We start from the raw sequence: 122070 nt of genomic DNA, 5'->3' as shown, positions 1-122070 counted from the left end.
CAATATGGCCCTGGCTCAGCCGCAAGCTCCCTCCCCAGGTTCTGTGTGACGGCATGGTGGAATCTCCCCAGACATGTCTTGGCTCTGATGCCAGCACATTGGAAGGTCTCCCTCTTCCTCCCACTCTGTGCTGTCCAGTCTCTCCTCAGACTCAGTTTATCCAGGTCCGGCAATGGGTGGACTCTAAGTGGCAGAGAGAGTGCCCAGGGGAGGTGGGGTGACAGAGGGTAAGTGGTCAGATGGTGGGACAATCATGAACAGATGGTGCTGCTGGGAATGGATTCCAGACAAATGCACAAGCAGACTGAGCTCTGACAAAGACTTGTCTGGTGGAGAGCAACTGGCGCCTTGTACGAAGCCCCTGCTCAAAGCACACATCCTGCTCTCCCACACAGTCTTCCACAGTTCCATGAGCTTCTGTCTCTGGAATTCCAAAACGTTCATCAGTAGGCAAGTCCCGGGGAAAGTCCAGCCAGCAAAGCTGCTTCTCCACATTCTCGTAGAACCAGCCCTAAGCAGTGTTCCCTTCAGCCTCCTCATATGTGAACACTTTCAGGGATGTGGATCACTACTTGTCATCTTTTGCTCCCCAGACAGTTCCAATTTGTTCTTCTAAAATTGGTTACACTTTTAATTCCTTTTCTGTCCTCCCTTGGGGCCAAAGAGAATGTAAAGTTTGCTCAGTCTTTACAACAACTGAACCACCACTGTGCCTGGCCTTCTAGGCATCAGAGACTAAGAAGAAGAGGAAGAGAAGGAGAACAAGGAGAAGAAGGACGTGGAGGAGGAGGAGGGGGACGAAGGGGACGTGGAGGGGAGGGGGAGAGGAGGGAGAGGCGGAAGAAGGGGACATAGGGGAGGGGAAGGGGAGGGGGAGGGGGCGAAGGGGAGGTGGAGGAGGTGGACAAAGAAGATGTGGAGGAAGAGGAGGGTGTGGAGGGGGAGGAGAGGAAGAAGAAGAGGGAGGGGGAAGAGAAGGAAGAAAAAAACTTTGCTTCTTTCCTTGGTAACTGACTCAGGTTGGGGAGGGGCTCTGGAAGGAGGAGAAAACTGGGGGAAACAGATGTGTAAACAGGTGTATTAGCTTGCTAGGACTGTCAGCTGGGAGGCTTAAACAACAGAAATGTACCACCTCACGGTTCTGGAGGCTAAAAGTCCAAAATCAAGGTGTCTGTAGCGCTGGTCCCTCTCTGTTCCAAAATTTTGTAAGGACATGTCATATTAAATTAGAGGCCACCATAATGACCCCATTTTAACTTGATTGCCTCTATAAAATCCCCAGTTCCTAATAAAGTCACATTCTGAGGTACTAGGGGTTAGGGCTCCAACACGTCTTTTATGTGGGGATGCAATTCAACCCACAATTGCAAGCAAATAAGTAATTGTATGTGTGACAAACACTTTCTTAGACTTCTCCTGGGAATAAGGAAGGCAAACAGAGGGAGTAATTGTTCCACTTGAGTGGATCAGTGAGTGCTTCCTAGAGGAGAAGACACTTGTGCTCACCTCGGGATGTTGAGTGGGATTTTTCCAGGTGAGTAAAGGGTGATGATCTTTCCAGGAAAAGGAAGATAATATGCAAACCACATTGAATCTCTTTTCCATCTGATGGTTTTTCAGGTTTCACCATCCTGTCCTCCCCAACACACACAAACACCCCCCCCCCCAGGTTTTACAGACTCTACCCTCACCTCCATAAGCCACAATTTGGGATCCTTTCCTCATCACATGTGCTGTCCTCCAGAGAACATTGAACCAGGGCTCCAGTGGTGCTGAGAGCAGCCCAAGCGAGCAACATTACCTGTGACACTCACAAGACTGGAAATTTAAACCCCTTATGTATTGCTGAGTGATTGCTAACACCTGAGGGTGTGGTTCTCCCCTGAAATTGGTGGGCAATTCCACAGGAACTTCCAGTGTCCTCACCCCAAAGGGTGGGAATTCTGGGTCCCCGTATAGTGTATTATATTATTTTTTCAAAATATCTGCCGTTACACACTTGTATCCTCTCCCTAGGGGATGGCACTTTCCCATCTCGTTGATGTCAGCCTTGGCCTGTGACTTGTGACTCCTTTCCCAGTGGTAGAATTGTCAACCCTATCCTGCCGATCCAGGCATTTACTCTGGTCAATAAAGATGGGTAGAAGGAACACACACTCCTAACAGTACCTTTAAGAGACATCGTGTGGTTCTTCCACGTTCTCAATTTCTTCTACCACAAACTAGCAAGCTCTCTCAGAGCAGCCTGGGATCTGGAGCAAAGGCAACATGGAGAAGAATGGAAATCATAGCACAGACATTATCATGGATGTAAAACATAAACAAAAATCAGTCTTGGATCATGAACAAAAATTAAGCCACTAAGAATTTGGGACTGTTTGTTATCGTGACAAAACTTGGCTAAGCTTATATAGATGCCCTTGCAAGTGAGAGGAAGTGGAACATAGTTCTCTCAGTAGCCCTTGGAACTATGCAGGGTAAAGCTGCATACCCAGATTCTCTGAACTTTCTGTCTCAGTCACAGAGACTTTGTTTTGGACACTATGGTGGAGACAGCTTGCTGTCCATCAAAATCTTGACTTCCTCTTCCACTGTGGGGAGTTAAAGGTAGAAAGTAGCTGCCCAGCAGAGGTTCCATTTACCAGCACTCCTTGCACTGAGCCATGGCTTTCTGACTATTTCTCACCAGAAGAATGTAAACTGAAGTCATATGTGTCTCTTCTTGGCCAGATGTTTAAAGGAGCAGCTGGGCCTTCTCCACTATCTCTTTGCCCTCCCACCATGCTTTTTTTTTTTTTTTTAAACCAGTTCAGCTTTTAATATGTAAAAATTTCAGGGAAGTTACAGAGGAGGAAAATGTTGGGGTCCAGAGTAGGCTGCCCCAAAATGTGCCTAATGGATTATGTTGAGTGAAAATGACTTCAGACCTGGCCAAGGGGGAGGGAATAGCACAGGGGTAGAGCGCATGCCTAGTGTTGACTGAAACAAATGCGCAGCCTAGAAGTTGAGAGGTATGTTTTATTTGGCGGGAGGACTGGAGCCGGGATGACAGCCTCTCAGATCACTCTGAGGTGCTGCTCCAAAGAGGGAGGAGAGGAGCTAGGATATATAGGAGCTTTACAACAAAGACTAGGTAGTTGGAACAATAAAAGATTGCTTGTTATCTAAAGAAAACCTGACATCTCAAGTTAAAGAATTTAGTGCTTTTCTATGTATGGGAGGAAGCAAACATTTGGGCTCATTGAATTCATTCCTTTGACAGGCACTTAGCTCTCTAGGGCCAGCATCCTGTCCTTTTTTATTCTGAGTCCCCTCAGAGGGCACCATTGTGAGTGGCTGCGGAGGCTGGGCTGCAGGTTTGTCTTCACTGGGGGGTGGCAGCAGCAGCTGATGACTTGATGGTTTCAGCATTCTTTGTTTACTGATGTAGTTTGCAGTATTTTTCGTTCACACTAGCAAGCACAAAGTCCTGGGTTCAATACCCAGTACCTCCATTAAAAACAAAGAAATAAAATCTAATTCCCTTCCCTGCACCAAAAAAAAAAAAAAAAAAATATATATATATATATATACACACACATACATACATATATATATATATATAGTGCTGTATATCAACTATGTCTCAATAAAACTGGAAGGAAAAAACAAAAGAATGATTGAAAAAAAAAAGAACTGACCACGGCAAGAGGGACACTCTGGCCCTCCTTTCTCCCTCCTTGAAAGCGGGGGGAAAAAAGTCTCCAATCCCAGAGGAATATATCAAGTCAGAGGTCCGCTTCCATGCGCCTCCATGATTCTCAAACGGTTTAGCGGGGTTTCCCGGGTTAGGAAAAGAAGGGGACTCCTTTTGCCTGAGACAAGGCAAGCTCCTCACCCTCCCTCCCCGCTCCTTCCGTGCAGTCGGGAAGGGGTGGCCTAAGGGTGGGGAAACTGAAACCAAAAAACAAAAACCATTCAATGGAGAGGAGCTCGAGGCCAGGTCAAAGGCTCCGACCTGAGCAGGGAGCTTTCTGCATTTGAATGAAGCGACTGAATGAGGCCCTGCTGAATGGATTCTCCTGACCTCCCCTCCCCCGCTTCCAGGCCGCAGTCCAGTCAATTTGGGAGGACAGGTGAAGGGTTGGCGAGTGGAGGCTGGGGCCAGGAGGGGGAGCAGGGGCAGGACTCAAGGTCGCTGTAGCTGCTCCCACCATGCTCTTAATGATTAAAATCCTTCTGCTTCTTAATCAAAATAACAATGACGTATTACCTCACACCTGTCAGGATGGCCATCATTAAAAAAATCTACAAATAATAAATGCTGGAGAGGGTGCGGAGAGAAGGGAACCCTCCTACACTGTTGGTGAGAACATAAATTGGTGCAGTCACTGTGAAGAATGGTATGGAGATTACTCTAAAAATTAAAAAAGAGTTGCCATATGATCCATCCATCCCACTCCTGGGCATATATCTGGGAAAGACGAAAACTCTAATTTGAAAAGATACATGCACCCTGATGCTCATGACAGCACTATTTACAACAGCCCAGAACAGACATGGCAACAGTCCAAGTACCCATCAACAATTGATTGGTTCAAGAAGATGTGGCATATAAACACAATGGAATACTACTCAGCCATAAAAAAGAATGAAATATTGCCATTTGCAGCAACAGGGATGGACCTAGAGATTATCATACTAAGTGAAGTCAGATAAAGACAAATATTTTATAATACCACTTTTATGTGGAATCTAAAAAAAATACAAACAAATCTATATACAAAACAGAAACAGAACCACAGACATAGGAAACAAACAAATGGTTACCAAAGGGGAAAGGAGGGGAGGGATAAATTAGGAGTATGGGATTAACAGATGCAAACTACTATACATAAAATAGAGAAGCAATGACAATTTACTGTTTAGCAAAGGGAACTATATTCAATATCTAACATAACCTACGATGGAAAATAATCTGAATATATATATAAATATAAATATATATAACTGAATCACTTGCTGTACACCTGAGACTAACACAATAATTTAAATCAACTATACTTTGGTAATTAAAAAATTTCTGCTTCTTTAGTGACTTTCTGATACCTGCAGGTCTGTGTTCATCAGACAGTGTTTCCTGGAACACCAAGAAGTGGCACTCCTCCAGACAGGTGTTCCACATGCAAGTAAGTTTGGGAAGCACCCTAGGCTATCTCTCTTCCTCCTTGGTGAGTCTAAATGCCTAATGCACGTGCAATTAAAACAAAACAAATTCTCTTACTATTCAATCCAAACTTATTTGACCAAAATACTTTTTATTTTCAAATGGTATTTTAACATTCCTCCGAGCTAGTGTTCTATGCAAGATACTAAGAAATTCTGTCCTACATGAAGTGCCATCACCTTACATCTTACAAGCCATCTGCCAGACCTATTTATTCAGCAAATACATATGAAGCATATACAACATTCCAAGCCCTGCACTGACAAAGTGTCAGAGCCTTGAATAGAGCATTTCTCTGGAGGTTATCAAATAAATACTTTTGAATAAATAAAAAAGAGTTGCAAAACTACATGCTAATTAAATGGCTGTCCGTTATCCACCAAATAAATCCAGCTGTGGCCTGCCTAATACCTTGCTACAAATGAGCATTTCACTGCATTCCTATGTCTCACCACTGCCCAACTCTCCTGTCTCATTTGCCACTATTTCCCCATCTTTACTTCAGCCACATGGACCACTCACTGCTTCCTAAAGATATTTTGCATGTTTGTATTTTCTTGCCTCTCAACAGGCAGTCTCCTCCTTTCGTAATACCCTTTTCATCCACTTTTAATCACTGACTGCCTTTTTATCCATCAAGATCAAAATTATATGTCCCTCACTGTATAAAACTTTCCATAACCCAGACCCTGACCTACACCCTCCATCCTTAACCTCCATATGTGCCTACCTCTGAATAAACAGCCCATCCCACATAAGCCATTTGCAACCTCAGAACACTTCCACCCAGGCTGACCTTGGGTAATAATACTTCCTACCCCTTAATCACCCATGGCATCACCTGCCCTCATAGTCAGCACGTGGAGGGGAGGGCGAAGGAACTCAAAGGCAGGCGGGAAAGGTATTCTGTTCCCCTTGGGCTCCAAGAGTGGGATGAGGAATGAGGGAAGATATAGGGAGAAGGATTTTGGTTCAACCTGAAAGAAAAGCTGTGCTAGCCATCAGAACAGTGAAGGGGGCTGCTCTATAAGGTTGGTAGTTTTCTGTCCTCAGGAGAACGCAAGATAGATGGAAACCCATCAGAAATGGGAAAGATGAGTGGTTCCTCCCAAGTGTAGGACATTATGAATGACAGAATAGTTGGGTTATGAAGCGTCTGAGAGGTTGCCAGGTTTTGGCCACCTTATCCCAATGGCAGATCAAGAGAAAAAATGTACCTCCAACCCTAAACTTGATTCGACTCCTCTGCTCTTTGTAACCAGCATTACACTTGTAATCACATCAGTATCTTTCTCAGCTGACTTGAGGTCCAGAAGGCCTGGTCTAATGAGCCCCCTGCTATTTCTCAGGCAGACCCAGAACAAACTCCTGGGCAAGGTGGGAGCTTCCAGAGCCTGAGATCCAACCTACACCTGCCTCTGGAAAGAACATCTGGGGCTCATTATTCCCCCACCTGCTGGACAGATTGGTTTCTGACCAGGTCATCTGGTCAACCAGATGGGCTGTGCATTGTCTGGGGCCCATGTATGTCCTCAGAACTAAACGCAGGGATGGGTCAGGGGTGGAGCAGAACGCAAGAAGAGTGGTGAGCATTTTGTGGTGGAGGATTCTGAGACTCAGAGAAGTTCTGTGACTTCGCTAAGGGTGCAGGAGGAGTTGGAGACAGAGACGACAATTCTGCTCTTCCTCGGCACAGTTCTTAGTGGCCGTTGCCTGCCAGACCTGCCAGTCCTCCTCCATCCTGGCTTACCATCCCGCTGCCAGCAGCTGAACTGCCCCGTCCCAGGAGCCTGCCTGGCAGGGTGCAAGGAACTGTGTTTCCACCCACACTGGTGCAGCAGCTTGGGATCTGTTTTCCTGCTGCCGAGATTCCCTGAGCCCAAGAGAAGGAGGAGACTCTCAGTAGTGAACACACGCTGTGGGCCAGGAACTGCAGTCTCACCTAATACTCACGGCAGCCTTCAGAGGTGGGAGTCATTTCCACCTGATGAGCAAAGAGCAGAGGCTCAGAGGCTCAGAGGCTCAGCAGGGGAGCGGTAGGGTCATGATAGAAACAGACCTTTCCAGCCCCAGGGCCTGTGTTATGCCCCATTCTGCGCTGCTGACAGGGGTCAGTCGCCTGGGTGCTGCTTCCCTCTGGGGCTTCTTATTACCCGGATCTCTTGTGTCCAGGGAGGGAAAAGAGGAGCCCAGCCCTGTACAGTTCTCTCCTTTTCATCTAACAAGTATTTACTGAACACCTACTGTGGTCAGGCCTCGGTAAACAGTGTGAATGGGTTTCCCAAAGTATTTCTAGACATCTAAGCAATGCTTATGCCCAAATAACACTGGCTAACCTGGACTTCCTTCCTTCCAATACAGACCCTTGCCTGGAATTATTCCATTGGTAGCTTCTCTCCCTGGCCCTTAATGGGTCAGAAAATGCATGTCCACTCCCATTGACCTATCTCCCAGCTCAATCCTTCCCACTCAGAAACAGCACTCAGGTGACACTGTGGTTTCCCACAGCCTTCTCTGGGATTTTGATGAGGCATTATATGGGTAATTTAGTTATTTGTTGATCTGAAGCCATTATGAATACCACAGATATAGACACATGGATGCTTTAGCAGGAAGCATTTGTCACTCTTATCCCCCCGTCCATTCATTTCTTTACTCGTCAGTTCGACAAACACCCCGCTGTGCTTGGCGCTGTGCTGGGTTATCAGGCATACAGAGGTGAGGAAGGCAGGACTCATCATGTGACAGTGACACTAGGCACTAGAGCTGTTGAGGACAACAGACAAGAAGTGCTATGTGAGAGGAGAGCCTGGAGTACTCAGCCACAACAGAGGGGTACTCAGCTCAGCCTGGTGACAGGCGTCACTGCCATCAGGGAAGGCCTCCTAGAATATTTATGACTGAGCTGAGTCCCGGCAGAGGAGAAGCAATTGGCCAAAACAGGGACAGGAGCGGGCTACTTGGGTGGCAATGCTGAGTTTTCTGGGCAAGCAAAATGAGCAAAGCCCCTGAGACACGAACCCCTCTGTTCTGGGAACTGGGAACTGTGGTTACATACACCTGAAGCATCACGCTCCAAGTGAGAGAGAAGCAGGCAAAGCTGGAGAAGGTAGGGTCAGATCCTGAAGGCCCTGGAAGCCCAGCTTAGACTCCACACAGAGGGCAAAGAGCTGTGACGAGATCAGGTGAATGTTTCGATTGCTCAGGGGCCATTTCGAGGAAAGCTCCGACACACGAGAACAGAAGCAGGAAAAACTCTTCCATACTATTGTGTCACTTGGGTACATCCCTTAATATCATTGAATTTCAGGTTCTTCATCCATAAAGTAAGCTTAAGGTCCCTATTTTGTAGTATCATCATAAGGGCTGGATATAAGGAATGGAAAACACCACATACGGAGTCTAACACTACGCAGGTCTCATGAAACGGCAGCTATACATTTCATAATGTTCATGCTCTGTAATAACTTTATGACAAGGACAAAGGACCCTGCAATGAGAACAGCGTTTCTTAGGAAAGGCATGAGGGGTAATGCTACCAGCTGAACAGCTTCAAGGGAGTCACTGACACGGATGCACACATAAGTGAACAATTTGTGTGTTTGGACCATTTTTTAAAAAGCTTCATTATTATCCCTGCTCCCTGCCCCACAGTGATGCTGGTAGTCACAGTGCATTAGTTAATTTCATGGCCCTGGTTTGAATTTTACAATATTTCATCTTCCTAATTCAAAATATTCAATCCAAGTGGTTCCAACTTCACTAATAAATAATTCCTGTTGGAAAATGGAGTTTTCCCATCTGCCCAGCCCATTTTCCATCTGTTCCTCCGAGCTCAGGGTAGGATGGAGGTGGGTCTTGAGGCCCAGTTGATTAGTCCTGATTTAAGAAGGAATGGCTTTCTCCCAGATGGATTGTGCATTAGCGTTAAAGATTAGTTTCCGCTGTTCTTAGTTACTATGTTGGGAGACAGTCTTAGAGATCTGGAAGTGGATCAAAAAGTCCATGCTAGACAGGAGGAAGGAGAGAAAAGTCACCACCATGCAGCGCCCACCATTCACTTGACACACTTGGCATTCTTCTAGGCACTGCACACAGGGTATACACAAAATTTGACCATTGCAACAACCCAACAGGTGGGTGTGATTCTGTCCATCTGACAGATGAGGGAACTGAGGATCAGAGGGGCTTAAGAATTTGCCAAAAATCATATAATCTGTGATTAAGGGAGCTAGGACTGATTCCAGTACTCAGGCTCTCTCTATAACCCAGCGAGTCCAAAGATCATTGTGTTTTGGAATGAAAAGTGTGCTGATGAAAGAATAGTGATTTTGGTTTATTTCAATGACCATGTCATACTGTAATTGAAGAGCATCTCATGAAGGAAAGGTAAATGTTTTCAAGTCCTGACTGTGACATGGAGCTGGACAGAAGAGAGCCACTTACTGATATGATCAGAATATAGTCCTGTCTTAGGAAGAACAGTGGACTGAGAGTTAGGGAACTGGATCCCCAACTTAGTATCTTAACAGCAAAGACAAAGTACTTAATTGCCTGAGCCTTGTTCTGCTCAACTGGAGAGTGACCATGTATGTAACATTGCCTCTTCAGTAAACCTCGCAAGGTCTGTAAGGCATATCGATAAGGAGCACCTAAGAATACAGAGGGGAGTACGATTTGTCAATGGTGAAGTTCTGTGCAAATATTAGATGACATTTCTGTGCCTGACTGTAACAAAATGCTTGCCTGTGACAAGACAAGAAGTTTATGTCAGTATATAAATCTGTGCAATGCTTCCTTCATTGAGAAAGCCTGGGTGCAAAAACATACCAGCTGAACAAAATGGTATACTCAGCAATGTAGCTAATTTACTTCATCACAGACTGCAAGAAAAAAGTCCATGGGCCAACATCAATCTGTGACATTGAGTCTTTCTAGCCAGACTAACTTGATGAAGGCAGATGGTGTACGCATTGAAGTTCCACGTCTCAACTCCCTGCTGATGAACTTTGTGCAACCTCGGTCAGTTTATTGAATCTCTTTGTGCCTCAGTTTTCTCTTCTATTTTTAAAATGGGGTTAACAATACCAAACTTATAGAGTGGTTATAAAGATGAGATGAGAATATATGTGACTAAGTAGAATAGGACCTGGGACATAGTGGGAAAAAAAAGTTATCATTAGCAACCTAAAGCATCTGTCCTTCTGGTCTACCAGTGTGGACATTCCCATCAGGGCTTGTATCTTGGTTGTCACAACTCAAGGAGTTTGTGGTGCTATTGGCATCTAGTGAGCAGAGGCAGGGATGCGGCTTAAGTATCCTATAATGCACGGGACAGCCACCCACAACAAGAAGTCATCCAACCAACGTTGTCAGTAGCGCTAAGGGTGAGAATCTTGCGTGAGAGTCATTTCTTTGGGTTGAGGTCTGCTGCCATCAAATGAAGACCTAATAACAGAGTTGAGGCTTTGCCTAAATGTGTGGCTTCAAAGATATCCACTCTGAAAGAGACCTTTGACCCTAAAAGTCACCACTGTATGGTCCAACTAACCGTTTTATTGAAAGTAAACCTCAGAGGAGCAAGGTCGTACCTTCTCCCTCTCTCATCTAGTGAGGAAAATGGTATTTCTGTTTCTCCTGTGCTTCAGTTTTGCCTCCTGAAAGCATACTTCCCCAGATCAATTAGAAAGGACCAAGGTCAAGGTGGTCAGGCTACCAAGTGAGAAAGCTGAAATTGCACCCTGTTTCCAGATCCCATGGCTGAGAAGCTCCAGGAGGGGAGAGGTCAGCGTAGCCCAGGTCACCTGCAGCTCAGAGCCTCGGCTCCTGCATCTTTTGGCCCCTCATCCCGACAGAGGAGGGAGCTGTGTGGGAAATAGACTAGTAGCATAAAGCACTGAACCTGGAGTCAGACTGGGGACTGAGCCTTGTTCTCCTCAAGCGGAGAGTGACAGTCTGTCTTATGTTGCCCCTTCTGTAAACCTCACAAGGTCTGGAAGGCACATTGATAAGGAGCATGTAAGACTGCAGAAGGGAGTGCAATGTGTCAATGGGACTCATTCCTGCTCTCTGACACCTTCTCAGTGTTATTGTTCAATGATTGTATCTGAAAGTATCTTTTGAACACTTCAGGCCCAAAGTGTACAAAGTTCATTCTCCTTTATTCATTCTCATTTTCTTTCTTTCTCTCTCACTCTCTCTCTCTCCTCCTCTTTCCTTCTCTCCATCTCTCCCTCATTGCCTCAGATTTTCCACTAATAAAATATTGATAATAAAATGCATTTACCGCATAGAGCTGTTTCTAAGGGCAAATGACACCAAAAGTGCAAATACTAGTTGATATTAACAGTTAAGAGGGCAGTTAACCGTTAATTAGCTATGTGACCTTGGAAAAGTCACTTAACCTCTCTCTACCTCAGTTTCCTCATCTCCAAAATGGGTATCGTAATATTGTTACCTACCTCATAAGGTTGTTGTAAGAATTTAGTAAGTTACTACACATAAAGCGCTTAGAACAGTGCCTGGCTCATAGCAAGTTTTAAGCAGAGTGTTAGCTAATATTTTAACTAACCACCCTTTGCCTTTCTGGTTCTTCCCACTGAAGTCTAAAAGCCATCCAATGCAATTTTCCTAAAAAAGTCATGGAACTCTACAACAGCCACCAGGAGGAGGCCAAGTTTCTCCCTAATTCCATGATAGTCTAGGTCCTGCCAAATCTCTTTCAGGATTAGGAGACAACAGCCCCCTCTGCTGCCCAGAACAGAAACAGCACTGTCATCCCCTCTGACAGCTCTATTACTATTCTGTCCTTCTGCCCTGCCAATCTTGCCTCCTGAAACTGCGCTTCCCAGCCTGATGAAGTTGCTTCTGTGTACTAATATCATCAGTGAGGCATCTTCCTAAGCAGCTGACTCATGATTTTTTTTTTCCAATCAAAAAGAACCATCCTTCTAGGCTCTAGCTAGAACTGGAATAGCGGCCTGTTCTCCAGCTCCCATTAGGAAACAACACTCTGGAGCCTCAGTAACTGACGAGGGCATTCTGCCCACTGGGAACGAAGCAGCAGAACTGGAGCATTATAACAAATTGTTCCCATCCAGCAATCATTTTGTAATGTGACTGTTTTCAAGGTAAACTCATTCATCTTGTTGAACAGATGGCAAAGTATATATATATATTGTGTTCTGTCTTTGCATTTCTGACTCCCTTTGGAAAGACTCTATCTCAGACTGAGAGGTGAGCAAAGAGGCTTTATTCTCAGATGGGCCCCGTGGCCTTGGTAAAGTGGGACAAGGTGTTCCTCTTTCCCAGGAAGGGAGCTAGTGTCCAATGAAAACCTACTACGGCAGACACCTTTATTGTCCCTTCTGGTCCTCACAGCAGTTCTGTGAGCTGAAATATACCACGCCCACTTATAGATTCAGGCTCCGAGGCTCTGAGAGGCTCAGGAATTTGGGGACAGGGCCACATGGCCAGTAAGCGCTAGAGCCAAGCAGCCGAGTTTTCCCACCATATCATGCTGTCTCCCAGAGACTCAGAATCACCTGGGGGAAACCGGCCTGCAGGTTGGCAAGATAATGCCAGGAGTGACCAGGGAAGGGGAGCCCACCATGTGTGGCTTGGGGAAAGGGGTTCCCCTGTTCCTTCAAAGGGCCTGAGGTGGGACATCTCTCCAAACCTTCCCCAGGAAGGACCCTCCGTTATCCTGGGGCTGCCTAGATTATGCAATATCTTCAAAGTAATGTTGTCTACCGGAAACTTCTACCAGACATTTAAGTTAGAAATAATATCAATTCTACACAAATTCTTCTAGAACATACAAGAGGAGGGAACACTGTCCCATTTATTTGGGGGGATACCCTGACACAAACCCAAAGGCGTAACAAGCAAAGAAATCTGCAGGCTAAGCTCCCTCATGAACATAGCCTCAAGAATCCTTAACAGAATACTGGCAACCCAGTCCAACAACACATGAGAAGTACCAAGTGAGGGTTATCCTGGGAACGCAAGGTTGAACAATCAAAAACCACTCAACGCAATTCACCATATTGACAGACTAACGAAGGAAAACCATCCGATCACCTGAACAGACACAGAAAATAATGAAGTCCAACCCTGGTGTTCTCCACATGAGAAGCCTGAGGCACAGAGTGGGGAAAATACATGCCCAGTGTTACCAATTCCTAACAAATCCAGATTTAGAATCCATCTCTCTCAGAGCTGTGTGGGGCTATCCCCCAACGCTGGGAACCAGAGAAGTCTTTGAAATATAGAGAGGTAATAACCCAGAGACTTCCTTCACGGTCCTCACATGACAAACTGAAGTGAGGGAGTGGAAACAAACTAAGTCCAGCCCACACCGTGCCAGGAGGGTACCTGGATTCCAGTACGTCAGCGCAGAAGCAAGGGGGCACCGGGTCGGTGGGAGGGAGTACATGTTTGCTGTGACTTTCCAAAAGAGGTGGGAATTGCAGCTGTTGGAAAGGTGATATAAATAATCCATTTCATAATTTGAGACATACGAGCCACAGTTATATTTCTTTTGAAACAGAGTTTTTTTTAAATCACGGAATTTTCATTAAGGAAAAAAAAAAGGCTGTAAACACTACGGTGTAACTGAAGTGACAGGGACCTCTCAGTTCTGCCACCCCCACCCAGCGGGGGGTCAGCCCGATGAAATGTTCACTCCTGTCAAGGCCCGACCTCAAACCATTCAGTAGAAGCTTCCTTACTCTTTATTAATTTGACGTCTTAGTACATGTGCTGCCGAAGTGAGCACGCTAATTTAACATCTTGGTCACAGTCACAAAACTGGTGGTTTCTTTACTCTTAGTTGTGATGATTGGAAAATAACATCAAAACCAAAGTGTCTCTTGCTTCTCCAGACAAATTCTCAGTGGTTGTGTCTCTGGAAAACCCTCTCTCTATCCTCCGTTTCCCTCCTAACACACACACACACACTCTCACACACACACATCCCTCCCTTCTTCTCTTCCTGGTTCAGAACTCCTGGGCCAGGTAAATACAAACCACATGTCACCAGGGCAGTAACTGACTACAAACTCGCCTCAACCTTTCATCTTCAAAGTGAAGCAGAGACTGGATGCGCCTTGGCTCCATGCACTTGCTCTCATCCTGGCCCTTTTAAGTTCACTCAGGTTGTTTTTGAGATTTACAAGTTTCAGAGGAACGCAAACATGTAAGGCTATGGATTGTCTTGTAACTGTGGTTTGCAGACAGGGAACGTGGAGCTCAGCGGGGTGGGCAAGTTTCCCCCACTCATCCAGCTGCAGTCACCTGGAGCCATGACTCAGACTGGGCCACAGAGCACACAGAGGTATCACGCCACCTGACCTCAAGGGGGCACGGTTTTGAGGGCATCAGACAAATACATATACCATGACTTAATAACAGCCACCATTTAATGAGCTCTTGCTGTTTCCATACCCTGAACTAGGTGTTTTCTCTTCAGTGTCTCATTCAATGCACACAGCTCCCCAGTGGGGTAGGTGTGATTATACCCATTTCTATAAAGGGGAAAAATGCAGCTGAGAGGTCATTTAACATGTCCAAAGTTATACATAATAAGTAAATGGCAGACTCGGGACTTGAATTTGGGCCTGAGGCCAATGTCTGGACTTTCCATTGCACTTGGCAGCATCTCAGAAAGTCAAGGGTACCAAAAGAAATGCAAACAGTATGTCCTGGGGTTAAGTATGCAGTGGAAGTGGTGTGATAGGAGAGGGGTTCCCGGCAGAGAAGTGATAACATTTGCTTGAGAAAAGGTAGGTCAGAGAAGATTACATGGCAGTTGAAAGCTGTCTTGATTGATGGACAGGATTTGAAAAGGTAGAGATGAACGAGGGAAAGACCAGGTTTCTAGATGGAGGCAGATGATAATGACCCTGTTTGGAAGGAGGACGTGGGCACTCCTGTCATGACCAATGGTGAGGTGTTTTTGTAAGAAATGCGTTACTAACAGTAAAGGATGGACGCTTTATTTCATGGAATTTTCATAGACGTTATAATCAAAATTATTCCTGTAAACATCATGGTTCCTGCACGCAAGAATCCTGCCCTCTATTGGGAGGAGAAACAATTAAAGAAGCAATTATTGCACAGCAGTAAGTTTGATGAAAGGGTAGGCACAGGATGACCCTGCCAACTCAGCCTTCAGGAGGGCATGCTAGAGAGTGAGGTCCAAGCCGGGGGCTGAGGGACAGGAGGGCATTCACCATGCGATGGGATGGGATTCTGGAGAGAGGCAACAGCTTGCGTGAGGAGCCGACAGGACACAGACCAGAGCTCGTTTGGGAGGCTACAGGTGTTGAGCAGGAGGGGCGAGAGCAGGTGGGAATTGGTAACACGTCAGGCCAGAGGCGCCTGCGAGAGGTCAGCTCACGATGGGGCCGCGTGCCGGGTAGGAGAGCGTGTGCAGGACGCCGCGCCGCGCCGGTCCGCCCCCGTGCGGGCGTGGGCTGGCTTCCCATCGCAGCCAGCAAATCAATTACGCCCTCCACCGGCTTTCGCCTTGTGTATTTAGGATGCGTGGAGTTAGCCTGCCAAACATCTGCTCTCGCTATTAAGCATGCCATGGTAACCATTGCACTCCCGTGCGTCAGCGCCACCAGGCTTGGTAATAATCACAAGTGTCAAACACGAGAAAGAATGGACGGGGAAAGCTGTGCAGGGCCCAGCGGCGGGATGATTGGGCTGGCGGCTCCGCTCTGGGGCCCTGCCAGCTGCACCTTCTGCTGCCCCTGTTGGGGGCAGGGGAATAGATGCGGCTCTGGCCTCCTCTTGCCCCTTCTGTGGATCCCTCTCCCTGTATTATTCATCGGCTGCTTCGCCCGACATTGGGAAACGCGCCTTGCCTTTGCCAGAACAACATATGTGCCCCTGCACCACTGTGTGACAGATATAAACCCGCCAACAGCTCCCAGACCCAGGGGCCCTCTGGGTGAAGACCCCATACTGACAGGCAGGCAGCGCCGTGTCCTGGCGGGAGTGCTGCTCTGAGGACTGGCAGACCCGGCTGAGGATTTCAGCGCTGCAAGTTCGTGGGCTTGAGACCTTGGGCAAATCTTTTACCCTCTCTGAACCCCAGTTACCTCTTTTGCAAAACACAAGTAGTAACACTTACTTCAGTGGGTTACTTGGGGTCTTAGAGTAATGGATGGGGGGTGGCACAGTGACTTTCACAGAATAAGCATTCAAGCTCCGCTAGTATGGTCTTTTAAATTGAGCTCTCAAAAACAAACAAAAATGCAAAGGCACTACACTGAGCATTGTATTCAAACTACTGACTCTCCACAACCACCGTTTACAGTAGACATTATCCCCACTTTGCAGATTAGAGGCCTGAGGCTAAGGGTGGTTAGGTGGCCTGTCATACAGCTGGTCAGGCAGGTCGGAAGGTGAACTCAGGGCTTCCCCCGCAGCCCACTCTCTTGCTGCTTTAAACCAAGCTGGCTTCCACACATGCAAAATTCTTCCGATGTTGAACTGAAATCTCTTTATTGATAAATGGTATTCATAGGTCCCAGTTCTGCTGCTAGTGTCACATAAAATCAGCCTAATTTCTCTCCGAAACAAAAGCTTTTTAGAAATGCAGAGCCAGCTCCCTATCACCCCCACCCCTCAATGTCCTTTTCTCTGGACTAAAAGGTCCTGAACTTGATTCTCATAGTCCCTTTCTGCAGGATACTCTCCAAGCTAGCCAGTGCCTCTCTCAGAGGTGTGCCCAGGGCCCTTGCGATGCCTGGGTGGGGTTTATACCCCTCCTCCAGCGCTACGAGTCACTGCATCTAGGGGTACGCGCACAGTACCTGAACCTGCAGCCGGCAGAGCTAGTGCCATCGCCTGGGAACACACCCCGAGGGCTGTTCTGCCTTTCTCTGGATTCTAGTCTCCAAGCCAGGAGCGCGGTACCGTGGGCTCCAGCGCCCTCTTGTGTAAAGGGAGAGAAATCCGCGGGAAGTGAACACAGGAGCAGGGTGGAAGAGCACCTGAGGAGGGGAGAGCTGATTGTCTCCATTAAACAAACGAAACAACAACAAAACATGCCCACGCAGCCCGTCCCCGCAGCTGCTGTAAGTCTGCCTCTCCGGCTTGAATGTCACACCAAGTTGTGAGGTGGGGGATTACCCCGCAGGCGAGCCTGAGTCCTCTGAGGATGTCCGTGTATCAGGAAAGAGGCAAGCATGTCCCGTCCCCCTTCCCCCCCCCCCCGCCCCCAGCGTCCTTTCAGCTTTGCTAAGGACGTGAGGAAAAGGACATGGAGCCGTGCCTGGGCCCAAGCACCTGGAGTGGAGCGACGCTTCCACCTCTGCCCCATAGGGCACTTGTACATAATTTATAAAAACACAATAGAAGTAAAAGAACAAAGCAAAACAAAAAACCCTCACAAAACTTCACACCAACAATAACGAAAATACACATTAACACTTGCAGGGTTCAACAGAGCAGTATTTCGGTGATTCGATTCTTAAATTTTTACCACACAAAAGAGATGGTGGGGTAGGTATCTTAATAAAATAAAACAAATATTCAATACAGAGAATCAAGGAAACCAAAACTTGCCTCCCCAAGAAAACTAGTAAAATGGGTAATCTTCTGGTGAGACTGCTTGCTATAAACATGAAGAAAGCAGAAGTTGTCATTCATGAAAAAGGAGATACAACCACAGAGAAAGAGACTAAAAAGAGAATAAGAATAGTGTGAGCAAATCTATGTTTTCTTTTTAAAAAAAAATTTTTATTGACATGTGGTTGATTTGCAATGTTAGTGTCAGGTGTACAGCAAAAGTGATTCAATTATACCTATACATACAAATCTATATATTTTCTTTTCAGATTCTACAATAAGCTACTGCAGAGCACAGGAAACTATATGTAACCACTTGAATATGTTTTCTTTTTAAACACACATTTTTGGGGGGAAGGATGGGACCACAAGGTTTTTATTGAGAGCTATATTATCAGCAATAATACTGGTTTCAAATAAGCCATTTCTGATGTGTCTCTGTTTCCTTGAATGTTATCATCTACAGGTGGAGACCCCCCCCCCCCCCGCCACCCCGGCGAGTGCAGAGTTACCAGCATCACTTCCGGTTCCCATCTACTCCTTCAGAAGAGCAGAGAAGAATTATTCTTGCCACAGAAGCTTTGTGAGGTAGGAGCTTACTGGGAATGTGAGACCTGCAGCTTTGGCCAGGCTGGGAGACTACCTGACAGTTTGTCTTTTCAAGTAGGTTAAAAAGTTGAGTCTTTGATCTTGATCTCAAGACACAGATGATTCAGACTCCAGATTTATAAAAACTACTAATAACACAGTTTTATACTACCCCAAAAAGGTCAGCATAGCTGTACTTAAAAATAGCATGTTACAGCACGATCCAGCACGTCTACACCCACCTCAGCCCGTTTCTTCTCATGAGATGGGAAGATGAAATGAACTTTGCCCCAAGACTTAAACACAGGAGGCAGGGGCTGTGCTGAGTGTGCTTTCCATCTCATTCAAAATTAAAGCCCAGAAACCTGAGCCTCGCTCACAGATACGTGCTCAGAGACGGCACACACAAAGGCAAGTCTCGTCTGCAGGAGGCAGATAAGAGGGCAGGTGCAGGCAAGCAGAGGCTGTTGCAGTCTGGAAAGGAAACGCTAGCCCAGAGGACGCCTTGATAACAGAATCCCCACACCGGCTGCTCGTGGTAGGCTATGCTAATGCAGCTTAAGGGTTATTTTCTCCTTTAAAGAATAGGTCGAATTTTAAAACCCCATCTTCTTCCAGCCCACAGGCTCATGCTTTGCCAAGCTCTGTTAAACACTGACTCATTGGAAAGGAACAGCCCTTTCTAAAGAGGAAATCGGATGTATATTTGTATAAATCTCCTTTAAGAGGTTTGCATAAACTCCTTGTGATTACATGGCCTGGAGATTTGTTCCCGGCTTTGTGGTTCCTCCAGCAAGAGCTTTCTTTAGCAGTTATCTCAGCTCATTCTTAAAACTTGTGTAAGCTTTTGTATCTGGAGTTTTCAACTTAAACCATAAAACGACATCTGCTCAAAGGCTGGCTGGTTCAGAGACAGAGGCCAAGGTCACATTTCAGTGGGAAGGAAAAAAAGGAGGAAGCTTGGATATACATTGTAAATGCAGAAATGATTGGTTTGGGGAGTAGTGTTGCCTGAAGAACTTAGATTTCCTTGATCTGAAGACCTCGTCCCTTTCAACCACCCACCATCAACACTATGTGAGACATCAACGCTTTTACTTCATGATGCATAAACAGCCACCCAGAAAGTAAAAAATTCAGCCAGAGGTGTTAGCTTTGGTGATATGGATGAAAATGTATACAGTTTACCAATTTCCTCTAAAGGAAATTCAGCCAGCTTAGTCCGTATGTGAAGTCACAACTGAAGCCTTCACCTGCTTTCATTGCTACTCACCGTTTTGCAAAGATGTTCCTACTGATGAAATTCAATTGCTGTTTTGGTTTTTTATCAGCCCCACCTGCATTATCTTTTGCCCCCTTAGGAAAATCTGCTTAGTCCTCACCAGCAACCACGAGCAGTTCTGTTGTTTTTGTTTCATGCATTTGATATGTCATTAGTGTGATAAAGCCAGAAGAACATGGGCTTGGGAGTCTCAGTTCTGCCGATTACCAGTTATGTGATCTACCTGAGCCTCAGTTTCTTCGTCTGTAAACTGGGATGGTAGGAATAAAAAAAAAATCTAATCTACATCGTAGGGTTGCTATGATGATTCAATTAAGTGAAACAAAAAATAGTTGTAAGGTCCCAGGCTTTTCATAAATGTCTCCATGATGGATTATAAGTAAAGTCTGTCCTGGAAGGCTCTGGAGGCAGGTAAAGATGAGGAAGAGCACTGTTGTGAAAGGTTGAGGCACCATCATAAGAAGACTGGGCTGAGCTTACATTACTACCTGGCTGAGGGGCAAGCTTAATCATCGTTACTTCTATCTGCCACCATCCTCCTTTGGGGCCAACTAATGACAAGGAAAGTAGGGATCCATAATACACGTCAGAAGGTTGCATCAGATTTTGAACACCACAGCTCTTCCAAATAATCTTACCACCCTCCAAAGGTATGGGAGATTACCCATGACTACAACTTACCCATCTAACACCAAACTAATGCCAAAGCTTAAATCTCTGTGATCATCAGAGTGGCACTATTGATGCAGGAAAAACGGATGTGGCGGGTAAGGAGGGCCATGCCCCAGGCTTCAGCTGAGCCCCTGGGACGTGCCCTGCCAAGTCTGGGTCCTTGGCTTCGTGCAGGAAAGAATTCAAGAGTGAGCCACAGTTGAGTAAGGATAGATCTATTTAGAGAGATACATCGAAAGGCAAGAGAAAGGCCATGAGGTGTGGGGGGTTGGGTGCTCAGATTAGAGTAAAAGTAGGTACACATTCCATAGACAGAGTGTGGACCATCTCCAAAGAGGGAGAGAGAGGGGGTAGCTGCTGTGAGGTGCCCTGTTGCCAGTTTTTATGGGCTCAGTGGCTTCAAATGCTACTAAGTGGAAGGACCAGGCTAACTAGCCTGGGGAAGGGGCTGGGATTCCCAGGAAGTTGGCCATTTCCCACTCTGACCTTTTGTGGCTAGCCTGGGGGCTGCCATGGCGCCTGTGGGCAAGTTATTCACCATGTTAATATATTATGTGTATAATGAAGCCCAAGTTCTACTAGAAGTCAAATCTCCCACCTCTTGAGCCTCAAGGCCTAATGGGGGTTGAATCTTTTACCATTTTGATGCTAATTGCTGTATCATTCCTTGGATGGCTGTGCCCTGCCCCCTTCCCGTCTCACTACGACCCAAGCTCACCAGCATCATTCCCCTGAGGCGCTGATCCCAGGACAATCACACAGCAGGCACAGGCACAGGAAAAGGGTATTTACGAGCCCCTGTGGCCAAGCAGACTGAAATTGGACCACCCTCTCAGTGGGTGACCTCTCACAGTTACTCTTGTACTGGCTTTTCCTGAAAGCGTGATAAACCTCTTCCTGTGTTAGTGGTGTGGAGTTGGAGTCGCCCGGGTCTCAGCCCTCTGAACTCTGCTCTTTTCCGTCTACGCACCTTCTCTAGTTGATTCCATCTAATCTATGGCTTTATGTACCACCTACATCCAATATTTCTAATTTCCATTTCCAGCCTGGCTCTCTCCTCTGGATTACAGGCATCTAAATCGCTACCTATCTCAAGTCTAATTGCTCCAAAAATAAGCTTCTCATTCCCCACCACCAACACAACTCCAAACCTGCTCTGCCCTCTTTCAGAGGATGACAGCTCAGGTGATCAGGCCAAAACCTTGGAATCATTCTTGATGCCTCTATGTTTCATATACTCCATATTCCTGTTATGATATCAGCAAATCATATAATTTCTCATCTCAACATATATCCTCAATCTGACCTATTCTTGTGACCTTTCAAACATTATTCTGGCCAAAACTCCCACCATCTCTCACCTAGATTATCACAATAGAATCTTTAACAGGTTCCATTCTTCAGTCGTGCCCCCTTGCAATATCTTTTTATCTCATAGCATGAAGAGTTACTCTTTTAAAGTGTAAGCCAAATCAGGCCAACAGAGTTTCTGTTTGAGGTGATGAAAAATTGCAGGTCTAGATTGTGGTGATGGTGGCACAACACTGTGAAAGTAATTAATGCCACTGAATTGTATTCTTAAAAATAGTTAAAATAGCAAGTTTTATGTATATACATTTTACCATGACTTTAAAAATGTGGTAATGTAATAACAAAAATCATTGAATTTTATGCTTTAAATGGGGAATTGGATATCCTAATATGAGATCACACACATATAGGTAGGTTAATTACATCTCAACAGAGTTGCTTAAAAACCAAAATGTCCTGGATAAAACAGCAATTTTAAAAATTATTGAAACATTTAAAAAACAAATAGCGTCTCATCAGTTCTCACCTGTTGTAGCCACTTTTTGAGTTCACTGGGAAAAACAAAGTATTGAAAAGCTGAATAGTTGCAAAAAGCTGGAATCGGCTCTTCTCAGAGATTGTTGGGGTAATTGGTCTGTTCAAACACCCTAGAGTGAAGCCAAATTCAGTTCTAAACTTGTGCAACACAATGTCAGTATGGTGTTCGTGCAGACACTGAACTCAGAGCTACCCAAATTCACCCCCACCTCTACCATTTTCTCGATGTGTTGCGCTGTCTGTTGACAACTGGGCAACACCAATGGTATCAATATTCAGTTACAACAGCATGACCATGTAAATGTTACTCACTGCTGAGCCTCGTCATTTACTCTGGTTACATTTCTTACTCAACTTTTTGTCCTTCCAGGATTCATAATTGCCTCTCTGTCTGTTTGTTTAGTTGTTTCTTCTTAGAAGAATTCTTCTCTTCAGTAGAGTAATCCTGGAGATTTTTTTTTTTCAATACCATTTTCCAGAGTTTCTCCATGAAAATTAGGTCCAGGCACTCGTGAAGAAAGCTGGCTTAATAACGCATCCCTTATTGGTGTTTTTCACTTCCTTGCCATTATTCTCTATACTTTCCAAGTAATCTGTATTCAAATCCTTACCTCAGAATTTGCCTTTGGGAAAACCCCAATTAAGATACTTCTGACTTTGAGACTCTTACATTCTAATGGAGAAGTTGGAGCCAGAAAAACATTAAACATTCTTTTAAGGAGTTTTGTTACATGAGGAGTGTAGCAAAAGAATAGTGGTTGGAGAGGGATAGAGTTGAGACATTCTTTTCTATGTTTAATAATGTTTAAAGGAAATCGTCTAATATCTAGAGAGAAGTTAATGATGCAAAGGAGAAGGGGTCTCGTTGGAGGAGGGAAGTCCTTAAGAAGGTAGAAGAGATCTGTGCACACACAGAAGCAATCATCTTTGGAGCAGGGCCAGTTAAACAGAAGGAAAGAAAGACATTCCTTATAATGACAGGGCGTGGAGTCCAAGCTGGGTACCAAGGAAGTGAGCATGTGGGGTAGGTGAATGGACTGGAGAGGCACATAGGGTAGAGGCAACATATGGTGAGGTTTGAAGAAAAAAGCCAGGGAACTGGAGAGATAGGAGAATGGGATATAGGAGACTGAGACTTGGGGGAGGCTGTACATGCCCAGGAAACAGTGCAGTCTAGGGCATCAGCATGAGCAAGCATGGTTAAAGTGAACAGAAAATCACTGAAAATGAAGTAATTAAGGAATTGGGTGACCACAGTGTTGGAGAATGGATCATCTTTATAGATACAGAAATCACCAAGAATGATGAAAAGAGGAGTTGTAGGAGCCAATAGAGGCAGCTGACGGCAAGCCCTTCAAGGACCATGAGCCACAGCCAGCCTAACTGTGGGCAGCTGCCACCCTGTGGGGTGCAGAGGGGTCTGGTGAGTCAGGAGAGCTGTGAGGTTCTAGACAGGAGAGAGCAAGGCGCAGGGAGGAACCACAGGACCATCATCCAGCCTTAGTTCCAGTGACACATTGGGCATGAAAGGAATAAACAGCTAACAGGATGCAGCCAAATGACTACAGGAGGGCAGTGTTCCAGGGAAGAGCCTGGTTTCAGTTAGAGCAAGACAGTGAAGGGAATACTCCTATAAGCGGTTAAGGATATGAAGGGTTTTGTTAATAATAAAGGGCGGGTTCCAGAGAACACAGTGGAAGGTTGGGGCATTGAGTAGAAGCGGAGGGTTTGTCAAAGTGGAAATACAGAAAAGTGCAGGGAGACAGGTCCAGGTGGTGAGGGCATATCCGAGATTGCTGGCTCTGGTGACATGGGCTCATGTAGATGGATAGGGTGGAAGTGGTCCTGATGGTCTGCTGGGAAAGACTGAGTAATCAATTCCAATTTTAGCCTCCTTCGTAGAACTGTTATTTTAAGCACTTTTTAGTAGTAAAGAGAGAAACATTCAGAGTAGGGGGATCTCATTGTCTCATCACAGAGCGCAGAGATCTGTGGCCCCTACTGTCACTCTAAATCCTGCTGAGAAGTGTGCCAAGGCAAGGTTCGTGGTATTCCTCTGTTGTTTTCTGGTTTCTGGAAGACCAATGCCATTATTCTGTTTGATTCTTTGAGTACTACCTAATTCCCATCTTGCGAAACACTTTAGGGTCATCTCTTTACCTGGTGCTCTGAAATTTTAAGATAACATGCGATCATGTGGTTGGATCTTACTCAGTAAGACTTTTTATCCTGGAGACTAATGTCCTAGAATCTGGGAAAGTGTGTGTGTGTGTGTGTGTTCTAATCTCTCTCACAATGGGGTTTTCCTTATTTGTTTATCAGAATTAAGAAGGATGCATTTGAAAATTGATTGCAAGATCTGTGTGCAAGGGGAGAAGGGACTCAGGATTTCTCCACAGACTTTACTAAATCCTGCAGGTTTCAGCGTTGAGCCTCTCCATGGTCTGCTATGCCTGGTGTTGCCAAGTTTGGAGCATTTCTGGCTCAATTTCTCCACAGAGTAAACACCTTGCATCTTGCCAGGTTAAGGAAGGGGAAAATGTCTGGCTGCAAGGGAGAAAAGAAGGACTTTATGACAATACAAACATAGAAAGAATACAATATGCTTTCTAGCCTTGTGTGTTACCTCCACCTTCCTTGGTACCTGGCCCTTCAGTTTCTAGATCTTTCCTAGATTCTGCAGTGCGAATTGAATTTGCTTTTTGCCATCATCGCCTAGGTGTTCAGGTCGCATCTCTCTGCTAACACCTCCATCTTCTTTCCCTTAGTGGAGTAGAACAAAAACAGTCATTTCTTTTCTATGGGCCAAGAATTCTGGAAGCACCCAGGCTGGAGGCTTCTGGCTTAGGGTCACTCCCACAGTTTGAGTCAAACAGCACTTGTGCAGGAACGACGGGGGGTCCAGAGGGGCTGTGGGCCGGCCAGGCATCTCTCCACATGTGGTTGAGGGCCTCTCCCTCTGGTCTCTCCACAAGGTGACTCTGGTGGCCTGGATGTGATGGGACTTCTCACCTAGGGGCTCAAGGCCAAAGGACAAATATTCTGAGAGCCACACAGAAGCTGCATTGCCTCTCAAGACCTGGCTTCAGAAGTCACCAGGTGACTTCTCCAGCTTCTTCCATGGTTCCATCAGTTACCAGATCCAAGAGTGGGGGACAGAGAGACTGCACCACTCAATGGAGGGAGATTGGAGAATTTGTAGTCACATTTTGAACTGCTACATCCCTTTTAAAATTATTATCTTTATTTTATTCCTGTTCAAGAGGAAGAGATTAGGAACAGCTGTCATTCAGATGATGCCTACAAGCTGCCAGCCCTGAAAACAGCAGGTAAAGTGAAGTTGGAATTAATTAACATTTTGAAAACCTGCGCAGTGCGTCACACCAATGCAAAGGAAAGGCATGCTGTTCCTTGCAAATTATTTTACCTATTAAAATTAGTTTGGATAAAAAGCAAAAACATAGCCGAAGTCTGAACATTCAATAAAACAGTCCCCTGCTCTTTCTGCTCTTTCTAAAGTGTGATATTCATATGTGTAAATTCATAGGTGAAAACATGCCTATATTACTGCATTCAGGAGCACATGACAAGTTCAAATTCATGTGGGACGTTTAATATAAAATTTCACATGACCACGTCCTCTTCTGATCCACACGATGGCTTTGCAGGAATTTTTTTTTCTTTTCCTTTTTGCTTTTTGTTTGGAAGTAATTTCAAACCTACAGAAAAGTTGTAAGAATAAGGACAGTACATACATAAAACAGCCATATATTCGACTTATTTTTTCTACTGTTAACATTTGCCCCATTTCTCATTTTATTATATCATAGGAACTCTTTGTCTTCTCTTCGCTCTCTCCCTCCATCCTCCCCTCTCTCTCCCAGGCCTTATGTGTGTGTGTGTATATGCGTTGATATTCAGGTATAACTCGGAGACATTGTGGGTTCAGTTCCAGACCACTGCAATAAACTGAACATCGCCATAAAGCGAGTCACATGAGTTTTTTTGGTTTCCGCAGGCATATAAAAGTTATGTTTACACTGTGCTGTAGTCTATTAAGCATGTCATAGCATTATGTCTGAAAAATGTACATACCTTAATTTAAAAATCCTTTATTGCTAAAAAAATGCTAACCATTATCTGACAATGCAGCATTGCCACAAACCTTCAGTTTGTAAAAAAAAAAAAAAGCAGTATCTATGAAGCACAGTAAATTGAAGTCCAATAAAACAAGACAGCCCTATGCATGTCTATATGCATATAAACCTCTCTCTGTATATAAATTTTTTCTAAGCCATGTGAGAGTAAACTTATATAGGGTCATAATGGATGCAACTCTACCCTCAATTGCTTCAGACAAATAGACCCACGTGATGTCCTCCATAGCATTTTTTTTTTTCCACGTGACATCTCTTTAGTTTCCTTCAAACTAGAACACTTCTCTAGACTTTCTTTTTCTTTTAAAGCATGGACATTTTGAAGGATACAACCAGCATCCCCCTTTACTTTTTTAACAGAACATTCATCATTTTGAGTTTATCTGAGCTTTCCTCATGTGCAGATGAAGTTTATGTGCCCCAGCCCTGAATACAACATGGGTGATGTTGTGTGTTTGTCTGGCTGACAGATCAGAGGCTTAGGCCATCCATCTGTCCCTCATCGGTGATATCCATCTTTATGACCTGGTTGAAGTGTTGTCCAATATCTCCACTATATTCTTGCTATTTTTTTCCTTGCAAGTAAGAAGCAATTGGTGGGGAGATGCTTTAAGATCACAAAAATATCCTGCTCTTCATGAAAATACCCCCTTATATTTAGCACTGTTGCTTATTCTTGCCTGAACCATCCTTTATGATGACAATGTTGCAATATAAGGATTCCCAGCCCTGGAAGCCCCTTACATCTGCCAGTTGACACTTAACCTTCTACTGGAAGCAAGAGCTCTTCCTCCTCCCCATCATGCCCCTCCATACACACATTATACGTATTATATGTGCTAGATGTACGTACTATATTATACACACTAGAAATATAAAACACATATATTTATACATTATACAGATAATATACTTGTGTGTGTGTGTGTGTACACATATTAGAAACTGTGAGGCCAAATTGCTACCTCTCATTCTAATCCATATGCAGAATTCTTTCGTGCCTTTCCTCCGCTCCACATTTGTCTGCCTCTTCTTTCACAGTGAGACTCTTGGTACCCCCCCCCCAAGAACATCAACATATTTACTCATTGGTTTAATCTTATAATGCAATTAAAATTTCAAGAATTGCAATAGTCCAGACCACTGCAAAAAACAAAACCACGAATGAGAATTTAGGATGTGTGGGCATTTTCCACCCAAGACTGAGGGGTATGTAGTTGAATATTACATCCTTACATTACTTAGATTCATTATTTTCCACTTTCAACATGTTTTATTCATTTGTTTGCTCTTCATTCTTTCTTTGTTTTGTTATCTGTTGTTTACTTTTGTCTTCTCTGCCATTCATGTTCTTTCTTTTTAATGACTCTGCTCTCATTTTAGTGGAGTTTTAGGGGCATAGAGAGATAGACAGGTGTAATCCACTCTGTTAACTGAATCAAAGTGATTTTGAAACATATGAATTAAATTATATTCGTCAGAAAAGGCTTTGTTGTGCTGCAGTAACAAACATTCCCCAAATTTCCATCTTTACGCAGATTTTATTTCTCATCCACTGCACATGTACTGTGTGGGTCAGCTCGGTTACCATAGGCACTCAGGGATTCAGGCTGATGGAGGAGCCAGTGTGACACACACTTCCACAGATACCAAGATAGGGGAAAGGGGATGTGCTAAATCAGGCCCTGATCCTCCCTTACAGCTTTTACTCAAAAGTGGCATATATCATTCTGCTCACGTCTTATTGGCCATGTCTAACTTAAAAGTGGGCTGGAAAGTGTACTCCTGCCATGTGACCATAGGAAGACGGCCAGAATATTTGTGAACAGAACTACTGACACTGCAATACTTCTTACGTGAAACCCTCCAACATCTTCCTGACACTCCTAGAACAAAATCTATGCCCCTTCCTCTGGCCTGCAAATCTCTACATGGTATGACCTTGACTTTTGCTCCAAGCTCAGCTCCAACCACTCTCTCCCTTGGATTCTGCCCTGGCCAAACTAGTCTCCTTGCTAGCTTTCAAACTTACCAAATTTTTACCACATCAGAAACACTCTGCATGCTTCCCCCCTCCACCTTTGGAATGCTTTCCCTGCAAATGGCACATGGCCTACTGCTTCAGTCCATGTAGGTCTCCATTCAAACATCACCTTTTCAATGAGGCCATCCTTGCTTAAGTACCCCCTCCACACACTGTATCCATTGACTCAACTTCATTTTCTTTGACAGCAATTATCACTGCCAGAAATAGCATCATATATTTATTTGTTACTTTTTTTCCCTCTAGAACAAAGGCAGCCTGTTTTCATTATATCTATATAATTCATCAGTGCAGCCCCAGGGCCTAGAACAGTGTCCAGCACAACTGAGATAAGGTGCTCAGTCAACAGTTGCTGAATGCATGACAGAATGCTTCCCACACCCACCACCAGACAAAAAACCTCCTGCAGACAGGCCTGGGGGCTCAGAGAGCATCCAAGTGGAGAAGGTACCTGGATTGACATGAAAGACAGCCACCCACGACTGTAAGCGGTTTGACTTGGTCACATATGACCTACTCATTTCTACTGTCACATCCAGGAAGATCAGCTAGGACCAACCAGTGGAGAGCTTTTCCTGGACTTTGTTAGGTTTTCTCCAATTCTATGAGCATGCTTATTTCTCTCACTCCTCTGACTATACAACGTTTGAGTCTCTTCCAGTTGTTGAATTTCCTTTCCACACCATTGTACTATCTGCGTGAGCCTCTTCCTTTAAAGCAAAGTGGACCGTTTGTTTGCTTATTGTCCTGCATGGATGCACTTACTCATTGTCATGCAAACCAATGACAGCTATAAGGGGGACCATGTCTTGTCCACTGCTTTATCTCTAGTGTCCGGGTGCACTGGATGGGACTGAGCGCACACTTAGGACCTCAGCACGTATTTGTTGGATGAATGAGTATGTGACTAAATGGTGGGTCCCAGTTCATATTCCCTGTCCGTTGATTGCACGCCTACATGTGTAATACAGGCAGCTATGATGAGCACTCAGAAAGGAGCTAGTCTCTCTTCTGGAGATGTTCCCGATTTCCATCGCCATTGTCTTCCCTGGTTCTGCCTGGCTCTCTGGGCAGCAGGCTCCCCCCTCCCAGGAAGGATTCTTTCTAATACCCCTCTCAGCAGCCCTCCCCATCTCCAACACCAATTAGACAACGCCTGGTAATGTCCCCTGGCATTCTGCATGTTGGCATCTGGACTCCCCCACCCCTAACAAGTCCCATGCCTCCTCTTGAAGCTGCCATTGCTAAGCACCAGCTGATGATGGCCCAGACAGAAGCCATCTGCTGGTTATTAAGGAAAGTTAAATAAGCAGAGGCGCTCCAGGGAAGTTTAACAAAAAAGATCACCATATGCATAGAAAATTGGCAACCAGTTGGCCCCTCTCACACCAGGCTCGTCGTGGCTGTGTTAAGCATCCCTCACCAGAGATTATCAGCTCATGGGAAGCCCTTCTGATACAGCTGCCCTCACGCGCCTCCCTAATGCAAAAGCAGCCTCACAGCACTTCATCATGCATGTCAGCCATTCATTCCATCCGAACCACAGTCTCCTTAGGGACTAGGGTGGGCCCAGCAAAGGGCACCAGTTCATTCCATCTATACAATAGTTTTTGAACTTTCTATTGAGCAGTCAGTCCATGGGGAGCAAAACCCTGTTCCTGTTCCCATGGAGATTATAACAGAGTAGTTAGAGCCATGGTTGGGATGACAAGGATGGGAGGCAAGGGACGTGATTCAATCCAAAGCGGTTCTCAGAGGTCAACAGGGTCAAAGCCAAGACTGTCAAAACCAGCACTTAAAAGCTGAGCCCAAGCCAAGGACCAGAAGTTAACGGGACACAGAACGAGGAGAGCAAAGTCGGAAGGGAAGCCAAGAGGGTCCTGAGTGGCTGACAAAAGTAGGGCTGAGGCTCTTAGAGCTTACTTTTAATGGCCATACGTTTCCTGGTGCACTGAGAGATCAGATGGTTCCTAAGAAGTAGGGTGGAGCTCATTCATGTGTTCATTTGTTCAGTATTTGTTAACCAACTACTATATGCTAGACCTTATGTCATATGATCCAAGAGGTAGAGAGAGAAATAAAGACGTAAGCCCAGTTATGGGTTCTGGCTTATATGAAAGATAAAAACGCATGCTAACTAAGTTATTAAGAGAAGCTTCTGAAATAGACACCATTTTGTGTTTTGCTTTATTTTTTTAATGTGAAGGACCTTAAGAGAAATGCTATAGAAGTTTAAGTTAAAGGACTATTTATTTCAAGCTTAGAAAATTAGGAAAGGTGACACTTTTTCTGGACCTTGAAAGCTACATGGAAGCGGGGCTTATGAACATGTAGTCAGGAAAAGCATGCGATAAATAAATAAAGAAGTCGTAAGGCAGGGTAGTGTGGTGGTAAAGGACATGAACACGGGAGTCAAATTGATCAGTCAATCTGATTGGCTCTGACACTTAGCAGTTGAGTGATCTTGGGCAACAAACGATTTTTTGGGCATTTTGCTCTACCAACTGTTTGGAGAATGACTGGAGGAGAAGAAGAATGGAGGCAGGCAAGGAAGCCATTTAAGAGGATGCTTCAATAGTCAGGGTGGGAAATAAAGATGACTGAACTGGTTCTTTTCTGCTGTTTAAAACTGTTCAGATAAAATGCAATTAAGAATATTTGAAAACAAGGACCTACTGTATAGCACAGAGAACTATATTCAATATCTTGTAATAACCTATCATGGAAAAGAATCTGAAAAAGAATATATATGTATGTAATGTAATCTCTATGCTGTACACCCGAAACTAACACAACATTGTAAATCAACTATATTTCAGTTTGTAAAAAAAGAATACTTGGAAGCAAGGAGTACCTACCAGTTTGCTAGTGGGTTTCACTGTCCTAGAGTCTGGGGGAGGTAAAGTCAAAAAGGCACTTCATCCCTCCCAAAATAACTCAGGTTCTTGGTGGCAGGGAGACAGAGGCCACATAGTTTTAGCTGGGTTTTCAAAGGTTATGGGGGTTTCTTCCAGTAAAAATGGAGGCAAAGGGCATTCTACGTGATGGAATTATGTATGTGGAGTCCAGAGTGAAGACTGTGCCTGGCATGTGCAGGCAACAGAGAGAAACCCTTTGATGGAACCAAGGATGGAAAGGTTAGCTGGCCCCAGATTTCACAGGGCTAGGAATGCCATGCTCCCAAAGGAATTTTATCCTGTGATTTTCTCAAGAAAAATACTGGCATGGCTAGAGTCTCCCCAGTGGCCTTAGAGCAAGGGACATAGAGACTGGAAGGAAACAAAGATACAGTAGAATTCTCCCAGGAACTGAGTGCTGGCTTGCTTTTGTAATTTCACCTTGTGACCACATGGGGGCGATCTCAACCCATCTCATCCCAGGAGTGCGTTGGCTCTGCTCAGAAGTTCAGATCTCACTGGAACTTTCCAAATAATCGTATTCTCAGGTGCGTTTATGTTGCCTGTCTTTGGGAGGATGCACTTTTCAGAAATGAATGGTGTTTTGTGGGTTTTATGGATTTCCCAGGTCAAATTCGAATCTGTTATTTAGTTTTCAGACTGCGCAGGTGGCATGGCACAGCACCTGGCAGTGCAGCACCTGACAGGTCTTGCAAACACCTCGTGCTTTACAAATGTCAGCACACCAAGCAGCCTAACCTGGACCGTCCATTTTATAGATGAGAAAAATAAGTCCCAAGGAGGCTCGTGGCCAGAGAAACAGTACCACTGGGAAATTTAAGTATCTAGAAACGTAAAAACAACAGGAGTGGTTAGGGGTACAGATTGCCTGGATCTGAGTCCTGTTTTCATCACTTAGTGAATGGATGGGGAACGTCTGGCAAGAGTCTCCCCCTGTGTGCCTCAGTTTCCCCTTCACATCTTCCTCAGATTAAATTCATCTCTAAAAATGTTTTTTTAAATGTTTTACATGTTTCCAGTACTTAAAAAGTACCACATACTTTAAACGTTTTCATGATAATTTCGAAGATTGCATTGTCATATTGAGAAATTCTACTGATGCTAATGTAAATATGTTATTTTGTTATGTATAAAATAGCCCATTTTTACTTTATGAAATCTAATCTTTTCATTATCTTTTTGAATATTTGACCTACTTACCTTAATGTCTCCTTCAGATTGCTTTATTCTCTGTTCTTCTTAGAATGTGAATTTTTCTCTTTTTTTTTTTACATCTGCTGACACAGTCAACAGGTTTGTTTTTTTTTTTTTTTTGAACATCTATTTATGTGCTAGTCATTGGCGATATCACAAAGGACAAAACAGATTTTTTAAAACTCTGTGTTCATGGAGCTTACATTCCATGGGGGAGCAGAGGGAGAAAGAATAAACAAAAATTAGGGCCTGTAGTATGCCAAATAGGGATTCGTGCTTTAAAGAAAAATGAAACAGGAAGTGAAGAAGTTGCAGCTTTACACAGGGTAGTCAGAAAAATCCCTCTTGAGACTACAATTTCTGAGCAAAGACCAGAAAGGGGTAGGGAGAGAGCCGTGCAGACATTGAAGAAGAGCTTTGCAGGTGTAGAAAAGAGCAGGGCAAAGGCCCTGAATCAGGGGTGTGCCTGGCAGGTTCCAAGAAGGCAATATGACTGCAGTGGACTAGAGCAGAGGGAGGGTAACAAAGTCAGAGAGGTCACAAAAGCCAGATGGTAGGGGCTGTCCGGACGTTGGGAGGATTGAAGCCATTGTTGGATAGCTATTTGAGCAGTTGAATGACAAAATCTGGTTGTGTTTTTTTTTTTAAAAGAACTGCCCTTGCATGCATACGCATGCATGTTGAGAAGGCAACCGTGAAAGCAGGAAAAACAGGCTTTTGCAATCACCTAGTTGAGAAAGGATGTCAGCAGTGGAGGCAGTGAGGGTATATATATTCTGGATATATTTTGAAGATGGGCAGCTAGATTTGCCAATTTACATTTGAAGTGTAAGAAACAGAGGAAATGAGTATGATTTAAAAGTCCTTAGCCAGAGAAACTAGAAAGGTGGACTTCTCATTTCTGCGATCTGGAAGACTGCCAGAGGAGTGGGGTTGGCACAGCTCTCATCAAGTTACCATGAAGAGTTTCCTTGTCTTTGGCTAGTCCAGCTGATTCCCAAGTTTATCTTGAAAATCAAAACCAAAAGAATAGCCAAAAAATAGGGAACAAAGGAAAGTTGTGGAGGAGGAGAACTAAGACTAAGAATTTATTGAAGCAAATGATTAAGCTTCTGTAATCTCTAAAAGACTTGTATTAGCATGTGGACAGATATAAAGATGAGTAGAACCAACTGGAGGGTCTCAATTAATCTTAGATAAATGGAAAGAGAGAGAGAGATTGATAGACAAAAGAGAGAAAGAGGATTTTACTTTCTTTAAAAAGACAAAGATAGCATTTCAAATCAGTAGCAAGAAAGACTAACGAATTGGATAGCCATGGGTAGGGGGGAAATGAGATTAAACTTTTATTTCCTTCTCATAGCAAAATGTGTAGAGATGAATCAAAAATATTAAAGTCAAAATTAAAACATAAAAGAATTCAAAGAAAATGTGGGAAAATTATATTATGTTATTGCAGTTGGGATGGTTTTTTTCTAAGCATGGCACAAAGCTGTGAAACCCTGCAAAAAAGATTGCTAATCCTGATTACATTTAAAAACAAACATTTCTATATGGTAAAAAAAAAAAAAAAAAAAAAAAAAGACTGTAAATAAACTCTAAAGATCAGGAAAAATATGAAGAACTTATTAATGACAAAAAATAGATAAAAGCCTAGTTCCCTTAACATATTATGATAAGCATAAATGAGTAAGAAAAGGCTAACCAACAGAAAAAAACTGGGTGGTCATGATTTCAGAGAAAAATGAATGCACATGTTTTTTACAAAAATGTGCACAGCATCCCTTTCTCAGCTTAAAATCAATGTAATTTAAAATAATAAATTATAAAATTGAAACAGAATGCAATCATTTCTCATTTATTCAATTGGCAAATATCATTAGCTCTAAGTTGGCAGCCACATGGGGTCACAGACATCCTTGTATGTGGGTGGCAGAGGCTGCAGAAAATTACATCATATTTATCAGTATTTAAATGAACATGCCCTTTGACCCAACCATTCTCCTTTTCCCAAATGTATCTTACAGACATAATCATGTGAGAATTTTTAAAAACACAACTACAAACACCTTCCCTGAAACATTGTTTGCAGTCTTAAATGGCTAGAAACAGCATCAGTGTTCATTATAAACACATTATATACAGTCTTTTTAAAAAAACATGTTGATCTACACATACCTATATCTTACTAGCAATCCTATCACTCTCATTACTTTTTTCTGCACTTTTTTGATACGTACAGAGCAAAAGAAGTATAAAATAATAAAACAAAAGTAGGTGAGAACTTACAAGTGTGTACAGTCAATAACGCCATTATGTGTCTGTACGTGTATACTTCTACATGTGTAGGTGTGACAGAATGAGTTGAAACAGTAGTTCTGGAGCACTGCATTATGTGAATTTATGAAAGTTATTAAGTTAAATGTTTTCAAAGAGAGTGATTTTAGTGTGTAGAGAATGCCAACCAAGTGATACAGGGAGTAAAGGCTGAAGAGAGAAGGAGAAACTTCTTAAAGGATGTAAGATATAATGATGAGAATACTTCACAAATCATTCTGACACTCGTTATCGCACAGGAATTTCCCTACAATTTTGAGGAAGAGAAATGTGAATTGTTGGTCTCCATTTTAGTGCTAACACAGTGAAGTTCAGAAAGGCTAAGTGGTTTCCTGAAAGTCCTAGAGCGATTAGAAGCAAAACCAGGAATAGAATGTAAGTTGTTAACCTATCACCTAGTTCTCTTTGGTTTACATTACAGTTTCCTTTTATCTTTTTTCCCTCAAATTTCAGTCTTACAGAATTGTTCACAGTAGCTGTCTAGAATCTTCCCCGAGATTCACAAGTTACTTTTTACATTTCACAGCATTTGTGTTCTTGTTCTCTCTTTTGCCCCATCTTCGTCTCCCCACCTTCACCTTCCCAACACCTGCACACCTCCACTGCCTGCCTCTCTTCAAATTTGTTTACCTGAAACTTTGAGAGTTAATTACATTATATTACATTTGAGAGCATCATAATACCTAACCCTAAATACTTCAGCATGCATATGCTGAAAAGAAGGATATGTCTACGTAGTCATAATAAATGATCATGTTTAGGAAATTTCGCACTGATACAATAAAGAGTGCCTCCTAGACTTAATTTTCTTGGAGCAGTTTTAAGTTTACAGAAAATTGAGTGGATACTACAAAGAATTCTCATATTTCCCTTTTCTCCCTCACTCACAGTTTCTCTAACTCGTAACATCTTAACATCTTGCATTAGTGTGGTACATTTGTTACAACTGATGAACCAGTATCAAAACATTACTTTAAGTGAAGTCCAAAGTTTGTATTAGGGTTTACTCTGTGTTGTACATGTCTATAGGTTTTGACAGCTGCATAGTGCCATGTATCTACCATGACAATATTACACAGAATAACTTCACTGCCCTAAAAATTTCCCTGGGCTTCACCTGTTCATTCCCCTCCCCCATCAACCCTCCAACCCAATCCTTGTAACCGCTGATCTTTTTACTAGCCAAGTTAACTAAGGGGGAAAAAAAAAAGAAAGAAAACAGAAATTACTCTTATAAATGAACAAGGGGCTATCATTATTGATCTCATGAACACTGAAAGTATAATAAAGGAATATTATGAACAACTGTGTGCTCACAGATTTCAAAGTATTTCTATATATATATTTCTATATATTTGGCCATTCAGAATCCTTTATGGCTCCACATGAATGTTAGGATTATATTTTCTATTTCTGTAAAAAAAATAACCATTGGGATTTTGATAAGAATTGCCTTGAGTAACATGAACATTTTAACCATATTAACTCTTCCAGTTCATGAATGTGAGCTATCTTACCATTTATTTGTGTCTTCTTTAATTTCTTTCAACAATATTTTAGAGTTTTCAAGGATAAGTCTGTCGCCTCCTTGGATAATTTATTCTTAAGTATTTTATTCTTTTCAGTGCTGAACTAAAACTATCTTTGTTTGCAGGTGACATTTTCTTATATGTAGAAAGCACTCAAGATTCCACACATTAAAAAAAAAACCTTTTAAAACTAATACATGAATTCAGCAAAGTTGCAGGATATAAAATCAACATATGAAATTCAGTTGTGTTTCAATTCACTGATAACAAGCCATATGAAAGAGGATTCAGTTTTGTATCCACTCTGACAGATACAGTCTTTTAATTAGTGCATTTAAACATTAGTGTTTAAAGTGGTTATTGATACAGATTAATAGCTACCATACTGAAATTATTCTCTACACATTGCTCTTGATCCGTGTTTCCTTTTTGCCTTTAACTCTTTTCTGTCTTCTCTAGCTTTAATGGAGTCTTCTGTACAATTTCATTTTGTGGTCTGTCTTGGCATATTGACTACATCTCTTCTTCTGTACTTGTCAAGTGGTTGCCCCAGCGTGCACAATTTACATTTCAGTTGATCCAAATCCACTTTCGAACAATGCCGAACGGCTTCATCAGTAGTGCAAGCACCTTAAAACAGAGTTTTCCTAATTTCTTCCTTCTGCCCCTTACAACACTGAATTATTCATATCACTTATTCATAAGCTATAATCTCTGAATATATTGTTCCTATTTTTATTTTGAACCAACTTTTACCTATCAGATCAATTAGGAAAATAAAATAAAATACTCCCTTTAATTTGTTTTTTTATCTAATGATTTTCCTTTCCTTATGTAGATATGAGTTTCTGACCTGTATCTTTTTCCTTCCTTCCGAAGAACTTCTTTTTAACATTTCTTGTAAAACAGGGCTACTAGCAACAGATTCCTTCAAGTTTTGCTTGAGGAAATCTTTACTTCTCCTTACCTTAAACAAGATGTAGAAGCTTAGGATTCCTTTTATAAAACCGTTTTGCCAAATATTAAGATGTTACACAGTTCTGCAGCCGTGGATTCAACCGCCCATGGATTCAACCAGCTGAGGATCATGTAGTGCTGTAGTGTTTAGTATGGGAAAAAAAATCTGTGTATAACGAACCCTTACGATTCAAACTCATGTTGTTGTTCAAGGGTCAACTGTGCTTGCAATCTAAATCTTTCAATGTAAACACAAAACACAAAATATCCAGTGCTAAACACTGATCCTCCATGACTGACTCTATATAAATATTGTGGGTTTTATCTTCTATAAAAAGAAATTTTTAGAGTTTTGTCAATACTTATAGCATGTACTGTTATTTCTCACCAAAATATTTATAAAGTCTAAAATGCTGGTATGAAAAGCAGGGATTTTTTCCCCCCTTCTTGAATACTCTAAAACATAGCAGCTTAGATTACCCTTCAGATTTTCAGGGCATTAAAGCTATACAAATAGCATACCAAGGGCTATTTGTTAACATATTTAGGTTAAGTTTGTTTACAGTTATTCCAGGAATCTCTTCAACTTTTAAATAATGAGAGGAAAAAAATCCTAAGCAAACAGAAGAGATATGACGGACCAAGTTATTTCTTGGTAAGAAGAATACATTACATCAATCTTTAAAATAAATCCTTAAAAATGTTCAGAAAATATTTATGTCTTATAATTGTTAAGCAATGTAGTCATGTGGTGGAAGAACATATAAGACCACAAATAGAAATTTAAAATTTCAAAATAAGAAATTTTCAAATTAAGAAATCATCATTGTTGCTTAGGTAATTATGCCTTATTTTAATCTAAAATTCACTTCAAGTACTTGGCATATAATGTAGTACCAAAGAATACTCTAGCTGAAATATTTTTTAATGTGTATAGAGTGTAAGGTCTCTGGATAGACAGGTTTCATACAACAGTTTTCAATCAATGCTGAAAAAAAAATCACTTGATGTAATCACAATAAGCAAATCATTTATTAACTCATTAGCAATTTATTCAGGAATTTGTGTGGCATAAAGACCAATGAAGGGACTAATCTGATACCTTCTCACTAGGCAATTAATATTCTACATAGCTGCTTTACATGTTTGCCTGTGTGTGATTTGTTCAACAAAATTATGTACACAATATCAAGCTTTTTCCTTCTTTCTTCCTTCCTTTTTCTCTTCTTTCTTTCTTTTTTTTTTGAAGCAATTCAGTGATTTGAGGAGATTAATTAGTACAAGACAGAGAACATAAAGGAGAAAGTATAAAGAACAGACTGACACTGAGCACCAATGCCAGTGCTCATCGTATGTGGTTGTAACTAAGGATGCTGTTAATTTTGTATTGTTCACTTTTCTTTAGAACATAAGTCATAGCCAATAACTTGAACTTGAGGTATAGACACAACACATACATGACCTTAAACAAAACACTTTGTAAAATCATATTGCATTTTAAAATATTAGGAACCAAATACTTGTTCTGATTTGTATTTTAACTTAATGGAACAAGAAGAGAAAAACAGTCAACTAGAGAAGATAATGCTCATCATAATAAGCTCTTAGGATTCAAAATGTCTTTTTTTTCTCCCTTTGTACTTATCACAGGCTACACAGTGTCCTGAGGGCATTCATTATATGAAAAAAAATATCAATCACAGCTTTAAGACCTTACTTCAGAATGAACTGATGAGAAGGCAATTGAAAGATGAAGCTTCATTTTGTTTTCAAATAAGTGGTCTTAATTTTTCCTCTTGTAGAAGAAGTTTAAATCAGTTTATTATAAATATATCTAAATCATTACCTTTTAGGTAAAGTTCAGCACTCGATTTATACAAAGTCTATGAAAAGGAGTCAGAAGAGACCTTCTGATCTTAAATGTGACATCACCCATTCAAGTCCACAGCACAACATTTCACTTGCAGCATTGTTTAAATGCAAAACAAAATAAACAAAACAAACAAACAAACAAATAGAAAGGAAAGGAAAAAGGGAAGAAAGGATATAACAAACCTAAGTGTCACTGATATGAAAACGGGTAAATAAGTCGTGGTGTAAAAATACAGCTATCATTTGATCCAGCCATTCCACTTCTGGATATTTATCTGAATAAAATGAAAACACAAAAGATGTCTGCCCCCCCCCATATTGTTTGCAGTATTATTTACAGTAACCAAGATATGGAAACAATCTAATGCCCATCAATGGATGAATGAGTAAAGAAAATGTGAGATATATATATATATACCTGTTGCAAATGGCAAGATTTCCTTCACGAGATATATATATCTCGTGAATGGACCTCAAGGGCATTATGCTAAGTGACATAAGTCAGACAGAGAAAGGCAAATATTTAATGATCTCACTTATATGTGCAATCTAAAAAAAAATCAAAAACAAAAATGGAGCTCATAGATACAGAGAACAGATTGGCCCAACCCCTACCTCCGAAAGGCAGAGACTAGGGGGTTGGGCCAAATGGGAAAGGTGGTCAAGGTGAAAACTTCCAGTTATAAAATAATTAAGTCACGGGAATGTAATGTACAGCATGATGACTGTGGTTAATAATACCATATCACATAATTGAAAGTTGCTAACAAAGTAGATCTTAAAATTGCCCATCAAAGGAAAAAAAAATTTTAACTATGCATAGTATAGTTGTTAACTAGATGTTTTGTGTGATCATTTTGCTCAGATGAATCATTGTGTTGTAAGTCCGAAACTAATATAAAGTTATACAACTTTATACCAAATGAAAAAAAAATTGTGGGGTAGTGATATAATACTACATAGCTATTAAAGTGAATGAACTAAACCCTCATGTGTCAACCCAGATGGATCTCAAACACATAATATTGAAAAGACAAATCAGTAGTAGGATAATTCTTTTTAAAATAGTATTTATATAAATATTAGAAACTTTTGAATTAATGCATAGCAACTGCAGTGAAAATGTGGACTGGAAGGATAAAAACTAAGCTCCGACTAGTATCTCCCTCTGAACTTTGGAAGATAGAAAAAAGCCATCAATACTGTTTTGTTTTATTTCTTTAAAAAAATTATTTTTTTTTTCCAGCAGGCTGTCTGTATATACTGAGCACCTGAGTGTGTGCTATACTATCCCAGAACTATGTTTCATGTTTTGAGCACCTCACATATGGTGAGACACAGGTAGGCACACAAAGTGGCATGGGAGGTTGGGGCCTGGGGTCCTACACCTTCATGGGGCTTCAAATGAGGGATCTCAGTAGGCAAACCAAGAAGTTCAACGACCAAGACACCCGCCTTCAGTGTTCATTAGGCACCTATTAAGAACTAGCCTCTGTGCTAGGAGCCTGGATGTAATGCTTCTTAATCTTCAAAACAGTTGCAAATACAGATCCTTTAGATGTGTTGCAGATCAGTGGGATCATTTACACACCATTTATTTGGCACTTATCCCCTGTCTCAGTTGCTGCAACTTCAAGATGGAAATAAGGAGATCTGAACAATTTAGTCAGAATTAAGCAATTTATGTAAAGAGGTGGAAGCAATGCCTGGTATATAGTAAAAACGCAAGAAATGTCAGGTGCTGCTGTCGTCCTGATTAAGGTTCACCAGGCGCGGTTCCAAACATTAGGTGAGAGGACTGAAAACCACGGAGCTCTTAACGTCTGCAGCGCTCTCAGAGATGCAATGAAACAAGAAACCCTAGAGCCCCGACGGTCTCACAGAGAGACAGGCTGTCTCAACAGCAAATTAAAAAGCTCCTAACTTGGCCTCTCCCAAGACCCGGGGGTGTTCTCCCAGGAACCCTGCCCCTGGCATCTGGTAGTGGGCAGGCGGGCTGCGTCGGGGCGGAGGCAAAAGGGGACCGGTGGGGGCGGGTTGGGGGCGGGTTGGGGGCGGGGCCTGGGAAAGAGACCAGACGGGTCAGGCAGAACCCGTGCCACTGCGAGCCAGGGGCGGCAGGAGGGGGGCGCTGCGGCGCCTGGGGCGGGAAGAGCGGGCTGGGTCCTGAGAGCCCGGGCCCTGGGGGCTGCAAGGGAAAGGCGCCGCCGGGAGCGGGATGAGGGCGGGGCCCGGGAACTGGATCAGGGGCGGGGCGGGGCCTGGGGGCGGGCTGAGGGGCGGGGCTGGGTGCTCACAGTCAGGGACCCGCTGGGACCGTCACCGCTCAGAACGCGGAAGAGAAGCAGACTCTCAGCCATGCTCGCGGTGGTGGGCTCCCTGGCGGAGGCCCTCTGGGGGCTGCTCCGTCTCCGCACTCTCCTGCTGGGTGCCGTCGTATTTCTCTTCTTTGCTGATTTCCTCAAAAGGCGGCGCCCAAAGAACTACCCGCCTGGGCCCCCGCGCCTGCCCTTCGTGGGACACCTCTTTCATCTGGACTTACAGAAGGGGCACCTGTCGGTTCAGCGGGTAGGAGAGGGCGAAGGTGCCTGGGCGCGTCCTGACCCAGACCTGCAGGACCAGTGCGGGTACCGAGGGCGGGAAGATTGGGGCAGGGGGGACCCTCACGCTGAAAAATGTACCCGGGTACTTGGGGCTTTAAAGCCTTGTTTTCCTCACTGTCAACTGGCATGATTCCACCTGCCCTTTCTAGGGGTGAAATATTCTAAATTGTTTACTATTTAAGTGTGCCAGACACGATACGTTCTTTAAGTCATGTTGTTGCCTGTTGTGTTACATATTATTGCAACACACTACTTATAGTATGATCACCTTGTTTTTTTAATACTGTTATCGTTGGAGCAAAAGATGCTGTACTTTCCTTCTTTGAGGCTCCATTTCCCATGTGTATAATGGTGATATTACTACCTAAATCCTCACCACTTTTAAGTGAATTGCTCCTGTCCCCACAAGGATTGAGCCCCTCACCTTCAGCCTCCTAGCCCTGCAATCCACTGTCACTAAAGTAGTCATTTAAAATGTCATTCCTCTGCTTAGATTTTCCCTACATCCCAGCTGCACCTCAATTTCAGACTCCCTAGGGAGCCACTTGGAACACTTCTTGTAGCCTCTGTCCACTTATTTGTAATCATCTCCCGTCAGGGCTTCGAAACTGTGGCCACTCTGAGTTCCTTAAAATTCTCTCCAACATCCAGTACTTTCCCAAGAATCTTCAGCTGGTTCCCTGCCTCTCAGCTCTGGTAACTTACTGAGAGACAACACTGTGATAGGTAGTTGTGAACATTAAATAAAACAGTGAATGGTCAATATTAATGCAGCTAATAGTAGGTGCCCAGCAAATATTATTTCCCCTTTTCCTAGAAATTACCTGGAGCACTTTAAACACAAGCCTGTGATGTACACTCAAGTTCAGATGGAGAAGGGTTTATCACTTTCTGGGAGAAATACCCAATTGGCATCATGAAGTGACAGGATTAGTCACTGAGTTATAAAGCTATGGTTCTAAACCTGTCCCCTTGTTTAAGAAATGTGCTGTTTAATTTCCAAGTATTGAGACATTTTCCTGTTTTCTTTCTGTTAATAACATCTAGTTTGAATTATTGTCAAAGGACATATTTTGTGTGATTTCAATTTTTTAAAATATGTTAAAGTTGGTTTTATGACCCAAGATACATCACCATGCATGCTTGAAAAAAATGTGTATTCTGCTGTTGTCAGGTGGAGTGTTCTAGACCATATGTCACTTAGATATAATTAGATGACTGTGTTCTTTAGTTCTTCTGTACCCTTGTTGATTTCTTACCTACTGATTTTCTCAGTGACTAGGAGAGGCATGTTGAAGTCTCCAAAAATAATTACAGGCTTGTCAGGTCTCAGTCAGTTCTGGTAGCTTTCATTTATGTATTTGGCAGCTCTTTCAAATGGTGCATACACATGAAAATTGTTATGTCATCTTGGTGAACTGGCTCTTTAATTATTTAATAATTATTTAATTATTATAATGTCCCTCTTTATCTCTGGTAATTTTCTTTGCCTGAACTTTCCTTTGTCTGATGTTATGTAGCCACAGCACATCTGTTTTGATTAGGATTTGTATATGCATCTCCATTCTTTCACTTTTAACCTACTTATATGGTTATATTTGAAATGAGTTTCTTGTTGATAACACCTAGGTGTTTTTTTTTAAAAAGTATACCAATCTCTGTCTTTGAATTGGTTAATTTAGGTCATTTATAGCTAATGTAATCATTTTTGTTAACACATGTCTGCCACTTTACTTTTTATTTTCTACTTTTAAAATTTTAATTTTATTCCTCTTTTTGCTGTCTTTCTGTGAGTCAACATTTTTAAAGAATTCTATTTTACCTGTACTGTTTTTGAGTATCTCTTTGTACTGTAATTTAACTGCTTGCTATAAAGATTATAATGCTATGCATACACAGCTTATTGAAAAAAGAATCAACACATTACCACTTCAGGTGGAATTTAGACACCTTAAAACTTTAGGTCACTTTACCTTCCCCACTTTATAATACATAAACTATCTTAAATATTCTCTCTACATACATTAAGAACCACATCAGACAGTATTATTAATTTTGCTTTTAACTGTGAAATACAATTTTTAAAATTAAAGATGAAAAGAACAGTCTACTGTATTTACCCATTTACTTACCCTTTCTGTTGCTTTTTCTTCCCTAACTGAAGAACTTTCTTTAGCCCCCTTTAGAACTGTTCTGCTGGTAAAAATTCTCTTAGCTTTCCTTCATCTAAGTATGTATTTCTTTCACTTTCATTTCTGAATTACTTTATCACCAGATATAGAATTCTAGATTGACAGTTTCTTTTACTCTCAAAAATACTGTGCTACTATTTTCTGGCCTCCCTAGTTTCTGATGAGAAATCTGCTGTAATTTGAATTGTTGTTCTTTGTAAGTAATGAGTTGGTTTCCTCTGCATGCTTTCAAGGAAGTTTTCATTGTTTTTAGTTTTCAGAGGTTTGATTATGATATGTCTTGGTGTTGAATTATTTGGGATTATTGTGTTCACTCACAGCTTCTTGGATCTGTAGGTTTTTCTGATAACGAATTTGAGAATTTCTCAGCTATTATTTCTTCAAATACTTTTTCAAGTCCACGTTTTGTTTTTTCCCTTTCTTTTTGATACTCTTAGGCACTGATTGTACAAATAATAGATCTTTTGTCATTCTAACATCAGTCCCTGAAGCTCAGTGTTTGTTCTTTTTTCAGTCTATTTTCTCTGTGTTATTAAAATTGGATACTTTCTATTGTGTTCAATTTCACTGATTCTTCTGTCCTTACCACTCTGCATCAAGTTGCTCTATTGAGTTTTTGTTTAGGTTATTTTATTTTTCATTTCCAAAATGTCTCTTTGGTTCTTATGTATATTTTCTATTTCTTTGTTAAGATTTCCTTTTAAAAAAATTTGAGAGTGTAATTGCTTATTGAAACATATTTATAATAGCTGCTTTAAAGTATTTATCCTATAATTCCAACATCTCTATCATCTCAGTATTGGTTTCAACTTATCCAAGTTGAGCTTCCCTTGGTTCTTGGTAACATGAGTATTTTAAACTATACGCTGGACATTTGGTGTATTTTGTAGGATGACTCTGGACTCTATATAAATCTTTCATTTTAGCAAGTAAACAACTTGCTTTTGTTCAGAATGCTCACTCTTGTGGATTGTGGTTCAACTGTCAGTTTAGGTTCTAAGCCTCTGCAGTGCTATTCTGGTATACCCCACTTTGTGTTGCCCACCCCCTCAAGATTCCAACCCACGTTATCATCAGTGCAGGCTGGAGAGAATGAGGGTGGAGCGAAAGACTGGAGCTTTTCTGAGTAGGAAAGCCTGTTCCTTACTTGAGAGGGGGACCGAAGTCAGAGATCTCCCCATATCTGCTCCATGGGGAAAGGTACCTCCTTATTTCTGTAGAGTGGTAGGAATCAGAATTTTGTCCCATGAGTTCTCCAAGAGTCTCCTTGCTGCAGTTTGGAGGTGACAGTCACAATTCAGCTTACAGACTTAACAGTGGAATTGGTCACCTTGTTGTTGCTGAGGTCAGGTAAAGACAAGTTTCTACCTATATTCTCCACTGCTGTAGCCCCCTGACTCAGGCGGGGAGCATCTCATCTTTTTCATGGTATTTGACTCCTGAACAGGAAGGTAGAAAGGTTGCAAGTTTTAGTCCTGGTGTGCCACCCTTTTCCTGCACCTCTGCTACAAAAAAACAGGATTTTATTAGAATTATTTTTGGTCTGTGCCAATCAGTGATGAGTAGCAGGAGTAAAATGGGAGGCTTTTACTCACTCTTGTCTGGAATCAGAAACTTGATTTGTACCCTTGTTTTACCACTAAGATAGATGTGACTAGAGGGGATAAATTATCTGCCTAAGGTCATAAAACTGGCCAGGCATGAAACTGAGGCTAGGGTCTTATTTCTGGCCCAAAGATTTTTCACCAGAACTGTCAAATTTTATTTTATATAGGATTAAATTGTTAATATTTTTGGCTTTAAAGGAAAATTGAGTTAAACAAATAGAGTTAAATGGTGTGATTTAGTTTTAATTACAGTTACATTCTAACAGTTTGGAAACATTAAGTATAAACACTCTGCTGGGTCTTGTATAAGGATTTACATGTTATTTTCATTAAATCTTCACAAAAGACACACAAGTTAGGAAACTTCTGGTGCTGTTTCCATTTTACCACTGAGGAAACTGACTGAAAACAGTCAAGTTATTTGCCTAAGGTATTCAAAATCGATAATGGCCAAACAAGGACTTGAACCCAGGACTCTTTGACTGCTACACCTAGTCTCCACTTACGCTACCTGATTTTCCATGATATGGTTAGAGGATAATTGATTTATTTGGGGGTTCATTTATTCAAACAGACTATGAACTTCTCACCATATGACAGGCACAGTACAAGACAGTTTATGATGAAATGTGTGGTGTAAACTTTTTGTAACTAAATGAGATGACATTAGATGGGATCACTGAATGGGAAGCCCTGGGGATAACCTCAATGGAATGTGGTAATAAATTTGGGTGAACTTGAAAGGAATGTTAGTCAAGGAGTAAAAGGGACAGGAGATTTTTAAATGGGGGAAAGTGACATGAGCTAAAACACAGTGAGAAGGCAGTGAAGAAACAGGCTTTCTAACAAGACAGGGCTTACTGTGCTAGTGATAAACAAACATTGGTGGAAACTCTGGGCCAAAAGGACAATGAAAGGGTTGAATTCAAGCATGATCTATAATATGGGAGCAGGGTGGTGGAATGAGACTAAATCCATGGTATTTGCTCTGAGGGGGTGGTGGGCTCCAAGGTGCTTGGGGTGACTTGAGGGAGCATAAGTGGATGGCAGTTAGGGAGGAGGAGCCATGGACACCTGGAGGACATGAGGCCTTCTGTTAGATAGCATCGCTGCAGCTGGACACAGCCCCACATGCAGGAAGCAGGGACAGGGTCTACGTAGAATTGTCTTTTGAGGAAGGAGGTCAGGTAAGCCTTTGACTATTGACCATTGACTGCCATCCAGGCCGTACTGGCACATACCTGCTCACCTGTGTACACTCGTGCCACGCCTGCACACTCTGCCATTCCCTCTCTCTCCTCCTCTCCCTGCCCCCCTCACCGTCATTCTCACTTTCAGACTCTCATCCCACTAAACTCTAAGGTCCTCGCACCATCTCAGGTTCATGTGTTTATCCTTATAACTTACACGATGCCTGCCAAATTCCCTCCCGTATCCAATAGCTTTCTCACCTTGGCTAAGTTACTTTGACTGTAACTCATTTTCCTTTTCTGAAAGACAATGAAAATCATTACTACTGTAGGGTGGTTGTGAAGTTAAATGAGATAAAAGGTGAAGGTGCTTAACGTGGTTGTCTGTGACATGAGTGCCTTTCTTCAGGGCATCATCCCTGTGCTCTCGTCCTTCCTGTCACCATGGGCATGTCCATGCACATCCCTTTGCACACAGAGCCCATTCATTCCTTACAGTCTGCAGTGGCTGTCTGGTACCAGAAAACAAAGCATTCTTCACATTGCTGCGCTCATTCTTCCTCACAGAACACTTTGAAGGAGGAATAACTTTCCCCTTTATAACTGGGGAGCTGAGGCTCAAGAAAGTGAAACAACATTCCTAAATGCTCACAGCTCGTCAACGACAGAGTTGAGATTTACACGTGGCTCCAAAACCAGGGTGTGCTCTTCTCCACACCTGACCCCAGCCCTATAATGAATTTTCTATTAACTGGAATGTGTTGTTGGAGGGGACATTCTCTTCTGATTAAACAGATATGATTTGCTAAAAAGTTCAGGCTTGCTATAACAGACTTTCACTAAAATATCTCAGCCTTCTCTGGTGAGTCACATGTGCTGAATTCTCTCCCTTCACTAGACTCTACGATGCTTGAGGTTAGAGACATTGTTTATTTTATTATCGTTGTATCTTTATGCCTGGCTCTTAGGACACATGGTACGTGCTCACTCAGTTCAAGTAGGTTCAACATATGAATGAATGATTATAAGGAAAGTTTATGTCCTGTAGTGAATTGAACCCAAACCTAGTTGAGAGGAAGATAAATGGAAACAGATAGAAACATTCCCATCAGATCAAGGTGCGCGCACACACACACATGCACACACAACCTCCCCTCAATACAAGCTACACACACACCCTTCATTCCTGAACACACAGCCGTGTGCATATTCAATTGTGACTATTTTACTATTTTTCAGTTTGTGAAGAAATACGGGGAACTTTTTCGCCTGGACGTCGGTGACTTGGTTTCAGTTGTTATAACTGGATTGCCCTTAATCAAAGAAGCCCTTGTCCACCAGGGCCAAAACTTTGTGAACCGCCCCATAACCCCTCTTCGAGAACATGTCTTTAAGGAAAATGGTAAGTGTCTGGACTCTTGTAAGATACCTTGTTGGACACTCCTGTGGTCTGTGACAGGTGCCTCTGTGACTTAATGCTCCAACACTCCCAGGGACCAGGCCCATCATAAAGTTCCTGCCCCCGAAGGAAGCTGAGTGCCTGCATTTCCCTGCTGAAGGCACGTCCTCAGGGACCCTGGCAGGGTCAGCCTCAAAGTCACGGATTTGGGAGAAGCTGTGTCACCCGCATAAACTCTGAGTGCTCTGATCCATCAGTGTCCTCCTCACTCAATGAAGTATTTTGTAAACAGAGAAAGAGGCAACGTGTTCTCAGTCCCACTTTCCACTTCCCCATCGAAATCTTTTCCCCTAGAAAATGGATGTGGATCTGTGTCCTTCTGCTGAGTATGTGATCCCTCCGCGCCTCTAGTTCCTCATGCTTTAGTGTTAAGACTGTGCCCCACAAGGTATCTCCAGCCTTCTGGTCTATGTTAGAATAGTTGCAATGAACACATAAAATGATAATTAAATAAACTTACACATTTAAAAATCTAAACAAAAATTCAAATATATTCTACAAAAGCACCATTTTTCCAGGTGATTCTCAATTCCTCTTTTAACTATTCTACCCATTACCTCTACATCCCTCACGTGATTTGTTATCTGCCATGTGAAGCCTGGTGCCAGGCATGAGTGATGTAACAGTGAGTAGAAAAGACAAAATCCTTGTCTTTATGTAACTTACTTCTATTCAGAAAGACAGTATCAATTACTCTAATATTTAGTTATAAAGATAAGGGCAAGGTTCACTTATCAGAGATATCTAATCTAATCCTGATAATCAGAAAAAAACTAATGTAAATACATGACAATTTAATACAGTGAGGAAACAGCCAGGCAGAGGGAACAGAATATGAAAAGTCTCTGAGGAGGGCAGGAGGACAGTGAACTTGGGGAACAAAAGGGGGCCAGTGTGGCAGCGCAGGGATTCAGTGGAGATGAAGCTGCTGCGTTTGGCCAGGATCCTTCATGCACGGTCTTGTTAAGAATGTTGTTTTAATCCAAACAACAGTGGAAATTCTTGAATGGTTTAAGTAGAGGAAGGACTCATATTCACATTGTGCATTTTAAAGATTATCTAGGCTGCAATGTCAAGGATTCAATAAAGGGATAAAGAGACTATTGTAGCATTTTTGGTTAGAGAAGGTGGTAGCTTGCAATAGGGAGGTGGCAAGAATTGAAAGTACAGTAGATTAGACCAGGAGAGTAGCTGTGAAGAGGGATGGATTTAAGATATTCGGGAAGGAAATCCAGTAAGACATGATGACCTAAATATAGGGAGAATGAGGTATTGAGGTGGACGCCCAAGTGGGCAGATAAAGGAAGAAGGAACACCTGGGGAGGACAAGGTGTGGGCTAGCCTTGGGGTGGGGGGTGGGAGTGGCGTGGAGGAAATCAGGAATTCAGTCATGGATACGCTGAGTTTGAAATCCTTTAAGTCAGCAGAGTGAAGCAGACACTTGTATGCAAGCCTGGAGCTGAGAGACAGAAATAGATGCTCAATATCAGTACATGCCATTTAAATTTTAGGAATTAGTGAGATTCCTAGAAATGGAGGATAGGATAGGAAGAGAAGAATCTTGAAAAAGATGAATCCTGAAGAACTGCGTCATTTCAAAATTTGAAACAAGTAGATGAATTAACAAAAATATGCTAAGTTCTCTGTGGTCAGAGAATTAGGAGGAAAATCTGGAGAGTGAGGTGTCCTGAGCACCACTGTATGTAAGTGTTTCAAGAAAGAAATTCTCAGTCTGCTGATGTATCAAGGTAAGTTTGAAAAGCATCCTGGATTTGACAGCAGGCAGAGGCATTTCATTGAGAGGGCGAAGGCCAAAGCCAGCTATTAAAAGGGGCTGAAGAGTGCTCTGGATGTGAAGACTAAAAGGAATGTGGCTGGATCCATGTTGTGAAATAAATGGTCTATTGCACACCCGAGGTGATAATTTTTTCCTTTGCCTGTGTTGTTCTTTGGGAATAGACTGTTCACACTTCCTTGTTTTCTTGAGTGATTCATTAACCTTTAGGTCCAACTTGGCAAGGACCTCTCCTTTCCTCCTTATGAGTATGGATTGTGTCTAATCCGTAAGTGCATTCTTAGTATGTAGAATAAAAATTACTTAAATATACTTAGGTGACAAGTAATCAAAGTATGGACTCTGGAATATGGGAGATTTGAATTTGAAAGCCTGTTCAGCCGCTTACTAACTCTGTGACCTTGCAGAGTTTAATTTTATCTCAGTTTTCTTATCAACAAAATTGGAGTTCAGTGTTGGTAGCCATGAGAGTATCTGCTCAGAGAGGTTCTGTGAGTGCTAAATTACATAATGCATTAAAAATACAAATATGTCCAGCATTGCAAGTAATCAGTAAATGCTAACCATCATATTCACTGCTTTGGGATCATTTCTCTGCATAGTTTTCAAGTGCCTTAATGCTCTTTTCCTTCCTTACATCTGACACACATCCCCATGGCATTTGTTGGGTGTCTTTACATAATGTTGGCTCTCTTTTTCCCAGGATTGATCATGTCCAATGGCCAGGTGTGGAAGGAACAAAGAAGGTTCACCCTGATGACACTGAGGAACTTTGGTTTAGGAAAGAAGAGCTTAGAGGAACGCATTCAGGAAGAGGCCTGCTACCTCACCCAGGCAATAGGAGAGGAGGACGGTGCGTGTGTCATAGGACAGGTGCAGGAGACTGCGGCTCATTCCTTCACTGACCAGATGCTTAATAAGTGGCCACGTGCCTGCCCTGTGCCCAGCACTGTGTAGGGCACCGAGGGGAGCTGGAGAATTAGACACAAGAAGACGGGTACAGAACACCGTATTGATTTATTGATTTTAAATCCTGGTCGTCAGTTTGACTTCCAGGCACTGACTGAGTACTTGCTGTAGGTCAGACCCTGTGGAGGGTGCTGGGGCCACAGTCTCAGAGGTGGTTCTGTTCTCAGTGTGTCCTGTGTCATGTAGGGTACACCCTCAGAGGAAATGGAAAAAAAAAAAATCCTTCTCTCCCTCCAGGACAGCCTTTCAACCCTCACTTCAAAATCAACAATGCAGTTTCCAATATTATTTGCTCCATCACATTTGGGGAGCGCTTTGACTACAAGGATGATCAGTTCCAGGAGCTGCTGAGGCTGTTGGATGAGGCCACGTATCTGGAGACATCAATGTGGTGCCAGGTGAGACATTCTCACTTCCTACCTCGGATACGGATAGTAGGCTGATGTCAGACACAGAGGGGTTCTTCCTCTAAAAGAAAAAAAAAAGAATACATAACCTTTTTAATTTCCCTTTAACACAAACTTATTTGAAGTCATTCTATTGAATTTAGTGTTTTGAATATTGTTACATATATACTATAGACAAATAATGGTATTAACATTCGTGTAAAGTTCAAAACTTCACATGAATGCACCTGTGCACATATGTTGTTTTCTTCAAAAAGCACAATATTGCTATCACCTTCGAGTCCCTCCTCTCCATGTTCCTCCCTAACCACCACATCCATCCTCCCTCAGTTCTCTCTTGTGCCTGACTCTCCCTGGAGATTCATGTGTTAGTTGCTTTTGTTTTTAAATTCTGTTTACTTTTCCATTGTATGAATATGACACTGTTTGTTAGCCTTTTCTCTACTGATGGACACTTGGGTGATTTCCAGTGTGGGGACATTGTGAGTAAAGCTGCAGTGAACATTCTTGTTCAGTTGTTCATGTGGTCACAGCCTCCTGTTTCTCTTGCATATACACCTGGATGTAAAACGTACTCAAGTTTCCCACATGGCTGCACTGCTTACATGCCCATCCACACTTGATATGGTCAATCTTCTAATTCTGTCAGGTATAGATGTAGGGGGTTAAAACCTCACCCCTTCCTTGGTGGGCCCTGCCCTCCTCCTCTGTCTCCTTTCTGGATTTGAAAGACACTTCTAGGGAAAATCAGCCACAAGTGTTGAGGTCACCTCTCTGGTATCTAGAAGAAGGTTTACTTTTATTTGTTCCTGACAAACATCTTTGCCTGGAGCTTTCTGGACCCCACACACCAAAACTGATAAAGTAGTCCCCCTGATTCCTGGCACATTGAAGGGGCCTAATGAACGTGAGCTGTTATGATTATTGTCAACGTTATTTTTGAATAATGTTCCCTGTTCTCACTACTAATTAGGGTAATCCCCTATTCAGTAATTCCATTTTCTTCCCTCCTATTAAGATAGAACCTAGGATGTCATGAAAGTTCTGTGGGTACCCAGCAGACTGTTCCCAGGAAAGAGAAATTCCTGGGACACTAGGATGGGGCCTTGGGGTGGGGATAGAAGCATTTCTTAGAGATGCAAAAGAGACCAGGCACTTTGATGGACAACCACACTTTACCTCAGTTGACTTTTTACAACAGTTCTTTAAAGATGAGATGAAGCATCCTGATGTATGCAAGCAGACATGGGAATGAGTAAGGAAATCCACATAGTGTCCACTGGCTGTGTTAAGTGGGGGGTGGATCTCATGTCATTTGGTTTTGGAAAAAACCCTCGGGCAGCTAGTTTAAGAAGGGACAAATCACATTATTACTATTTTTATTAGTACTATTATCACCAACGTATTATAGCTAGAAAGCAACAGAGCAAACCCATGCCTGTTTCATCTAAATCTAGGCAATTTTCCATTATGTTATGCTATCTACTTTCTAGCAAATATTAGAAAAATATATTCAAAATCACTTTATTTCAGTATAAAATGTCTTACCCACATGGAGTTTACATCATAGTTGAGGCAGACATATGTATGTGTAACATAGATACATAGACAGACAGACATGTTTTATACACACACAAATATATATATATACACACACACACTAGTGATAACTGCCAAGAAGTAAATTAAAACAAAATAAAGGAATGGAAGGAGGCTGCAGAAGTTCTGCTAATTATAGGATCATCAGGTAAGACAGGTCCAAGTAGGTGGCCTTTGAGCAGCACCTTAATGAAGGAAGGGGCTGGAGTTGTGCAGATTTCAGAGGAAGACCATTCCAGGTGGAAGGAACAGCAAATGCAAAGACCTAAACAAGGACATCCTGGGTGTTACCACAGAGGCCGGTGGGGCTGCACTGGAAAGAGTAAGAGAGAGGAAGACGGTGGGGATGATAGCAGAGAAGGAGACAGGAGTGTGACGGGCAGCTCATGTAGAGCTTCAGGCCAGGAGAATGAGATAGAATTTCATCTAAATGTCATGGTAAGTCACTGGAGAATTGAGAGCCAGAAAGTGAAATGATCAATTAAACTGTAAACAGTCATCCAGGGAGCTCAATGGAAAATAGACTGGGAATGGGGTGAAGGATGGAATCAGGAAACCTGTTGGAGGCTATCACAGCATCCAGGGAGGAAATGCTGGTGGATTATACTAGGATCACAAAGCAATCGGAGTGGTAAGAAGTGATCTGAAACCAGTTATATTGTGGATGGAGGGCTGAAATACTTGGCCAGAGGGGTAAGAAGAGGATTGAGAGATAAGAAAAGTCAAGGGTGACTCCAAGGATTAAATATAAGCAAAGGAAAGAAATAGAAAGAGAAGATGGTTTCATTGTCTTAAAAGGTGGAAAACTGGCACCATGTTGTCTCCATGACTGTTTTGTTTTTCTCAATCAGCTTTACAATGTTTTTCGGCTGATAATGAATTTCCTCCCTGGACCCCACCAAAGGCTCTTTCGTAACTGGGAGAAACTGAAAATGTTCATTGCCAGAGTGATTGAAAACCACAAGAGAGACTGGAATCCTGCCGAAGCAAGAGACTTCATTGATGCTTACCTCCAGGAAATAGAGAAGGTGAGGAATTCAGAGTTATTTCCTGAGTTTTATTCTTAAGGAGCAGTTGCGGGGATTCGAGTGTCTAATTGCTGCTGTAACAAATTACCACAAACATGGGGGCTTAAAACAACACAAATTTATTCTCTTTTGGTTCCAGAGGTCAGAAGTCTGAAAGCAGTTTTACTGGGCAGAAGTCAATGTGTTGCAGGGCTGGCTTCTTCTAGAAGTTATAGAGGAGAATTCATTTTCTTGACTTTTCCAGCTTCTAAAGCTGCCTGTACTCCTTGACTCACAGCTCTTTCCTCCATCTTCAGAGTCATCAGTGTCACACTTTGTCTGCTACCATTACATCTTCTCTTTTTGACGTTCTTGCCTCTCTCTTATAAAGACTCTTGTGAATATATTGGGCGTCCTGGGATGATCCAGAATAATCTTCTCATATCAAGATCTTTAATTTAAAGGACATTCAAAGTCCTTTCAGCCATATAACCTACCATCCTGGGTTCCAGAAATCAGAATGTGGTCATCTCTGTGGGTCAATATTCTGCCTAGCCCAGAGGAGTAAAAATAGAGGCAATATTTCATAGAGTAGTGGAATGCCATTAACTCAGAACTGATGAGACAGTTAGAAATAAAGATATAATTCAGGTTAGTTAGGTTCTGTTTGTTTATTTTTGCTTTTATTTCTACTGCATTAGTAGACTGCCCTATGAGAGCATTGCTATGATTTACATCAGAAAATGTTTTGCCTATGTTCTCTTCAAGGTGTCTTATCTTATGCTTGAGTCTTTAAGCCATTTTGAGTTTATTTTTTATGGTGTGGGAGAGTGTTCTAACTTTACTTATTTACATGTGGTTGTCCAGCTTTTCCAACCCCACTTATTGAAAAGACTGTCTTTTCTCCATTGAATGTTCCTACCTCCTTTGTTGAAGATTAATGGACAATAGGTGTGTTGGTTTATTTCTGGGCTCTCTATTCTTTTCTGTTGATCTATATGTCTGTTTTTGTACCAATACCCTGCTGTTTTTATTACTGTAGTTCTGTAGTATTGTCTGAAGTCTGGGAGGGTAATTTCTCCAGCTTTGTTCTTTTTCTTCAATATTGCTTTGGCAATTCTGGGTCTTTTGTGATTCTGTGTGTTAGTATTAACTGGTTAAGTATTAACTGGGACCAACTTAAACTTACAAGCTTTTGCACAGTAAGGGGCACTGTAAAAAAATGAAAAGACAACCTAAGGAATCAGAGAAAATATTTGCCAATGATGTGACTGACTAGGGTTTAATTTCCAGAATATAGAAACAGCTCATATAACCCCATAACAAAAAAACAAATAACACAAATAATGAGCCAAAGACCTAAACAAACATTTTTCCAGTGAAGACATAAAAATTACCTATAGGCATATGAAAAAATGCTCAATGTCACTAATTATTAGAGATATGCAAATCAAAACTACAATGAGGTATCACTTCACACTCGTCAGAATGGCCATCAACAAAAAGTCCACAAACCATAAATGCTGAGGAGGGGATGGAGAAAAGGCAACCATCCTGCACTGTTGGTGGGAATGTAGTTTGGTACATCCATTATGGAAACTAGTATGGTGATTCCTTAAAAAACTAAAAATAGACCTGACGTTTGATTCAGCAATCCCACTCCTGGGCATATATCTGAAGGAAACTAATTTGAAAAGATACATGCACCTTAATGTTCATAGCAACACTATTTATAATTGCCAACATATGGAAGCAACATGTCCATCAACAGATGACTGGATAAAGTAGTTGTGGTGTATATATTATATATATGGTGTATGTATGTGTGTGTGTATATATATATATAGTGTATATGTACATATACATATACACAATGGAATACTACTCAACTGTAAAAAAAGAATAAAATAATGTCATCCAAAGCAACGTAGATGTACCTGGACATCATCACACTAAGTGAAGTAAGCCAGAAAGAGAAAGAAAAATACCATGTGACATTACTTATATGTGGAATCTTAGAAATAAAAAAGACACAAATGAACTTATTTATAACACAGAGACAGACTCACAGACCTAGAAAAGAAAACTTATGACCACCAGGGGGGAAATAAGGTGGGGATGGATAAATTGGGAGTTTGAGATTTGTAATATTAAGTGTAAAACAGATAAACAGCAATGTCCTACTGAATAGCATGTGGCACTGTTTGATGTCACGTAATAGCCTATAATGAACAGGACTCAAAAAGGTATATATATATCACTATACTGTATACCAGAAATTAACACAACATTGTAAATTGACTATACTTCAATACGAAAAGAAATGCATTTGCAAAATGTTAATTAATTAATTAATTAATTAATTTTTATTGATTTATAATAATTTTATAATGTTGTGTCAAATTCCAGTGTACAGCACAATTTTTCAGTCATACATAAACATATATATATTCATTGAGACATTTTTTTCTCTGTGAGCTACCATAAGATCTTGTGTATATTTCCCTGTGCTGTACAGTATAATCTTGTTTATCTGTTCTACAGTTTTGAAATCCCGTCTATCCCTTCCTACCCTCCACCCCCTTGGCAACCATAAGTTTGTATTCTATGTCTATGAGTCTATTTCTATTTTGTATTTATGCTTTGTTTTTGTTGTTTTTGTTTTTTGTTTTTTAGATTCCACATATGAGCGATCTCATATGGTATTTTTCTTTCTCTTTCTGGCTTACTTCACTTAGAATGACATTCTCCAGGAGCATCCATGTTGCTGCAAATCGCGTTATATTGTCGGTTTTTATGGCTGAGTTCCATTGTATAAATATACCACATCTTCTTTATCCAGTCATCCATTAATGGACATTTAGGCTTTTTCCATGTCTTGGCTATTATAAATAGTGCTGCTATGAACATTGACCAATGGAACAGAATAGAGAGCCCAGAAATGAACCCACAAACTTTTGGTCAACTCATCTTCGACACAGGAGGCAAGAATATACAATGAAATAAAGACAGTCTCTTCAGCAAATGGTATTGGGAAAACTGGACAGCAGCATGTGAAGCAATGAGGTTAGAACTCTCCCTTACACCATACACAAAAATCTACTCAAAATGGATCAAAGACTTAAACATAAGACAAGATACAATAAACCTCCTAGAGGAAAATACAGGCAAGACATTATCTGACATACATCTCAAAAATGTCCTTCTAGAAGAGTCTACTCAAGTAATAGAAATAAAAGCAAGAGTAAACAAATGGGACCTAATGAAACTTACAAGCTTCTGCACAGCAAAGGAAACCATAAGTAAAACAAAATGACAACCTACAGAACGGGAAAAAATTATTGCAAATGAAACCAACAAAGGCTTGATCTCCAGAATATATAAGCAGCTCATACAACTTAATAAGAAACAACCAAACAACCCAATCCAAAAATGGGCAAAAGACCTAAACAAGCAATTCTCCAAGGAAGACATACAAATGATCAATAGGCACATGAAAAAATGCTCAATATCGCTAATTATCAGAGAAATGCAAATCAAAACTACAATGAGGTATCACCTCACACCAGTCAGAATGGCCATCATTAAAAAATCCACAAATAACAAATGCTGGAGAGGCTGTGGAGAAAGGGGAACCCTCCTACACTGCTGGTGGGAATGCAGTTTGGTGCAGCCACTGTGGAAAACAGTATGGAGATGCCTCAAAATACCAGGAATAGACTTACCGTATGACCCAGGAATCCCGCTCCTGGGCATATATCCAGAAGGAACCCTACTTCAGGATGACACCTGAAAAATGTTAATTTAAACTTTTAAAATAATAAAAAACAGAAATAATGATAGAAGTTCAATGATATTTGGATTGAAGCCTTTGAAATCTGAAAAATTGCCTTTCGTAGTCTTTTCTCTGCCCTCTAACCATATCTGAAGGAAATACACACAGAAGGATAAACGTTGTTTCATTTTTAGTTGAGCTGGTTTCCAGTTCCCTACCCCTTCCCTCCTCAGCTACCCAGCACAAGTAAAACTGAGTCTGATGCCACAGATCAGACTCAAGTGGGAGGGACTTTTCTGTCCTTGCTTGTCCACATGTCATTCACTTTCCAACATTATAGGAAAGAAGCAGGAAAGCAGGCAAGTTGGATGCATAGATTTTCATGTGGTAACCCCTCTGCTTAGTACACATCACTGCATTCCTGTCATCATCTTTAACACATCACATTATTTGTTCCTTCACCTGGAGTTGACAGAATGATGGATTTCTTTCCATATCCTTTATTATTCTCCTTATTGGCATAACATTAATAAAAACATTGACTTTTCCTCAAAGTGGAGACTTTATTTGCTATAAGGTGTGCGGGTGTGAGACCACACACAGAGGAATGTTGACACAGTGAAGCTTCTGGAGGAAGGTGGTAAAGATGCTGGAGAACCATGAGGAAAGGTTGTTGGAATCAGAGAAGTTTAACCTAGCAAGGAAAAGACTAATGGGGAGAAATGAGAATTGTTGCACTTCAGAGAAATTCAGTTTATTCTTTCTGGTAAAAGGTATAGAAACTTGCTTAAGTGACACAGATAGTGAATGATGTGGCTAATATTGGAAACCCAGGTTGCTTTTCTAGTATACTAATAAAATTTCCCAAATCATGGATGTAAAATAATTAGTTGTCTTGATGGTCATCCACCAAAACAAAATAACCAACACAAGGGCAGGAGGATGCTAATGACATTCCAACCTCCTGAGAAGGCCAAAGGGAAAGTCATTTCCCCTGGAGGTCTCTCCCTCCATGTTCTCTCTAGGATGAAGCCCCTATGTATTGTGACAACCAAGAACCATCTGAATAAACCAATACATTTTGTGCTTTCCAGCATAGAGGCAATGCTACCTCAAGTTTCAATGAAGAAAACCTCATCTCCAGCACCCTGGACCTCTTCTTCGCTGGAACGGAGACAACTTCGACGACGCTGCGCTGGGGTCTGCTCTACATGGCCTTCTACCCAGACATCCAAGGTGAGTGCGTCAGTGGGTGTGCCTGGGCCAGGTCAGGATGGTGCCTTCTCAACACTTCCCAAAATTCAGGCCAGAAGACAAATGGTAGGATGGAGAGATGGTAGGGCAGTCACAGCACCTGGTGGACTGGAGAACGGGCACATTCTTCAGTTTTTCTGTCAGGATTGTGATGGGTCCGTGTAATACAAATATAGCAGAATATCCCTGCTCTCAGGAAACTCCCAGTCTAGTGGGAAAAACAGTGAAGTCCATTGACATTGTGGTTGGTTCCCAGAAAGGGTTACATTCCGTTCACCAATGAAATCTGGTCCTCACCTTTCCTTCTGTTAAGTCATGTCTTCCACTGCCCTGTGGATGATGTTCAGACTCCTGGGTCTGGTGTATCCTTCCCTGTGACGTAGCCCCTCCTGCCTGTTCAACCTCAACCCTACCCACCCAACATAGTGGCCTCACTAAAAACATGTGTTTTTCATTGCACTATCCTTATTTATGCCTCTGTGCCATCACACCTGCTCCTCCCTAGAAGAATAACACAAGAAGGTATTTTCCTAGTTTCTCTACACAGTAAACCACTACCTCTGCATGAGGAATCTACTCCAGTATAACCTCCCTTCAGATGTTTTCCCCACTTTCTAGGAAACTACCATTTCCCTCCTTCAGAGATGACCGAATGCACCTCCATCACTTTGCTTATGACACATGATTTATGTATCTTTCCCACAGGCTGCAGTCTATTCGAGGACAGTGACTCTTGCAATCATTTTTTTTTTTTTTCTCTAGACCCCAGAACAGGTTGAGCACATGAGGGATGAGATCTTTTAGGATACTGTCTTTGAAACTGTAGGTAACAGTTTATTATCAGGACATAAAGTTAATTTTGTGGATCAAGACCAACAATTTTTTCTGAAATAAAAATAGATTAGAAAAGATCAATGTTTCCTCTGTACTAAGGATAAGTTTCTTTTTTCATGAAACTTTATTTCTTTCATATAATTAAATATATGTATGTATATTATACATAGTTATGTTTTATGTGTGTATATTTATGTTTATGTGTCCTGAGTCATGATGTAAAATGCATTTGTAACTGCAACTTGCAGTATTTTTTTTTTTTAGTTTAAAAGCCACCTGGTTAGTATAGATTTGGTTTCTATAATAGAGGCTCCAAAATAATGATGGCTTAAAACGACATAAGAAGGGGATCAACCCAAGTGTCTATCAATGGTTGAATGGATGAACAAACTGTAAAGTGCAATGGAATGTTACTCCACCTTACAATGTTAAAATTGTGACATATGATACTACTGGGATAAACCTTGAGGACATTACACTAAATTAAATAATCCAGTCCAAAAAAGGGCATATACTATATGATTCTACTTATGTGAGGTATCTAGAGTGGTTGAACTCATAGAAACAGGAAGTAAAATGGTGGTTGTCAGAGACTGTGGGTAGGGGAAAATGGGGAATCTTGGTTGAATGGATATAGAGTCTCAGTTGTTCAAGATAAAAATATTCTGGAGATTGATTGCACAGAAATATGTATATACTTAATATTGTTAAACGGTACACTTAAAAATGGTTACAATGTTAAATTTTCTAATTTTTATCAAAATTGAAAAAATTCCATGGTTAGTAAAAAAAAAAAAAAAAAATTGAAGTTTATTTATCTCTCAAGAGAAAAAATCTGGGGGAGATTGCCAAGATGGCAGAGCAGACGGATGCAGAGTTCACCCTCTCCCATGAACACATCAAAAACTCTGTCTACTTATGGAACGATCTCACAAAATACCTACTGAATGTGGGCAGAATCTCTCTCACATTGGAAACACAAGGAAAATTCTCACAAAACCAAGTAGGGTAAAAAAAAAAAAAGGGGGAAATCAGTATGGGACCTGTCCCCTGGGGAGGGAGCATCAAAGAAGGAAAAATACCCTCACCCTGGATAGTTTTCTCTCCAGTGGGGAGGTCAGCTGAGACAAAAAGAGAGCTTCAGAGCCTTGAAGGAAAAATAACAGCCACTTGGCAGATAGAACTAAGAGAAACTAGCATAGAGGGTCCCTGAGATTGGTAGCCTAAGATGCAAGCTGGTGGGGACAGGCAGGGATTGGGACTGGAGCTCAGGCTTCCAGAGACAAACCTGAAGATAGGAATGGGGTTGACTGCACAGAGGTAGCTTCAGGGGGCTGGACTGTGCACTGGTGGTTTTGTGGGCACAGAACCTGGGGGATACTAGGGCAGGTTGCCAACATTGCCATGGCTGATGTGGGGACAATGTCAGCAACAATGAAGTGAACTTTGGAAGCCTGCATAATGAGTGACAAACAACATAGTGCCCTCTATGGTGGGCATCTCCTGTGGAGGAATACTAAATGGCTCCTCTTCCAATGGAAGTACTCCAGTCCTACTTATCATACACCATAGCTCAGAAATGGGACTGGGGGCTTCTATTCCAACAACAGGACAGCAAACCCGGCCCCTGTCAGGCCTCTGACAACCACAGAGTGAAGAGGAGGCCCTGCTCAACAACCAGTGCAGGCTCTTGTCACCACACCAACCACACCCCCAATTAAGGGGATAACAGCCAGCTCACATGGAGGAAAGATGTGGCAACCATCCATACTAAAAACAGCCCTCAAGACAAAAATATTGAATTCACACATTCTACACAGGGATGCTCCCACATTAAAAAAGAAAACAGCCCTTTAAGATGACAGTAGGTAACTGTTACTCCTAAATTCATAGAGTCACAGAAATATAAGTAAGATGAAGAAGCATACAAACCATTTCTAGTTCAAAGAATGAGAGAAATCCCCTGAAAGAATGAACAATGAAATGGACCTCAACAGTCTACTAGATCCTGAGTTAAAAAGGAGGTGATAAAAGCACTGAAGGAAATAAGAGAAGTGATCGATAGAAATGCAGAATGCTATAAAAGGGAAATAGAAACTATAAAGAGGAACCAATTAAAATCAGAAAATGTAATCGCTGAGTTTAAAGCTGAGCTAAAGGCAGTCAAAAGCAAACTAAATAATGCAGAAGAAAGAATAAGTGATTTAGAAGAGACAGTAACAGAAATCACCCAATCAGAACAGCAGACAGAAAAACAAATGAAAACAAATGAAAGAAATATAAGAGACCTTTGGAATAATATAAAGTGTGCCAACCTATGCATAATAGGGGTCCCAGAAGAAGAAGAAAAAGAAAAGGGTATGGAAAATGTATTTGAAGAAATCATGACTGAAAACTTCACAAACATAAAGAAGAAAACATATCCAAGTACAGAAAGTACAGAGGGTCCCAAATAAGATGAACCCAAAGAGACCTACACCAAGGCATATTCTAATTAAGATGGCCAAATTTAAAGGTAAATGATTCTAAAGGCAGCAAGAGAAAAACAAAGAGTTACTTACAAGGGAACCCCCTAAGGCTGTCAGCTGATTTCTCTACAGAAACATTGCTGGCCAGAAAAGAGTGGCAAGATATATTCAAAGTCATTCCCACCAACAGCGTAGGAGGGTTCCCTTTTCTCCACATTCTCCAGCATTTATAGTTTGTAGGCTTTTTAATGATGGCCATTCTGACTGGTGTGAGAGTTGATATCTCATTATAGTTTTGATTTGCTGGAATAGTAATTAGTGATGTTGAGCATCTTTTCATGTGCCTGTTAGCCATCTGGATATCTTCCTTGGAGAAATGTCTATTTAGGTGTTCTGCCCATTTTTGGATTGGGTTGCTTGTTTTTTCCATATTAAGCTTTATGAAATGTTTGTATATTTTAGAAATCAATCCCTTGCTGGTTGCATTATTTGCAAATATTTTCTCCCCTTTTGTAGGGTGTCTTTTCTTTTTGTTGATGGTATCCTTAGCTATGTGAAAAGCTTTTAAGTTAACCAGGCCCATTTAGGTTTTCTTTTATTTCTATTACTCTGGTAGCTGGTTTGAAAAAAACAAATTGCTGCAATTTATGTCAAAGAGTGTTCTGACTATGTTTCCTTCTAGGAGTTTTAGAGTATATGGTCCTACATTTGGGTCTTTAATCCATTTGGAGTTTATTTTTATATTTGGTGTTAGAGAATGCTCAAATTTAATTCTTTTACATGTAGCTGTCTAGTTTTCCTAGCACTACTTATTGAAGAGACTCTTTTTTCTCCATTGTATATTCTTGCCACTTTTGTCATGGATTGACCATAAATATTTGGATTTATTACTAGACTTTCTATCCTGTTCCATTGACTGATGTGTCTTTTTTTTTGCCCATACTGTACTGTTTGATAACTGTAGCTTTGTAATATGCTCTGAAGTCAGGGAGTGTGATTATTCCAGCTCCATTCTTCTTTCTCAAGAATGTTTTGGCTATTTGGGGTCATTTGTGTTTACATACAAAATTAAAAATTTTTGTTCCAGTTCTGTAAAAAATGACATTGATAATTTGATAAGGATTGCCTTGGTTAATGTGGCCATTTTAACAATATTGATTCTTCCCATACAAGAATGTGGTATATCTTTCCTTCTGTTTGTGTCATCTTCAATTTCTTTCATTAATGTCTGATAGTTTTTGGAGTACAGTTTCTTTACTTCCTTAGGTAGGTTCATTCCTAAGTAATTTATTCTTTTTGATGTGATGGTAAATGAGATTATTTCCTTAATTTCTTTTTCTGATATTTTGTTGTTAGCATATAGAAATAAAACTGACTTCTGTATAATAATTTCATATCCTGCAACATTACTGAATTAATTGATGTGTTCTAGTAGTTTTCTGGTAGTGTCTTTAGGATTTTCTGTATAGTATCATGTCTTCTGAAAGCAGTGACAGTTTTTTATTTCTTCTTTTCCAATTTGGATTTCTCTTATTTCTTTTTCTTCTCTGATTTCTGTGGCTAGGACTTCCAAAACTATGTTGAATAAAAGTGGTGAGAGTGGGCATCCTTGTCTTATTCTTGATCTTAGAGGGAATGCTTTCAGCTTTTCACCATTAAGTATGATGTTAACTGTGGGTTTGTCTTATATGCCCTTTATTATGTTGAGGTATGTTCCCTCTATGCCCTCTTTCTGGAGAGTTTTTATCATAAATGGATCTTGAATTTTATCAAAACCTTTTCTGCATCTATTGAGATGATCACATGGTTTTTATTCTTCAATTTTATAATGTAGTTAGTCACATTGATTGATTTGTGGATATTGGAAAATCCTTTCATCCCTGGGTTAAATCCCACATGCTCATAGTGTATTATGCTTTTGATGCATTGTTGGAGTCAATTTGCTAGTATTTTGTTAAGGATTTTTGCATCTATATTCATAAATGATATTGGCCTGTAATGGTCTTTTTTGTGTGATATATTTGTCTGGTTTTGCTTTCTGGGTGATGTTGGCCTTATAGAATGAGTTTGGAAGTGTCCCTTCTGCAATTTTGTGGAATACTTTCTGAAGGATAGGTGTTAACTCTTCTCTAAATATTTGGTAGAATTTGCCTGTAAAGCCTTCTGGTCCTGAACATTGTTTGTTGAGAGTTTTTTAATTACTGATTCAATTTCAGTACCGGTAATTGGTCTATTCAGTCTTGGCAAATTGTAACTTTCTAAGAAATTGCCATTTCCTCTAGGTTGTCCTTTTTGTTGGCATATAGTTGCTCATAGTAGCTTCTTATAATCCCTTGTATCACTGTGATGTTGGTTATAACTTCTTTTTCATTCCTGATTTTAGTAATTTCTGCTTTCTCCCTTTTTTTCTTGATGTGTCTGGCTAAAGGTTTATCAATTTTGTTTATTTTTTCAAAGAACTAGCTTTTAGTTTCATAGATTTTTTTAGTCTCTATTTCATTTATTTCTGCTCTGATCTTTATGATTTCTTTCCTTCATCTAACTTTGGGTTTTGTTTGTTCTTTCTTTAATTGCTTTAGGTGTCGAGTAGGTTGTTTATTTGAGATTTTTCTTGTTTCCTGAGGTAGGCTTGTATCGCTATAAACTTCCTTTGAGAACTGCTTTTGCTGTGTCCCAGAGGTTTTGGATCATTGTGTTTTTGTTTTCATTTATCTCTGAGTATTTTTTTTTGTTGTTGTTGTTTGTTTCCTCTTGATTTCTTCAGTGATCCATTGGTTTTTTAGTAGCATATTGTTTAGCCTCCACATGTTTGTGGGGTTTTTTGCAGTTTTAGCTTGTAGTCGATTTCTAATGTCATAACATTATGTTTGGTAAAGATGTTTGATATGATTTCAGTCTTCTTAAATTTATCAAGGCTTGCTTTGTAGGCCAGCATGTAATGTATTCTGGAGAATGCTCCATGCCCACTTGAGAAGAATGTGTATTCTCTTGCTTTCAGATCAAATACTCTGTAAATATCAATTAAGTACATGTGGTCTAATGTGTCATTTAAGGCCTATATTTCCTCACTGATTTTCTGTCTAGATGATCTTTCCATCGATGTAAGTGAGGTGTTGAGGTCCCCAAGTATTATTATGTTATTGTCAAATTCTCCTTTTATGTCTATTACAATTGCCTTATATATTGAGGTGCTCCTATGTTGGGTGCATATATATTTACAACTGTTACATCTTTTTCCTGGATTGATCCCTTGAGCATTAAGTAGTGTCCTTCTTTGTCTCTTGCAATTGTCTTCATTCTAGAATCTATTTGTCTAAGTATTGCTCCTCCAGCTTTCTTTTGGTTTCCATTTCCATGGAATATCATGCTAATATTGGGAACAAGACAAAGATGCCCACTCTTACCACTTCTGTTCAACATAATATTGAAAGTCCTCACCATAGCAATCAGACAAAAAAAGAAATAAAAGGGATCCAAATTGGAAAAGAAGAGGTAAAATTGTCACCATATGCAGATGATATGATACTGTATATAGAAAACCCTAAAGACTCCGCACAAAAACTACTAGTGCTAATAAAAGAATTCATCAAAGTAGCAGGCTACAAGATTAATATATAGAAATTAGTTAAATTTCATTACACTAACAATGAAATATCAGAAAAATAAAGTAAAGAAACAATCAATTTTAAAATATAATGAAAAAAATACTTAGGAATAAACCTGACAAAGGAGGTGAAAGACTTATATTTGGAAAATGAAACATTGATTAAGGAAATTAAAAATGATTTAAGGAAATGAAAAGATAGCCCATGCTCTTGGATTGGAAGAATTAATATTGTTAAAATGGCCATACTACCCAAAGCAATCTACAGATTTAATGCAATCCCTATCAAATTACCCAGAATATTTTTCACAGAATGAGAACAAACCTAAAATTTATATGCAATCACAAAAGACTTCCAAATCTTCCAGAATTCCAAAGCAATACTGAAGAAAAAGAGCAAAGAGAGACATAACCCTCCCAGACCTCAGATAATACTACAGAGCTACAATAATCAAAACAGTGTGGTGTTGGCACAAAAATAGCTATAAGGATCAATGGAACAGTATAGAGAGCCCAGAAATAAATCCACAGACATATGATCAACTAACCTTTGACAAAGAAGGCAAGAACATATAATGGAGAAAAAACATTCTCTTAGGCAAGTAGTGTTGAGAAGGCTGGACAACAGCATATAAATCAATGAAGGTAGGACAGTCCACACATCATACATCTAAATAAACTCAAAATGGCTTAAAGAATTAACCATAAAACAAGGCAGTATGTACCTCCTATAAGAAAACCATTGGCAAAATATTCTCTGACATAAATCTTAGCAGTGTTCTTCTAGGCAGTCTACCAAGGCAATAGAAATAAAAGCACAAATAAACAAATGGAACATAATTAAAATTAAAAGCTTTTGCACAGCAAAGGAAACCATAAACAAAAGACAACCCATGAAATGAGAGAAAAATTAGCAAATGATGTGACTGACAAAGGCTTAACTTCCAGAATATACAAACAACTCATACAACTTAATAACAACAACAAAAATCCGAACAATCCAATCCAAAACTGGGCATAAGAACTCAACAGGCAATTCTTCAACTAATACATTTATATGCAAAGATGCAACTGGCAAGGGCTTCATTTCCAGAATATATAAACAGGTCATACAACTTAATAACAACAAAAAAAAAACCCAGTCCAAAAACGGGCAGAAGACCTAAACAAGCAATTCTCTAATTAAGACATACAAATGGCCAATATGCACATGAAAAAATGTTCAATATCACTAATTATCAAAGAAATGCAAATCAAAACTACAATGAGGTATCACTTCACACCATCAGAATGGCCATCGTTAAAAAGTCCACAAATGATAAATAGTCACAATAACAGTTTTTTTTCATTTGTTGTATATGCCCCTAAATCACTTCATATAAATCTCAAAACATCCTAAAGATGAAAGTATAGTTATCCTCATTAATAAGAAAAGGAAACTGAGGCTCAAGGTTTTCAGTAACTTGCAGCAGGAATGTTGAGCAGCAAGAATTTGCAACCAGATTTGTGTTAAATCAGGGCCCACTTTGCACTCAGGTACCTCTCTGAGAAGCTACCGTCTACACAGCCTGCTATAACTCTGGCCATTTTGATCCTGGTTACTTCATTCCTTAGCTGAACCAGGCTCAAGGAGGATAATGAATACTACAATAATAGGACTTTCTCTGCTTTTCCAGAAAAAGTACAGGCTGAGATTGACAGGGTACTTGGCCAATGGCAGCAGCCGAGCACAGCAGCTCGGGAGTCCATGCCCTACACCAACGCTGTCATCCACGAGGTGCAGAGAATGGGCAACATCGTCCCCCTGAACGTGCCCAGGGAGGTGATAGTGGACACCACGCTGGCTGGATACCACCTGCCCAAGGTAACGAGGGCCTCACTCACAGCCTCAGATCTCCACGCTCCTATTTTTCAATGGTGGGACTCTCACCTGGGACAGTGACTTGGATGCTCATCCTGGGGAGTCACTTAAATGGGGACAGAGATATTGTACCTGGTATCATGCTCGTTCTCTGTGTGTGATCTTTAGAACGTCAGTTCAGCTAGACGTTAATAGGTATTGTGGAGGGGAGGGGACTCCTAGGTCAAATGTGTTTAGGCAAAGCCTGTTTTTCTTCATTCTTGACATTTCTTGGTGTTTTTACTATGTGATGTACATTCTTTGTGGGGAGACAGCAAGCAGCTGTTGCCAGTCAGACTTTACCACGGAGTTTTTTTCTTTGCCTTTGGTAGAGATCCTCATAGGACTAGGGACCTCCCAGACCTATGGAAAATTCTGCTTCCCATTGCTGGGGTTATACAGAATATTGATGTATGAAGGGACATTTGAGACCAGCTGAATCCACATCACATTAAGGATGGTGTTTCTACATGATATACCCACAAGTATTTTTCCAGCTTTGCCCTACAGCCCTGTGATGGGACTATCACCTCACAAGGGAAACCAATCCAAGTGTGTGCCCTGTTAAACATCAGAAAAGGAGAGAAAGGAATCAGTGCTTCTTAAGTCATGATTATGTACCATGGATTATATAGGTTCTTTCAAAATGTCTCCATCAGTCCTCAGAATTATTCCGTTAGTCCTAGTTCATAAATTTGAAGTCGAAGCAGAGAGTGAATAAGCTTGCCTGAGGTGTCTCAACTACAAAGTGAGTGCCAGGAACAGGCCTGTTGTGATTCGCAGGCGTATCTTGCTTGTACAGCACCAGGTTCTCTCCACAGGAGAGGCTTTACTTTGAATTTAAAGGAGTCTCCCTGCAATTGTTCTCAGATGGCCCCTGTTAGACTCCCCGTCCTCACAAAGAAAATTCTGCTCTCACTCTGCCCCCAAACTTAGGATCTGGACAGACCACTCCCTTCAGAGGTGGAGGTAAAGGGAGGTCATGCAGGTAAAACATTTAGCTTAGTGCTTCGTATAGAGAGTGTTCCATATAGCAGTTATTACGCTTTATTAATTCAACAAATGTCCATTTAGCACCTAAAGTGTTCAGGCATTGGAAAAGAACTCGGGAAAATAATTATCCAAGTTTCTAATTTCAAACCATGATAACTACCACCGGAAAAAATTGGTTTCTCTAAAGAAGCAGGCTGCTGGAATGGGGAGTGGGAGCAGGGTGGAGAGAAAAGACTTCCAAAAGGAAGTGATGTTTGAGCTGAGGATTAAAGGATGATTAAGCGTTAATTTAGTGACAAAAAGGGGAGGAAGGACATTCCAGGCAAGGGGAACACCCTTTAAAAGGTATGGACATGAGTGGGTACATGTGGTGAGTGTGCAAAACTGCAAAAAGCTCCCTGTAGTGGGAGTGCAGGCAGAGGGAGGGGCTCAGACAAGGGCAGGTGATGCATCCTTCATCTAAGATTGACAGGGAGCTATTGAGGGTGTCTGTCAAGTTCTAGATGTGCTGGGTGGATGGGTGTGACATGATGAAGACCTGTTTAAAGGTAACTTTGCTTTCAGAGTGGGGAGCACATTGAAAGGGGAAAGAGAGGATATGGGGTATAGTTAGACAGCTATTTAGAGAAGCAAGAGGGTAGTCTGGACCAGGGTGGCAGTGGTGGACCTAAAATGGAGGTGACAAAATCAAGAGAAATTTAAAGCAAACTTGACCAATCTTGCTGAAGAATTGGATGAAGGCAGAATGAGGGAAAGGGAGGTTTTAATGGGAACTCCTGGGTTTCTTGCTATGTACCTGGAAGGATAGTGATTCCTTCACTGGATGACCTGATTCTCTTGTTCAACCTTTTGTGGGATGTACTAGACAGTGGAGGAAGGGAATGGGAGACACAAAGATACGTGAGGCATTTTTACCTTGAAAGAGCTGCTACAATACTTATCACTTCAGGGAGCAGCTGGGTTCGTTTTAGTACAATATTGACTGGAAAGAGTCACATTTTTATCTCATTGATGCACACATGTTCCCTCCCAAGTTCTACACTGACATGTCCCTGGAGAGATCTATTCTGCAGTCATGAGTGGTGACACTTCCCTGGTAAAATTCCCACAAGACACTTTCATCCGCCATTGTAATCTGTCCCCTGGCAAAGAGCAGGGTCCTAGAGGTTGGGCTCAGAGGATGGTGAGTAACGGAGGTTGAGGGGGTTCAGGGTGCTGTCAGATTTTGGTGTGGGAGCCCAGGGGACACCTGCCCCTCTGCACAGGTGTGTTGTGTGGGTCAAGCCTTGCCTGAGTCTTTGCTGCCTTTTCTAGGGAACTACAGTCCTGACCAACCTGACCGCACTGCACACGGACCCCACAGCGTGGGCCACCCCAGACACGTTCAATCCGGAGCACTTTCTGGAGAATGGACAGTTTAAAAAAAGGGAAGACTTTCTGCCTTTCTCAGTAGGTGAGCTGCAGTATAAATAGGAGTGTGGGGGCCCAGAGCCCCTCTCTCAGCCCCTCCCTCCTCTTTTCCCTGGAGTGCTCTGCTCTTGCTGGAATGTCTTCACTGGTAAGTTAACAAAAAATGAACAACTTAAAAGTTGAGAATTATATTTTATTTGAGGTATTACTGAGGATTTACGTGGGGAAGGCGGCCTCTTAGGTAACTCCTAGGGACTGTTCCCAAGAGGCAAGGAAAGAGTTGGGATATGTAGGAGTTTTTGCTGAATAAAACCATTTAGTCAAACATCAAAAGATGACTGCTAAGCACCAAAAAAAAAAAAAAAAAGAAAGAAAGAAAGAAAAGAAAAGAAAACCTCAAAAAATAAAAAACCCATACATCGCAAGTTAATGATTTTAGTGCAAGAAACTATTCCTGTAAATGCAGCTTTACACTCAAGGGCGGATATCCCGTTTTTCTCCATCCTGAATTCCCCTCAGGGTGCACCACTGGGGACAGCTGCGGTGGCTGATGGCTTGATGGAGGGCAACTTTCATTGTTCACCAGAAAGGCAGGCAACAGCTTCTGTCCGCACCAGACAGGCCTGCCCAGCGGGACTCCCTCTTGCTGTTGCTGCGCCTCCGGGTTCCCCGGGCTGAGCATCACCAGGACTCATGCCCTTACTTCCTGAGTCCTGGCTTGACTGGTGCAGACTGCACCTTCACTTTGTTCTGTCCCCAAGGACACTGGGACAGAAGCTCAGAACCCGCCTGTTGTCCATAAAGAGGATCGGAGTCTTGCCATCTTTATAGAGTTTTTAAATGTCTCAAATTCTTTTTATGGGCCACCCACTCACACAGAACATGACCCGGTTTCTAAGCAGGGGGTGGGGGAGGGGCAAAGAAAGGGGCCGCTTCCTTATCCTTCTGGGCATCACCAGTGACTCTAAGTGCCACAGCCTTACCTAGATGGGATCCTACTCTATAACTGCTCCCTGAAGAGGTCCTGTTGCCCATTTTTAAATTCTAATGACCCTTTAAAAGTTTAGTTAATACATTTACATAGGGCGCAACTCGACAAGTATAAAAGAGGATACAGTGAAACTCACAAATTTCAAAGCCAGCCAGTTCCTAAGGATGTTTTAACTTACACATTGTCAAATAAATAAGAAAAATTCTTACTGTATGCCAGGTATTGAATTAGGAATGTTGCAGAGATCATTTCAACTAATTTGCAATTTCTTAAATCCATAAATATTTCATGAGCATCTATTATGTAAGCATTCAGCCCTGAGGATATAAAAATGAATGACATAGGGGGAAAAAAAACTTCTCTCAATGAGCATGTGTTCTAGTGTAATCTTACAAGGTTCAAATTTCTATCACCACTTTAGAGATAAGAAAACTGAAGCTTACCAGGGACAGCTGTGGCTTCTGAAGTCATAGGCTCATATGGCAGAGCTAGAACTCAATGTTAACCAGGTTTATCAACAACTAAAGTCTGTGCTCTTCCTATCAGTGTCTCCTAGGAAAAGTAACTAAATGCTACACTGAGCTGACACTCTGAAATTTATCATAGCTTTCTTATGGTAATTTAAAAGTTAAATATAGATTGATTAAAACAAAATCATAGCTGCTTCTCATTGCTCTCCTTGCCCAGACACATAACATAGTTAGGAAAGAGATAATTTCAGGTTTGACAAGTGAAAAATGTTTAGCTCTATGAGAATAAAGGGTTTCTTCATAGTGCACTGGTGGTTCCTGATGGAACCAGTACTTTAAGCCTGGTTCCTGGTCTCTGGGTCCAGTTTTGTTGTGATATCTGGATTCTTCTAGGAGAAACGTGGGTATTTACAATTCAGCTGATTTGGTCCCATTTTCACGAACTTCCTCATTGTAGTATTTGTGATGGGGAAAGAGATGAGGATGAGGGGAAGTGAGGGTTAGACATGCTGTTGGGAAACACAGACACAAAATAAAACAATAATGACGTAATTCTGAAGCACGCTTACATGTATTAAACTCTTTTGCAGATATCCTCTAATTTTATTTCCTCAGCAACTCGTTACAGGCAGAGGACAACGTGGGGGCATGCACACAGTAATGGTTTTCCTAGGATGTTTCATTACATGGGGAAATACCAAGCAGCAAAAGCATCGCGTAGAGTTAGTGACAGAGAATACTCCCAGGGCAGGTGCGCAGGAGAATCTTTACAAGGACAGGGAGGAAATAGGTCAACGTGTTAACAAAGGTTTTGCCTGGATTATAGAATTATCAACATCTTTATTGTATTTATACCTTCACACTTTTTTTTTTTCTATTTGTGGTCAATGTGTATTACCTGCAGAGGAAGTAAGTTATTAAAACACACACACAGGATACTGTGGTTAAGACCAGTGTGGGGTGCTGTAGTGTAAGTGGGGTGAGGAGGGCATTTAGAAAGGGGAGGGGCGGCGGAAGCCTGGAGCAGGTGTCAGGTGGGGCCTACCCTGAGCGGGGGGATCATGGCAGAGAGATCCCAAACATTAAGAAGGAAACCCTGACGGAGGGGACAGGTGTCTTCCTTGTACCTGAGAAACGTGGCTCTAACATTTACTCGCTTTTCCTTTTCAATAATTTTCTTTTAAGATTTGAAAAAATAATTAACACAGTGTTTTGTTTGTCTTTGTTGTTTGCTACTGAAGTTTTGAAAGACTTTAGACTATATTCCACTTATTAAGACCAGCCAGACCTCTCACTTCTTTCTTCCACACCCTGAACCTTCACACCTGTGCTCACCTGCCTGACCCTTGGAGGCACTGGAGTGTGTGATTGTAGATGGATGCTTTCTATGCCTTGTTTAACTCAGGTGGTTTTGATCACGTAAACCAAGTCTATAAAGCCCCAGGGCCCAGGAGGCCCTCCCTTCGCTCAGGTTTTTCAAGAAGTGGTGGAAGGTTTCGGTCGTTGCTGGGCACAGACACCACCTGGGAAGGTAACTCGTCTTATGTTTTTGTCTTTCAGGAAAGCGGGTGTGCCTTGGAGAGCAGCTGGCCAGGTCTGAATTGTTCATTTTCTTTACTTCCCTTGTGCAAAAATTCACCTTCAGGCCTCCAGACAATGAGAAGCTGAGCCTCAAGTTCAGAATGGGCCTGACCATCTCCCCAGTCCCCTACCGCATCTGTGCTGTTCCCCGGGAGTGAGGTTGTCCGGGAGGGAGGGGGAAGGAAAGCAGGAAGAGTTCCCAGGTCCCTGCAAGGCCCTGGTGCCTGCTGACAAATGAGGGAACAGAATGACCTGCCTCTGAGGACGGTCCTAGGACTTGGACTCAGTGGAAACTGGATCAGTCCTCACCCCAGCTTTTCCATGATTCTAGAAGGACAGGCATTTAAATTCTCCCTATGAAATAAATGGAAAATCCTTGGACAAACATCCTGATCTATGGGATACACTGGGACCCAGAGCCAAAGGCAGAGTGACTACTTTTAGCCAGAAACCTTGAGGACCCATGACGGGTAGTAACTGAATTTTCTGGCCATGTAAAATGATTCCTTTTCCCCTCAAATCTCATTGGGGAGACTCTAAAATACGAACTCTCTTCCTGTCCAAGTACAACACAGATTTTGTTCTCTGCACTTTGTAGCTCTCTCATTCCTCATCTATTTTGGAAGCTCCAGGGCCCCCTTCCCTCTTGCTTTTTATCAGTGACACGTGGTGTGCAAGCACATGACATTTCATATGTATTCATGGATAAGGCACAAACTTTGTCAAAAAACCACCCAGGATGTGAATTTTTTACAACCCCTGTCCTGCGGAGAGACACAGACACACACTGCAGTGTAAGTTTAAAATCAGATTGGAGGTTGGAGGACTTATAAGCAGAGGAGCAGGACACTCAGGATTCCCTCAGTGTGTATGGGTGTTTCCAGGTCGGGCAGGGCTGGAATACGTGCACTGGCGAGAGGGGCCACCTCTCAGTGCCTTGTGGGTTTATAGACAGGAGTTGGGGGCTGACTAGGTGACTAAGTGACAATGACAGCTTCCTGTGTGAGTTTACATGTTAGATCAGGGCTTTGTTAGGACAAGGAACTCCAGAGGTCTGCCTGAGTGTCTGGCTCTCCTTCCCTGGAGATCATTCAAGCCCACTTGTTGCTAAGCTACCAAGAGGGAAGGTGGGGTACTGGAAATGAGTGTCCAGAGACATTGGGGTTCTCTCTCCTCTACTGCTTTCTGTGACTTTGAGCAACATATTTAAACCACAAGCCTTGGTTTTCTTCCTCTCAAACATGGAACGGGGCCACCTATTACATTTCCCCATGCTTGTTTCCATGGAACAGAGTGATACCCCGGGATGGGTATTTTGTACCATCCTGGTCACACTGTGTTTTTGTACATTCCCCATGAGCTACGTGTGCTACTCTGAAAACCTAAGAATGTTTCACTTTTGTTTTGAAACAGATAAGAAATCACACAGGAATAAAGGGTCAAATGCAAAGTGTCACTTTCCAGTTTGGGGACTAAATCATTGATGATGCCTGCTACAATAGTCAGAGTCCAAAGAGAGGTTTCCCTTTGCCAAATGCGTCAGGGTCCAGAGAGAGCACTGGGCTCTGATGCACATTAAACAACATTAAAAGACTCAGGTGGGTAGCACGGGGATTCAGATTAAATGGGGGTCACTGCTGTGTCATTAGGCTGCCCTGAATTCAATTCCAGGTTTTATCACTTATTAACTTTTGGTTGTGAATTAAACAGGCCATTTTACTTTCTTGATCCCATTTCCTAATCTGTAAAATAGAATAACGCCTGCTGTGAATTCTGAGACTGGTTCAAAGATCTGCTGTCCTCTGGGTTGCCATCCTTTGTGGTGCTTCTCCCCATGGGACCATTGTATCTAACCACCCTGTTAGATGCAGGAATGACCATGTCATTGGCTTTGACCAATAAAATGAGAGCAAAGTTCCTCCAGTCACTTCTGACTTATTTTAAGAGCCAGTTGTAGTTCAGTGTTTTTTTTTTTCTTCTCTACCATGAGACCCAGCAATGTCCCAGATAAGTGTCTGTCAGCCTACACCCAGGAGACAAATAAAGCAGAGTCATAGCTGATTCAAGGTGGACATATGATGTGAAAATTAACCTGTTTTGCTGTGAGCCACTAGGATTTGGGATTGTTAGTTACCGCAGCATAAGTTATCCTAAAGTGTCTGACAAGCCTACATTTTAGTTGCTAAGATGATCAAATATGTATGTGTGTGTGTGTATATATATAGTTATTTTGTTTAATATATATTAAATACATATAATATAAATTTGTGTTATATGTAAATTAAATTACATAGCATATAAACATATTCATATATAAATATTGAATATAGAAATATAAATGTAATATGGATCTATATTAAACAAAGTAACAGTGTGCTTGGCATATAATAGATTAAACTGCAGTTGAAATGCTATTATCATTTTTCAGAGGAAGCCTCCAGTTACTTCTGTATCTTTTTTTCTAGGATATGTGATCCTTTCCTCACTGGGTTCACAGAACAATATACTCTCCCCCTACTGACCTCAGGATCCTTATAAATCCTTTAGTGGGGCTGCCCCTTTGTCAACCCCCAGGACACCATCACAGGTGGTCCTGGTGAGCAGCAACCTCTGGAGGTGGGCCGTGTACAGCCATGTGAATGGCCTGCTCGTTAGCTGGGCACGTGGTGGTTTTGTGATCTGATACCTGCTCACCTCATCAATCACATCACTTCTCCTGCCAAACTGGTGAACTATCCATTCCCAGCAGGCCAGGTCCTTTATCATCTTCTTGTCTTTATATACTTTCTGTAATAAATGTCTAATTACACCCAGCAGACCCTGTTTAAATGCCAACTCTTCAGTGACATTTTCTGGACTGTCTCAGCCAGTTAGTTGATCCCTCCTCCATTCTCTGAGAATTTTATTCAGAAGTTTCCATCTCCTGTTTCCATGTAATCTGCCAGTGACACTGAGCTTTACGAGGGAGTGTGCCTTGCTCACCTAGGCTCAGGACCTACAGGTTTGGACCAGAGTAGATGCTTGATAAATGCTGGGACCTGGGACCCTTTACTGCAGTACTTACACCTGGGCAAACATATCCTCGAACAACAGAATACAGAGAAACTATAAGGGGCTAAAAATAACTGCATGCGCAGTTGGGGCAAATGATGAACAAGCAGATACAAAAAGGCCAAAACCCGACTGCCACTTCTGAGGTGTCAGGGGCAAAAGCCCTGTTCTGCCCACGGTCCCTGCACACAGCACTATCAAGGGGGTGGGCAGGCCACCTAAGCCTCCCTTCCTGGTGGACCCACCAGTCTGCCCCTACCCTCACCCCCTTTAAGGGACTAGTTCACCTCCCCTCAGGGAGCAAGCAAGGAAATGAGTTACCTGTTTTCACCCCCTCGTGCTGCAGCCTGAGTCCCAATAAAGCCTTGCTTGAATTTCTCATCTGGCCTCTTATCAATTTCTATAGATTAGAGTCCAGGAACCCAGGTTAGTAAAAAGCCTACTGGGGGCGAGAGGTGGGAAGGGTGGGCAGCTGAGTGACTACGGCAGAGCAGACAGATTCACCGTGCCACCTGTCTGAGAGTCTGTCCTGCTATGCAGTGGCCCTTTGAGCCTTTGTCAGACACTCTGGAAGATGTGGACTTCAAAGACTGCTTGTTAAAGTCCCTCCTACTTCCACAAATCTGACTTCTGGAGAGAACCACTGAAATGGCAAAATAAGGACCTTGACCTTCAAAAAATCCGCTCCTCCATAAAAGGAAATGTTTTTAAAATCAACATTTCCAGGCTCTAGATTTTAACGAAAGTTCTTGCAATAATCACAGTTGTAGCAAACAAATCTTGGAACAAACTGTGTGCTTTTGCTAAAGGAAAAACAATACCCAAAAAGAGCTGACTCTCAGTAGGGCAGTGAGCTCTGTGGCATTTAACTTGTCCTGCTCCAGTTTTTCTCTCCCCAGCTCTTGAAAAGCAACAGTCTGGCAACTATGGTAGCTGAGAACACCACACACCAAGCAGGAACTGGAGGGAGCACCTCAAAGGCCTGGTGCCCGAAAAAAGGTCACTGTTGGCCTATCTGGCAGCTCCCTGGAAAGCCTCACCCTCCAGGCTTCTGTTTACTTGAACTGCCTCCATATTCGGTCTGTGTGAACCACTCACTCTACAAGGCATTCTGGGTTCAAATAAACCAGGGACAATTGTACAGCCCTGCAGGAACCTCAGGGGGCAACACCAGATCTGCTACCAAGAGGATTAAAAGGAAAAACTGGGGAAGGAGATGCCCACTGGGGCTGCAGCAAGCTCTGCCATATCCCCAGGAACCTAGAAGGCTACCCACCTGCAAGGGCTGTGTGTGTGCCCAGGAGGGACCCGAGAAGCACTGGTGCCTGCATCTCTGGCTGACCTGGAGCCTCTGCACAAGCAGGACATTAGGGCTAAGACGGAGTGTGGCCCACCTGCTTGAGTGCTGACGGTGCACCCGTCTCACACGCAGAGCCCTGAGAGACCTGCTGGTTCAGGCCTTTGAGGAGACCTCTGTGCACACGTGAGCTGAACCCGCTGCTAACACCAGAGCATCCAGGGGCCTCACCTGATGAAGAGTGGAACTTTTACAGAATTAGTCCATGAAAATTACTAAACAAATAGCAGTAAAAACAACAACAGTAACAATAACAGACCCGGGGTGGTTTGTGATGTCCAGATTTCCCACACTGTCATGTACAATGTCAGATACTCAACACAAAATTATGAACCATGTGGAAAAAACAGAAAGCTATCATCAACACATGGGGTAAAAAGCAACCAAAAGAAACTGTCCCTGAAAAAGCCCAGACATTGGAATTACTAACACTTCAAATGAGCAGTTTTAACAACTGTAATTATTAATGAATTTTAATTGAGATTTCCTTTATATTTCCATTTAAAAGACTTTCATTGAGACATTTTTCTATATGTTTAAGGTGTACAACTTGATGTTTCACATGTTAAGTTCACAATGTGAAAGATCACCACAATCAAGCTGCAGAACTTATCCATCAGCTCTGTAGTTACTCGTGTGTGTGTGTGTGTGTGTGTGTGTGTGTGTGTGTGTAGGAATTTCCTTCAAGACCTGTCCTCTGAGAAAATCTCAGCCACTCAGTGCAGTTCTGACTATTGTCATTGTTGCCAACACACGGCCTCTGTATTCTGCTCACTGAATTGAGACTCGAGGACAGAGTTTCGGATGAAGTAGAAAAGGCGGCTTTATTTCTTGGCTACGCAAAATTGTCACAGTGAGCTAATTAATGCCTTAAAGACTGCAAGCCTGCTGGGGAGAGAAAGCAGGGAGTTATATCTTAAAATTCAAGAGTTCAAGGGATCACATAGAGATTAGCCAATTGTTTTAAAGTTGTTCTTGTTTTTGCAGATGCAGTGGTCCCCTTCCCTCTGCTCGGTGTGAAATTCACCTTCAGCTTTGGGACCCTTTTAATATTCCTGTACCGAGAACAGAGGATGCATAGGATGGCGCTCTGTGGAAGAGAGCTCTAGAGAAAGGCTTGGGTGGTTTAAAGACAGGTTGATAAGTGCTTTCAGCCTTTTAAGGATGCTGAGGCCTGGGATCTCCCACTGCAGGCTGAAGCCTGCAGCTTGAACAACAAGAAAAACAAGTAAACCACAAGGGGCCAAAAACGACTGCATGCATGAGCAGTTGGGCCAGTTATAAAGGACAAGATGCACAAAAGACCCAATTGTGTTTCTGAGTTGTTGGGGTCAAGAGGAGGGCACTGGGTGCAAAAGCAGTGCGCTGAGCATGATCCCCACATGCAGCACCAGGGGGTTGTTGGGTGAAGCACCCAAACCTCTCTCCTCTCAGCCTAATGCTGGTCAGCAAGAGCATGAGAAAAACCTTTTAAACTATTACACAGTTTAACTGTTACAGATATCAGATGTCACCAATGCCAATAGGGTCCTGCTTGCTTGCACATCACTGGGCTGTGCATTAGATCTCCAGAACTCACACCCCAAGCTGAACGCTGGTACCCATGACAGATAACTTCCCACACACCCCTAGTCCAGCCATGGGCAACCACGATTCTACTTTCTGCTTTTATGCATTTAACTTATTAAGACTCCATGTTTAAGTGAGATAATGCAGTATTTCTTATTCTCTTTCTTATTTTACTCAGCATAATGTCCTCCAGGTTCACCATTTTTCCCAACACCACCTAACTCCAAGAAAAGAACTTCCTTTTTCTAAAGCTAAAAAAAACCTTCAGTGTGTGTGTGTGTGTGTGAGAGTAGGTGTGTATATATACATAAACATATGTGTATATATATATTTGTTCTCATTCACCCATTGATAGACACTTAGGATGGTTCCATGTCTTAGCTTTTGTGAACAATGCTGCAGTGAACCTGGGAGTGCAGAAATCTCTTCAATAGACTAATTTCATTTCTTTGGATATATGCCCAGAATTGGGATTACTTGATTATACGGTAGTTTGATTTTAAGTTTTTGCTCTACTATTTTCCATAATGTCTTTACCAATTTACTTCCCTACCAACAGTGTACAGGGTTTCCTTTTTATCCACATACTCACTGACCTTTGATATCTTCTGTGTTTTTGATATAGTCGTTCCAACAGGTATGAGGTGACATACCATTGTGGTTTTGATGTGCATTTTCCTAATGATAAGTCATGTTGAGCACTAATTTGTGTACCTGCCGGTCATGGGTAATTTCTTCTTTGAGAAAAATCTATTCAAGTTCTTTTCCCAGTTTTTGTTTGAATTCTTTTTTGTTTTTGTTTTTGTTTTTTCCTGCTGAGTTAGTTGTATGAACTCCTTTCATATTCTGGATGTTAACTGCTTATCCTTTTCTGGCTGTTAACTACTTGTCCATTATGTATGTATGTGTGTGTGTGTGTGTGTGTGTGAATGTGTGTGTGTGTATGTATGTATGTATAGTTGGCAAAGTTCTCTCCCCTTTCATAGGTTGCCTTTCCACTGTTGATTGTTTCCTTTGCTGTCCAAAAGCTCTTTAATTTAATGTACTCCTTTTCCAACATTGCATCATTCGTATCACTTACCTATAGGCAAGAACTTACTTTAGCATTTCTTGTAAGGCAGGTCTACTAGCAAAAAGTTCCCTCAAATTTTGCTTGAGAAAATTTTTACTTTTCCTTAACTGCTAGACAGAATGAAAAAGGGTGTCTGCATCATTTGGTCAGAAGGAAGCAATTTATGTAAAGAGGTGAGTTCTGAGCCTGGCATACAGTAAACACCCAAGACATGTCAAGTGCTGCTGTTGTCCTGACTGAAGTTACCGGGCGCCCTTCCAATATTGTGTGGGTGATTGAAAAACACAAAAGCTCAATTGTCTGTGGTGCTTTCTGAGATGCAATGAAACCATAAACTCGAGTTCCTCCCCTCCCCCCAGCCCCCGCCCCCTAGTCTCAGGAATGAGGGACGCTCTGAACAGCAAATGAAAACACTCCTGGCCCAGCCTTTCAGCCCAAGTGTGTTCTTCCCGGAATCCTGCCTCTGGCATCTGGTGGGCAGCAATGCGCTGAATCCGGGCAGAGAGGAGGGAACCGGCTGGGGGAGGGTGGAGGGGCAGCAGGAGGCGGGGCCTGGGGAAGAGCCCAGGGGTTTAGACCACACGGATGCCAAGCGAGTGAGGCGCTGCAGAGGAGGGGCGGCTGGATTCTGGGGTGAAGTGGGCGGGAAGGTGGGCGGGAAGTACTGCGAGTTGCCGGGTGGAGAGGAGCAGCGGCCTGGGGCCGGGTGGGGGAGGCGCAGCCTGGTGGGGAGCAGCGAGTGGGAAAGAGCAGGGCAGAAGGGGCGGGACGGGGAAGGGGTGGGGCTGGGGGCTCAGAGTCACGGACCCGGGGGGACCGTCACTCTCAGAACGCGGAAGGAAGAGTGGACATCGCAGCCATGCTCGCGGTGGTGGGCTCCCTGGCGAGGCCCTCTGGGCGGTGCTCCGTCCCCGCACTCTCTTGCTGGGTGCCGTCCTATTTCTCTTCGCTGATTTCCTCAAAAGGCGGCGCCCAAAGAGCTACCCGCCTGGGCCCCCGCGCCTGCCCTTCCTGGGCAATTTATTCCACCTGGACTTTTAAGAAGGGGCACCTGTTGCTTCAGTGGGTAAGAGCGGGGAAAGGCGCACGGGCGCGTCCTGACCCTGACCTTCAGGACAAGGGCCAGCCCGGGTACCGAGGGCTGGAGGACTCGGAGCTCTGAGGCTAATCCACAGTTGGCATGATTACACTTGCCCTGTCAATGGGAGAAATATTGTAAACTGTTTACTCTTTAAGTGTGCCAGACTCAATGTGTTTTTTAAAGTCATTTAATTGTGTCTTGTTACATATTATTGGGTCATTCTATTTGCAATATGATCAATTTGTCTTTTTAATAGTACCCTCCATGAAGGGGAAATTCCGGTACTTTTCCTCTGGGAGTCTGCATTTCCCATGTGTAAAATAATGATGTTACTACCTGAATTTTCACCACTTTTCAACTGAATTGCTGCCATCCCCACAAGGACTGAGTTCCTCACATTCAGCCTCCTTGCTCTGCAATCCACTGTCACTAAACTGATCATTTAAAATGACAGTCCTCTGCTTAGATTTTCTGCCTACTTCCCAGCTGCCTCCCAAGTTCAGACTCCCTAGGGAGCCCTTCTGATAGCCTCTTTCCACTTCTTTATAATCCTCTCCCATCAGGGCTTCCTAACTGTGGCCACTCTGAGTTCCCTAAAATTCTCTGCAACACCCAACACTTTCTCAAGAATCTTCAGTTGCTTCCCTGGCTCTCAGCCATGGTACCTTGCTGAGAGACAAGACTGTGACAGGTAGTTATGAACATTAAATAAAGCAGTGAATGGTAAATATTAATACAGCTAATAGTAGGTGCCAACAACTATTAGTTCCCCTTTCCCTAGAAAGAACCTGGAGCACTTTAAACACAAGCCTATAATGTACACCCACGTTCAGATGGAGAAGGGTTTATCACTTTCGGGGAAAAACATCCAATTGGCACCATGAAGTGACAGGAGTAGTCATAGAATTATAAAGCTATGCTTCTAAACCTGTACCCTTGCTTAAAAAATGTGTTGTGGGTGGGGAGAGTATAGCTCAGTGGTAGAGCTCATGCAGGAGGTCATGGATTTGATCCCAAGTACATCAATTAAATGAAAAATAATAATAATAAATAAATAAAGCTAATTACCCCCTCAAAAGACACAAATGTTTAATTTCTAAGTATTGGGAGATTTTCCTATTTTATTCTTATTTTTTCTGTTAATGTTTTCCGGTTTGAGTCCATTATTGTCAGATTTTATGATTTCAATTTTTTAAAGATATGTAAAAGGTTGGTTTTATGACCCAAGATACAGCACCATGCATACTTGAAAAAGTGTGTATTCTGCTGTTGTCAGGTGTTCTATACTATATGTCACTTAGATAAATTTAGGTGACTGTGTTCTTTATTTCTTCTGTACCCTTGCTGACTTCTTATCTACCAATTCTCAGTGACTAACTAGGAGAGGCATGCTGAAGTCTTCAAATAAAATTATAGGTTTGTCTACTTGTCTAGTCAGTTCTGATACTTTTCATTTATGCATTTGGAAGCTCTTTTATATGCTCATATATGTCAAAATTGTTATGTCATCTTGGTGAATTGGCTCTTTAATTATTACACAATGTCCCTTTTTATCTCTGATGATTTTCTATGCCTGAACTTTATCTGATAGAATATAGCCAGGACAGCTCTCTTTTGATTAGCATTTGCATTGTATATGCTTCTCCATCCTTTCACTTTTAACCTAATGATATTGTTATTTTTGAAATGAGTTTTTTAGATAGCATATAAGTGGGTCATTTCTCTTCCATTTTGCCAATCTCTGTCTTTTAGTTGGTAGATTTAGATCATTTGTATTTAATGTAATGATTGATATGGTAACACTTAAGTAACACTTAATGTTCATTTTCTATTTTTCACTTTGTTTTTTATTCCTCTATTTCTCCTTTCCTGTCTTCCTGTGGATCACTTGAACATTTTTTAAGAATTATGTTTTAACTTATCTATAGTGTTTTTTGAGTATATCTCTTTGAATTGTGTTTTAGTTGTTGCTGTAAAGATTACATGCTATGCATACATAGCTTATGGCAGTAAGTATCAACATTTTAGTGCTTCAAGTGGCAGATAGACACGTTAAAATTGTTATATCCCTTTAGTCTCCCTTCTTTATAATATAATTGTCTGAAATACTATCTCTGCATCCATTGAGAACCACGTGAGACAATATTATAATTTTGCTTTTAACTGTCAAACACAATTGTTTCAATTCAAGAGGAGAAGAATAGTCTACTATATTTACCCACTTATTTACCCTTTCTGTTGTTATATCTTTTCTACCTAAAGAACTTTCTTTAGCCATTCTTTTAGAACTGGTCTACTGGCAAAAAATCCTCTTAGCTCTTTTTCATCTAAGAGTGTGTTTATTTCTTCTTCATTTCTGGAGTACATTTTCACTGGGTATAGAATTCTAGGCTGATAGTTTCTTTTATTCAACCCTTTAAAATGCTTTGCTATTTTCCTGACCTCCCTAGATGCTGATGCAAAATCTGCTATAGTTTGAATTGTTGTTCCCCATAAGTAATGAGTCATTTCCCTCTGCATGCTTTCAACAAGTATTCATTATTTTTAGTTTTCAGAAATTTGATTATGATAAGTCTTGGGATTGAAGTCTTTGGATTTATTGAGTTCACTCACAACTTCTTGGATCTGTAGGTTTTTTCTACAAAGGTTGAGAGTATTTCAGCCATTATTTCGTCAAATATTTTTTTCAGATCTACACTTTTTTCCTTTCCCTCTGGTGCTCTTGGGCAGTGATGGCATGAGGGTAATATCTTTTGTTATTCTAACATAGGACCCTGAGTCTCAGTTTTTCTTCTTTTCTTTCAGTCTGTTTTCTCTGTGTACATACCCCAGCCCTGCAGACAGGAGGCAGGGGCAGGATCTACTCAGAGCTGCCTCTTGAGTAAACAGGTCAGAGAAGACTTTGATTAATGACCACGGACTGTCATCCAAGCCATACTTGCACATACCTACACATTTGTGTACAGCCGTGACACACCCACTCATTCTCCCATTCTCTCTCGTCCTCTCCCTGCCCCCTCGCTCTCATTCTTACTTTTACACTCTCACTGCTACCAAACTGTAAGTTCCTAGCACCATTTCAGGTTCATGTCTTTGCCTGAAACCTTATGCAATGCCTGTCAAATTCTCTTCAACACTCAGTAGCTTCGCAGGTAGTTACTTTTGCTATGACTCATTTTCTTTGGTGACAGATGAGGACAGTCATTACTACGATAGGGTGGTTGGGAAGTCAAATGAGATAAAAAGTGAAGGTGCTTAACACGGCACCCAGTGGATGTGGTTGTCTGTGACATGAGTGCCTTTATCCGGGGCATCATCCCTGCGCTCTCATCCAATCTGTCACCATGAGTGCGTAAATCCATACCTGTTTGCACACTGAGCCCATTCATTCCCCAGAGTCTCCAGTGGCTGTGTGCCAGCTACTGAAAAACAAACTGCCTTTCACATCGCTGCCCTCATACTTCCTCACAGTACCTTTCTAAGGAGGAATAAATTTCTTCTTTTATAGCTAAGGAGCTGAGGCGTAAGAAAGTGAAGCAACATTTCTAAGAGCTCACAGTTAGTCAACCACAGAGTTAAGATTTGCACGTGGCTCCAGAACTAGTGTGTGCTCTTCTCCACACTTGAGCTTAGCCCTACAGTGAATTTTCTGGCACCCAGAACTTGTTGAGGGAGGGGACGTTCTCCTCTGGTTAAACTCATATGGTTTACTAGGAAGTCCATGCTTGTTACACCGACGTTCATTAAACATATCTAAGCCTCCTCTGGTGAGTCACATGTGCTGAATTCTCTCCCTTCACTAGACTATAAGATGCTTGAGCTTAGAGACCTTGTTTATTTTATTATAGTTATATGTTTATGTCTGGTTCTTGGGGCATATGGTGTATACTCAATTCAAAAAGGTTGAATATATGAATGAATGATTATAAGGAATGCCCATGTCCTGTAGTGGATTCAATCTGACTCTGGTTGACATAAAGAGAAATAGAAAAAGAGACAAATATTCCCATCAGACCAAGGTACACACACACACACAGACAGACACACACACACACAGACACACGCACACACAGACACATGCACACACAGACTTCTTTCAGTAGAAGCCCCCCACATATACACAGCCTCCATTCCTGGACACACAGACGTGTGCATATTCAACTGTGACTCTTTTACTATTTTGCAGTTTGTGAAGAAATATGGAAACGTTTTTAGCCTAGATTTCTGAGTCATGTCTTCAGTTGTTTTAACTGGATTGCCCTTAATCAAAGAAGCCCTTGTCCACCAGGGCCAAAACTTTGTGAACCGCCCCATAACCCCTATTCGGGAACGTGTCTTTAAGGAAAATGGTAAGTATCTGGACTAACGTAAGACACCTATGTTGGATAGTCTTTGGTCCTTGAAATGTCCTTCTGAGATTGTAATTCTCCAACACTCGCAGGGTCCAGGCCCATCATAAAATTCCTGCCCCTGAAGAAAGCTGAGTGCCCACATTTCCCTGTTGAAGGCACTGCCTCAGGCAACCTGGCATGGTCAGCCACAAAGTCATGGATTTGAGAGAATCTCTGTGACCTGCATGAACTCAGTCTGGATGCTTTGACAAATCAGTGTTCACATCATTCAATTACGTGATGTGTCTTATAAGAAGAGGAAGAGGAAATGTGGTCTCAGTCTCTCTTTCTGCTTTCCCACTGATATCTCTTCCCCTAGGAAAACAGATGTGGATCTGCATCCTTCTGCTGATATTGTGGCTCCTCTTTCCTCTAACTCCTTATGATTTAATATTAAAGCTCAGCCCTGCAAGGTATATCCAGCCTTTGGGTCTGTGTTAGAGCAATTTGGCATGAACACTTAGAATGATCATTAAATACCTTACCGATTTAAAAATCTAAATGGAAAACCCAAATCTATTCTTCTACAAAAGCACCATTTTTTTCAAGTACTTCTCAATTCCTCTTTGGACTACTTTATCCATTATTTCTACATCCTCACTCTATTTATTATCTGCCAGATAAAGCCTGGTGTTAGGCAAGAGTGATGTAACTAACAGTGAGTAGAACAGCCAAAATCATTGTGTTATGCAAATACTTCCACTGAGAATGACAGTATCAACTACTCTAATATTTAAAGTCTCAGTGTTATGAAGGTGAGTGCACATGTACTCTTTTGGGGTATAAAATCTACTCTTGAGATTCTAAAAAGCTAATGGATATAAATGAAAATTAATGTGGTTAGGAAGCAGTCAGGCAGGGGGAACAGAATATGAAAAGCCTCTGAGGTGGGAAGGAGGACAGTGAACTTGAGGAACTGAAAGGGGCCAGTGTGGCAGCGCAGGGATTAAACGGAGATGAAGCTGCTGCGTTTGGCCAGGATCCTTCAGGCATGTTCTTGTTAAGATGTTGTTTTAATACAAACAAAATTGGAAACTATTGACCAGTTTAAGTAGAGGAAGGAATCGTCAGATTCACATTGTACATTTTAAAGATTTATCTAGGCTGCAATGTCAGGATGGAATAAAGGGAGCAAGGGATTATTGTGGCATTTTTGGTTAGAAAACGTGGTAGCTTGGACTAAGAAAGTGGTAAGAATTGAATGTACAGTGGATTAGACCAGGACAGTGGCTGTGAAGATATATGGATTTAAGATTTTCTGGAGGTAAGTCCAGTAAGACATAATGACCTAAATGGAGGGAAAATGAGGTATTGAGGTAGACACCCAAGTGGGCAGATAAAGGGAAGAAGGAACACCTGGGGAAAGACAAGGTGTGGGCCTGCCTGGGGCGTGGGGGGAGTGGTGTGGAGCAAATCAGGAATTCAGTCATGGATACGCTGAGCTTGAACTCCTTTAAGGCAGCAGAGTCAGGTGCACTCCTGTATGTATGCCCAGTGCTGAGAGACAGAACTAGATGCTCACTATCAGTAGATGTCATTTACTATTTTAGGAGTTATGAGATTTTCTTAGAAATCGAGTCTAGGGTAGGAAGAGAAGAGGCCTGAAGATCATGAATCTTGAAGAACTGCATCATTTTGAAATTTGATAAAAGTAGATGAATTAACCAAATTATGGTAAGTTCTCTGTGGTCAGAGAATTAGGAGGAAAATCTGGAGAGTGAGGTGTCCTGAGCAGCACTGGAAGAGAGTGTTTCAAGAGAGAAGTGTCTCAGGCAGCTGACATATCCAGATGAGGTTGAAAAAGATCCTGGATTTGACAGGAGGCAGGGCCATTTCATGGAGAGGGTAGAGGCCAAAGCCAGACATTGAAAGGGATTGAAGAGTGCTCTGGACGTGAAGACTGAAAGGAGTGTCACCTCACCTGTGTTATGTAATAAATGATGGTCTATGGAACACACCAAGATTTTTTTGTTGTTCCCTTTTCTGTTGTTCTTTCTGAATTGACTCTTCATACTTCCTTGTTTTCTTGAGTGATTCATTTATCTCTTAAGTTTCAGATTGGATTAGGGCCTTGTCTCCTTATGAGTATGGATTTTGTCTAATCCATAAGTGCATTGTAGTATGTAGCATAAGAAACACTGAAGTATACTTAGATGATAAGTAATCGAAGTGTTGGCTTTGGAGTCAAGCAGCCTGAAATTGAAAGCCTGTTCAGGTGCTTACTAACTCTGTGTCCTTGCAGAGTTTGCTTTTATCCACTGTGTCTGAGTTTCTCATCAACAAAATTGGGGGTGGGGTGTTGGCAATAATGATAGAACCTAGGTCAGGGAGGTTCTGTGAGTACTAAATTACTCATTGCATTAAAAATACAAATTTATCTGGCATTTTAAGCACTCAGTAAATACTACTCAATATACCCACTGCTTTGGGATTATTTCTATGAATAGTATTCAAGTGCCTTAATGCCCTTTCCCTTCCTTCTCTTCATAATGTTGGCTTTCTTTTCCCCAGGATTGGTCATGTCCAATGGCCAGGTGTGGAAGGAGCAAAGAAGGTTTGCCCTGATGACACTGAGGAACTTTGGTTTAGGAAAGAAGAGCTTAGAGGAACACATTCAGGAAGAGGCCCGTTACCTCACCCAGGCAGTAGGGGAGGAGGACGGTGAGTGTGTCATAGGACAGTGAGTGTGTCATAGGACAGGTGCAGGAGACTGCGGCTCATTCCTTCACTGACCAGATGCTTAATAAGAGCCCATGTGCCTGCCCTGTGCCCAGCTCTGTGTAGGGCACTAAGGGGATAACAGTGAACAACTAACCATGATCTGCCCTCTTGGAGCTGGAGAATTAGACACAAGAAGATGGGTGTGAACACATTATTGATTTTAAATTCTGGTCGTCAGTTTTACTCCCAGGCACTGACTGAGTACTTGCTGTAGGTCAGACCCTGTGGAGGGTGCTGGGGCCAGTATCAGAGGTGGTTCTGTGTCATGTAGGGTAGACTCTCAGAGGAAACAGAAAGACACCAATCATCCTCTCCCTCCAGGACAGCCTTTCGACCTGACTTCAAAATCAAGCATGCAGTTTCCATTATTATTTGCTCCATCATGTCTGGGGAGCGCTTTGACTATAAGGATGATCAATTCCAAGAGCTGCTGAGACTGTTGGATGAGTTCATACACCTGCAGATGTCAATATTCCGCCAGGTGAGACATTCTCACTTCCTACCTTGGATAAGGGTATTGGGCTGATGTCAGACACAGATAAGATGGGGTCTTCTTGGTTTTGTTTTTCAGTCTAATACATAACCTTTTAAAATTGTCTTTGACACAAACATATTTGAAATCAATCTGTTGTATTTACTGTTTTGAATAACTTTGTTAAATATTTACTACAGACAAATAATACTATTAACATTTGTGTAAAGTACAAAACTCCACATGACATTCTCTTCTGAATGCATGTTGTTTTCTTTAAAAGGCACAATATCTCCATCACCTTTGAGTCCCTCCCCTCCATGTCCCTTCCTAACTCCCCATGTCTGTCCTCCCTTGGAAGTTCTCTTCTGTGCCCTGTGCTCCCTGGGCACATTGTTTTGAGATTCATATATGAGTTGCTCTTTTTAGGAGTTCTGTTTAGTTTTCCATCCTGTGAATATGGCACTGTTTGCTATTCTTTTCTCTCCTGATGACTACTTGGGTGACTTCCACTGTGGGGATGTTGTGATTAAGCTGCTGTGAACATTTTTGTTCACTCGTTCACGTGGACACATCCTTCCATTTCTCTTGCAGATTCACTTGGACATAAATAGTACTTAACGGTTCCCCAAGTGGCTTCACTGTTTACATGCCCATCCACTCTGGATGTGGTCAATCATCTACTTCTGTCAGGTATACACGTAGGGGGTTCAAGCCTCACCCCTTCTTTGCTGGGCCTGCCCTCCTCCTCTGTCCTGCTGGGCCTGTGAGTCTGTCAATAACTCTGCTCAGCTTCTTGGTCTCTCAGCCTCTTTTCTGGATTTGGAAGGAAATTCTAGGGATAATCAGCCCCAGGTGCTGAGGTATCCTGTCTCATGTCTAGAAGAGGGTTTGCTGTTATTTATACCTGACAAGCATCTTTGTCTGGAGCTTTCTGGACCCATCACACCAAAGGTGATAAAGCAGTTCCTATGAGTCCTGGCACATTAAAGGGGCCTAATGAATGTGGGCTTTTATGATTATTGTCAATGTTATTTTTGAATAATGTTCCCTGTTCTCACTTCTAATCAGGGTAGGCACCCGTTCAGTATTTCCATTTTCTTTCCTCTTCTTAGGACAGAGTCTAGAAAGTCATGAGATTTCAGGGGATACAAAGCTGCCTGTTCCTGGGGAAGACAGTTTCCTGGGTGGGGTGGGTGGGTATGATGGGGCAGTGGGGCAGGGGTAGAAGCATTTCTTAGAGACGCAAAGGAGACCAGGTACTTTGATGGACAACTACACACACCTTATCTCTGTTGACTTTTTCCAACAGTCCTTTAAGGTGAAATAAAACATCCTGATGTGTGCAAGGAGATATCGTCATGTCTAAGCAAATCTGCATACTGGTCCACAGGCTCTGTGTTAAGTGTGGGGTGGGTCTCCTGTCATGTGGTCTCCAAAATAACCCTCAAGCCTGACTGGCAGCCAGTTTAAGTAGTGAGAAACCACATTATTATTATTATTATTATTATTATTATTATTATTATTAATTATTATTATATTATTATTATTATTAATTACCAAAGTATCATAACTGGAAAACAACAGAGCTAACAGTCCAATTCCTGCCAGTTTCTCTTTAAATCTAGGCCATTTTCCATTATCTTATGCTATCTCTTTTTGACTAGATATTATAAGAGAAAATATATTTAAAACTACTCTATTTCACCATTAAACTCTCTTACCCACATGGAGATTACATCATAGTGGGGATGGACAAATATATATATACATACATACACACACACACATGTTTAACACAGATACAAGGATGCACAGACAGATAGACGTGTATTACACACACACACACACACACACACACACACACACACATACTAGTGATAATTCCAAAGAAGGAAAATAAAACAAAATAAAGGAATGGAAGGAGGGTGCAGAAGTTCTGCTAATTATAGGATCATCAAACAAGACAGGTCCAAGTAGGTGACCTTTGGGGAGCACCTTAATGAAGGAAGGGGCTGGAGTTGTGCAGATTTCAGAGGAAGACCATTCCAGGTGGAAGGAATAGCAAATGCAAAGACCTAAACAAGGACATCCTGGGTGTTACCACAGAGGCCGGTGGGGCTGCACTGGAAAGAGTAAGAGAGAGGAAGATGGCGGGGAGGATAGCAGAGGAGGAGACAGGGGTGTGAGGGGCCAGATCATGGAGAGCTTCAGGCCAGGAGAATGAGGTTGAATTTTTTTCTAAATGTCATGGAAAGTCACTGGAGGATTGAGAGCCAGAAAGTGAAGTGATCAATTAAACTGTTAAATGACCCTCCTGGGAGCTGAGCTGAATGGGGTGAAGGATGGAATCAGGAACCCTGCTGGGGGCTATCACAGCATCCACGTAGGAAATGCAGGTGTTTTGTACAAGGATGACAAAGCAGTTGGAGTGGTGACAGGTCGTCTGACACTGGTTATACTGTGGATGGAGGGCTGACATGCTTGGTCAGAGGGTAAGAAGAGGGATGAGAATAAGAAGTGTCAACGGTTACATTCTGTTAAAAAGTGGAAAACTAGTACCACCTTACCATGATTGTTTTGATTTTCTCAATCAGCTCCAGGATGTCTTTCCAAGGATAATGAAATTCCTATCTGGATCCCACTAAAGGGTCTTTAGTAACTGGGAGAACTGAAAACATTTGCTGCCTATGTGATTGAAAACCACAAGAAGGACTGAAATCCTGCTGAAGCAAGAGACTTTATTTATGCTTACATCCAGGAAATAGTGAATATGAGGAATCCAGCGTTCCTTCCTGAGTTCTGTATTCAGGCATTCAGGTAGAGGAGGGGCAGCAGAAGCCTGGAGCAGGTGTCAGAGCACAGGGGGGATGAGCCAAGACCCGCCCTGCATGGGAGGGGGGGGCGGGGGATGTAACCATCCCCCTTTTCAGCTCTTTTCTCTGTTTGCACTTATCCTCTGAAACCTCTGATATCAGTGTTCATTAAGCACCTGTTAAGGACTAGCCTCAGTGCTAGGGATTTGATGTAATGCTTCTTAATCTTCAAAGCAGTACCAAATACAGGGCCTACTTTAGGTGTGTTTCAGGTCGGTAGGATCATTTATTCACCGCTTATGAGTACTTATCCTCTGTCTCAGATTCTGCAACTACAAGATGGAACAAAGAAAATCTGTATAGTTTTGTCAGAATTAAGCGATTAATGCATAGAGGTGGCAGCAATGCCTGGCATATAATAAGCACCCAAGAAATGTCAGGCGCTGCTGTTGTCCTGATTAAAGTTCACCAGGCTTGGTTCCAATCACTGGACGAGAGGGTCATTGAAAAACGTGGAGCTCAAAGGTCTGCAGTGCTGTCAGAGATGCAACGGAAACCTAACCCTAGAGGCCTGTGTTCTCACAGAGAGAGAGGCTTTCTAAATAGCAAACAAAAAGGCTTCCAGCCTGGCCTTTTCCAAAATCCGAGCGTGTTCTCCCAGGAGTCAGGCCCTTGGCATCTGGTGAGGCATGTGGGCTTGATGGTGGAGGGTGGGAAGGAGAGGACCCACTGATGGGGAGGCTGCAGGAGGCAGGGCCTAGGAAAGGAGCAGGCAGAACTGGTGGTACAGGGAGCCCCATGGCAGGGGGGTGGGGGGGCGGAGTGAGTCCCTGAAGGGAGTGGTGTGGCTGGGATCCACTGGGGTTGCAAGGGCCTAGGGGCGGGGATAGGGGGCGGGGCGGGGCGCTCATATTAGAGCCCCGCTGGGACAGTCATTGCATCTGAACTCAGAAAAGAGAGCAGATACCACAGCCATGCTGGGCTCCTTGGGCTCCCTGGCGGCGGCCCTCTGGGGGCTGCTCCGTCTCCGCAGTCTCCTGCTGGGTGCTCTCATCTTTCTCTTCTTTGCCGATTTCCTCAAAAGTCGGCTCCCTAAGAACTACCCACCTGGGCCCCTGCACCTGCCCTTCGTAGGACACCTCTTCCTTCTGGATTTTGGGAAATTGCACCTATCGCTTCAGCCGGTAGGAGTGGGGGAAAGTGCCCTGGCGCCTCCTGACCCTGACCTGTAGGGCAAAGGCCATTCCTGGTACCGGGGGCAGGAGGATGCGGGGGGATGGGGGGGTAAGTTGACGCTAAAGCTGATATCCTGGTACCCCCTGCATTGAGCCTTGTATTCCTCATCATCAACTGTCTTGATTCCATCTGCCCCTTCTAGGGGTGAAATATTGTGAACTGTTTACATTTTAGAATGCCAGACATGCTACGTTCTTTAAGTCATTTGTGTGTCATGTTACGCACTATTGGCACATCCTGTTTGTAATATGATCACCTTGTCTCTTTAATACTGTTATCCTCAGTGTTGGGGGGAAATGCTATACTTCCCCTCTTCCAGTCTGCATTTCCCATGAGTAAATGTGATACCATTACCTAAATCCTCACCACCTTACAACTGAGTTGCTGCCATCCCCACAAGGACTGAGCCCTCACCTTCAGTCTCCTCACTCTGCAATCCACTCTCACTAAAGTAGTCATTTACAATGTCATTCCTCTCTTCAGGCTTTCTCCCTACTTCCCAGCTGCCTCCCAAGTTCAGACTCCCTAGGGAGCCGCTTGGAACCCTTCTCGTAGCCTCTTTCCACTTCTTTGTAATCATCTCCCATCAGGACTTCCTAACTGTGGTCACTCTGAATTCCCTAAAATTCTCTCCAACATCCAACACTTTCCCAAGATTATTCAGCTGCTTCCCTGTCTCTCAGCACTGGTACTTTGCTGAGAGACGACACTGTGACAGGTAGTTGTGAACATTAAATAAAACAGTGAATGGTCAATATTAATATAGCGAATAGCAGGTGGCCAACAAATATTAATTCCCCTTTGCCTAGAAATTACCTGCAGCAATTTAAACACAAGCCTATAGTGGATACTTTAGTTCACATGGAGAAGTATTTGTCACTTTCTGGGAGAAACACCCAGTTGGAACCACTAAGTGACAGAATTAGTCTATAGAAATCCAAAGCTAGGCTCCTAAATCTGTCCCCTTATTCAAGAAATGTGTTATTCAATTTCCAAGTAGTGGGAGATTTTCTTGTTTTCTTTCTGTTAATGATTTCCAGTTTGAGTCCATTACTGTCTGAGGACATATATTTATGATTTCAATTTTTTAAAAATATGTAAATGTTGGTTTATGACCCAAGATACAGCACCATGCATACTTGGAAAAAATGTGTATTCTCCTGTTGTTGGGTGGAGTGTTTTATACCATATGTCGATTAGAAATAATTAGGTGACTGTGTTCTTTACTTCTTCTGTATGCCTGTTGACTTCTTATCTACTGATGCTCAGTGACTAGGAGAGGCATATTGAAGTCTCCAAATATAATTGCCATCCTGTCTATATCTCTAGTCAGTTCTAGTACTTTTCACTTATGTAATTGGCAGCTCTTTTTATGGTGCATATACATTAAAATTGTTATGTCATGTTGGTGAATTGGTTCTTTAATTATTGTGCAATGTCCCACTTTATTTGTGGTAACTTTCTTTGCCTGAACTTTATTTTGTCTGATGTAATATGGACACACCAGCTCTCTTCTGATTAGGATTTGCATAGTGTATTCTTCTCCATTCTTTCACTTTTAACCTTAGCTTATATTGTTATATTTTCATTGAATTTCTTATCAATAGAATACAGGTGGGTCATTTTTTAAATTTTGCTCGTATCTGTCTTTTAATGTGTGAATTTTGATCATTTATATTTAAATACATTATTGATATATTAATACCTAACCCTGCCATTTTACTTTTTCTTTTCTTTTTTTTTTAAATTGTATTTTATCTCTCTCTTTCTTTTTGCTGTCTTCCTGTGTGTCACCTGAACATTATTTAAGAATTCAGTTTTTTTCTGTAGTGTTTTTGACTCTCTCTCTTTGTATTGTGTTTTACATGCTTGCTCTAAAGATACCATGCTCTGCATGCACAGCTTATTGAATTAAGAATCAATACTTTTCCACTTAAAGAGGAATATAGACACCTTACAACTTCAGGTCACTTTACCTTTTGCAGTTTTTAATACATAAAATATGTTAAATATTATCTCTGCATACGTAGAGAACTACATCAGACAGTAGTTATGACAGTTATAACATGGCTTTTAACAGTCAAGCGCAATTTTTTATTCCAGAAGAGAAGAATAGTCTCGTGTATTTACTCACTTATTTGTGCTTCCCCTTGCTCTTTCTTTTGTAACTGAAGAACTTTCTTTAGCCATTCTTTTAAAACTGGTCTGCCAGCAAAAAAAAAAAAAAAAAAAAAAAAAAAAAAAATTTCTTAGCTTTCTTTCATCTAAAAAGTTTTTATTTCACCTTCATTTCTGCAGTACATTTTCACTGGATATAAAATTCTAGGTTGACATTTTCTTTTATTCTTAAAAATATTGTGCTATTGGGGGGGGGGGGCTCCCGACTTCCTGATGAGAAATCTGTGAACTGTTTTCTCTATGAGAGATTAGTTGTTTTCCTCTGCATACTTTCAAGAAATTTTCATTGTTTTTACTTTTTAGAGATTTGATTACGGTATGTCTTGCTGTTGAATTCCTTGGATTTACTGGGTTCACTCACAGCTTCCTGGATCTACAGGTTTTACTGCTACCACGTTTGAGAATTTTTCAGATACTCGTTCTTCAAATATTTTTTCAAGTCCATGTTTTTTGTTTGTTTTTCGTTTCTTTCTAGTACTCTTGGTCACTAATGGCACTTTTGTCATCCTAACATCAGTCACCGAAGCTCTGTTTTTGTTTTTTTTTCACTCTATTTTTTCTGAGTTGTTACAATTGGGTACTTTGTCTTCATGTATTCAATTTCTTTGATTCTTCTGTCATTAATACTCTGCACTGAGTTGCTCTAATGAGTTTTTTGTTAGGTTATCTTATTTTTTATTTCTATAATTTCTCTTTGGTTCTTATGTATATTTTCTACTTCTCTGTTAAGATTTTCTATTTTTAAAAATTTTGAGTGTAATTGTTTATTAAAACATACTTATAATCAATGCATAAAAGTATTCTATAATTCCAACATCTCTATCATCTCAGTGTTGGTCTCAACTCATTCAAGTTGACTTTTCCTTGATTCTTGGTAACATGAGTAATTTTACACTATAGTCTGGACATTTTCGGTATTTTGTTATGTGACTGGGGTATTTGCGTAAATCTGCACTTTAGCAGATATTCAACCTACTTATGTTCAGTGCTGACTCTTGTTGATTGGAATTTAAATGTCAATTTAAGTTATAGAACCTTTGCAGTGCTATACTGGTCTACCACACTTATGTGTTACCCTCCCCCACAAGACTCCAGCCCACATTCTCATCCTTACAGGCTGGAGAGAATGAGGATGGGGACAAAAGACTGGAGCCCTTTGAGTAGGAAAGCCTGTTTTTTTGCTGCATGGGGAATGCAAGTCAGCAATGTCCTACAACTTCTCTATGGGAATGGGTACCTCCTTATTTCTCTCCAGTGGCAGAAATCAGAATTTTGCCCCCTGAGTCCTCCAAGGAGTCTCTCTACTGCAGTTCAGCAGTGATATTCACAATGCGGAGTCAGTAGAGGAGTGGCATCTCTTTTTTGCTTGAATCGGGTGAAGACAAGTTTCTACCCATACTTTCCAGTATTATAGCACACCCCCATTAAGGTGGAGTACACACATAGACTGAAAGTGAGGATATAGGAAAACTTATCTCATGTAAATGAGATGACAAGAAAGCAAGGGTGGCAATATTCATACCAGACAAAAGAGACTTTAAAACAAGTGCTATAAAGAAAGATGAATGACACTATATAATGATAAATGGAGTAATACAAGAAGAAGATACTACATATGTTAACATATATGCACCCTATATAGGAGTACCTAAATACATAAAACAAATACTAACAGACATAAAGGGAGAAATGGAGGGAAATACTATATTAGTAGGAGACTTTAACCTCCCACAAACATCGTTGGATAGGTCTTCCAGGCAGAAAATCAATAAGGCAACAAATATACTAAATGACACAATAGTCTATTTAAGCATAAGTGATATTTCAAGAACATTACATCCCAAATAAACAGAATAAATTTTTTTCAAGTGCACATGGAACATTCTTTATGTTAGACCACCACATACTCGGACACAAAAGAAGCCTTTACAAATTTAAGAGGGTAGAATAATTTCAGGCATCTTTTCTACCACCATGGCATGAAACTAGAAATCAACCAAAGAAAGAAAAACAAGAAAAAAAAATAAAGGCATGGGGACTAAACAAAATGCTACTAAAAAACCAATGGGTCAATAATGGAATCAAAGAAGAAAGTAAAAAATACCTTGAGACAAATGACAATGAAAACGCAACCACACAAAATCTATGGGATGAAGCAAAAGCACTCCTAAGTGGGAAGTTTGTATCAATACAGACCATTCTCAAAAAAGAACAATCTCAAATAAACAACCTAACCTACCACTTGGAAGAAGAGCAATAGGAACAAATAAAACCTGAGATCAACAGAAGGAAAGCAATAATAAAGATCAATGAGGAAGTAAATAAAGTAGAGATTTTTAAAAAGCAAAAGAAGAAAACAATGAAACAAGAGCTGGTTTTTGAAAGAGTAAACGAAATCAACAAACTCCTGGCCAGGCTCACTAGAAGAAAACAGTGGACACAAAAGATCAAAATATGAAATGAAAGGGGAGAAATTACAACTAACACTACAGAAATAGAAAAAACTGTAAGAGAATACTATCAACAACTGTATGTCCACAAATTGGACAACCTTGAAGAAAGAGACATGTTTCTAGAAACATACAGTCCACCAAAACTGAATTCAGAAGAAATAGATAATTTGAACCAGAGTAATCACTAGAAGTGCAATGGAATTTGCAATAAAAAACCTCCCTGCAAACAAAAGTCCAGGACAAGATGGCTTTACTGGGGAATTCTACCAAACATAGAAAGAAGAACTTATACCAATCCTTCTCAAACTCTTCCAAAAGATTCAAGTGGAAGAAACAGTCTCAAACTCATTCTATGAAACCACCATCACCCTGATACCGAAACCAGACCAAAACAAACAAACAAACAAACAAAAACCCCAACACTACCGAAAAAAAACATACAGGAGAATATTGTTAATGAACATAAAGCAAATATTCTCAGTAAAATCCTTAAACAGAATCCAGCAACACCTGAAAAAGTATCATACATTATGATCAAGTTGGTTTCAACCCCGGGACACAAGGATGGTTCAATATAGGCAAATCCATGGTATTTTCTCTGATGGGGTGATGGGTTGCAGGGTGCTTGGGTGACCTGGAGGAGCATAAGTGGATGGCAACTGGGGAGGAGGAGCCACAGATACCTGTAGGAAATGAACCCCTTTGTTTGATACCATGGCCTGCAGCTGGACACAGCCCTGCACACAGGAGGCAGGGACAGGGCCTACATAGATTCCTCTGTTAAATTAACAGGTCAGGAAAGACTTTGGTTAATGACCATTGAATGCTATCCAAACCATCCTTGCCCATACCTGCTCATTTGTGTACAGTCATGTCACACCTGCACACTCTTCCATTGTCTCTCTCTTCCTTCCTCTCTCCACCCGCATCACTCTCATTCTCACATTAAATCTCTCATCCCACTAAACTCTAAGGTCCTCGCACCATCTCAGGTTCATGTCTTTGTCCTTATGTCCTATATGATGCCTGCCAATTCCCTCCAAACCCAATAGCTTTCTCACCTTGGCTAAGTTACTTTGGGTGTGACTCATTTTTCTTTACTGAAAGACAATGACAATCATTACTTCTGTAGGGTGGTTGTGAAGTAAATGGGATAAAATGGGAAGGTGCTTAATATGGCATCCAGTGGATGTGGTTGTCTGTGAGCCCAAGTGCCTTTCTCCAGCACATTGTCCATGTGCCCTTGTCCAGTCTGTCACCATGAGTGGATTCATCCAGGTCCCTTTGCACACAAAATCATTCATTCCTCAGAGTCTGGAGTGGCTGTTTTTCAGATACCAGGAGACAAAATGCCTTCCACATTACTGGTCTCAGTCTTCCTCACAGAAACCTTTGAGGGAGGAATAATTTCCCCCTTTCAGCAGGGGGCTGAAACTCAAAATAAGTGAAGGAATTTGCCTGAGAGCTCCCAACAGTCAAATATGGAGTTAAGATTTACACATGGCTCCAGAATTAGTGTGCTCTTCTCCACACCTGACCCCAGCCCTATAATGACTTTTCTATTATCTGGAGCATGTTTGCAGAGGGGACATTCTCTTCTGGTTAAACAGAAATGGTTTGCTAAGAAGTCCAGGCTTCCAGAAATTTTATAAACATATCTCAGCTTCCTCTGGTGAGTCACTTGTGATGAATTCTCTCCCTTCACTAGACTCTAAGATGCTTGAATTTAGCGCCTTCTTTGTTTTATTATAGTTGTATCTTTATGCCTTGTTCATAGGATACATGGTACATGCTCACTCAATTCAAATAGGTTGAACAAATGAATGAAAAATCTTAAGGAAAGTTTATGTCCTGTAGTGCATTCAACCAAATCTAGTTGAGAGGAGGACAAATGGAAAAGGAAGAGATATTCCCACCAGACCCAGGTGCGCACGCGCGCACACACACACACACACACACACACACACACACACAGACTCCCTTCAATATGAGCTACACACACCTTTCGTTCTTGGACACACAGACACGCTCATATTCAACTGTGACCTTTTTACTATTTTTCAGATTGTGAAGAAATATGGGAACCTTCTTGGTCTGGAATTTGGTGGAATATCTTCAATTATTATAACTGGGTTGCCCTTACTCAAAGAAGTCCTTGTCCACCAGGGCCAAAACTTTTTGAACCACCCCATAACACCTTTCACAGGCCGTGTATTTAAGAACAAAGGTAAGACTCATATGGTTGTGATTCTTGTGGTCTGTGAAAGGTGCCTCTGTGACTGTAATTCTCCAACACTCCCAGCGACCAGGCCCATCATGAAATTTCTGCCCCTGAAAGAAGCTTAGTGCCCACATTTCCCTGTTGAAGGCGCATCCTCAGGGAACCTGGCAGGGTCAGCTCCAACGTCATGGATTTGGGAGAAGCTGTCACCTGCATGAACTTTCTCTGGATGCTTTGATAAATCTGGATGCTTTGATAAATGAAAGCATCCAGAGAAAGTTCATGCAGGTGACAGCTTCTCCCAGATGATGTGATTTAGTCCACATCACTAAATGATGTGATGTGTTTTGTAAGAAGAGGAGGAGGCAATGCATTCCAGGTCTCTTTTTCTGCTTTCCCATTGAAATCTCTTCCCTCAGGAAAATGGATGTGGATCTGCGTCCTCCTGCTGAATCTGCTGATCCCCTCTTGCCTCTAGTCACTTACACTTTCATATTAAGGCTGTGCCTCACAAGGTATCAAGATCCTCTAATTCAATTTTAGAACAGTTTGAAATGCATACTTCACAAAATCATTAAATAAACTTACGGGTTGAAAAATCCAAATAAAAAATTCAAATAAATTCTTCTGCCAAAGCATCCTTATTTTCAGGTGTTCTCAATTCCTTTTTGAAATATTTTACCCATTACCTCTACATCCATTCACTCAATTTATTATCTGCCCTGTGACACCTGATGCCAGACACAAGTGATGTGACAGTGAGTAGGACAGACAAAATCCTTGTTGTCATGTAACTTACATTCTATCCAGAAGGCGGTATCAATTAGTCTAATAATTTAAAGTCTTAGTGTTATGAAGGTACGTGCTGAGTGCATCCATTAGGGATATCTAATCTAGTCCTGAGATACAAAAATGCTAATGACTGTAAATGACAACTAATTTAATACAGTGAGGAAGCAATAAGCAGAGGGAGTAGAATATGAAAAGTCTCTGAGGTGGGAAGGAGGACAGTGAACTTGGGAAATTGAAAGCTGGCCAGTGTGGCAGCGCAGGGATTAAATGGAGGTGAAGCTGCTGAGTTTGGCCAGGATCCTTCCTGCATGTTCTTGTTATGGATGTAGCTTTTATCTGAATAACAATGGAAACTTGGTTTAAGTAGAGGAAGGAATCATCATATTCACATTGCACACTTTAAAGACTTAGCTAGATTGCAATGTCAGGAATGGAATATAGGGATAAAGAGATTATTGTAGCATTTTTGGTTAGAGAAGGTGGTAGCTTGGACTAGTAAGGTGACAAGAAATGACATTACAGTGTGTTAGGCCAGGATAGTGGCCCTAAAAATACATAGATTTAAGATATTCAGGAGGTAAATCCAGTAAGACATGATGACCTAAATGTTGGGAGAATGAGATATTGAGGTGGACACCCAAGTGGGCAGATAAAAGGAAGAAACATTTGGGGAGGACAAGGTGTGGGCTGGCTTGGGGGGAAAGTTGTGCGGAGCAAATCATGAATTCAGTCATGAATATGCTGAGCTTGAAATCCTTTAAGTCAACAGAGTCAAGCAGACACTTGTATGAATGCTTGGAGCTAAGAAAGAAATAGATACTATCAGTAGACGTTACTTAAAATTTAGGAGTTAATGAGATTTTTCTCACAAATGGAGCCTAGGGTAGGAAGAGAAGAGGCCTGAAGATCATGAATCTTGAAGAACTGCATCATTTTGAAATTTGATAAAAGTAGATGAATTAACCAAATTATGGTAAGTTCTCTGTGGTCAGAGAATTAGGAGGAAAATCTGGAGAGTGAGGTGTCCTGAGCACCATTGGAAGAGAGTATTTCAAAAGAGAAGTGTCTCAGGCAGCTGACGTATCCAGATGAGGTTGCAAAGGGTCTTGGATTTGACAGCAGGGAGGGCCATTTCATGGAGAGGGTGGAGGCCAGAGCCAGACATTAAAAGGGATTGATGAGTTCTTTGGACATGAAGACATGAAAGGGGTGTGTTCTCCCCTGTGTTATGAAATGGGCAATGGTCAATTAAACACACCGATGTGGGTTTTCTTTTTTTCTTCTTTGCTCTGTTGTTCTTTTTGCATAGACTCTTCACCAAACCTTGATTTCTTCAGTGATTCATTTATTTCTTATGGTCTGACTTGGAGTAAGGCCTTGCCTCCTTATGAGTATGGATTTTGTCTAACCCATAAGTACATTCTTCCTAGGTACACAACAAACACTGAAATATACTTAGGTGATAAGTAATCAAAGGCATGGACTTTGGAGTCAGGGAGCCTAAATTTCAAAACCGGTTCACCTGCTTAATAACTCTCTATCCTTGCAAAATTTTACTTTCTCCATTGTATCTCAGTTTTTTATCAACAAAATTGGCAGTAATGATACTACCTAGCTCAGAGAGGCTCTGTTAGTTCTAAATTAAATGATGCAATAAAATTACAAATGTGTCTGGCATTGCAAGCAATCAGTAAGTACTAGCCATTATATTCATTGTTTGGGAGGGTTTTTATGGATAATTTTCTAGTGCCTGATGCCTTTTTCCTTCCTTCCATCTGATACACATCCCAATGGAATTTGTTGGCTCTCTTTTCATAATGTTGGCTCTCTTTTTCCCAGGATTGATCATGTCCAATGGCCAGGAATGGAAGGAGCAAAGAAGGTTTGCCCTGATGACACTGAGGAACTTTGGTTTAGGAAAGAAGAGCTTAGAGGAACGCATTCAGGAAGAGGCCCGCTACCTCACCCAGGCAGTAGGAGAGGAGGCTGGTGAGTGTGTCATAGGACAGGTGCAGGAGACTGAGGCTCATTCCTTCACCGACCAGATGCTTAATAAGTGGCCACGTGCCTGCCTGTGCCCAGCACTGTGTAGGGCACTGAGGGCTTAACAGTGAACAACTAACCATGATCTTCCCTCATGGAGCTGGAAAATTAGACACGAGAAGACGGGTATAGAACACATTATTGATTTTAAATCCTGGTTGTCAGTTTGACTTCCAGGCACTGACTGAATACTTGCTGTAGGTCAGACCCTGCGGAGGGTGCTGGGTCCACAGTCTCAGAGGTGGTTCTGTTCTCAGTGTGTCCTGTGTCGTGTAGGGTAGACCCTCGGAGGAAATGGAAAGGCACAAATCTGAAGGATCCACCTCTTCCTCTCCTTCCAGGACAGCCTTTCGACCCTGACTTCAAAATCAGGAATGCAGTTTCCAATATTATCGCTCCATCACATTTGGGGAGCGTTTTGACTACCAGGATGATGAGTTCCAGGAGCTGCTGAGGCTGCTGGATGAATTCACACGTCTGCAGATGTCAATGTTCCGCCAGGTGAGACATTCTCACTTCCTACCTTGGATAAGGGTATTGGGCTGATGTCAGACACAGATGAGATGCGGTCTTCCTGGTTTTGTTTTTTGAGCTGATACATAACCTTTTAAAATTGACATTAACAGAAATATTTTTGAAATTCATCTGTTGTATTTACCGTTTTACATAATATCGTTAAATATTTACTATAGACAAAGAATTTTACTAACATTCATGTGAAGGACAAATTTCATATCAGCTGCACTTGTGCACAAATGTTGTTTTCTTTAAAAAGCACAATGTCTCCATCACCTTGGAGTCCCTCCTCTCCATGTACCTTCCTAACCCCCCACCTCCATCCTCCCAAGGAAGTTCTCTTCTGTGCCTGGTGCTCCCTGGGCACACTGTTTTGAGGTTCATATGTTATGTGCTCTTGTTTTTACTGCTGAGTTTTCTACTTTTTGTTATTCTTTTCCTACTGATGACAGTTGGGTGAGTTCCAGAGTGGGGATGTTGGAACTAAAGCTGCCTTCAACATTCTTGTTCTGTCGTTCACATGGACACATCCTCCCTTGTGTGTTGCATTTGCACCTGGATGTAAAAAGTACTTAAACATTTCTCCTGTAGCTGCACTGCTTCCATGCCTATCCACAGGTGCTATGTTCAATCTCCTAATTTTTAAAGTTATAGATGTGGGGGTTTGAAACCTCACCCTTTCCTTGGTGGGCTCTGCCCTCCTCCTCTGTCCTGCTGGGACTGTGAGTCTGTCAATAACCCTGCTCAGCTTCGTGGTCACTCAGCCTCCCTTCTGCATTTGAAAGAAACTTCTAGGGATATTCAGCCCCAAGTGTTGATGTCGCCTCTCTAATGTTTAGAAGAGGGTTTGCTATTATTTATTCCTGATAAGCATCTTTTCCTGGAGCTTTCTGGACCCATCACACCAAAATGGATAAAACAGTTCCTATGATTCTTGGCACATTAAAGGGCCCTAATGAATGTGAGCTATTATATTTATCATTTATGTTATTTTTTTGAATAGCATTCCTTTTTCTCACTTCTAATCAGGGTAGGTCCCCATTCAGTAATTCTATTCTCTTCCCTCCTCTTAAGACAGAACCTAGGAAGTCATGAGAGTTCTGTGGGTACCCAGGGGAGAGAAATTCCTAGGAGGTTGATGGGGCATTGGGCCATGGGTAGAAGCATTTCTTAGTGACACAAAAGAGGCCAGGTACTTCGATGGACAACTACACACAATTTATCTCTGCCGATTTTTTACAACAGTTCTTTAAAGATGAAATGAAGCATCCTGATGTGTGCAAGCAGACATGGGAATGTGTAAGGAAATCCACATAGTGTCCGCTGGCTCTGTGTTAAGTGGGGGGTGGATCTCATTTCCTTTGTTCTTGAAAAAAACCCTCAGGCCTCACTGACAGCTGGTATAAGTAGCAACAAATCACAACATTATTACTGTGATTATTATAAGTATTAGTGCCAATGCATTATAGCTAGAAACCAAGAGAGCTAATAGACACACCTGTGCATGTTTTATTATAAATCTAGGCCACTTTCCATTATGTTATGCTATCTATTTTCTCCCAGGTATTATTAGATAAAATATCTTCAAAAACCACTTTATTTCAGTAGAAAATGTCTTATGTATACTGAGATTTGATCAGAGTGGGGACAGACAAATAAATACATATAAAGGTTTATCATAGTTAGTTATGTAGATAGACAGGTTTACACACACACACACACACACACACACACACACAAATAACTAGTGATAACTGCCAAGGAGTCAATTAAACAAAATAAAGGAATGGAAGGAGGGTGCAGAAGTTCTGCTAATTGTAGGATCATCAGGTAAGACAGGTCCAAGTAGGTGGCCTTTGAGCAGCACCTTAATGAAGGAAGGGGCTGGAGTTGTGCAGATTTCAGAGGAAGACCATTTGCTAAGACCTAAACAAGGACATCCTGGGTGTTACCACAGAGGCCAGTGGGGTTGCACTGGAAACAGTAAGGGAGATGAAGATGGTGGGGATGATAGCAGAGAAGGAGACAGGAGTGTGACGGGCAGCTCATGTAGAGCTACAGGCCAGGAGAATGAGATAGAATTTCATCTAAATGTCATGGTAAGGCATTGGAGAATTGAGAGCCAGAAAGTGAAATGATCAATTAAACTGTAAACAGTCATCCAGGGAGCTCAATGGAAAATAGACTGGGAATGGGGTGAAGGATGGAATCAGGAAACCTGTTGGAGGCTCTTCCAGCATCCAGGTAGGAAATGCTGGTGGATTGTACAAGGATGACAAGGCAGTTGGAGTGGTGGTGAGTCATCTGACCCTGGTTATACTGTGGACGGAGGGCTGACATGCTTGGCCAGAGGGTAGGTAAGAAGAGGGATGAGAGAGATGGGAAGACTCAAGAGTGACTGTAATGGCTAAGTGTAAACAGAGAAGAGATGGAAAGAGGGGATGGTTATATTGAATTAATAAGTGGAAAACTGGCACCACCTTAACTCCATGATGGGTTTGTTTTTCTCAATCAGGTCTATGATGTCTTTCCATGGATAATGAAATTCCTCCCTGGTCCCCACCAAAGGGTCTTTAGTAACTACAAGAAACTGACAATGTTTGTTGCCCATGTGATTGAAAAACCACAAGAGAGATTGGAATCCTGCAGAAGCAAGAGATTTTATTGATGCTTACCTCCAGGAAATAGAGAAGGTGAGGAATCCAGAGTTGTTTCCTGAATTCCGTTCTTAAAGAGCAATTGAGGGGATTCAACGTTCTTATTGCTGCTGTAACAAATTACCACAAACTTGGTGGCTTAACACAACACAGTTCATTCTCATTTGGTCTGGAGTTCAGAAGTCTGAAACCAGTTTCACTGGACTGAAGTTAAGGTGTTGCAGGACTGGCGTCTTCTGGAAGCTCAGGGGAGAATCCATTTTCTTGATTTTCTGGCTTTTAGAACTGCCTGTACTCCTTGACTCAAGCCCCACCCCTTCATCTTCAGAGTCATCAATGTAGCATCTTCTCTTTATGACTTTCTTGCCTCCATCTTATAAAGATTCTTGTGAATATAGTGGGCGCCCTTGGATGATCCGGGATAATCTGCCCTGATCAGTGCCCTTAACTTAATCACATATACAAAGTCCCTTCTGCTAGGTAAAATACCATGCTAGAGTTCTAGAGATTAGGACATGGACATCTGTGTGGCCCATCATTCAGCCTACCACGGGGGGGGGGGGGTGGTGGTGGTAAAAATAGAGACAACATTTCATACTGTGGATGAATTACATTAACTCAGAATTCATGACACAATTAGAAATAAAGATAGAGGTTTAACAGCATTTGGTTTGAGGCTCTGGGAAAGCACAAATACTATCTGTTTATAGCCAATTCTCTACCCTCTACCCATATTTGAAGGAGATATACAGAAAAGGAAAAAATAAGTATTGTTTCATTATTACTTGGGCTGGTGTCCAATTCCCTACTCCTTCCCTCAGCTCCCCAGTAGAGACACAAGTAAAGCTGAATCTGATGCCAGAGTTTAGACTCAAGTGGGAGGGACTTTTCTTTCTTTCCTTGTCCCCGTGTCATTCACTTTCCAACCTTATAGGAAACAAGCAAGAATAATCCAAATTAGATGAATAGCCCTTACCATAGTAGCCCCTCTGGTTAATACACATCACTGCCTCCCTGTCATCATCTATGACTCATCAGATTATGCGTTCCTTCTCCTGATTTGACAGAGTGGTGGATCTCTTTCCATCTCCTCTCTTATTTCTCCTTATTGGCACAGCATTAGTAGAAGCATTGGTTTCTCCTCAGAGGAAGAGACTTCATGAGCTGAAAGGTGTGCAGGTGTGGGACCACACACAGAGGGATGTTGACACAATGAAGCTTCTGGAGGAAGGTGGTAAAATTGCTGGAAAACCATGAGGAAAGGCTGTTGGAATCACAGAAAGTTAAGCAAGAAAGGAAAAGACTAGTGGGGAGGAATGAGAATTGTTGTACTTTAGAGAAATTGAGTTTATTCTTTCTGGTATCAGTACCAACAGTTGTTAAGTGTTTGCTACATGCCTTTGTATCTCACGTAAGTCATAATGCCATCATAAGGGGTGAGTATGGTTAGTTCTAGTTTCTCAAACAGGAAACTGAGGCACAGAGAGGGTTAGTAACTCTCTCAAGTCATACAGATAATAAATGATGTGTTTAATGTTGGAAACTAAGGGTATTTTTCCAGGTACTAACAGATTCTCCCAAGTTATGGGCATAAAAAAATTAGTTATCTTGATTTTCATCAAACAAACTTAACAAAATATCTAGTGCTTAGGGCAGGAGGATGCTAATGATACTCCTTCATTCCTTGATGGCCAAAAGGAAAGTCATTGCTCCGGGGGTTGGGGGGGGTCTCTCCTTCCACGTCTCTCCAGGATGAAGCCGCCGTGCGTGGATGATGTTAATGTTAACACTGTTAACTATGTTAACAAACATTGTGCTTTCTAGAACAGGGGCAATGCTACCTCAAGTTTCAATGAAGAAAACCTCATTCACAGCACCCTGGACCTCTTCTTTGCTGGAACAGAGACAACTTCAACAACACTGTGCTGGGGTCTGCTCTACATGGCCCTGTACCCAGACATCCAAGGTGAGAATGTCAGTGGGTGTGCCTGGGCCAGGTCAGGATGGTGCTTCCTGGAAGACACTTCCCAAAGTTGGGGCCAGAAGACAGGTGGTAGGATGGAGGGATGGCAGGGCAGTCACAACACCTGGTGGACTGGAGAACGGGCACATTCTTCAGTTTTTCTGTCAGGACTGTGATGAGTCCATGTACTATAAACATAACAGAGTCCTTGCCCTCAGAAAACTGCCAGTCTAGTGGGGAAAACGGTGAAGTCCATGGACATCTCAGTGAGTTCCCAGAAAGAGTTACATGCCATTCATATGTGCAGGCTGGTCCTCACCTTCCCTCTTGTTAAGTCATGTCTTCCACTGCCCTGTGGACGATGTTCAGACTCTTGGGTCTGGTGTATCCTGCCCTGTGATGTGCCCCTCCTGCCTGTTCAGCCTCAACAACCCTCCCTGCATGGTGGCCTCACTAAACGACATGTGGTTTTCACTGCACTGTCCTAATTTATGCCTCTGTGCCATCACACCTGCTCCTCCTCAGAAGAATAACACAAGAAAGTATTTCCCTAGTTTTTCCACTTTAAACCACTAGCTATGCTTGAAGAATCTACTCAGCATCCTTCCCTTAGATGTTACCACACTCTCTAGGAAACTATTAGCATTTCCTTCCTTTGGAGGTAACCGAATCCACCTCCATTACTTTGATTTCTATGCATTATTTAAACATCCTCCCCACCAGCCGCAGTTCATTCCAAGACAGTGACTGTTACAATCATTTATTTTATCTCTAGACCCCAGAACACTTTGGGCACATGGAGGATAAAAACTGTTGGGATACAGTTTTTCAAATTAGGGCAATAGTTTATTAACAGAACATAAAGTCAACTTACTAGATCAAGACAAATTTCTTTCCTAAATTAAAAAAATAGATTAGGAAAGATCAGAGTGTTTCTTGTGAACTAAGGTTAAGTTTTTAATGAAATTTTATCTTTCCTTATTTATGCATTAATGCGTGTTATATCTGTTTGTATATGTTTTTTCATATGTCCTGGGTCATGTAAAATACATTTGTAATTGTGAATTACATTTTTTTTAAGTTTAAAAACCACCTAGTTAGAATTTAGAATTGGTTTCTCTATCAGAAGTTGCAAAATACCAATGACTTAAAATGACACATGAAGTGGAAGCACCTCCAGTGTCTACTGGTAGATGAATGGGCAAGCAAAATGTGAAATGCAGTGGAATACTATTCATCCTTAAAAAGCAAAAATTCTGACACATGCTTCGATATGGATGAACCTGGAGGGCATGATGCTAAACTAAATAATCCAGTCAAAAAAAGACATATACCGTATTTTTCTCTTTATACAAGGTATTTACATGGGTTGAATTCATAAAAAGTGAAACTAAAATGGCGGTTGTCAGAGGCTGGAGGTGGGCAACATGGGGAGTTATGGTTGAATGGATACAGAGTTTCCATTTTGCAAGATAAAAAGTTCTGCAGATTGGTTGTACAACAATTTGAATATATTTAACATGATTAATCTGTACACATAAAAATGCTTAAGATGTTAAATTTTATATTATGTGTATTTTACCACAATTTTAAAAGTTTTTAAATTGTCAGATTTTTTTAAAAAATGTAGTTTATTTTTTTCTCAAGTGAAAATATCTAAGCTGGACTCTGCAGAGCACTTTGGGGTCAGACTCCATCTAATGTGTTGCTCTGTTGTGCCTAGAATAATCCCCCTGTAGGCACTCTCAGAGATGTCTCAGCAATAAGGCTGCCTTTCCACCAGGGGGAAGGGAAGGGAGGTGGAGACCTAAGTTTAAGGGAATGTTCCCAGTGTAAACATCCCTCTACATACATTCTTTTATCCACAATTAGTCACAAGAGACTCTGGGAAAAGTAGTCTTTAGCTGGGGATCAGGTCTCCAGCTAAAATGTCTAGTATTGTAGAAAAAAAGAAAAAGAGATGTTGGATCAAAATTAGCAAGTTTTTTTCCATTTGTTGGATACTCCCCTAACTCAGTTCATGTAAATTTTTAAAAGTTCTAAACAGGAGAGTAGATATATCTTCATTCATAAGAAAAGGAAACTGGGGCTCAGAAGGTTTCAGTAACTTGCGGCAGGAAGCAAAAGTTGAGAAGTAAGAGTTGGCAGCTAGATTTGTGTTAAACCAGGGCCCACTTTGCAATCAGGTACCTCCCTGAGAAACTACTGTCTACACGGCCTGCTGTAACTTCAGCCATTTTGATCCTGGTTATTTCATTCGTTAGCTGTTCAGCAGGCTCAAGGAGGATAATGAATATTAGAATGATAGAAATTTCTCTGATTTTGCAGAAAAAGTATAGGCTGAGATTGACAGGGTGCTTGGCCAATGGCAGCAGCCAAGCTTGGCAGCTCGAGAGTCCATGCCCTACACCAACGCTGTTGTCCAGGAGGTGCAGAGAATGGGCAACGTCGTTCCCATGAATGTACCCAGAGAGGTGACTGTGGACACCACGCTGGCTGGATACCACTTGCCCAAGGTAATTGTGGCCTCACTCACTGCCTCAGATCTCCATGCTCACCTTTTTCAATGGTGGGAAACTCAACTGGGAAAGTGACTTGGAGGCTCATCCTAAGGAGTCACTTAAATGGGGACAGAGATATTGTACCTGGTATCATGCTTGTTCTCTGTGTGTGATCTTTAGAATGTTAGTTTACCGAGATGTTATCAGGTGTTGTGGTGGGGAAGGGGGTTCCTAGGTCAAATGTGTTTAGGCAAAGCCTTTTCTTTTTTGCTGTGACATTTCTCTGTTTTTGTACTATGTGATGCGCCCTGTGAATCTCTGTTCGGATACAGCAAGCAGTGGTCCTCAGTCAGACTTTGACAGAAGATCCTTTTCTTTGCCTTGGTAGAGCTTCTCACAGGACTAGGGACCTGCCAGACTTACTTTGGAAAATTCTGCTTCACGATCTTAGGATTAGAGAGTATTGAAATATGACAGGACATTTGAGGCCACCTGAACCAACATCGCATTCATGCTGGTGTTTCTAGCATAATATCCCCACAGGTATTTTTCCATCTTTGACGTACAGCCCCGTGATGGAACTATCATCTCACAAGGGAAACCAATCCAAGCGTGTTGCCCTGTTAAATATCAGAAAGTAGAGAAAGGAATCAATGTTCATTAAGCAGTGATTATGTACCATGGCCTATATACGTTCTTTGAAAATGCCTTGATCTGTCCTGAGAACAATTTTGTTAATCCTATTTTATAAACTTGAAATTGAGGCTCAGACAGTGAATAAGCTTGCCTAAGATGTCTCATGTACAAAGTGGTGCCAGGAACAGACATGTTCTAAACCCCATGTCCACCTTTTTTCTACAGCATCAAGTTCTCTCCACAGGAGATCCTTTACTGTGACTTTCAAAGAGTCTCCCTGCAGTTGTTCTCAGTTGGTTTCTGTTGAACTCCCTGTCCTCACAAAGGAAATTCTGCTCTTACTCTGCCCCCAACACTTAGGATCCAGGTGGATCGCTCTCCTATGCCCCCTAGCGTCCTGTCTGCACACTGCACATTTACACTGCTTTCTCACTACCATGGTGGGCCTCTGAGGATTCATCTCAGTTTGTCTAAGGCCCTCTGTGTGTCTAAGTCTCAAGAGGTAGAACCAGAGGAGCTTAGCCTTTGACACCCATGAGTCACCGTCCCTGCAGAGCCACGAAAGCAGCTATCCCTGCTGGTACTGTGTTTACAGTTTTCCTACTGATTGACCACCTTGTTGGTGGAGACTGGGGTCTTAATTATTTCACAGGAGCTCTTTGCATTTTTACTGCAATTCATTTTGCTCCAGGGAACTATCCCAGCTTAAAAGACTCATTCTACCACTGATTTTTAATATCTGCTTGAGTAATCGTCCTGGGAACTGGGACAGCTCATTGATTGTATGTTGTAGAGCCTCAGAGCCGTAGTGTTTATCTCAGTGTCCTAGTTCAAATCATGGTTCTACCTCCTCCCACCTTGAGACCCTGGACATATTATTCAACCTCTCAGAGATTCAAATTCTTTATCTGTATAAAGGAATTTAACCCAGCCTTCCAGGTGGAGGTAAAATGGGCTCATAATTAGAACATTTAGTTTAGTGTATGAAAACTATATCAGATAACGGTTACTATATTTTATTAATTCAACAAATGTTCATTAAGCACCAAAATTTTTCAGGACTGGGGAAACATGTCTGAGAAAATAATTATGCAAGTTTATGAGTACAAACCATGATACCTGCTCAGCTGAAGAAAAATCACTGGTTTCTCTAAAGAAGCAGGCTGACTGAAATGGGGTGTGGGAGCAGAAGTGGACAGAGAAGGCTTCCATAAGGAGGTTACAATTGAGCTGAGGATTAGTTTAACTCAGTCACAAAAAGAGAAGGAAGGACATTCCTGGCAAGGTGAACAGACTGTAAAGGGCATGGACATGAATGGGGACATGTGGTGACTTAGAAACTGCAAGCAGCTCCCTGCAGCGGGAGTGCAGGCAGAGGGAGGGGCTCAGACAGAGGTAGGTGATGCATCCTTCATCTAGGAGTGACAGGGAGCTATTGACGGTGTCTGTCAAGTTCTGGGTGTGCTGGGTGGATGGGTGTGACATGACCAAGTCCTGTTTAAAGCTAATTCTGCTTTTGGCAAGGGGAGCACATGGAAAGGGGAAAGAGAGGATATGGGGTGTAGTTAGACAGCTATTGAGGGAAGCAATGGAGTAGCCTGGACCAGGGTGGTGGTGGATCTAAAATGGAGGAGACGGAATCAAGAGAAATTTAAAGTAAACTTGACCAGCCTTGTTGAAGGATTGGATGAAGGCAGAATGAAGGAAAGGGAGGTATTAAGGGTGACTCCTGGGTTTCTTGCTCTGTACCTGGATGGATAGTGGTTCCTTCATAGGGAGACCTGAATCTCTCTCAACCTTATGTGAAATGACCTAGACAGTGGACAGAAGAGAATGGGAGGGAGAAACAGAGATACATGAGGCATTTTTACCTTGAAAGAGCTGCCATAGTTATCAATGGCTCCCTCAATAGTTATCACTTCAGGGAGCAGCTGGCTTGGATTTGGGACAATGTTGACTGGCCAGCTGTCACATTATTGTCTCATAGATGCATACATGTTCCCTCCTAAGTTCTACATTGACACGTCCCTGGAGCGATCTATTCTGCAGTCATGAGTGGTCACACTTCCCTGGAAAAATTCCCAGCAGACACTTCCATCCACCATTGTAATCTGTCCCCTGGCAAAGAGCAGGGTCCTAGAGGTTGGGCTCAGAAGGTGGTGAGTTGGGAAGTTTGAGGGGGTTCAGGGTGCTGTCAGATTTTGGTGTGAGAGTTCAGGGGACACCTGCCCCTCTGCACAGGTGTGTTGTGTGGGTCAAGCCTTGCCTGAGTCTTTGCTGCCTGTTCTAGGGAACCAGGATCCTGACCAACCTGACCGCACTGCACAGGGATCCTGCGGAGTGGGCCACCCCAGACAAGTTCAATCCAGAGCACTTTCTGGAGAATGGACAGTTTAAGAAAAGGGAAGCCTTTCTGCCTTTCTCAGTAGGTGAGCTGCAATGAATGTGTGTGGGGACCCAGAGCCCCTCTCTCAGCCCTTCCCTCCTCTTTTCCCTGGTGTGCTTTGCTTTAGTTGGAAAGTGTCCATTGTCAAGATAAAAAATAATGCACAATCAAAAAGTTGAGAATTATGTTTCATTCAGGGCATTACTGAGTATTGCAGCCAAGGAAGGTGGCCACTTAGATAGCAAATAGGAACTGCTCCCAAGACGTAAGGAAAGAGTCATGATAAATAGGAGATTTTGCTGAAAACACACATGTATTCAAATATCAAGTTTACTGGTGATTTCCCCCCCTTCAAAAAAAAACTACAAAAAACAAACAAACAAAACCCCAAATGTGGCAAGTTCTTTTCTTTTCTTTTTATAGTGTATTGTTTTATTTTTTTCATATTCTTTTTGTATATATATTTGTTTATCATTGAAGTACAGTTGGTTAAAATGTGTCAATTTCTGGTACACTGCACACTGTCCCAGTCATGCATGTACATACATATATTCGCTTTCATATTCTTTTTCATTAAAGGTTATTACAAGATATTAAATATATTTCCCTGTGTTATACAGAAGGAACCTGTTTTTTATCTACTTTTATATCTCAAGTTAATGATTTTAGTGCAAGAGTCTGAACTCATTGAAATTATTCCTTTAAATGCTTCTTTACACTCTAGGGCCAGTTTCCTGTTTTTCTCCATCCTGAATTCCCCTCAGGGCGCACCACTGGGGACAGCTGCAGTGGCTGATGGCTTGATGGAGGGCAACATTCATTGTTCACCAGAAAGACAGGCAACAGCTTCTGTCCGCACCAGACAGACCTGCCCAGTGGGACTCCCTCTTGCTGTTGCTGCGCCTCCGGGTTCCCCGGGCTGAGCATCACCAGGACTCAGGCCCTTACTTCCTAAGTCCTGGCTTGACTGATGCAGATTGCACCTTCACTTTGTCCTGTCCCCAAGGACACTGGGGACAGACTCAGACCCTGCCTGTTTTCCACAAAGTAGATTGGACACTTGCATCTTTACAGAGTTTATAAATGTCTCAAGTTCTTTTTAAACGTCATCCACTCACACAGAACTAGAGTCAATTACTATAAATGGGCAGGGGAAGGGCCAGGAAAATGGTGGCTTCCGTATCCTTCTGGGCATCACTATTGACTCCAAGTGCCACAGCCTTACCTAGATGGGATTCTACTCCATAACTGCTCCCTGAAGAGGTCCTTTTGCCCCTTTTAAAATTCTAAGACCCTTTACAAATTTAGTCAATACATTTATAAGATGCACAATTTAAAATGTAGGAAAGAGAATACAGTGAAAACTCACTCATGTTTCTAAGGCAGAGGTTCCTAAAGGGTGTTTTTAACTCATAACATTGTTACGTGAGTGATAAAAATTCTTAGTATATGCCAGGCAGGTATTGAGTTATTTGTGGAGATCATTTCAGCTAATTTCCAAATTTCTTAATTCTATAAATACTTCCTGAGCATTTATTATGTGCCGGGAATTCAACCCTGAGGATATAACAATGAATGATAAATATATATATAAAAAACTCTCAATGAGCATGTGTCCTAGTGTAACCTTTGTAGGTTCAAATTCTTATCACCACATTAAAGATAAGGAAACTGAGGCTTAGCAGGGTCACCTGTGGCACCTGAAGTCACAAGCTCAGGTGGCAGAGCTAGAACTCAGTGTAAACCAGGTTTATTAACAACTAAAGCCCATGCTCTTCCTACTACTGTCTCCTAAAAAAGTTACCCACATGCTACACAGAGCGAAACTCTGAAATTCATGATCGTTCTCTTATCATTAATGTAAAATCAAATATAGATTGATTTCCTGAGGCAGTATCAATTTGCTGATGATGCCACTAAGCACAGGAAGTGAGGGGCTGGAAGTTGAACGCAGGGAGGTGTGATCAGGGCTCATGCTGTCCTACTTTATGGCCAAGTCCTGAGTGTATCTGCGCTGAATCTGATCAGATCTTCTTTGTCTGTCTTCATCTTGTTCCGTGTCACCTTTGCTCACATTGGGCCAGTCACTTCCTAGTATGAAAGCAGATACAAGATGTAGGAATACCTCCCAGTCTCCCTGTCTAACAGAGCTTCAGGTTTCATGTTATAGTATAGTTTTTGCTATATGTGTCAAGTGTCCAATTATATTTGCCTCACTGTTTTTTCTTGGTATTGAGAGTTGTAACACACCTTGTTAATCAATGACTTCATTTGTAAGCAAATTGTCTAATGTAATCCTTATAGCAACCCAGTTATCCATAGTTAGACGGGAAATGGATTAGTAGCTCCTTTCTCAATGCAAGGAAACTACGAATAGGAGAGAGCTGTTTCTCATTCAAGTTTGTGTGCCCAAGGAATTGATGGACCAGGGCTAAAATGTCAAGCTTTTATCCTTCTACTCTAGTGCTCTCTCTGCACAATTAGAATGTAACTCATTTTCCCACTTAAAGCTCCTTCCACTTGAAGATTCACTGAGTTCGTATGATAAGTATCAGTTATTATATTGCTGCATAACAAATAGTCCAAAACTCAGTAGTTGAAAACAAGAAGTGTTTATTATTGCTCACAAGTCTACAGTTGAGCCAGTTAGCTGGACTGATCATAGCTGGGCTCTCTTACCTGTTTGGGAGGTCAGCTGGCTGAAGGCTCATCAAGAATGACTTCAGCTGGGACAATGGGGATTGTTTCCAAGTTTTCACTTATCCTCCATGTAACTAGCCCTGCTTGTGTGCAAGTTCTTTTTTATATATACACCTTTATTGTGATATGGTTCCTGTACAGTAAACCACACATATTTCTGACGTACAATTTGATAAATTTTTGATAGACATAGTTGAAGATAATTCCCCAAGAGCGGGGATGGAAGCATACAGTGCCTCTATAGGCCAGACTGGGAACTGCTGACCATCAGTCCCTCTGCACTGTGTTGAGTCCTAAGGTCATCCCCAGGTCAAGGGGAAGGCAAAATAGCACAGTTTTTAATTATGTTCAAGGGGAAGGGCTATGAAGACCCACTGCAAATCAGTGGATTCAGGGAGAGGGGGAAATTGGAGCCATTTTTGCAATCAGTTGGTCTCACTATCCCTGAGAAGAATAAAATTCAGAGAAGGCAATCAGTTTAGGGATTGCCTCAGCTGAGTAAGCACTAGATAAACAGAACAGGAATTAGAAACCTGGGAACCCACTGAGTTAAAATGTCAACACCACTGTCAGGTTTTTCCCACCACACTCTCATCTTGGGCACATCATTTGTTAGTCTCCTTCTTGGTCTAGCATTTTGTAAAGACAGCCTCCATGACGGGATGGCATGTGGACTGTTCCTCCTCTGTTCTTGTAAAAGATGTTGGGGTGTGGACTTGGGACACATGCACAATCAGGGCAGATAGAACACCTGCTATTGCAGATTCATATTCCTTTTCCTCCTTTAAGTTGTTCTCACTTGACACAACAAAGCAGCAGACAGCTTCATGAAGACAAGAGACTGATTTCTCATTTTAAAGAAAAAAAATCTTTGGATCATGGGAGATAAGGTTAGGAAGAACTTTTCCCCAAAACTCTAGGTCAGTTCTCTCATTTTATTGGTGAGGTAATTGACCTGGTTACTTAGTGATGGTCAGTTAGTGGAAGCACCAGGAGAAAATTCCTAGTTTCCTGTAATCCTGGGTGAAGCTTTGAAATTAAGTAGCCCTTGTTTTCACGACTTTCAAGGCAATTCATAGCTGCTATCTGACTGGTATCCTTACACAGCCGTAGGACATATTTAGGAAAAAGCTATTTCACATGTTTGACAAGTGAGAAATGTTTAGCTCTGTGAGAAAAAGGGGTTCCTCACAGTGCACTGCTGGTTACTGCTGGAACCAGAACTCTAAGCCTGGTTCCTGATCTCTGGACCCAGTTTTGTCCTGATATCTGGATTCTTCTCAGAGAAACTGAGTGTTTACAATACAGCTGATTTGGTACAATTTTCACAAATTTCCTCAGTATAGTATTTGTGATGGGGTAAGCAATGAGGATGAGAGGAACAGAGAGGATTAGACACATGCTGGTGGGAAACATAGATGCAAACTAATATAATAATGATGTAATTCTGAACCATATTTACATGTATTAAACTCTTTTGCAGATATTGTATGATTTTATTTCCTCAGCAACTTGTTACAGGCAGAGGACAACATGGGGGCATGCACACATTAATGGTTTTATAAGAATATTTCACTTCATGGCAAAATCAGCACATAGAGTTAGGGACAGAGAATAATCGCAGTGCAGGTGCGCAGGGGAAGCCTTACAAGGACGGGGAGGAAATATATCAAAATTTTAACAAGGGTTTTTTCTGAGTATGTGATTACAAACACGTTTTATTGTCTTTATACTTTCACATTTTTTTTTCATATTTCTGGTGAACATGTATTACTTAGGGCGGAAGTAAATTATTAACATACACACACTAGATAGATGGTGGTAGAGACCAGTGTGGGGTGTTCTAGCCCAAGTGGGCTAGGAGGGCATTCAGGAAGGGGAGGGGCAGCAGGGGCCTGGAGCAGGTGTCAGAGCACAGCGGGGATGAGATGGCCTTGCATGGTGAGGGGGACCATGGCAGGGAGGGTCCCAACCATTAAGGAGGAAAACCTTATGTAGGGAAAGGATGCCTCGTATTTTAGAAACCTGGCTCCCATTTACTTTCATATCCTTTTCATCAATTGGCTTTTAAGAATTGAAAAAAAAAATTAACACAGAGTTTTGATTTTTGTCTGCCTTTCTCATTATTGTTTGCTATTGGATTTTTGAAAGATTTTATTCTAGACTGCACATACTAAGACCGCCCAGACCGCTCACTTCTTTCATGCACATCCTGAACCTTCACACCTGTGCTCACCTGCCTGAGCCTTGGAGGCACTGGAGTGCGTGATTGTGGATGGATGCTGTCTGTGCCTTGGTTAACTCAGGTGGTTTTGATCAAATAAACCAAGTCTATAAAGCCCCAGGGCCCAGCAGGCCCTCCCTTCGCTCAGGTTTTTCAAGACGTGGTGGAAGTTTTCGGTCGTTGCTGGGCACAGACACCACCTGGGAAGGCAACTCGTCTTATGTTTTTGTCTTTCAGGAAAGTGGGTGTGCCTTGGAGAGCAGTTGGCCAGATCCGAGTTGTTCATTTTCTTTACCTCCCTTGTGTAAAAATTCACCTTCAAGTGTCCACACAATGAGAAACTGAGCCTCAAGTTCAGAACGGGCCTGACCATCTCCTCAGTCCCCTACCGCATCTGTGCTGTTCCCCGGGAGTGAGGTTGTCCGGGAGGCGGGGGGAGGGAAAGCCGGAAGAATCCCCAGGTCTCCCCAAGGCCCTGGCGCCTGCTGAGAAGTGAGGGAGCAGATGACCTGCCTCTGAGGAAGGTCCTAGGCATTGGACTCAGAGGAAACTGGATCCAAACCCCAGGTTTCCCATCCCCAGTGTAGGCCAGACCGAATCAGTTATGTTGTGAGTGATTTATCTTTTCACCCAGAAGATGAGGAGAGGATAATGATTTTTCACTAAATGAAGAATTACTATAAAATTCTTAGGAATTAATGGACTTATGTGACTTGGAAACAAACCATAAAGCATATCTTATAAGTTGTGGCTGTGATCTGCCTCCTTCCTTCTTCCTACTTTGGTGGGAGATTTGCTTTTGGCCTGTTGACATGGCTTGAAAAATTATCTGTAATAGTTGGAAGTTGGACACTGGGGCGGCCACAGAGGTCGGCCAGCAAGGCCTTGGCACTTGGTAGCTCTGTGCAGCTTCTCCTGCTTCTGCCCAAAGATGGCCCCTGGGCAGTCAGCAGGGCAGGGCCTGTTCCCCATTCATGGCTGGTTTCTATGAGGAGCAGCCTCTCTGGGTCACCTAAGGAGACACTGTCTTGACCTTGGACCCTGGATCAAGGAGAGTGTGACCACAACTAACCAGACCTGGAAAGGAGGTTTAGAGGACAAATGTGGAGATATTTTCTATCTTTAAGGATGCCTCCTTACCTTAATTCCTCCCTTGAGCATTTATTTCCAAGTCATTTCATATCAGAGAAACAACGGTGGGGGGGGGATGTATTCTTTTCTCAAATACTGAATGTCAGCTCTTGGATGGAGATTATTAGCACACTAAACTCAAATGATTAAGCTCCGTAGAATATTTTACAAAAAGCAGCCAGAAATCCAGCTGGATCCTCTTCTATTGGTGGCTGAGGGGAAGACATGTCCATAAGCCAACAGATCAAGAACCACTGGTAGTTCATGGAGTTTTGATGCCAGCACCCATGCAAACAAACCAACCTGGTGAACTGGACTAAACCATACTGAAGGTCATTTTTTCCCTAAGATTTTCTAAGTAATCTAAACAGCTTAGAACAAAATAGGCCTTTCTTTTCTATTGTTTGGGATTCAGAGAAAAGCCAATTCAATGAGCAGCATAGAAAGGGAAACACAAATAGGAAGGGAGGGACAAGAGACAGTAGGAGAGAGTTTGGCTGCAGCTAGTCTGAGCCTATCAGGGAAAGCCAGGAGTAAGTCTGGAAGAAAGGGTCGTGTGTCCCTGCGTGCGGGAGCAGGAGTCGGTCCTTCCTGGCTGGGGGAAGAGCAGAAAGTGAGAAGGGCAGCTGCCCTCCTCTGTGCACTTTCTTTGTTTCCTCCTGGAAAGTTGCATCTCCAGAAAACAGACCGAATGATATTTCCAGAAGAAAACCAATGAAATCAGATCTTGAACTTTCAGAACACTTGAAATCTTGTTTCCCACTTTTTTCTTCCCCCCAGTGACATCACCCACTAGGAGACTAAGAAATTGGCCAAAATACTTTCCATGATATGCTCAGTCTTTTCATCTGTATAATTAAGAAATTTAAAAAATCATCTCCGAGTTCCATTCCTGCCTGCTGTGCATTTTCCGTGATTCTAGAAGGGCAGGAATTTAAATGTAGAATACAACTAACACCCTTCAGCTCACATCCTGACCTAACAATGCAGGGGGACCCAGACACCGACAGACTGTGAACACAATGAGAAACCTTGAGTTTACATGACTGGGGTCATTGAATTTTCTGGCCATGAAAAATGACTCCTTTTTTCCCCAAAGCTCACTGGAGAGACTCTAAAATATGAACTCTCCTCCTGTCCAAGTAGGACACACAGCTTTTGTTCTCTGCACTTCGTAGCTCTCTTGTCCCTCGTCTACTTTGGAAGCTCCAGGGCCCCTTTCCCGCTTCATTTGGATCAGTGTCTGACACAGGGTGTGCAAGCACAGGACATTTCCTGTGGATTCATGGATGAGGCACAGATTTTGCTGAGAAACCACCCAGGCTGTGATTCTTCCCTCCACTCCTGTCCTGTGGAGAGACACAGACAGATGCTGCAGTGTAAGTTTAAAATCAGGTTGGAGGTTGGAGGACTTACAAGTGGAGAAAGAGAACGCTCAGGATACCCTCAGTGTGTATGGATGTGTCCAGGTCATGGAGGGCTGGTATAGGTGCACTAGGGAGAGTGGCCAGCAGAGAGGCCACCTCCCAGTGCTCTGTGGGTTTACAGACAGGAGGTAGGGGCTGGCTAGGTTTCTCTTAACAAGGACAGCTTCCTGGGAGAGTTTCTGTGTTGGAACAGGGAACATCATTGGTCCACCTGAGTGTCAAGATTTTCTCGCCTTGATCTAACTGAAGACTGCTTGATTCTAAGCTACCAAGTGGGAAGGAGGGGGCACTAGGGCACAGGTTTTGTCTCTCAACTCCTTCCTGTGACTCTCAGCAACACATTTAGCCCAAAAGCCTTTATTTTCTTCCTTTGAACCATGGATCCGAGGGCAGGAAACTCACTATGTTGTGGGGAGGATAAAATTCACCAACAGGAGTCCCGTGTGTGGCAGACTGTTGGACTGGGACTCAATGGAGTACAAGGGACAGTGAAGCCTTATTCCCTGCCGTGCCCACACCACTCTGTGAACTATTCCATTTTGCCTCTGAGTGAAATTTTATAGGGTAGGATCCATCATTTGTCTGTCACACTTAGATGACAATCATTCCTCTTGTCACACTCGTTCCCAAGAAGACTCATTTTGTTCATCACAATGTGTAGCCCTGTAAGTGCACAACTTAAACAACTTCCTAAACTGGTTAATTTAGCTCCCCTGCTCAACCCAGTTATAGGAGAGGACGCTTTCCAGGCGAGGTGGGTGGGCTGCAGCCACATCTTCTCTAGGCACCATGTGCTCCCTCCTTCCAGACCACCCCCACCGCCTCACCTCTGCCACCCTCGCTCCACCAGGGCCCTCCACAGGCAGCACACTTGGGGGTGCCATGCTTTGCCTTCACCTAAAGCCTCTCTCTCCCGGCACCTGGGAATTCAGCTCCTCTTAGGCCATATTACCCCTGCAGGCGGTCCTCTTGCTGGGGTTCATGATGACCCCGAGCTGGCGGTGCCACAGGGTCCACATTAAGTCCCACACCTGTCACATTATGGAGTGGGGTTCCCTTCCAAAAGCCCTCTCTCCCGAGACACTGCATTTTCAAAATGGTCATCATAATGCCTGTTGCTACACTGACTCCCCTTTCATGCCCCTTTAGAACACGCCCCTTTATGAGACGGAATCTACT

At 42.0% G+C, this 122070-nt stretch overlaps 1 protein-coding gene and 1 pseudogene across 4 annotated transcripts; both read left to right on the top strand.

Moving 5' to 3' along the window:
- The first annotated feature begins 41484 nt into the window (after nucleotides 1–41484).
- LOC102511878 (cytochrome P450 2J2) lies at nucleotides 41485–76729 on the top strand. 4 transcript variants are annotated; one of them, XM_032494409.1, is made up of 10 exons: nucleotides 41485–41757; nucleotides 48021–48183; nucleotides 50739–50888; nucleotides 51242–51402; nucleotides 53862–54038; nucleotides 58887–59028; nucleotides 67629–67816; nucleotides 70160–70298; nucleotides 73277–73310; nucleotides 75763–76729. In XM_032494409.1, the coding sequence occupies exons 1-10, from the start codon at nucleotides 41548–41550 to the stop codon at nucleotides 75833–75835; spliced, it is 1437 nt and encodes a 478-aa protein (XP_032350300.1). In that variant the 5' UTR covers nucleotides 41485–41547; the 3' UTR covers nucleotides 75836–76729. The 4 variants fall into 4 exon arrangements, 3 of the variants coding, with proteins under 3 accessions (XP_032350300.1, XP_032350301.1, XP_032350299.1); XM_032494410.1 differs by lacking the exon at nucleotides 75763–76729 and adding an exon at nucleotides 74711–75724 and having other exon boundaries at nucleotides 41486–41757; XR_004325061.1 differs by having other exon boundaries at nucleotides 41487–41757; nucleotides 73277–74895.
- A 4308-nt stretch (nucleotides 76730–81037) lies between these two features.
- On the top strand, nucleotides 81038–119055 carry LOC102509434 (annotated as a pseudogene).
- The last annotated feature ends 3015 nt before the right edge of the window (nucleotides 119056–122070 follow it).

Source organism: Camelus ferus, chromosome 13 (genome assembly GCF_009834535.1).
Source record: "Camelus ferus isolate YT-003-E chromosome 13, BCGSAC_Cfer_1.0, whole genome shotgun sequence".
In the NCBI taxonomy this organism is placed as follows: Eukaryota; Metazoa; Chordata; class Mammalia; order Artiodactyla; family Camelidae; genus Camelus; species Camelus ferus.
The sequence above is the reverse complement of the archived record's forward strand: the minus strand, read 5'-3'. Positions and strand labels throughout refer to the sequence as shown.

Coding starts and splice junctions, on each gene's coding strand:
- LOC102511878 (XM_032494408.1), top strand. CDS start 41,548: ATGCTCGCGGTGGTGGGCTCCCTGGCGGAGGCCCTCTGGGGGCTGCTC. Junction 51,403..53,861: donor AGACATCAATGTGGTGCCAG/GTGAGACATTCT, acceptor TTTCTCAATCAG/CTTTACAATGTTTTTCGGCT. Junction 54,039..58,886: donor ACCTCCAGGAAATAGAGAAG/GTGAGGAATTCA, acceptor TGTGCTTTCCAG/CATAGAGGCAATGCTACCTC.